This window comes from Bufo bufo, chromosome 6 (assembly GCF_905171765.1).
Source record: "Bufo bufo chromosome 6, aBufBuf1.1, whole genome shotgun sequence".
NCBI classification, from domain to species: domain Eukaryota; kingdom Metazoa; phylum Chordata; class Amphibia; order Anura; family Bufonidae; genus Bufo; species Bufo bufo.
Window position 1 is genome coordinate 12,661,303 of NC_053394.1, and position 133,315 is coordinate 12,794,617.

Genomic DNA, 133,315 nt, shown 5'->3' on the forward strand with positions numbered 1-133,315 from the left:
ATAATACTGCTCCTATGTACAAGAATATAACTACTATAATACTGCCTCCTATGTACAAGAATATAACTACTATAATACTGCTCCTATGTACAAGAATATAACTACTATAATACTGCTCCTATGTACAAGAATATAACTACTATAATACTGCTCCTATGTACAAGAATATAACTACTATAATACTGCCTGCTATGTACAAGAATATAACTACTATAATACTGCTCCTATGTACAAGAATATAACTACTATAATACTGCTCCTATGTACAAGAATATAACTACTATAATACTGCTTCTATGTACAAGAATATAACTACTATAATACTGCTCCTATGTACAAGAATATAACTACTATAATACTGCTTCTATGTACAAGAATATAACTACTATGTCCGTTGCTTTCCAGACTGGATGTCCTTCTGCTGTGGGCCGACTGGCCTCCTCTGTCTTTACTATGGCCTCTATTGTAGTTGCCTCATTGAATGCCAAGGGTCTGACCGAGCCATGTAAGCGGTCTCAGGTGCTCTCATTGTTACAGAAAGATGATGTTTCGTTTGCATTTCTTCAAGAAACTAATTTTAAGACGGGAAAACTTCCGAAACTGTCCCCAAAAGTATTCTCACAATGGTTTCACAGCTCATATGTCTCGGCTTGCAGGGGTGTCAGCGTGGCCATCCACAAGCGTCTGCCCTTTAAACACTCCGCTGTACTTGCGGATACAGACGGTCGCTTCTTGTTCGTGAAAGGGCACATCGCTGACACACCTGTCACCCTGGCTAACATATATGCCCCTAATAGGGGTCAGATCCCCTGGCTCGTTCGGACTCTTGCTCAATTGGCAGCTTTTAGTGAGGGTATGCTTATACTAGGAGGTGACTTTAATGTGACCCTGGAGCCTGGCCTTGACTCGTCCTCCCAGAGATCTGAGTTATCCCACAAACTTCTACGCCGTCTGAAGACTGCGCTGAAGAAACTGCGGGTTATAGATGTTTGGCGCACTATGCATCCCTCTAGTCGGGATTACACGTTCTATTCAAATGCAAAAAAGTCTTTCCATAGGCTGGATTACATATTTCTATCCTCCCCCCATATTCCTCATGTAGTAGACGCGAGGATTGGTAACATCACGCTGTCTGACCACGCTCCAGTATTTCTCCGGGTGTCTATGACCGCTCTTCCTAAAAGGGAAAGAATATGGCGTCTTAATGACACCTTAATCTCTGACCCCGCTAATGCAACTAAAATCTCCCAAATTATGTCTGAATTCTTCTCTCTTAATACAGCGGGCGACCCCCCTCCCTCTCCCTCCATTCTGTGGGAAACCCATAAAGCAGTAGTTAGAGAAGAACTGATAGCCCTGGGCTCGCATGTTAAAAGACTGCGCTCCAAGGCTGTGAACGACCTGTTGTCCCGCATAGCAAGTCTAGAATTGACTCATAAGCAAACCCAGGCTCAGGCTGTGGCTGCTGAATTGGTGGAGGCCAGGACGGAACTGAAAAACCTGTTTAATGCTAATTCTGCGAAGCTTATATTTAGCTCCAAGTTTAAAGTTTATGCCCATGGGAACAAGGGGAATAAACTGATGTCTGCCATGGCTAAGCAACGCCACGTGGATTCATTTATCCCCGCAATTCTGGACGCAAGAGGCAATAAGCATAAATCGACCAATGACATAGCAAAAGCTTTTAGCGCATTTTATGCTGATCTTTATAACCTTCCCACCACCCCAGGCCGTCCTGGTTGCACTTCGGTTGAACAGGCCACAGATCCCCTCCATTAGCCCCCTCCAGGCCTCTCAGCTAGTCGCCCCTGTGTCAAGAGAAGAGATTGACAAGGTCCTATCTTCCATACCATCAGGTAAGAGTCCAGGTCCAGATGGACTTCCCATATCGTATTATAAGACCTTCAGGGACATTTTGACCCCTCATTTTCAGACACTATGTAACTTCCTTCTGTCTGGAGGGTCTCTGCCCCCCCCCCCCCCCCCCCCCCCAAACATTAGAAGCTCACATAACTATAATCCACAAAGAAAACAAAGATCCCCTCCAATGTGGCAGCTACCGCCCTATCTCTCTGCTAAATGCGGATGTCAAGTGGTGGGCCAAAATATTAGCGCAGCGTATTCAGCTGATCCTGCCGGATCTTGTGGACAGTGAGCAAGTGGGATTTGTGCGTGGCAGACAGGGCTATGAGAACACGATACGCCTGCTCCATCTTATGGACTGGGCTAGAAGCTCATCCACGCCTTTGACCTTGTTGAGCACGGACGCAGAGAAGGCCTTCGACAGGGTCGGTTGGCACTATATGTCGCGGGCCCTGTCGAGGTTTGGTTTCCCAGACTCGTTCATATCCGCGATCTTCACTTTGTACTCAGCCCCGTCTGCCAAACTCAAAATAAACGGTACGCTTTCTCCCTCCTTCGCCATCTCTAACGGGACGAGGCAGGGTTGCCCCCTCTCTCCATCTTTATTTGTCTTAGTTATGGAGACTTTGCTCTGTAAGATCCGGCAGGATCCTGCTGTTAGGGGCCTTACCATCATTTCTCAGACCCACTTGACAGCCGCATTTGCTGATGACCTATTAATAATGACGTCTAATCCCGAAACTTCTTTCCCTAGGCTCTTGTTCCTTTTTGAGGAATTTGGTTTTGTTTCAAACTTCAAAATCAACTATAGTAAGTCCATGGCCCTCAATGTCACCTGCCCTGACTCGGTGAAAGAGGCCCTTCAGAAAATTACCCCCTTTCAATGGGCTACAAAAGATATAGTATTTTTAGGAGTACATGTCCCTGCTCAAGCAAAGGACTTGTTTGCTCTTAATTATGCCCCCTTACTCTCATCGGTTAGGAAACACTTACAATCTATCAAACTCCCGTTTATTTCCTGGTGTGGAAGGAGGAGCTACCTCAAGACATTTATAGCCCCTAAATTTTGTACCTTCTACTGTCATGCCCCACTCTGACGATGTGCGGAGGTCGGCCAGGATTGCAGCACGAGTTTAGTGTTTGTTTTGGAGTCGTGCTGGATCCGCCCCTCATCAGGTGCACTGGGTGGAGTCATTAGTTTAAATAGCTCAGTGCCCTGAGCGGATATTACTCATCATTGTGGTCTTGGAAGCTAGGAAGGAAGGTTGGCTGTCTGTTCCAGCTCAGGAAGATAAGTGTTATTTCTAGTTGGTTGTTTTGTGTCATCTATCCCATCCAGGTTCTGTGCGAGCAGGTTGCTCCTATTTCCCACTTCACCATCTCAGGGAATTCAGGGTTTTGTCAGCCCAGGCACGGGGACACCTCATACCTACCTTTAAGGTCTGTAGGTGGGCTGAGCAGTGCAGGGGAAGAGGTCAGGGATTAGCTAGGAGGTCACCCTTCCCCTGTCTCTCGCCCAGAGCCTGGTTGGTGCGTTATCTGTTATACTGAGTGCACGCCCGCCGTGACAACTACAAGTTTTGCCTATTTGGCTGCCGCACTCATTTTTTGTCGACACTCGGCGAGTTTTCTCACTCTTTTTGTGGGGCAACAAACCTGCCAGAATTGCTTATTCTGTGCTGACCAGAGAGAAAAGGTTTGGCGGCTTTGGTCTGCCTGACATGCGCTCCTACTATGTGGCTTATCAACTATTCCGAGGTCTGTCTCTTCTTAATAACTCCTATGATGCGCCATATGTGCGTCTACAGCGCTTTCTGCTTAACATTAAAATGAGACGGATACTCTGGGGTCTATCCCCTTGTTCACCTGGTAGCTCCTCCTTCTTGCCCCTATGGAAGAGCCTATTGGTAGAATGAGCCAGGCAATACAAAGCCAAAGTGCTTACATTTCCTATCCCAGGCACACTACTCTCCTCCTTACAGTTCCACGTTCACCCGGAAGCTAAGACGCCTTCAGGCATCTGGCCTCTCCTGGCTGAAATTCCCATTAGTAAGATCCAGACTCCAGATGGGAACCTAGATTGGACTCCAGTCTTGAATGACCTCAAAATTAAAAATGCCCACTTTCTTCAGGTGTTCGCCCTGCAGAAAGATATTAAATTAATTAAACTTCCACCTTCAACTACCACTAGCTCCCCTTCTTGGTTAGAAAAACGGATTTCAGACACATGTAAGATTCCTAAACCACTGTCTACCATATATAAAGAATTGCTCTCATCCTCCCCTCCTGAGCTACACTTCCTCAATTCTTGGGAAAGGAAGCTCTCTATTCGGCTCTCAGATCCGGAAAGGGCTTTTATCCTCTCACACTCCCATGGCTTTAGTCGCTGTATTAGAATACAAGAGAATTCATATAAGCTACTTACCAGATGGTACAAATCCACAGAATTTCTACACAAGCTCAACGCAGACATCTCAAGTGAGTGTTGGAGGTGTGGGAAGGATATAGGTTCCCTATCACAAATTTGGTGGTATTGTGAGAGGATCAAAGCATTCTGGTTAAGCATAGAAGCATTGATCAATAAGGTTTGTGCTACGCAGGTCAAACTAGATCCCAAACTGATCTTACTTTGGTGCCCCAATGACTCGCTGTACCCCTGTAGATCTGATCTTCCCACTATGCTCATCACGGCGGCGAGATTGCCGATACCGCTGCTGTGGAAGAATGCTGAACCTCCTACTGTAATGATGTGGAGACAAGGTGGATCAAATTTATAGATTTGAAGAGCTGGCCCATTGGGAATCCTTCACCCGCCTTCGATTTCTTAAAATCTGGTCACCATGGAAAAACTTTAGAAAGTTTACTTGACGGAGTTAGATATCTCTTGATTCCCCCCCAATCAACCCCCCCCCCTTACCATTCCTTTCCATTCCCGTTGTTCCCTACTGTTATTATTTTGCCATTAATGGATTTATTTTAGACACCATGTACAGCTTTGATTTGCATTATTTGTCACTTCACTTCCATGAAATGCTTGTCATACTGCCTTTCATCAAAGTATGATGGTATGCGATTGTATGGTGTACTTTATCCTTTTAATAAAAAGAAATTTGGTTAAGAATATAATTACTATAATACTGCTCCTATATACAAGAATATAACTACTATAATACTGCTCCCATGTACAAGAATACACCCTGTACAGAATTATTAGGCAAATGAGTATTTTGACCACATCATCCTCTTTATGCATGTTGTCTTACTCCAAGCTGTATAGGCTCGAAAGCCTACTACCAATTAAGCATATTAGGTGATGTGCATCTCTGTAATGAGAAGGGGTGTGGTCTAATGACATCAACACCCTATATTAGGTGTGCATAATTATTAGGCAACTTCCTTTCCTTTGGCAAAATGGGTCAAAAGAAGGACTTGACAGGCTCAGAAAAGTCAAAAATAGTGAGATATCTTGCAGAGGGATGCAGCACTCTTAAAATTGCAAAGCTTCTGAAGCGTGATCATCGAACAATCAAGCGTTTCATTCAAAATAGTCAACAGGGTCGCAAGAAGCGTGTGGAGAAACCAAGGCGCAAAATAACTGCCCATGAACTGAGAAAAGTCAAGCGTGCAGCTGCCAAGATGCCACTTGCCACCAGTTTGGCCATATTTCAGAGCTGCAACATCACTGGAGTGCCCAAAAGCACAAGGTGTGCAATACTCAGAGACATGGCCAAGGTAAGAAAGGCTGAAAGACGACCACCACTGAACAAGACACACAAGCTGAAACGTCAAGACTGGGCCAAGAAATATCTCAAGACTGATTTTTCTAAGGTTTTATGGACTGATGAAATGAGAGTGAGTCTTGATGGGCCAGATGGATGGGCCCGTGGCTGGATTGGTAAAGGGCAGAGAGCTCCAGTCCGACTCAGACGCCAGCAAGGTGGAGGTGGAGTACTGGTTTGGGCTGGTATCATCAAAAATGAGCTTGTGGGGCCTTTTCGGGTTGAGGATGGAGTCAAGCTCAACTCCCAGTCCTACTGCCAGTTTCTGGAAGAGACCTTCTTCAATCAGTGGTACAGGAAGAAGTCTGCATCCTTCAAGAAAAACATGATTTTCATGCAGGACAATGCTCCATCACACGCGTCCAAGTACTCCACAGCGTGGCTGGCAAGAAAGGGTATAAAAGAAGAAAATCTAATGACATGGCCTCCTTGTTCACCTGATCTGAACCCCATTGAGAACCTGTGGTCCATCATCAAATGTGAGATTTACAAGGAGGGAAAACAGTACACCTCTCTGAACAGTGTCTGGGAGGCTGTGGTTGCTGCTGCACGCAATGTTGATGGTGAACAGATCAAAACACTGACAGAATCCATGGATGGCAGGCTTTTGAGTGTCCTTGCAAAGAAAGGTGGCTATATTGCTCACTGATTTGTTTTTGTTTTGTTTTTGAATGTCAGAAATGTATATTTGTGAATGTTGAGATGTTATATTGGTTTCACTGGTAAAAATAAATAATTGAAATGGGTATATAATTGTTTTTTGTTAAGTTGCCTAATAATTATGCACAGTAATAGTCACCTGCACACACAGATATCCCCCTAAAATAGCTAAAACTAAAAACAAACTAAAAACTACTTCCAAAAATATTCAGCTTTGATATTAATGAGTTTTTTGGGTTCATTGAGAACATGGTTGTTGTTCAATAATAAAATTAATCCTCAAAAATACAACTTGCCTAATAATTCTGCACTCCCTGTATAACTAATATAATACTGCTCCTATGTATAAGAATATAACTACTATAATACTGCCTCCTATGTACAAGAATATAACTACTATAATACTGCCTCCTATGTACAAGAATATAACTACTATAATACTGCCTCCTATATACAAGAATATAACTACTATAATACTGCTCCTATGTACAAGAATATAACTACTATAATACTGCTCCTATGTACAAGAATATAACTACTATAATACTGCTCCTATGTATAAGAATATAACTACTATAATACTGCTCCTATGTACAAGAATATTACTACTATAATACTGCTCCTATGTACAAGAATATAACTACTATAATACTGCCTCCTATGTACAAGAATATAACTACTATAATACTGCTCCTATGTACAAGAATATAACTACTATAATACTGCCCCTATGTACAAGAATATAACTACTATAATACTGCTCCTATGTACAAGAAAATAACTACTATATTACTGCTCCTATGTACAAGAATATAACTACTATAATACTGCCTCCTATGTACAAGAATATAACTACTACAGTCGTGGCCAAATGTTTTGAGAATTAGATAAATATTGGAAATTGGAAAAGTTGCTGCTTAAGTTTTTATAATAGCAATTTGCATATACTCCAGAATGTTATGAAGAGTGATCAGATGAATTGCATAGTCCTTTTTTGCCATGAAAATTAACTTAATGCCAAAAAAAACTTTCCACTGCATTTCATTGCTGTCATTAACCCCCTCAGCCCCCAGTGCTTAAACACCCTGAAAGACCAGGCCACTTTTTACACTTCTGACCTACACTACTTTCACCGTTTATTGCTCGGTCATGCAACTTACCACCCAAATGAATTTTACCTCCTTTTCTTCTCACTAATAGAGCTTTCATTTGGTGGTATTTCATTGCTGCTGACATTTTAACTTTTTTTGTTATTAATCGAAATTTAACGATTTTTTTGCAAAAAAATGACATTTTTCACTTTCAGTTGTAAAATTTTGCAAAAAAAACGACATCCATATATAAATTTTTCTCTAAATTTATTGTTCTACATGTCTTTGATAAAAAAAAAATGTTTGGGTAAAAAAAAAATGGTTTGGGTAAAAGTTATGGCGTTTACAAACTATTCAGAATGTGGACAAAGTCCTGTGATGTGAATCACTATATATCAAATATCGTAAATAGCAGGGTTAGTGATTTGTTGATTACATTTAAAACATAACTTTTATTAAAGGTAATTTAGAATAATAGGCCCAAAAATACAAAGATAAATAATTAATAATCAGAGCGGCGGTATAACGGATAGTTGTGCACGGCGGCACCCAAAATATAATTGAGGGAATGCTCGGCGGCATCCAATAATAAACCGTACTCCTACTACTCTGTAGTCTGCGTCCAGGGTGCAGAATGCGTCCAGATGATGTCACGATGTTTGACTCCTAAGAAGACGCTGTTCTGCTGTAAGGATGGCGGGGTGCAGCTATGGCCCTGGTTTGCCCTATAAAGGTGGTCTATGGCTTGCCCTAATACTAGTGGGGAATAGCAGCCTGACCACAGGGCACTCGTCCTTAAAAGGGCGACCCTGTCCGGAACCTTGCCCTGTCGCCTGGCCCTGAAGGGCCCTACTCTAGTCCCGCTCCCTACATGCACATTTCAGCAAGATAGCATCATCAGGGGAGATGTATAGGACTCTAAAGGCTTTTAAAGATCAGTGATGATAAATGCTAATCTCATCAGTGATCATAGATGGACTTTTTGTGGAGTGCTGGGTAATGCTCCACCTCAGAAACGGGCATCCTTAGATTTAGATAAGCCACGGGCAGTAAATCGCACCCGCGCTCTTTTGCCGCCAGAATTTAAACGCCAGATACGGCTCACACCTGTCCGGCGTGCCGCGTCATTGATTCGATGCGTCTGACGTGGCTCAGACCCATGCGCATGCGCGAAGGCTGGGAATCAGACTCGTACGTCATATCGGCCGCGCATGCGCTCTGGTCCCGCTCGGCAGTGGTCACATGGGGCGCCGCTCAAACTAGATGACGTGAGCGCGTCCTCTCGTCCTGTAGTAACAGGGCGGTCAGCTGAGATTGGTTGCCATGGAGCTGGGCGCGTCCCCAGCAACCAGTCGCTGTTCGGTCTAGTGATATAGACCTCAATATGTAAGAAGGCATTTACGGCATATTAATCATGGGTAAATGATACAAGGATAAGGGGACTGGAGTTTAGAACTCAGATCCATGTGAATCGAGCAGTTAAGTAGATACAGACAGATTTTACTACATAAAGTTTATGATACTGGTCCAAAGACCTCAGTGTGCGTATACCATGATGACTGATAATAATTATAATAATACGCGCTTCACAGAGGTCATGATACATGATTAGGGTGAGATTCGCTTAAACCATTTGTGTTTTTATTATCAGAGACGTTCGTGTAGGGGTTCATTTTGGGAAGGATGGTTGGAATGTTTAAACAAAACAGCTATAATTGAGTTGTTCGTTCAGTCCAGTAGGTGAGACCGTCCGCAGCCTAAAAATCCATCTGGTCTCATGCTGTAGTAGTAAACGATCCCAATCACCTCCTCTTACTGGTTGTTTAACCAGTTCGATCCCTGTGGCGCTCAAGCATTTGGGATTCCCGTTGTGGGCTTCATGTATATGCCTCGAGACTGCTGTGTCTCTCTTGTTCGCTATATCTCCCAAATGTTCCCCTATACGTCTACGCAGCTCCCTTTTAGTTTTCCCCACGTACTCCATTTTACACGTGCATGTTAATTTGTATATTACACCGCTGCTGCGGCAATTAATGAAGTCGCGTATTTCAAAGGAGCGTTGTAGGTTTGTGCTCTCAAAAGTTTTGCTGGGTTTGAGGGTGCCACATGCCACACAGTCACCACCACATCTGAAGCAACACAGAGGTCTACGGTCTAACCAGGTACCCTTTGCCGGTACAGGCTGGAGGTGGCTGTGGACTAAAACATCCCTCAAACTTTGCCCCCTCCTGAACGTGATCTGCGGATAGTCATGGACACTGTCCCAGATGTCCGGGTCCATCAGAAGGATGGGCCAATGCTTCTGTAGTACTTGCCTGACATTGTGTGACATGTTATCGAACGTCCCGATTAGGCGAATTTTATGATCTCCATCTGTTTTTTCTTTAGGTGACAGGAGATTAATGCGGGGTACTGCCATGGCTTTTTGGTAGCCCTGTCGCAGCACCTTGTCCGGATAACCTCTAGAACGAAACCTCTGTCTGAGGTCTCTTGCCTGCCTTACAAATTCATTGTGATTAGAACAATTGCGACGCAGGCGCAAATACTGTCCACCTGGGATACCCTTTTTCAACGGTGTGGGGTGTCCACTAGTCCAGTGGAGTACCGAGTTGGTGGATGTGGGTTTCCTGTAAATCGTGGTCTGTATTTCATCCGATTCACCCCTGGATATGCATACGTCTAAGAATGGTAATGACCTCCATTCTATCTCGTGGGTGAATCGCAGACCCACAGAGTTACAGTTCAACCCGCCAACAAACTCGGTAAATGCCTCCTTTGAGTTATTCCAGACGATGAAGATGTCGTCGATGTACCGGGCCCATAATAAAATGTTCCCGGTACTCGACGACATCTCCTCAGAAAAAGCAGTGGTAGATTCCCACCAGCCCAGGAACAAGTTGGCATAGGATAGTGCACATGAGCAACCCATTGCCGTGCCCCTGAGCTGTTGGTAAATCTTTCCACTATAGAGGAAAAAATTATGAGTGAGGAGATATCGCAGTAGTTTCAAAACAAAGGTATTGTGTTGAGTGTACTGCTGATCCCTCATACTCAGAAAATGTTGTACCGCCCCTAGGCCTGCCTCATGAGGAATTGATGAATATAGCGCTTCTACGTCTATGCTGGCCAACCACGAATCTGCATCTATGGTGATACCTTCTAGTCTTTTAAGCAGATCTGTTGTATCTCTTGTATAGGAGGGAAGTGAAATGACAAATGGCATAAGGATTTTATCTATATAAATGCCCAGATTCTGACAGATACTTCCTATTCCAGACACTATCGGTCTACCTTTCAGTGGTTTTGTCCCTTTATGCACCTTGGGAAGGCTGTAGAATGTCGCTATGATGGGAAACCTAGGGAAGAGGAAGTCATATTCAACATCACTGATCAGACGGTCCCTCCTGGCTTCTGTAAGGATCTTTTTTAGTTCGGTCAGGTATGAGTCGGCTGGATTCGAGGGCAAGACAGCATAGCTGTCTTTGTCCTTCAGGATTTGATGACACATAGTTTCGTAATCCAACCGATTCATAACCACCACATTACCTCCTTTGTCAGAAGGTTTGATAATGCATGTAGAGTCATCTTTCAGTGATTTGATGGCCATCCGTTCCTCCCTTGTGCAGTTCGGAGTCTGGTGTGATGGGCACAATGTAGACAGGTCCTCTAACACCAACTGAGAGAAAACATCCAAACATGATACATCCATCAGGAAGGGGGCATCCTTCTACTTTTGTTGGTTAGTGTGGTGAAGGGACCCTCACCTTCTGGTTTTGACCTGTCCTCCGCCAAACTGTGTAGCAGTTGGACATCTGGTAATAGATCAGGTGGAATTCCTAGCTCTCTACACTTACGTTTGTCATTATTCTTGAACAGTTTGTGCCAGCGTAATTTACGAATAAATAGCTGCACATCTTTTGTCCATGTGAACAGGTCAAAACCACGTAACGGGACAAATGAGAGGCCTTTACTCAGGACCGTCATCTCCAAGTCCGAGAGGGCCCTGCTGGATAGATTGATTACTTTTGGGCCGTCCGGTCTCGAGAGCTGGTTCCATACAAACTATAGTACAAAAATGTGAATTTCCGCTTTTTGAAGCAGCTCTGACTTTCTGAGCACCTGTCATGTTTCCTGAGGTTCTACAATGGCCAGACAGTACAAACACCCCACAAATGACCCCATTTCGGAAAGTAGACACCCTAAGGTATTCGCTGATGGGCATAGTGAGTTCATAGAACTTTTTATTTTTTGTCACAAGTTAGCGGAAAATGATGATTTTTTATTTTTTTTTTCTTACACAGTCTCATATTCCACTAACTTGTGACAAAAAATAAAAAGTTCTATGAACTCACTATGCCCATCAGCGAATACCTTGGGGTGTCTTCTTTCCAAAATGGGGTCACTTGTGGGGTAGCTATACTGCCCTGGCATTCTAGGGGCCCAAATGTGTGGTAAGGAGTTTGAAATCAAATTCTGTAATAAATGGCCGGTGAAATCCGAAAGGTGCTCTTTGGAATGTGGGCCCCTTTACCCACCTAGGCTGCAAAAAAGTGTCACACATGTGGTATCTCCGTATTCAGGAGAAGTTGGGGAATATGTTTTGGGGTGTCATTTTACATATACCCATGCTGGGTGAGATAAATATCTTGGTCAAATGCCAACTTTGTATAAAAAAAATGGGAAAAGTTGTCTTTTGCCAGGATATTTCTCTCACCCAGCATGGGTATATGTAAAATGACACCCCAAAACACATTGCCCAACTTCTCCTGAGTACGGCGATACCAAATGTGTGACACTTTTTTGCAGCCTAGATGCGCAAAGGGGCCCACATTCATTTTATGAGGGCATTTTTAGACATTTGGATCCCAGACTTCTTCTCACGCTTTAGGGCCCCTAGAATGCCAGGGCAGTATAAATACCCCACATGTGACCCCATTTTGGAAAGAAGACACCCCAAGGTATTCAATGAGGGGCATGGCGAGTTCATAGAAATATTTTTTTTTTGGCACAAGTTAGCAGAAATTGAAATTTTTGTCCCAAGTTAGCGGAAAGGGAGACTTTGTGAGAAAAAAAATAAATATATCAATCTTTCATGGACTCAATATGCCCCTCACGGAATACCTTGGGGTGTCTTCTTTCCGAAATGGGGTCACATGTGGGGTATTTATACTGCCCTGGCATTCTAGGGGCCCTAAAGCGTGAGAAGAAGTCTGGAATATAAATGTCTAAAAATTTTTACGCATTTGGATTCCGTGAGGGGTATGGTTAGTTCATGTGAGATTAAATTTTTTGACACAAGTTAGTGGAATATGAGACTTTGTAAGAAAAAAAATAATAATTTCCGCTAACTTGGGCCAAAAAAATTTCTGAATGGAGCCTTACAGGGGGGTGATCAATGACAGGGGGGTGATCAATGACAGGGGGGTGATCAGAGAGTCTATATGGGGTGATCACCCCCCTGTCATTGATCACCCCCCTATAAGGCTCCATTCAGACGTCCGTATGCATTTTACGGATCCGATCCATCTATCAGTGGATCCGTAAAAATCATGCGGACGTCTGAATGGAGCTTTACAGGGGTGTGATCAATGACAGGGGGGGTGATCAATGACAGGGGGGTGATCAATGACAGGGGGGGTGATCAATGACAGGGGGTGATCAGGGAGTCTATATGGGGTGAGCACCACAGTCATTGATCACGCCCCTGTAAGGCTCCATTCAGACGTCCGTATGCGTTTTGCGGATCCGATCCATCTATCAGTGGATCCGTAAAAATCATGCGGACGTCTGAATGGAGCTTTACAGGGGTGTGATCAATGACAGGGGGGGTAATCAATGACAGGGGGGTGATCAGGGAGTCTATATGGGGTGATCACCACAGTCATTGATCACGCCCCTGTAAGGCTCCATTCAGACGTCCGTATGCGTTTTGCGGATCCGATCCATCTATCAGTGGATCCGTAAAAATCATGCGGACGTCTGAATGGAGCTTTACACGGGTGTGATCAATGACAGGGGGGTAATCAATGACAGGGGGGTGATCAGGGAGTCTATATGGGGTGATCACCACAGTCATTGATCACGCCCCTGTAAGGCTCCATTCAGACGTCCGTATGCGTTTTGCGGATCCGATCCATCTATCAGTGGATCCGTAAAAATAATGCCGACGTCTGAATGGAGCTTTACAGGGGTGTGATCAATGACAGGGGGGTAATCAATGACAGGGGGGTGATCAGGGAGTCTATATGGGGTGATCACCACAGTCATTGATCACGCCCCTGTAAGGCTCCATTCAGACGTCCGTATGCGTTTTGCGGATCCGATCCATCTATCAGTGGATCCGTAAAAATCATGCGGACGTCTGAATGGAGCTTTACAGGGGTGTGATCAATGACAGGGGGGTAATCAATGACAGGGGGGTGATCAGGGAGTCTATATGGGGTGATCACCACAGTCATTGATCACGCCCCTGTAAGGCTCCATTCAGACGTCCGTATGCGTTTTGCGGATCCGATCCATCTATCAGTGGATCCGTAAAAATCATGCGGACGTCTAAATGGAGCTTTACAGGGGTGTGATCAATGACAGGGGGGTAATCAATGACAGGGGGGTGATCAGGGAGTCTATATGGGGTGATCACCACAGTCATTGATCACGCCCCTGTAAGGCTCCATTCAGACGTCCGTATGCGTTTTGCGGATCCGATCCATCTATCAGTGGATCCGTAAAAATCATGTGGACGTCTAAATGGAGCTTTACAGGGGGGTGATCAATGACAGGGGGGTAATCAATGACAGGGGGGTGATCAGGGAGTCTATATGGGGTGATCACCACAGTCATTGATCACGCCCCTGTAAGGCTCCATTCAGACGTCCGTATGCATTTTGCGGATCCGATCCATCTATCAGTGGATCCGTAAAAATCATGTGGACGTCTGAATGGAGCTTTACAGGGGGGTGATCAATGACAGGGGGGTAATCAATGACAGGGGGGTGATCAGGGAGTCTATATGGGGTGATCACCACAGTCATTGATCACGCCCCTGTAAGGCTCCATTCAGACGTCCGTATGCGTTTTGCGGATCCGATCCATCTATCAGTGGATCCGTAAAAATCATGTGGACGTCTAAATGGAGCTTTACAGGGGGGTGATCAATGACAGGGGGGTAATCAATGACAGGGGGGTGATCAGGGAGTCTATATGGGGTGATCACCACAGTCATTGATCACGCCCCTGTAAGGCTCCATTCAGACGTCCGTATGCGTTTTGCGGATCCGATCCATCTATCAGTGGATCCGTAAAAATCATGCGGACGTCTGAATGGAGCTTTACAGGGGGGTGATCAATGACAGGGGGGTGATCAATGACAGGGGGGTAATCAATGACAGGGGGGTGATCAATGACAGGGGGGTAATCAATGACAGGGGGGTGATCAGGGAGTCTATATGGGGTGATCACCACCGTCATTGATTACCCCCCTGTAAAGCTCCATTCAGACGTCCGGATGCGTTTTGCGGATCCGATCCATCTATCAGTGGATCCGTAAAAATCATGCGGACGTCTGAATGGAGCTTTACAGGGGGGTGATCAATGACAGGGGGTGATCAATGACAGGGGGTGATCAGGGAGTCTATATGGGGTGATCAGGGGCTAATAAGGGGTTAATAAGTGACAGGGGGGGGGGTGTAGTGTAGTGTGGTGCTTGGTGCTACATATTGATGAGCTATCTGTGTCCTCTGGTGGTCGATCCAAACAAAAGGGACCACCAGAGGACCAGGTAGCAGGTATATTAGACGCCGTTATCAAAACAGCATCTAATATACCTGTTAGGGGTTAAAAAAATCACATCTCCAGCCTGCCAGCGAATGATCGCCGCTGGCAGGCTGGAGATCCACTCTCTTACCTTCTGTTCCTGTGTGCGCGCGTTCACATGAAATCTCGCGTCTCGCGAGAGGACGCGCCGGCGCGTCCAGGCGGAATCAATCAACCACCTCCAGGACGTGTCGCTGCGTACGTCGGTCCGGAGGTGGTTAAAGGACCTGCTGAGATAATTTCAGTAATCGTCTTGTTAACTCAGGTGAGAATGTTGAGGAGCACAAGGCTGGAGATCATTATGTCAGGCTGATTGGGTTAAAATGGCAGACTTGACATGTTAAAAGGAGGGTGATGCTTGAAATCATTGTTCTTCCATTGTTAACCATGGTGACCTGCAAAGAAACGCGTGCAGCCATCATTGCGTTGCATAAAAATGGCTTCACAGGCAAGGATATTGTGGCTACTAAGATTGCACCTCAATCAACAATTTATAGGATCATCAAAAACTTCAAGGAAAGAGGTTCAATTCTTGTTAAGAAGGCTTCAGGGCGTCCAAGAAAGTCCAGCAAGGCCAGGATCGTCTCCTATAGAGGATTCAGCTGCGGGATCGGAGTGCCACCAGTGCAGAGCTTGCTCAGGAATGGCAGCAGGCAGGTGTGAGCGCATCTGCACGCACAGTGAGGCCAAGACTTTTGGCAGATGGCCTGGTGTCAAGAAGGGCAGCAAAGAAGCCACTTCTCTCCAAAAAAAACATCAGGGACAGATTGATCTTCTGCAGAAAGTATGGTGAATGGACTGCTGAGGACTGGGGCAAAGTCATATTCTCCGATGAAGCCTCTTTCCGATTGTTTGGGGCATCTGGAAAAAGGCTTGGCCGGAGAAGAAAAGGTGAGCGCTACAATCAGTCCTGTGTCATGCCAACAGTAAAGCATCCTGAGACCATTCATGTGTGGGGTTGCTTCTCATCCAAGGGAGTGGGCTCACTCACAATTTTGCCCAAAAACACAGCCATGAATAAAGAATGGCACCAAAACACCCTCCAACAGCAACCTCTTCCAACAATCCAACAACAGTTTGGTGAAGAACAATGCATTTTCCAGCACGATGGAGCACCGTGCCATAAGGCAAAAGTGATAACTAAGTGACTCGGGGACCAAAACGTTGACATTTTGGGTCCATGGCCTGGAAACTCCCCAGATCTTAATCCCATTGAGAACTTGTGGTCAATCCTCAAGAGGCGGGTGGACAAACAAAAACCCACTAATTCTGACAAACTCCAAGAAGTGATGATGAAAGAATGGGTTGCTATCAGTCAGGAATTGGCCCAGAAGTTGATTGAGAGCATGCCCAGTCGGATTGCAGAGGTCCTGAAAAAGAAGGGCCAACACTGCAAATACTGACTCTTTGCATAAATGTCATGTAATTGTCGATAAAAGCCTTTGAAACGTATGAAGTGCGTGTAATTATATTTCACTACATCACAGAAACAACTGGAACAAAGATCTAAAAGCAGTTTAGCAGCAAACTTTGTGAAAACTAATATTTGCTTCATTCTCAAAACCTTTGGCCACAACTAGGTGATTTTCCTAGTCTTTGACGGAAAGTCATGGTTTTATTAAAGACACGGAGGCGAGTATTGCTATCTCCTTCTTTACTGTCACCACACAGCAGCAAAGAAAAAACTTTACATAACATGACGTAACCATAGTAACATCTCCCTCCCCTCATAGTCCATATAATAGACGGCTCCTCCTATAGATCCTCCTCTTTCTTTACGAGCCTGACACCATGACCGGAACCACCGAACACGAAACCGGAACCTTGAATCGGGAAAACGACCAGCACGGAACCACCGGAACCTCCGAACGAACACCATCAGCTGAGATCACTGGAACCCTTCTTCCTTGAAAGCCAACATGGCTATAACTGGAGCAGAGCAATTGAAGCCCGTAGCGAATCAACTTCCTCCTGAAAGTGATAAACAAATTAAGCAATGGGCAGAAGAATACACCGCTAGTCATACGCGATCCTGCCATAATAAATATCTTAAGCCGACTATGCAGACAAAGCATGCAAATCAGAGTAAAAACCACAGTAAATACATTGTAAGGGAGGGAATCCCCGGGTGGGCAATACTCGCCTCCGTGTCTTTAATAAAACCATGACTTTCCGTCAAAGACTAGGAAAATCACCTAGTTTTACAGCAAGACACGGAGGCTCCTATTGCTAAGTTTAAAGTTGAGCAATCACAGCAGAAAACAAATGTGGAGGCGGTCTAAAATAATACTCCCTGAATGTCGATGCCGAAGACCAGTCCGCAAGACGTAGAATATCCTCCAATCGTGCCCCCGAAACAGCCAAGGCGGTAGCTGATGCGCCTCTAGCGGAATGAGCTGTAAATATGGAAGTATCAATTCCTGCTAACGACATAATCCACTTCATCCAACGCGCCAAAGTAGGGCTGGAGACCGGACCAAATGGATGTCGAATGGACAAGAAAAGCTGAGGAACCGAAGACAACCGGTAAGCACGCGTCCGAGATTCATACTCCTTCAAACAAGCCACCGGACAAAGAACCGGTGAGGCTGGAAACGATGGGTAAGAGACCGACCTAATGTTGGTCTTAGTACGTCTGGATATATTGAAGGTGACCCCTTCCGGAGTAAATGATCTGGCGTCATGATCAAGCGCCCGAACATCAGAGACCCGCTTACAGGATATCAGGCAAAAAAGAACCACTAACTTAGCCGACAACTGCCGTAAGGTGAGATCCGGGTTACCTGGCCAGTTGGATAAAAAGGACAAAACCAAAGAAACGTCCCAAGTCGTGGTAAAGCGAGGACGGGGAGGACGAGACATGCGGGAACCGCGAAGCAAACGCGATACGGAAGGGTGCTGTCCCGCAGGGACACCATCAAAACCCTGATGCGTAGACGAAATAGCGGATCTGAACAAATTAATTGTGCGATAAGCTTTACCCGCTTCGAAAAGAGAGGTAAGAAAATCTAAAAGATGGGTCACAGGGGCCGAAACGGGATCCAAGTCCCGTTCCACGCACCAACTAGACCAAGATCGCCAGGCTGCCCGATAAGATTTTCTGGTGCCGGGAGCCCATGCGTTGTCCAAAAGGCGTCTAGTTGCCTCTGAAATATTACCGATTTCTCCAGGCGTCCTGAGATCCGGCAGGCTATCAGACGTAGGGATCCGTCCAACAGGAGCGGGTGGTGTAAACCTCGAGGGTCCTGGAGGAGATCCATCCGATTCGGGAGAAGAAACGGCACATCTATCAGGAGACCCAGTAGTGACGGAAACCAAGCCTGAGTCCCCCAGAAGGGAACCACCACTACCAATTCGGCCAGATGACGACGAACATGTAACATCATCCTCGGGATCATAGCAAATGGCGGGAATGCATACATCAGCGGACCGGACCAGGGTTGCAGGAACGCGTCCACTGCCTCTGCCGCCGGATCCGGGCGCCAGCTGAAAAACCGTGGAAGCTGGGTGTTCAGACGTGAGGCAAATAGGTCTATCGCAAAAGGACCCCAATTCCTGGATAACTCTGAAAATGTTTCTGGCGCTAGCATCCAATCGCTGCTGTCCGTAAGGTATCGAGAGCCCCAATCCGCCCGACTGTTGTGGAGTCCCGGGAGGAATTCCGCTTGAACCATGACATCCCTGGAGAGACAAAAGGCCCAGAAATCTTTCGCTAACCGAGCCAAGGTAGCCGAGCGCGTACCTCCCAACCGGTTGATGTATCGCACTGCAGACACATTGTCCATCCTCAAACGAATGCACGCCCGAGCCATCCCGTTGGTGAAACTCCGAATGGCAAAGGAACCGGCAAGAAGTTCCAACGCGTTGATATGAAGTCGCGCCTCTTCTGTGGACCACCGGCCACCCGTGGAGATCCCGTTGCAGTGGGCACCCCAACCGTGAAGGCTGGCGTCCGACTCGACAGTGAAATCGGGATGTAAACCGAATATCGCTTTGCCGTTCCAAGCTTCCAGGTTGTCGATCCACCAAGCGATCTCTTCCCGAGATTCCGGGTCCAGGATCAGAGTGTCTGCGAACGCAGCGCCAGAGCGGAGATGCGCTATCTTCAAGCGCTGCAGGGCCCTGTAGTGCAATGGGGCCGGAAACACTGCTTGGATCGAAGAGGCAAGAAGACCTATGATCCTGGCCAAATGGCGTAGGGACAGCCGAGGAATAGACAGGGCATGTCTGAGTTCCTTGCGTATGGAACGCAGCTTCGTTGCGGGAAGCGAGAGGGATTCGGAAACCGAATCCACGGTAAACCCCAAAAACTCCATCCTCTGCGATGGTTCTAAGCATGACTTCTCGTGGTTGACTAGAAAACCTAGACGGGATAGAAGGTCCGTCGTCCAGCTGAGATGTATCAACAGAGTCGAGGCTGACTGGTGCATGACAAGAATGTCGTCCAGGTATATTATGAGGCGTACCCCACGACTGCGGAGCCAGGCCACCACTGGTCGCATAAGTTTTGTGAAGCACCATGGCGCTGAGGAAAGGCCGAAAGGGAGGCAAGAGAACCTCCAGATTTCTCCCCTCCACAGGAAACGCAGTAAGTCCCTGGATGGGGCGGACACAGGTACTGTTAAGTAAGCGTCCTTGAGGTCTAGTTTTACAAACCAATCGCCCGTCATGAGGAGATCTCGGAGTAGATGGATGCCCTCCATCTTGAAGTGGCGATAGCGGACGATCGCATTCAGAGCCCGTAAATTGATAACAGGGCGCATCTGACCCCCTTTCTTCTGGACCAGAAAGATAGAGCTGATGACACCTGACATGCCTGGTGGTGCCCTCTCGATCGCCCGCTTGTGGTAGAGGGAAGAGAGTTCTAGGTCTACCAGCGCGGCGTCGGGGCGAGACAGCAGGGAGGTGGGAGGGGTTGGAATCTGGTCTGGCGAAGCCACGAGCTCCACGTGGAAGCCTTCTACAGTGGATAAAATCCAAGGGTCGGATGTTATTGCCGCCCAAGCAGGGGAAAAATGCAGGAGTCTGCCCCCTATGCAATGCTCCAAAGAAGCCCCCATCGGGGGAGGACTTACCGAAATGTCGTCTTGAGGACTGATTTCCTCTGTAGGGTCTGCCACGCCATTGTCCACCTCTGGCCGGGAAGAACGGGGATGGAAACCTCTGTTCCTGGAAGGCGGGGCGTTGATGAAAGGAGCCTCTGCCCGCGTTGCGGGTTTGAAAATTGGAACGGCCGGACAGACGGCCCCTAATACTGCCGGCCCTGGTGGAGACCCGTCCCTGGAATACTCTCCTAATTGAAGATTGGGCCTTATCTAGGGCAGTGAAAGCTCCCACGAACCGGCTTAAATCCTTTATAAAGGAGTCTCCAAAGAGATGACCCTGAGCATCTGCGCCTGATTCGGTAAGGGCCAGGTTGGCCAGTTTCGGGTCAATTTTAAATAAAATTGCCTTCCTTCTCTCTATTGCTAGAGAGGAATTGGCGTTGCCAGCAATGCAGATTGCCCGCTGGATCCAGCCTCTCATTTCCTCAGGGTCAATAGGGGACCCATCTGATCTGGCATTCTCAGCCATCTCAAACAGTTTGGTTAGAGGACCAAACACATCTAGGAGCTTGTCCTGACAGCTGCGCAGAGCTGAGTCTAACCCCTTACGGGGATTCCAGCCGGACTTGGCAAGGAATTGTGTGACCTTGGGATCTACCACAGGGGTGTCACAAACCTTATTAGGCACAATGGGCCTAGGGCATTCAGCCTTCATCTTATTTCTCGCCTCCTTGCTAAGGGGGCGGCGGACCCAATGTTCCAGGTATTTACCAACATGGTCCGTCGGCAGCCACTCCGCCGATCTGGGATGGTGGAGGGCGTTAGGGTCAAACATGGGCTCTCCCAAATGGTCAACAAGGGAGGAAGCCGGAGTGGCCCTCGCAGAGGAATCTTTCACTTGAGAAGTGGAAGGAGTGGGGCAGAGGGGGGAACTGGGCCCCGCATGCGTTTCATCCTCAGACTCAGCATTTGTATCAGCAAAGGCCTCCTCATCTGACCCAATATCGGCGTCAGAATCACTCAATTGTTGCGCTCTAGCGCATTTCCAAGGCCGCGCCCGTTCTGCCTGGCGCGGAAAGGCTCTCTTACGCGATCTATGCGCGTGTTCAAGGGTGGCCGGAGGCGCACCAGTCAATTGTACCTGTGACACAGGACTATTCATAGGAGGTTGCTGAGCTGTGGGGACCGCAGGCTGCACAGACCCTGAAACAGGGTGACCAGACAGAGCCTGTGCTATCGTCTGAGACAGCACAGAGGACATGGAGTCCATTGCAGCAGTAATTGCGGCCGTGACAGAGCGCTGCAGCGCTACTGCCTGAGTGTCAACTCCAATATGGGCATCCCTATCAGGGGAGGAGGGTGTAGAGGCCTCATGGGTAGGCTCGGATCGAGGCATGATAGGAACCAGGACGGTCTCCCTGTATAACTGACTGATGGTGGCACTAGGTTACACTGCTCTAATGGTGGGGCTAAATGAGGGCTTAATAGGCCGGATATATTTGTTATATTGCAGGGCAAGCAGAATAGGTACTGAAACAGGGTTAGTCACCCGATGTGCAGGAGCGCCGGAGCCGGCGACTGGATCCTAGGACGGAAGCGGAGAACCAGGAAGTGCCGCCGAGATCCCGCGAGAATCGGCGGGAAGAAACAGAGAAAACTAAAATGGCCGCCGAAATCCCGCGAGAACAGCGGGAGACGGCCCAAGGAGTACCAATATGGCCGCCGAGATCTCGCGAGATCACGCGGCCATAGGAAAAGACTGAGGTGAGCGCGGGAACGCAGCGCCGATGGGGTAGGAACGGAACCTGCAAAGGAATAATATAATGGGGTACAATGATAAACCGCAATAATCGGCACCTATAGGGCCAGAGGGGGAGGACTAGGTAAAACAGGCCTAATAACCTTAATAAAATGAAAATGATATGAGCACAGGGAGCAAAGTCCCAGGCAATGAACAGCAAGAAACACGCTAGCAGAAGCGTGAAATAACAGCAAGTGACAATACACAGTAATATAATCACATATATAAGCTATATATAAGATATAAAATCTAAACACAGGAGCTGCCAAAATGAGTACTTATCTTGGTGGCAGCAGCAAAGAAAGAGGAGGATCTATAGGAGGAGCCGTCTATTATATGGACTATGAGGGGAGGGAGATGTTACTATGGTTACGTCATGTTATGTAAAGTTTTTTCTTTGCTGCTGTGTGGTGACAGTAAAGAAGGAGATAGCAATAGGAGCCTCCGTGTCTTGCTGTAAAACTGTATAATCCTACCTTGTACATAAATACAATACGTATCTCTCTCTCTCAGAATATTAGGTACACATTGTTCTTACCTGTCTAGAACATTCTGTAAGAAGGATATGGGTATGGTTTATGCTTTTCTTACCTCAATTTCTTTAATCTTTTATGTTTTTCCAGGAATCTAGACCACAATTCAGAGCCTTGTCAACATTCTTTTAACCACCCGGCAGAGGATCCTAATAGTATAAACAGGTAGTTCTGTTGCTTTAAAGTTTTTCTTTTACTTCGGGGCAGTTGAATCTTTTGTTTAATGTGTACCTATCAGATATTGTATGGATGCTCAGCCTCTAGGCAGCACTCCTGTGTAGATGATGAACCGTCCAGTCTGCCACTGCTGCATTCACATCTGATTTCTTATGTGTAGTTGTTATCCTGTAAGCTCAGGTCTTTGTGTTCCAGATTTCTCCTTCCTTCCGTTTGTGATACAAGAGGAAATTATTTCAGTTTGCCCCTATTAGCTCCCTATGTATTTCTGTCTCTGTATGTACAGCTACACAGGCTTCTTGCAGTTTATAGTGGAGTCATGGCTTAATATCATATGTTTATGAAACAATCACCTTCAACAAATGTTACTTGTAGCTGGATTTGCACAACTTTGAGAAGGAATTTTGGACCATTCCTCCCTGGAAATGTGTTTAATCTCATCAGCATCTGTGGAATGCCTTGCACACTTGGTTCTCTTCAGGTTGTGTCACAGCATCTTTATATTGTTAAGGTCAGAGCTTTGACTGGGCCATTTCAAAATGCTAATCATTAGTTCATTTTTTTGTGCGCTTTTGTTATTGTTTTATCACATAACATATCTTCAGCTGGAGATCATGGACTATGCCCCTACATTTTCCTGCAAAAGGTTTTCATATACCTTAGAATTCACTGTTCCCTCATTGAACGCTAGGCCTCCACACCCTAAGGCAGAAAAGCTGCCTTAAACCATTATGCACCTATCACCAGCCCCCAAATCATGATGTTCCCTCTAACAGACCCAAACCTTGATGGCCACTCCACCAGCCTCAAACCACGATTCCTGCTTAAACAACCCAAAACTACAATGCTCATATCACCAGCCCCAAACCATGAAGCTTCCTACACCATGCTTCACAGTTAGGGTGAAGTTTTGGCGTTCGTCTTCTTTCAAACATATGGGGTAATTTATCAAACGGTTGTAAAGTAGAACTGGTTTAGTTGCCCATAGCAACCAATCAGATTCATAGAAACATAGAATGTGTCGGCAGATAAGAACCATTTGGCCCATCTAGTCTGCCCAATATACTGAGTACTATGGATAGCCCCCGGCCCTATCTTATATGAAGGATGGCCTTATGCCTATCCCATGCATGCTTAAACTCCTTCACTGTATTTGCAGCTACCATTTCTGCAGGAAGGCTATTCCATGCATCCACTACTCTCTCAGTAAAGTAATACTTCCTGATATTACTTTTAAACCTTTGCCCCTCTAATTTAAAACGATGTCCTCTTGTAGCAGTTTTTCTTCTTTTAAATATTCTCTCCTCTTTTACCTTGTTGATTCCCTTTATGTATTTAGCAGTTTCTATCATATCCCCTCTGTCTCGTCTTTCTTCCAAGCTATACATGTTAAGGTCCTTTAATCTTTCCTGGTAAGTTTTATCCTGCAATCCATGTACCAGTTTAGTAGCTCTTCTCTGAACTCTCTCCAAAGTATCAATATCCTTCTGGAGATATGGTCTCCAGTACTGCGCACAATACTCCAGGTGAGGTCTCACTAGTGCTCTGTAGAGCGGCATGAGCACCTCCCTGTGTCTACTGGTAATGCCTCTCCCTATACACCCAAGCATTCTGCTAGCATTTCCTGCTGCTCTATGACATTGTCTGCCTACCTTTAAGTCTTCTGAAATAATGACCTCTAAATCCCTCAGATACTGAGGTTAGGACTGTATCACTGATTTTATATTCTGCTCTTGGGTTTTTACGCCCCAGGTGCATTATCTTGCACTTATCAACAAATTTTAGTTGCCAGATTTTTGACCATTCCTCTAGTTTTCCTAAATTCTTTTCCATTTGGTGTATCCCTCCAGGAACATCAACCCGGTTACAAATCTTTGTGTCATCAGCAAAAAGACACACCTTACCATCGAGGCCTTCTGCAATTTCGCTGATAAAGATATTAAACAATATGGGTCCCAGAACAGATCCCTGAGGTACCCCACTGGTAACAAGACCATGGTCTGAATATACTCCATTGACTATAACCCTCTGTTGTCTCTCCCTCAGCCACTGCCTAATCCATTCAACAATATGAGAGTCCAAGCACAAAGACTGCAATTTATTGATAAGCCTTCTATGTGGGACAGTATAAAAAGCCTTACTAAAGTCTAGATAAGCGATGTCTACTGCACCTCCGCCATCTATTATTCAATAAGATTAGTTTGACATGATCTCCCTGAAGTAAACCCATTTTCATCTTTCAATCCATGGGATTTTAGATGTTCCACAATCCTCTCCTTAAGTATGGTTTCCATTATTTCCCCCACTATTGATGTCAGGCTTACTGGCCTATAGTTGCCCGATTCCTCCCTACTACCTTTCTTGTGAATGGGCACAATATTTGCTAATTTCCAATCTTTTGGGAAGACTCCTGTTACCAGTGATTGGTTAAATAAATCTGTTAATGGTTTTGCTAGTTCACCGCTAAGCTCTTTTAATAGCTTTGGGTGTATCCCATCAGGCCCCTATGACTTATTTGTATTAATTTTAGACAGCTTCCTCTGTAAAGACACATGCATCAAAAGATTCATTAGTCTTTCTTCCTAACTGAGGTCCTTTTCCTTCATTTTCCTTTGTAAAAACTGAACAGAAGTATTCATTGAGGCAGTCAGCTAGTTCTTTATCATCTTCCATATACCTTCCTTCTTTTGTTTTTAATTTGGTAATTCCTTGTTTTAGTTTCCTTTTTTCATTTAGGTATCTGAAGTAGAGTTGTTGCGATACCAAATTTTTGATTCGGTTTCGATACCATGAAAAGTATTGCGATACTCGATACCATTCGATACCACGCGAAAAAAATAAACAAAAAAAGCCACGTGCATTCCTCATTTTTAAAAATGGCGAATCGCGCAGTTTTTATTTTATTTTTTCTGTTCCGGCATTCACCACCTAGATTTTTTTTTTATATTTTAATAGTTTGGACTTTTCTGACGTGGCGATGTAATATGTTTATTTATATATTTTATATGTGAAATTGGGAAAAGGGGGGTGATTTATACTTCATATTTTAGTGTTTTTTTTTTTTCACTTTTTATTTAATAACTATTTCCCCCCTTAGGGGCTAGAACCTGGGATCTTTCATCCCTTTTCCTATTCACCCTGATAGATCTCTATCAGGGTGAATAGGACTCCACACTGTCCCTGCTGCTCTGTGCTTTGTGCACACAGCATCAGGGATGTTACCATGGCAACCAGGGCTTCTGTAGCGTCCTGGCTGCCATGGTAACCGATCGGAGCCCCAGGCTTACACAGCTGGGGCTCCGATCAGAAGCTGCCACTGCACCACCAATGAGGGGGAGTGGAGAGGTCCCTGTGGCCACTGCCACAGTGCCACCAATGATTTTAATACTGGAGGGTTGAGAGGGGCCGGCGCACTGTGCCACCAATGATTTTAATGGGATGGGGGGATTGAGGGGGGGGGCACACTGCACCACCAATGATTTTACCCCTTTATACAGGAGGCGGGTACTAGCAGATCAGCGGCAGTTAACTGCCGCTGATCGCAGCTCCCTGTCAGGGGCAGGGTGCCGGCAATGCGATTCTGCTGCCGGCACCCGCCTCCTGTATGTGTTAAAGACTGACTACTGTATAGGAGTCCAGACTTTCACTATTAGGCCACACAGAGCGGCGCCCAGCGATGTCTCAGCACTCACCATTTAGTCCTGGGCGCCGCTCCGTTCGCCCGCAGTGCCCCATTACTGTCTCCTCTCCTGCTCCACATGCTGCTGATTACTATCGGAGCGATGGGAGGAGACATCAGCTTCACTAGTGGGCGTTCCTTCTCCCTGGCTGTAGCGCTGTCCAATCGCAGCGCAGGGAAAAGGAACGCCCACTAGTGAAGCTGATGTCTCCTCCCATCGCTCCGATAGTAATCCTATCATTGGTGGCGCAGTGCGCCCGCCCCTCCTCCGCCCCTCTCTTCTCATTGCCGCCCCTCCTCCACCCCCTCTCTTCTCATTGCCGCCCCTCCTCCGCCCCTCTCTTCTCATTGCCGCCCCTCCTCCGCCCCTCTCTTCTCATTGGTGGCAGCGGCAGCAGCACAGGGGGAGGGAGGACAGCTTCCTTCTCCCCGTGCTGCTGAGAGAGAACATGAGCGCGCCGATAGCAGCGCGCTCATGTTCAGAGATACTAGACTGCGCAGAAGCGCAGCCCAGTATCGAAAAAACGGAAATCCCGGTATCGTATCGATACCGGGACAAAAGTATCGATTGGGTATCGAAATTTCGATACCCGCAACAACCCTAATCTGAAGAATGTCTTATCGCCTTTTTTCACTGACTGAGCTAATTTCTCTTCCGCCTGTGCTTTAGAAGCTCTTATAACTTGCTTGGCCTCTCTCTGCCTAATCTTATAAATTTGCCTGTCATCCTCGTTTTGTTTTTTATAATTACTAAATGCTATTTTTTTGTTTTTAATGATTTTGACCACTTCTGCTGAGTACCACAATGGTCTCTTCCTTTCTTTGCTTTTATTGAGAAGCCTAATGCAATTATCTGTTGCCTTCAATAAAGCCACTTTTAAGTAGTCCCATTTCTCCTGGACTCCATTGAAACTGTTCCAATCTAATAGGGACTCGTATACCACTAATCTAATTTTAGAAAAGTTAGTTTTTCTAAAATCTAAAACTTCTGTTTTTGTGTGGTGTGACTCAGTCACTGACTGGTGATCACTAGATCCCAAGCTTTCCCCTATAGTAATATCAGATACCAAATTCCCATTTGTGAATACAAAATCTAAAATGGCATCCTTCCGGGTTGGCTCAACTACTTGCTGTAGGGAATTTAGAATATTTGTACTCCTGGCAGGACTAGCTATTTTGGTTTTCCAGCTTACATCAGGAAAATTAAAGTCTCCCATAATGATAACTTCCCCTTTCAATGTCATTTTAGCTATTTCCTCAACTAGTAGATCTAATTCTTTGACTTGGCTAGGTGGTCTATATATCTCACCTACACGAGTTACCTTATGATTATCAAGCTGCAACTTAACCCAAAACTGACTCTAAATTGGTCTCGCCAACTTGTATTAAATTAGATTTTATGCTATCTTTCACATACAGGGCAACCCATCCCCCTTTCTTGCCTTCTCTGTCTTTCCTATATAGAGAGAACCCTGGTATTGTTATATCCCAGTCATTACTTCCATTGAACCATGTCTCAGTAACAGCCGCTAAATCTATATTCTCAGATGCCATTATAGACTCAAGTTCATTGATCTTATTCCTTAAACTGCGAGCATTTGTAGACAAGACTCTGAGCTTGTTATTTCTTAACCTATGTGCTACTGGCATCTTCTGGCATTGTTCCGGGGGGGTCAGTCGGACTGCTGGATTATCACTCTTTTGCCCCTCTTTCTTAGTTTAAATGCTCCTTAGCAAATACTTTGAACTGTTCACTGAGGACATTCGTTCCCTTGAGAGAAAGATGCAAACCATGTTTCTTGTACAGTTCTTTTCCATTCCAACGAGAGCCAACATGAGACACAAAGCCAAACCCTTGGTTCAGACACCATTCAACAAGCCATACATTGAATTCCTTAATGCACATCTTCCTGTCATGTTGAAGGTAATGCACAGGCAAAACTGCAGAGAATGAAAAAGTCCACCTTTCATTTTCCAAAGAAGCTGTGAAAAATTTAAGGTGGAATCTCATTGGTTGCTATGGCAACTAAACCAGTTCTACTTTACACCAGTTTGATAAATGACCCCAATAGTGTTGGGAATTTGTCCAGGAAAAAAGTTCCATATTTGTCTCTTCTGGTTCTGTCCATAAACTTTTTACAAGAAGAAATAAGGAACATCCAGGTGGTTTTGGGCAAACTTCTTTTGTGGTGTCCTTCCATGAACACCATTCTTGTACAGCATTTTATTTTGGTGGACACATGGAGAGAGATTTCTGCAGTTTAAAAAGTTTTTGTGGGTCTCTTGCCGTTCACCTTGGCTTCACTTGTGCTCTAGGAGTGATTGTAAAAGAATCCCTTCTACAGAGAGTGGGAACAGTCCTGATTTTTTCCATTTGTAGATAATTTTTCTAACCTTGGATTAACGTAAAACCAGGTATTTAGCTGTGGTCTTAGAGCCATGTCACACTTAGTGTCTCTACAACAATCCTTCTGAGGTCTACTAAAAGTTGGTTGCATTGAGGCACAGTTCACACAAACCAGTTTTTACTCAGAAGAACAGATGTTAGTAACCAGGCTTTGTGTGCCTTTTTTTAAATGGGCAAATCTCAAGATTTGTGTCTTCACTGAAATGCCTTTTGCTAATTCGCTCTTACAGATGTCATTGACAATGAGGTTCACATACTTTTTCACTCTGCATGGTGGACGCTTACTCGATGTACTCAGTCAGTAAAGGAAATTAACGGTACAAGTGTTTGTGTTAGTTACATTGTGTTTCTCTATAATTGTGATTTAGATAGTCAGCATTCTACTAGCAATCAAAGTGAAAATCAAGGTGATTTCACGAGGTTCACTTTTTCTTGCAACTAGGGCTACAGTAAATGATTATTCTACCGATTATTTTTACGATTAATCGAGTACTCTAATAAGAAAAAAAAAACGAATTAGTAGACTGTTTTTCTTTATAAAAACTCAGAGCCCCTGCCATCAGTCCCCAACACCCTTCGTTTCCCCTTGTGCGATCAGCCCCAGTGCCTTCAGCTCCACTCCCCCAGTGCCATCAGCCCATCCACTGCCATGACCCCCACACCATGTGATGTCCCCCAGTGCTATCAGATCAGCCCCTCCATGCCATGTGCCATCTGCCCCTCCATTGCAATGTCCTCCTCCCCCAGTGCCTCCATGCCATGTCCCCCTCCCCCACAGTGCCATCAGATCAGCCCCTCCATGCCATGTCCCCCAGCACCATCAGCTCCTCCATGCCATTTCCATCCATGTCCCCCAGCGCTATAAGCCCCCTCAAATCACAGATGCCCCTGCTAACTTATACTTATCTTTCCTGGCAGTGCGCTGACATGGAGTTCGCAGGAGACAGACCGCATCTTCTTCCCACTTCCCGGCCTGCACTCGGCGGGACGGTGTGTGCACGTAAGGCCCTGGCAGCACTGTGTATACTGGAGAGCACGGAGCGGTGAGCGAGAGGCTTCTCTCCACTTACGCTCTGTGGTCACGTGATTTAAACGAATCCCGGATGCAGGAAAACATCGATGAATCGTTGCAGCCCTACTTGCAACTATATGTAGCCTTATAGATGATCTGGGCCCCCCATTTTTGAAATTAGAAATACTGTGAGATAAGGAACACACTCAGACACAATACAACCCCCCTCCCCTAATAAAAGACGACACGATGCACAGTTTGAACATGTTTAATGTGATACTCGCTGACATTTATATTTACAATGATTAAGAGAGAGGCAAACGTAAAAAAGTGCAAATGTCTGCCGTATGAAAAGAAAGTAAATGTTGTGTCACTCTGGGGGGGTCTGGTGTCCCTGGAGCGTTAGCACAGAATACATAAGTAATATTCCCATGATGGAAAGAATAGCAGCAGGGTGATAGGAGTGATGACACACACCCTCCCTAAAATACATTACTGGTGGGGACGCCTGGAGTCCATCAACCAACCAAAGGAACCAAAACATGCGAGTGACAGAGAAAACAAGAAATAACCAGTGGTAGAACGTACTGCCACCAAGTGTCTTCAGAATGGGCCATCCAGACAACTTACCGACACAGCTACACACTGCACCTCCCCCCAAAGCTCCAGTAAAAACTCCAGCTACAGCGGCCGACGGCTGTCACAATGACGAATGGCAGGCGGTAGTACATATACAGAATTTATCTACATAAAATCTGTAACTACATGGCATTACTTATCCTGTATTATACTTCAGAGCTGCACTCATTGTTCTGCTGAAGTCACTATGTACATACATTACCTTATTCCTGTTTTACTACCTTATATAATACAATGTACAGAGTGACTCCAACAGCAGAATAGTGAATGCAGCTCTGGAGCACAATATCAAATGTAACTCAGGATCAGTACAGGATAAGTAATTTAATGGCAACTCTACCAGCAGAAAAAGGAGTGCAACTCTGAAGTATAATACAGTATTTAATTCAGGATAGGTAATGTAAGGTATGTACACAGTGACTCCACCAGCAGCATTTTGAGTGCAGCTCTGGTGTATAATACAGGATTTAATTCAGACTCAGTAGAGGAGTAATGTGAGATAAAAAAAAAAAAGTCGATTAATTCTATATATACAGTTCAATTATGTTCACATGTGGATGGACATCTGTAGTAATATGCCTGGCACATAATTGGGTTAAAAAGACAAAGTCCCACACATAGCTTTTCTACATTATCCCTCTTTGGAGTCTTGCATGTCACACCCAGAGCTGCATTTCCAATTCTGCTAGTTGCTGCTTGGAGGCCGTCAGCAATGACCACAGATCATACAAGTTTGAGAGTTCCCTTCTACATCAGACCACTAGTGCAGTACCTGGTGGAAACACTGCATATGCCACAGTGCATGACAGCGGAGTATGATCTGTACAGACACTGAACAAGCAGGAGGCAACAGTGAGGTTTGAACTGGAAACAGCTCTGGGTGTGACAGGAGTAGAAGAGAGCATAAAACAATGTCATGTAATACTAAATGTAGGTTGTATTAAGATTGTTCAATAAGAGAAAGCAAACCTTTCCCTAGCCCAGAAGCGGATTGTCTGTAAAGGTTTCCCACATGTAGCAGTGAAGTCAGTCACGTGTGAAATGTTAACTGCTTAACGGAGTCAGAGAATGAAAGTCTTCTCAAATACGGTTCTGCCGCCTTCCCTTCATCAACATCTTGATCCACACAAAGCAAGCAGCTTAGTATCAAGCCACCTCAATTCAAGGGGAAAAAGAGGGTACATTCAACCTCCACATGACTATAAGGGGGTGGGCGTACATTCAACCTCCACATGACTATAAGGGGGTGGGCGTACATTCAACCTCCACATGACTATAAGGGGGTGGGCGTACATTCAACCTCCACATGACTATAAGGGGGTGGGCGTACATTCAACCTCCACATGACTATAAGGGGGTGGGCGTACATTCAACCTCCACATGACTATAGGGGGGTGGGCGTACATTCAACCTCCACATGACTATAAGGGGGTGGGCGTACATTCAACCTCCACATGACTATAAGGGGGTGGGCGTACATTCAACCTCCACATGACTATAAGGGGTGGGCGTACATTCAACCTCCACATGACTATAAGGGGGTGGGCGTACATTCAACCTCCACATGACTATAGGGGGGTGGGCGTACATTCAACCTCCACATGACTATAGGGGGGTGGGCGTACATTCAACCTCCACATGACTATAGGGGAGTGCGTACATTCAACCTCCACATGACTATATGGGTGGGCGTACATTCAACCTCCACATGACTATAGGGGGGTGGGCGTACATTCAACCTCCACATGACTATAGGGGCGTGCGTACATTCAACCTCCACATGACTATATGGGTGGGCGTACATTCAACCTCCACATGACTATAGGGGTGGGCGTACATTCAACCACATGGTCATCAGGGGCAGGAAGGAGGAAGCATTTAGGCATCTGATCCTCAGGGGGCAGGATAATGCATTCAAGCACCTGAATTTCAGGGTGCATGGTTCAACCACCTGGCCCTCGGGGGGCAGGAAGAGGAAACACGTTCGATCACCTGAATTTCAGGGGCCGGAAGAGGGCACACGTTCGACCACCTGAATTTCAGGGGCTGGAACAGGAGCTGGTTTGACCACTTGACCCTTGAGGACAGAAAGAGGCAACACATTCAACCACCTGACCCTCGAGGGCAGGAAGAGGGTATGCGTTCAACCACCTGAATTACACAGGCAGGAACAGGAGCTGGTTTGACCATCTGACCCTTGGGGACAGAAGGAGGTAACAGCTTCGATCACCTCATCCTCTGGGATGGGAAGGGACCTTTAGGAAACCCCTTTAGAATTAAACTGGAGGGCCAGGATCAGTTCAGATGGAATGGCAACCAAAGGGTTTTCTCTCGCCATAGCTAGCACACTGGTGTTGGGTTTAGGGCTGTAAACAAGAAGACTCCCCACATTGCTACTGCCCATAGCCTGGCACGGTGCTGCCCAATGATCTGCCATCTGTTCCAAAAACTTTAGAAACTACTACTCCCAGAATGCCTGAACCAGCGCACAAGTTGTAGTTTCCAAACTCCGGGGAAAGCATCAGGTTGCAGAGAGCAGGCAGATTAGTTTTCACAATATCAAGTAATCCTATGGCCAAGGCAATAGCTTGACAATCACAGACTGACAGATTGATGGTGGATGGTCTCATTTGGCAAGATGGAGAAATCAGGATCATTTGTGACACAACGAGAAGTTGGCTCCTTTACAAAAAGCCACACAAACAATTCTTCTAATGCCGATCCAGCTAGCCATAGATATTAGGATGCTGTTGATGGATCCCACCTTTGCCCCCCCTTTAAAAAAAAAAAAAAAAAAAAAAGGGGGGGGGGGGGTTGAAGAGAAGGATCTGTCAAGTTTGCTTATTACCCGTCCATTCTTTTGCTTCCAGAATGATAAGTGGTGAAAGATGAATCCGGCAGCCACTTATCACCAAACTTCACTGAAACAATATCCAAGAATTTGGCTGGCTAGTGAGGGAGCTGGGGGAACAGCTCTATAATGTCTAGGGCAGCTGCTGACATATTGGCTATTCCCATACCTTGAAGGCATAGAGGACTGAAGGTCGAGGGTGGGAGCCACAACTCCTAGCAGAAGTTCAACAGGTAGAAGACTACTACTACTCAAGGGTTTGGCATGGGGTGGAAAGACCTCAAGCTGACAGCAGAGGTGGACACCAAAGACAGAATTTGGCAGAAAGGGTAGAAATGGCACAAAGAAAGAAAGAGTGCAACAGTGAGCAGGACCTTCAGAGCAGAACTCTGCTGACTGCATCTCCTCGCAGGCTTATTTTGGCAATAAATGGGTTGTCCAGGATTAAAGAACCAAACGGTACCACACCTGTCCCTGCGTTGCGTCTGGTACTGCAGGTGCGCTCCATTAAAGTGAACTGGGCTGAGTTGGTGCCGTTTATGGGAAATCATTTGTTAAGCCTAGACAAATGCTTTAGCGGCCAGTACATCCAAGCATGCACTAAAGAATGCTATGTATGTCTGCTCATGACTACAGCACCCACAGTGGGTCCCACCGAGCTTTCCCAGAGACCCACCTTTCCCCCCACCCCCCAATGTAAATGTGGGCACTCGGCTTTTTAAGAAACAAACACAAAAATGTAAGTTTGCAGCCAGGAGCTGCACAAAAAATACTGCATGAATGATTTTGACACGTTTGCTGTAATATAACCGTCTGTGCGCTCCAAGGCTCTGAAAATACACGAAGGACGTCAAGTATAGCGCAGTATACAATGTGTACACGTTACTAAAAAAAAAAAAAAAAAATCCATCTGCTTCTCTTTCCTAAAACTGAAAACATCACTTACAAAAACATAATTAATGGGACCCAGGACGTAGACGCCACCCCGCCCCGTGAGTGGCCATGTGACCCGCCTCCTGTGCAGCACTTTACCGCACCTAATGAGCACTTAGCGTCACACTTCCAGGAGCTTTCACTGCTTAATGGCCCCAAGAAATGGGATATTACTGCAAAAACGAGGAAAAAAATAAAAAAAAGATATCCGGAGAGTAATTTGCTTCCCCTCCTCCCGAGGCACTAATGCCCATGATGCAATTATCACTTACATTACCCTCTGCCCCTTCATTAAAATTACATGATATTTACCAGCCAATCCTGGCGTCCGTCACCGACATCCGAAAAACCTCCTCAGCGTACGTTATTCTGCAGGGCAATGATTACTGGGCTTGAAAGACCAGAGAGAGTGGGAAAAGTAGAAGCCCTGACACCTTTCAAGGGAAGATGGTTGTCAGAGAGATCAGCCATAAAATGCTACAATATGGAAACCAGACTGTAAACCAAGAATACAGAGCGGAAATGACGCCTTTACTTCCAGGAACTACAGGAACTGGGGTTCTCCTTGTATAGAATTAGAGAGAAAAAAAAACTTAAAACTCGGCTGCCTTTTGTTATTTTCCAAAAACAGCAACGTGCCTGTCCATGGGTGATGTCTGCTCAGCCTCTCTGAAAAGGAATGACCGAGCTGTAATACCACAGACAACCTATGGCCAGGTGTGGTGCTGTTACTAGAAAATAGCCGTACAACCATTAATGGGCCCCGTTCACATTGTATGGATAGGTCTACAAAAACGCGCGGTATCTGGCGGGCGATCATGTGGGCTGCCTCTCCATGGAACTGCTGAAGAGAAGCCAAGTATAGCGATCTGCAACCGCCGGCAGTCCCAAAGAGAGGAATGGAGCGTCAGCGTACAAGGTCACCCCCCCCATTCATAGAGACACAAGACCACCCACTTACATGATGGGTCCCCAGTGGTTGGCTCCCATCAATCAGACACAACCCCTTTAAAAAGGAAAATCCCATTACCTATAGAATAGAAATGATTTGTGGGTGCAAAATGCGTGGAGGGAAGGATGGAATCACGATCTGTACAGAATTTACATTTCCAACCATCTGACAAACACATTTCTTCCCATCTATAACGGGCCACACATGACAGCGAGTAGCAGATATAAAAGTCAAAAAGTGCTTAAAAAAAAAAATATAAAACTTGTAACTGGGAGGGGAATCTTGTGTATGCCGAAACACGTCCGCTCCAATCAGTAGGATCAACAGCGAGCTGGTGCCAATGTGGTGACAAGATGCGCCTGAGGTCAAAGTCACAAATGGCGCTGAAGTGAATGGGAACAGTTCTAGGCATGATGAGACTTTCGCGGTGTCCAACAAAAAGAAGCAGAATCTGAAAATAAGTATATATATAACGCGTAGTGTAGTATACAGGGGCCGCAAGTCAGGAACCCATTTATTTCACCGTTGGGATGATGCATTTAAAGGGCCAGGCGCTGCAAATTATCTTGGCCCAAATCAGAAAAAAAAAAAAAAGGGTTTCTGAGCATCGCTTACAATCATGACGTTTAAATCAGCGAGAAAAATGTAAAGCAAAACATTCTCTGGTCTGAACTACTCGACGCGCAAACTGGCGCCATTCTGTATATTATTTATAGGGGCCCTAAGAACAGCAGCTACCCTAACCTTTCTATGTCTACCTTCACCCAAAAAAATAAAAATTTAATATAACCATTTCTCAATGCATACAAAATAAAAAAAGAAGGACGCAACTGTGCAAAAGGCCTTAAAGGGGTTCTGCACTTTCATTTAACTGATGATCTATCCTCTGGATAGATCATCAGCTTCTGATCGGCGGGGGTCCGACACCCAGGACCCCCGCCGATCAGCTGTTTGAGAAGGCAGCGGCGCTCCAGCAGCGCCGCGGCCTTCTCACTGTTTACCGCCGGCCCAGTGACGTCACGACTAGTATCAACTATCGTGGGCGGGGCTAAGCTCCATTCAATTGAACAGAGCTTAGCCCCACCCACGCTAGTTGATACTAGTCGTGACGTCAATGGGCCAGTGGTAAACAGTGAGAAGGCCGTGGCGCTCCTGAAGCACTGCTGCCTTCTCAAACAGCTGATCGGCGGGGGTCCTGGGTGTCGGACCTCCGCCGATCAGAAGCTGATGATCTATCCAGAGGATAGATCATCAGTTAAATGAAAGTGCAGAACCCCTTTAATTGAAAATTTTCTACCATTTCTACAGCTTCTATGCAGACTGTGTGTCTCCATGGTAACAGACAATCTATAGTCTGATCCTATAGTCCTATTTCCTTCCATCTCTTCTCTACGTCTGGCTATCCTACCAAAGGCATGCTAGCACAAAGCAGGGGTATATGGAAGAAAGCACGAGACTGCAAGTCCGACACGACAGAGGGTCTGTTCGTAGTCTGTTACCATAGAGACAAAACCTGCATATGAGCTGTAGAGACAGATTTTTTTTTCAAAAACACCTACTGCAAATTTACCTAACTTTTCAGTTTAGATCTATAGACCAAAAAAAAATAGATTGCAAAGGTGGAAAAAAAAGTTGTCTGTGTCTCCATGGTAACAGACTACAAACAATCCCTGTTGTCATATTTCTGTCTGTCTTTCCTCAGTACAAAGTATGAGGCTGCAAGACTACACAAAATCTGTTTGTAGTCTGTAACCATGGAGACAATCTGCATAGGAGCTGTAGAGACAAAACTAAAGGAATTTTTTCAAAAACAATTACTGCAAAGTTGCTTCATTTTTCTGTTTGGATTAAGCAGGCAAAAAAACAAAACAAAAAAAAACCACACTACAGAGGTGGATACGGCCTTAAAGTCTTCATAAAACTATAACGATGTGTAGGCATTTGATATGTTAGGCAAAATTTTGCAGAAATGTGGCACACTTCCATAAACTGAGAAAAGAAAGGAGGGGCGATATGGCGGGGGAGGGGCCTCTGCTTCAAGTCCAGTCTAAAACAGGAAAAAAAGTTAATCACAGACTGAGCCGACTCCACAGGAAGCAATTAAAAAAAAAAGCTCAAATCGTGGTCAAACAATACAGTGATTCACCCAGACTATAAACAATGTAACGGAAAGAAAACTAACAAAAAAAAAAACAAAACAGACATTTATATAATAAGTTAGAGCAGATACAACTCATACAGCAGATCTAGGCTCATAAGCCGATGACCCGACAGGGAAGAAGAGATTTACTCAAAATTCATTGGCCGTTGCGATTTCTGAAAAATATTTTTTTTTAAACACATGACAAACTGAGCTCCAATAGTAACACAGAATCCTGACAATCACTGCAAAATAAGATCTGCGACCCTTAAAAACTGTGCTGGAAATTCAGATAACAATGACCTTAAAAAAAAAATTAATATATCTATATATATATGTACAAAAAATACACCAAATTCAGCAAAGGAAAAAAATTCAGACAAGCAATTGATATTTTCTTACATAATAATAATAATAATAAAAAAAAAATCTAAATGGCTATGATTCCTCTATTAGCAAAAACACAGAATGCAGTCTTATTAAATTTGCCTTTTTCATTACATATACATATTTCATATATATATATATCTATAAACATACACATCTATATCGTCCGGCCTCGTCCTGGGATATAGACGTATGTACATCGACACGACATGGATGCGCTTTGTACAGTGTATGGGACTTGTATGTTTAGACCATGGCACGATAAGGACCTTGCATTTTCAGGAACTGGATGATAAAGGACGGGCCCCCGGCCACGATCTGCGGCGGGAGGTGGCTGAGGGGACAGTTCTCGATACTCATGATTGATAACTTGCTGCACAGGGCGAGCTCGAAGGGCAGGCCGTGCAAATTGGGGTTGTCGTTCAGATACAGCTCCTCTAGGTTCTCCAATGTACCTGGAAGAAGACAACAGTCATCACTGTTATCTGTGGTGTTACATAGGACTGCAGGTGACATCTACTACATTATCTGTGGTGTTACATAGGACTGCAGGTGACATCTACTACATTATCTGTGGTGTTACATAGGACTGCAGGTGACATCTACTACATTATCTGTGGTGTTACATAGGACTGCAGGTGACATCTACTACATTATCTGTGGTGTTACATAGGACTGCAGGTGACATCTACTACATTATCTGTACTCAGAGTTATCACTGTGTTATCTGTGGTGTTACATAGGACTGCAGGTGACATCTACTACATTATCTGTGGTGTTACATAGGACTGCAGGTGACATCTACTACATTATCTTTACTCAGAGAGTTATCACTGTTATCTGTGGTGTTACATAGGACTGCAGGTGAAATCTACTATATTATCTTTACTCAGAGAGTTATTACTGTTATCTGTGGTGTTACATAGGACTGCAGGTGACATCTACTACATTATCTGTGGTTTTACATAGGACTGCAGGTGACATCTACTACATTATCTTTACTCAGAGTTATCACTGTTATCTGTGGTGTTACATAGGACTGCAGGTGACATCTACTACATTATCTGTGGTGTTACATAGGACTGCAGGTGACATCTACTACATTATCTTTACTCAGAGAGTTATCACTGTGTTATCTGTGGTGTTACATAGGACTGCAGGTGACATCTACTACATTATCTTTACTCAGAGAGTTATCACTGTGTTATCTGTGGTGTTACATAGGACTGCAGGTGAAATCTACTATATTATCTTTACTCAGAGAGTTATTACTGTTATCTTTGGTGTTACATAGGACTGCAGGTGACTACTACGTTATCTGTGGTGTTACATAGGACTGCAGGTGACATCTACTATATTATCTGTACTCAGAGAGTTATCACTGTGTTATCTGTGGTGTTACATAGGACTGCAGGTGAAATCTACTATATTATCTTTACTCAGAGAGTTATTACTGTTATCTGTGGTGTTACATAGGACTGCAGGTGACTACTACGTTATCTGTAGTGTTACATAGGACTGCAGGTGACATATATTACATTGTGTGTCCAGGGTGATCCAGGTAGTCACTAACCTATTTCCTCTGGAAGATGCGTCAGGAGGTTTTCCCCGAGACCGAGGTGCGTCAGGTTGGTCAGGTGGCCAATGCCTCTCGGCAGAGTTGTCAGCTGGTTGTTTGTCAGCACCAGTTTCTGGTAAAAATATAGAATTGATAATCAGTGGGAGCAAGCCCAGAAGATTGGTGGTGGTGGTGGGGTATGTGCAGTACAGTGGTGCTCATTAGAGTAGGACCACAACCAGATCCATCCACTACCGCAAGCCTTCCATGAGGGGCCACACTGTACAACATCTCAGGGGCCACGCTGCACTGCGTTACCTGCAGGTCTTTCAGATAGGCAATCTCATTGGGCAGTGACTCCAGTTTGTTTTCCTCCAGATCCAGCTCCCTCAGTTTGCGCAGGTTCCCGATCCCATGTGGAAGTTTTTTTAATAGATTGTTTGATAGGATTAAGACCTGCAGGAATAAAGAGGTGACGGGGTCAGAAGGGCGTGACAAATGCGGTTCCAGCACCAGCATAGGAAGAAACAATGGAGTATCATAATAGGGGCCTTTGGGTCGGCAGTCCCTGGCCTGACAACTCTGTGGGGCCCATCTCCGCCCCAAACCTCCATTGTTGGTTTTCAGTCACATTCGCAGCGTTGCAGCGAGACGCAGTGCGGCGCTAATAACGTACAGCGAGGCCCAGAGTGATATGCGGGATTTAACGCCAGCACGGCCAAAGAGCAGGAGCAGCCGGCATGTAGAGAAGACGGAGGATGACAGCATCTGCGGGTGTGAGCATGGTGCCCTGAGCACCACACGGAACGCGGAGCACTGCACTGAAGAGGTTCAGCAGTCAGGCGCTGCCGTGACACAGAGCCGATTCAGGCCTGCTCGTCATCAGTGCCGCCTGCAGGCTGAAGGGCGAGTTATGTAAGGGGCAAAGTGGGGCGGGGAGTGCCAATCTGCCCGGTGTGTGCAGTTACTTAACCACTGAATTTAGTGACCTTTCAAAAATCAGCATGGCCAAAGTGAGGAACGGCTCTTCAGGTCTTCTCTGCTGCTGCCCATGGGGGCTTCTCAGGAGGCAGATACTGTACTTTTCGCCTCAAAAGTAGGTGGGAAATGCATCTTATGGGGCGAATGCTAATGCTCGTTAGTACCGGAGGACCAGGAAGCGCTCTGTGACCCCACACTGTGCACGCCGGTTCACAGCCGATAGCAGGAGGAAGACAGCGCGCAGGCAGTGAGGAGCGGCCGCGCGCAGGAGCAGGAGAGGCGAGCGATTTATTAAACATGAGGCTGGGGGCTGATCTGAGACAATGGGGGCTAACATGATAGGCAATGGGGGCTACAGAGGGCTGATATAGGGCAACGAAGGCTGCTGGGGGCGGATATAAGAGGCAGTGGGGGCTGATATGAGGTCTGAATGGGGGTCACTCACATTGGAGTCTGAGCTGAGGTCTTGTTGGGGGCCTTATTAACATTGGGGGTCCGATTGGGGCTGTTAGCTGAGGTCTTATAGTCCTCCTCTAAAACCTAGTTGCGTCTTATAGGGCGAAAAATACGGTAAATGGCAATGCAAAACTAAATTCACTGTTTATGTAATTGCCTCCAAATGGTAACGGCACTGCTGTAATCGGAAGTGAAAATAAAAAACCTGTGTGTTAAATATTCTATACCTCGTTTAATCATCCTCCCAACAGTAACTCTTAAAAAGGACGATTAACCACTTCCCTACCGCCATATGACTATAAACGTCAGCAGTAGATTTCAAAAACAGCCCACACCCTGTGTATTCATCTCTTCATATGAGCACAAAAAAAAAAATATATATAAGTGTTCAAAATGTCACACACACCAATAAAAGCTACAGATCGCCCCCACACAACTATGGGGTTCAAAATGTGGTGATGCAAAAAAAAAAAAAAAAAAAAAGCTATTTTTTCCAAATATTGAATTTTTTCCGGTATTAGAACACAAAAAATAAAAATTTACATACAAATGATGTGTTGTTAAAAATCAGACTGACCTGGAGAATGATGGTAACAGGTCAGTTTTACCGCATAGGGAACGTTGTAAAAACAAATCCCATACAACTATGTCGCAATTGCGTATTTTTTTTCCATTTTCATCCCATTTAGAATTTTTTCCAGTTTTCCCCTACATCATATGAGATATTAAATGGTGCCATTAAAAAGTGCAACTTGTCCAGCAACAAACAAGTCCTCATATGGCTACAGGGGGGCAGCGTACCCACTGGAGGTGCTACAGGGGGGCAGCGTACCCACTGGAGGTGCTACAGGGGGGCAGCGTACCCACTGGAGGTGCTACAGGGGGGCAGCGTACCCACTGGAGGTGCTACAGGGGGGCAGCGTACCCACTGGAGGTGCTACAGGGGGGCAGCGTACCCACTGGAGGTGCTACAGGGGGGCAGCGTAACCACTGGAGGTGCTACAGGGGGGCAGCGTAACCACTGGAGGTGCTACAGGGGGGCAGCGTAACCACTGGAGGTGCTACAGGGGGGCAGCGTAACCACTGGAGGTGCTACAGGGGGGCAGCGTAACCACTGGAGGTGCTACAGGGGGGCAGCGTAACCACTGGAGGTGCTACAGGGGGGCAGCGTAACCACTGGAGGTGCTACAGGGGGGCAGCGTAACCACTGGAGGTGCTACAGGGGGGCAGCGTAACCACTGGAGGTGCTACAGGGGGGCAGCGTAACCACTGGAGGTGCTACAGGGGGGCAGCGTAACCACTGGAGGTGCTACAGGGGGGCAGCGTAACCACTGGAGGTGCTACAGGGGGGCAGCGTAACCACTGGAGGTGCTACAGGGGGGCAGCGTAACCACTGGAGGTGCTACAGGGGGGCAGCGTAACCACTGGAGGTGCTACAGGGGGGCAGCGTAACCACTGGAGGTGCTACAGGGGGGCAGCGTAACCACTGGAGGTGCTACAGGGGGGCAGCGTAACCACTGGAGGTGCTACAGGGGGACAGCGTAACCACTGGAGGTGCTACAGGGGGGCAGCGTAACCACTGGAGGTGCTACAGGGGGGCAGCGTAACCACGGAGGTGCTACAGGGGGGCAGCGTAACCACTGGAGGTGCTACAGGGGGGCAGCGTAACCACTGGAGGTGCTACAGGGGGGCAGCGTAACCACTGGAGGTGCTACAGGGGGGCAGCGTAACCACTGGAGGTGCTACAGGGGGGCAGCGTAACCACTGGAGGTGCTACAGGGGGCAGTGTAACCACTGGAGGTGCTACAGGGGGCTTTAAAACTGCTGAGAGTGCTTTAGGGGTGGATGATAAAAAAACTGAGAAAAGTAAAAGGTCTTAAAGAGAAACACCGCAGAGAAGAGTCTGAAATAACATTGTGGTCTGCTTCCAGTGGAGGAGATCAGAGGACACGCCACTGGATGTAATCGGTAAGTAGTGCTGTATTGTCCTGTATGTGCAGAATGTAATATTTATCTAAATACGTCTAGAGCACTATGGCTGGGGGGGGGGGTATACTGTGCAGTATATTGTCGTGGGGTCCAAGCTTGATGAACAGCCCTAGGCTTTTGGGCCACTAAATCTGCCCCTGGGTGGGAAGACCCTGTACCTACCTCAATAGAGACCAAGCCGGACACATCCTCTGGGATCTTGGTCAGCTGGTTAGTAGCCAGGTTCAGCTCCACCATGCTTGTCCACGTCCCAAAGTCCAGGGGTAGAGAAGTCAGCTGATTGTCCTGTGGGTGGGAAACCGCAACTATGAAGGTGACGGATATTGGTGAAATACGCATCAATACATCTTGTGTGGATTTCACCCTGCACCCAGACGACACCAGACCAAGCGCCGTCCATTCTGGCCATCACGACCATCAGCTATTTCTACGTGGCTGCGGCAGGCTTTGTTCGACGGTTGCATTTAAGGCCTCTTTCACACTTGCGTTGTCCGTATCTGTCGTGCACTCCATTTGCCGGAGGTGCCCGCCGGATCCGGAAAAACGCAAGTGAACTGAAAGCATTTGAAGACGGATCCGTCTTCAAAATGCGTTCAGTGTTACTATGGCAGCCAGGACGCTATTAAAGTCCTGGTTGCCATAGTAGTAGTGGGGAGCGGGGGAGCAGTATACTTACAGTCCGTGCGGCTCCCGGGGCGCTCCAGAATGATGTCAGAGCGCCCCATGTGCATGGATGACGTGATCCATGTGATCACGTCACCCATGCGCGTGGGGCGCCCTGACGTCACTCTGGAGCGCCCGGGGAGCCGCACAGACGGTAAGTATACTGCTCCCCCGCTCCCCACTACACTTTACCATGGCAAACAGGACTTTATCGTCCTGGCAGCCATGGTAACCATTCAGAAAAAGCTGAACGTCGGATCCGGTAATGCACCGAAACGACGTTTAGCTTAAGGCCAGATCCGGATTAATGCCTTTCAATGGGCATTAATTCCGGATCCGGCCTTGCGGCAAGTGTTCAGGATTTTTGGCCGGAGCAAAAAGCGCAGCATGCTGCGGTATTTTCTCCGGCCAAAAAACGTTCCGGTCCTGAACTGAAGACATCCTGATGCATCCTGAACGGATTTCTCTCCATTCAGAATGCATTAGGATAAAACTGATCAGGATTCTTCCGGCATAGAGCCCCGACGACGGAACTCTATGCCGGAAGAAAAGAACGCAAGTGTGAAAGAGCCCTTACTTTAAAGGGAACCTGTCACCGGGATTTTGTGTATAGAGCTGAGGACATGGGTAGCTAGATGGCCGCTAGCACATCTGCAATACCCAGTCCCCAAAGCTCTGTGTGCTTTTATTGTCTCAAAACACCGATTTAATACATATGCAAATTAACCTGAGATGAGTCCAGCGTGAAGGAGCCCAGCACCCTCCGAATCTCCTCCTTGCTCCCTGACGTCACAAAGCTAGAGCGCCGTAATCTCGCGATGCGTGAGCTAGCGCATGCGCAGTTCGTTCCCTGAGGCTGATGCCAGCACAGGGAAGTAATACTATGCCGACACTGCGCATCGCGAGATTACAGTGCTCTAGCTTTGCGATGTCTGGGAGTAAGGAGGAGATTCGGAGGATGCTGGGCTCCTTAACGCTGGACTCATCTCAGGGTAATTTGCATATCTATCAAATAGTTTTTTTTACACACCGAGCTATGGGGACTGGGTATTGCGGATGTACTAGCGGCCATCTAGCAACCAATGTTTATATATATATATATATATATATATATATATATTTTTATGAAAAAAACTAAATGACATTTTCTTTCTTTACTCTAATTCGGAGACCCTTGCGATGCAGTATTTCTTGGTACTATTTTGGGGTGCATATGACTTTTTGATTATATTTCATGGTGCGACCAAAAGCAGTAATTCTGAGGTTGGGAATCCATTTCTTCTATATTTTGGACATTTTCAGACCCCACAATCATGTGTATTCCTTTTATTGTTTACACTGTCTAAATAATAAATGGGAAAAAGGAGGATTTTCCTATTTTTTTTTTTATATTTGTGTTTAAAACATTTTCAAGAAAAATAAAAAATGTATTAAAACTTTGGAACAGGTTGATGGCTTTACTAGGCCCCTGCTGCCATGACAACTGATTGGCACCCAGAAATGGTGTCACTGGGCAATAGTGGGACTGGGGGAGCACCTGCTCAGATGACTGCAGCATGGGAGGGGTTAAGTCCACAGAGGTTTCTTTCATCTCCGCCATAAGGGCACCCGTGACTGATTGGCAGCCACGTGCCGTCTCCCGTGGGTGCATTACTGCAGGACCGGCACTCCGCTGCAGTAATGGTGGCCGGGGGGGTTACGAGCACAGATGACGGATGCGCACTCACCTTCATGTTCAGCTTGCTTAATACTTTCGCTCTGGAGAAGATTCCAAACGGGATTTTATTAATGCGATTATGCTCCATATTGAGGGAGTAAATAGTGGAAAACTGGGACGGGCCCCCCACGGGGTAAGACTGGAAACAGTTCCGGGCCAGGGTCAGGCTCGTCACCTTCACCAGGCTGGAGAGGAGGCCCTGCGGGGTACAAGAGCGGGTGAAGGGTTAAACCGCAGCTCAATCACAGAGTGTAATGAAAGGTTCTGAAACGACACAAAGTAAATCCAATTCCTCAGCGGTTTAAAACCCCCGCTTGCGATCAGTGAACGCAACCATTATGTACAATTACAGATTTAAAGCGGTATTCACATGCCATAAACGGGTCTCGCCTCCAGGACCCATATCTATCCTGTGCTACGCCTGCATCCAGGCAGGAATCAGGGGACAGAAATGGGGAAACCCTTTAAATCCAGGTCTAGGAACCTCCCCATGATGGGATTGTCTACGGAAGGACACTGCAACAAACCCTCAGCTGTGAACCCCCGTGGTAGGTCAGGATGGATTCGGCACCTCACGTTCGGAAACTATAAATTCTCCGACGAGGAGCAAAGACCTTACAAATGGTGATGAACTAACGCAGCGCATGGTTCAGTCTGCTGCTCTCTAATATGCTCTATGTGTAAGCTTCTCACCTTTTAAGGCCTCTGCTTGCTGGCAGTGAACAGAAGCATCACCATTTACTATTAGAGGCTGGAAACCCTTAAAGACCTGGTACTTCCCACTGCTGAAAGTTTGTTACAATTACATCCACTTTAGACAATCATCTCTGGTGGAGGGAAGGAGGAACTCCACCAGATCTTTCTGCGGTCTGGCCCCCAAAGCTGACAATCTGAGGATGTGAATGCGTGCCCTAGGTGTGACTACGTAGAAGATTTCCTACAGTAAAGGGTTTTAACAGAATGCCCTTTAAGGAGGAGAAAAAAAACATACACTGCTCAAATGGAAGTGACTCACAATGGAGTAAAGTGGAAAGCGCGGCCCGAAAGCCGAGAAGACCCCTCCATACACCACCCAATCTGCAGTCAGAGGAGTCGTACTGTCACTTTAAGGCCAAATTCAAGGTTACTACACAAAGGGCAGTTAACCCTTTAGTCTCAAAAAGTATTCACATCTCTCTAAGCCTCTCCTGTAAAGGAATGTGGAAAAGCAAGCATTTAACCCCGTAACTGCTGCATGGTGCCAAATACCGGAAGACTACATGCCATCTCTCTTCACGTCTACTGGCAGATCTGGGGTTAAACCTGCAGCGTGAAGAGATGCCGAAATCTTTTAGCAAGAAAACATGCATGAGAGGGGGAGGCCGAGAGGGAACGAGAGCGCTGCCGTCTGTAGCAGCAGATCTAGCGTTAGGGCGTGTGCACAGGAGGGAAGAATTATTGGCAATTGCTGCAATCATGACTAATTTATGAAGCCATTTGCAGAAAATTCTACTTCCCGTGTTGACAGTAAATGTTATATGCCTGAAATACGGGGAAGGGGGGGGGGAAGGGGGGGATAACATAGGATAAACTCATCCAACCTTTATTTATATCACATATAGAAATAAGTCGCTGTGTACATACATTACTTATCCTGTATTATACTCCAGAGCTGCACTCACTATTCTGCTGGTGCAGTCACTGTGTACATACATTACTTATCCTGTACTGATCCTGAGATACATCCTGTATTATACTCCAGAGCTGCACTCACTATTCTGCTGGTGCTGTCACTGTGTACATACATTAGTTATCCTGTACTGATCCTGAGATACATCCTGTATTATACTCCAGAGCTGCACTCACTATTCTGCTGGTGCTGTCACTGTGTACATACATTAGTTATCCTGTACTGATCCTGAGTTACATCCTGTATTATACTCCAGAGCTGTACTCACTATTCTGCTGGTGCAATCACTGTGTACATACATTACTTATCCTGTACTGATCCTGAGATACATCCTGTATTATACTCCAGAGCTGCACTCACTATTCTGCTGGTGCAGTCACTGTGTACATACATTACTTATCCTGTACTGATCCTGAGATACATCCTGTATTATACTCCAGAGCTGCACTCACTATTCTGCTGGTTCAGTCACTGTGTACATACATTACTTATCCTGTACTGATCCTGAGATACATCCTGTATTATACTCCAGAGCTGCACTCACTATTCTGCTGGTGCAGTCACTGTGCACATACATTACTTATCCTGTACTGATCCTGAGTTACATCCTGTATTATACCCCAGAGCTGCACTCACTATTCTGCTGGTGCAGTCACTGTGTACATACATTACTTATCCTGTACTGATCCTGAGTTACATCCTGTATTATACCCCAGAGCTGCACTCACTATTCTGCTGGTGCAGTCACTGTGTACATACATTACTTATCCTGTACTGATCCTGAGTTACATCCTGTATTATACCCCAGAGCTGCACTCACTATTCTGCTGGTGCAGTCACTGTGTACATACATTACTTATCCTGTACTGATCCTGAGTTACATCCTGTATTATACTCCAGAGCTGCACTCACTATTCTGCTGGTGCAGTCACTGTGTACATACATTACTTATCCTGTACTGATCCTGAGTTACATCCTGTATTATACTCCAGAGCTGCACTCACTATTCTGCTGGTGCAGTCACTGTGTACATACATTACTTATCCTGTACTGACCCCGAGTTACATCCTGTATTATACTCCAGAGCTGCACTCACTATTCTGCTGGTGCAGTCACTGTGTACATACATTACTTATCCTGTACTGACCCAGAGTTACATCCTGTATTATACTCCAGAGCTGCACTCACTATTCTGCTGGTGCAGACAGTCGCGGCATACACCGGCTGCTCTGGATTTCCGTAGCCCGGGCCCCTCCCGTCTGTTCTCACCTCGGGTAAAGTGGATATATTGTTATTCTCCAGGTTCAGCTCGTCCAGTTCGCTGCATTTCGCTAACGAGCGCGGAATCGCCGATAGCCGGTTGTATCGCAGTCCGAGGCGGTTCAGGCTGGAGAGATTTCCTAAAGAAAACAGAACACAGGAGTGAGATCAGGACGATGGGAAAGATGGCGGTCGATTCCAATGACCAACGACCCGAAGCGGTGACGCTCAATGACTCGCAGAGGGGGGCGGCCATGTCTGCTCATTAGCATATATAAAACTCCTCCCCCTCCATTCACAAGCATGCAAGCCAATGAGAATGGGGGCGGTTCTGCTTCGATGGGGCATGGAGCAGTGACCCATCGGTCCATGGTACACAAAGTGTTAATGTCTGCGCTCCGCAGGCGAGACACAGAGACCCGGGAAATAACTAATTATGTGTTCAGAGGGGCCGTCTGCCCCGACACGGAGAGAGGCAAGAGGCGACACGACGGCCGCTAATCCGGGTAATGAGGCCTTTCAGCCATGTTCTTCTTCCCTGGTAGTGGGATTATCAAAGTCTGGAGGGAGGGGGTGATGTCATAAAGGGGTGGAGCCTATATCACTCAAACAAGGTTAATGAGGCCTGGAAGAAATCCCTCAAAGGGGCCCGATCCCAAGGCTTTCGCTCGAAACTCTTCCCACCATTACTGACCAGTAGAGCTGCACGCCAGCGCCATATGCAGATGAGTTCTCCAGTGCCCGCTGGGCGTGTCCGGGTCCATCAGCGCCAGTTCACTGACCCAGGTGACGCCCTCTGTATCGGGGTCCCAATTATTGCTGCGCAGGCACCGATCCTGGTGTAATGGCCCCGTCATCAGGTTCTACAGTTACTTGGCCAACGCAGCAGCGACGATGCCAAACAGAGGGCACATGACGGCATGAAGTTACATTGTGGCGCATGCACAGGAAATGAAAATGTGAATCCTCTCTGCCCAGAACCGTGCCAGCGCTCTGCTGTATACAGGAAGAGGGGTTGGATCAGCGCGGATGCACCAGGACACCTGCACAGGTCGGATTCACCCCACGGACACTGAGAACCAATCCGCATAGAAGACGGGAGTTTCTAAGGTAAATTAGCTGTGGAGGGCACCGAGACTGCTGGGGGTCCGACACGCCGCACCTAGGTATGGCAGCTTTGTTCTAGTATGTGGACCCCGCAGGGGGGTCCCAATTCAGTATCTCAGAGACCAAGTTGACGGCCTGTCATGAAGAAAACCCCTTTAATAAAGCTTAAAGGGGTTGGACACTTTCTGGTTATTGTTGATCGATGCGTTTGTGAGATGATTACACGGAGCTTCCTAAACTAGTGTTTGCTGAAATTCTGCCCCATTTTCTATATTTCATGAGGTACCCTCCCGTCCACACAGAGGTCCTGTCATCTGCACTTGCACTGTAGGGAGGTTACAGCGCGGTGGCATGGAGAAGGCATCGTCACAGGACCCTCCATCAGCAGGACCTCTGTGTGGACGGGAGGGGGGGGGGGGGGGGGCGTACCTCATGAAATACTACATTACAATCATCTTACATACACATTGGCCAACGGGAGCCAGAATGTGGAAAACCCCTTTAACCACTCTACAGCCTTCTAACAAACTTCACATTTCAAATCCTCTTCATTTTTAAGATCTCTGCTTCCTGTAAGTGAATGAGAACATTCTTGCTTCCATTCAGTGGCAGTAAACCTGTACACAGAACGTCCTGCTCTCCGCGGATTCCATTGTATTCAGTGCAGACAAAGCTCTGTGAGCTGAAAACAACAGCTGCTGCACAAATCTCTGTTAGGCCTCTTTCACACTTGCGTTGTCCAGATCCGTCGTGCACTCCATTTGCCGGAATTACACGCCGGATCCGTAACAACGCAGGTGTACTGAAAGCATTTGAAGACGGATCCATCTTCAAAATGCTTTCAGTGTTACTATGGCAGCCAGGACGCTATTAAAGTCCTGGTTGCCATAGTAGTAGTGGGGAGCGGTATACTTACAGTCCGTGCAGCTCCCGGGGCGCTCCAGAATGACGTCAGGGCGCCCCATGCGCATGGATGACGTGATCCATGCGACACGTCATCCATGAGCGTGGGGCGCCCTGACGTCACTCTGGAGCGCCCCGGGAGCTGCACGGACGGTAAGTATACTGCTCCCCCGCTCCCCACTACACTTTACCATGGCAACCAGGACTTTAGCGTCCTGGCAGCCATGGTAACCATTCAGAAAAAGCTGAACGTCGGATCCGGTAATGCGCCGAAACGACGTTTAGCTTAAGGCCGGATCCGGATCAATGCCTTTCAATGGGCCTTAATTCCGGATCCGGCCTTGCGGCAAGTGTTCAGGATTTTTGACCGGAGCAAAAAGCGCAGCATGCTGCGGTATTTTTTCCGGCCAAAAAACGTTCCGGTCCGGAACTGAAGACATCCTGATGCATCCTGAACGGATTTCTCTCCATTCAGAATGCATTAGGATAATCCTGATCAGGATTCTTCCGGCATAGAGCCCCGACGACGGAACTCTATGCCGGAAGAAAAGAACGCAAGTGTGAAAGAGTCCTTACAATGTATCAGTCTGCACTTCCTATTCTGGATACAATTGTATCCACTTCTCGGCAGGACCAGAGATATACAGGTTTACTGTCTCTGAATGTATACCATGTTCTCATTCACAGTCAGAAAGCAGAGATATTCAAATGGAGAGAGTGTGACGATGCCTACCAGAACGCCGCCGACACCGCTTCTACCTGCGTGTCAGGGCTTTTGGCGGCCAGTAGAAATGGGGACTCATGACTATGAATTGTCACCTACCCACAGCGACCACAGGGGGAGCCATAGTCTGATATGACAGAGCCTAAATTGTGTTTTAATTCACCGTTATTTGCAAGACCTCTGCTTACAGTCAAAGAAAGTGAGCATCCATTACATGCAGAGGCTGAAATCTTTTCCTGCTTTGCATTTGGAGGATGAAAACCTATACAAAACTATCACTGCTGGCAGGTTTGTTACACTGTATCAGTGTGGTCAATTCTCTGTCAGCTACACCTACCAACTGTGCAAATCTTATCTGCTCTGAATGTCAGACTGACAGCTCATTATATATATATATATGATACATTGTAACAAACCTTCAGCAAAACAAGACTAGAATGGATTTAAAGCCCCGGGATAGACAAAATTACTGTCCTTGCTTACTGACAGCAAGCAGAGTTCTAGAAAATGGCGAGGAATATAGAATCTATGAAAGAGGTGACACTTTTGAGCCCTATTGTCAGCTTGGACTGTCCCTTTAAGGCGACAAACCTCACGAAGCTGCTGACAACCTGTAACGTTGCGCTCATATCAGGGCTTCACCGCAGGTTTCTCATTTACCAAAATACAGGGTTGTGACATTGCCGGGGACAGTGTGGAAACCACAGCAATGTTGTCACTCCCTCCCTGCAGGTCTCCAGAGGAGGAAGCAGGTGAGGAACCAGAGCAGGGCTAGACATGGCGCCAACACTGCCCGAGTATGCCGCCCATCAGCATCATGTGGACGATGGAGTCAAATCCGCGGACCAGCAATATGCAGAGGCCGCACACTGGGCACGTGTCATGTGACCGGACACATGTATTACCCGTGCGGTTCTGGCTCGGACCCCGGGGCGGCCATTACTGCCGGATGAGCAGTCAGTCATTGGGCAAAGGGAATAAAAACCCAACCTGCCAGGAAAAGTGCTCCTTAAGGATACTTTCACACTTACGGCAGTGTGATCCGTCGTCGGAACTGCCCGCCGGATCCGCAGATCTGCCGCTGACTGAAAGCATTTGTGAGACGGATCCGGATGCGGATCCGTCTCACAAATGCATTGCAAGGACGGATCAGTCCTTGTCATGCGGAAGGACGGATCCGGCACTAATACATTCCTATGAGAAAGAAAGCCGGATCCGGCATATCTTCAGTTTTTTTGGCCGGAGATAAAACCGTAGCATGCTGCCTGAACAGTCAAAACGACTGAACTGAAGACGTCCTGATGCAAACTGAACGGATCGCTCTCCATCCAGAATGCATGGGGATATGCCTGATCAGTTCTTTTCCGGTATGGAGCCCCTGTGAGGGCACTCTATGCCGGAAAAGAAAAACGCTAGTGTGAAAGTACTCTAACATGAGGCCTATCGTTTTAGCCAATGTACCATCTCTGCTTCCAGTCAGTGAATGGCAACAATCCTGCTTACAACCACAAAGACAGAAAATGTCTAGAATCTGCTGCAAATTTGTTAAAAATCAGTTTTGTTGTTGAATTTTGGGGCAGATTTCACAATTTACGTGAGGCTACTTTCACACCTGCGCTTTCCCTTTCCGCTATTGAGATCCGTCATTGGATCTCGATAGCGGGGGAAAACGCTTCCGTTTTGTCCCCGTTTATTGTCAATTGGGACAAAACTGAACTGAACGAAACTGAGTCACCAGAATGCATTCTGTTCCGTCGGTTGCGTTCAGCAGCGTTTTTCTGTCCGCGATGTAGTGCGGAGCAAGACAGATCTGTCATGACTCACAGTGTAAGTCAATCGGGGCGGATCCGTTTTCTCTGACACAATAGAAAACGGACCCGTCTCCCATTCAGTCTTGGCTATTTTAAAGATAATACACCTGGATCCGTTCATGACGGATGCAGACGGCCTTCTACTTCTCACAGCTGAGGGCTTGTTACAATTGTATCCTTTGTGAGATAATCATCAGCTGCACAGATCTCCTTCCTGTCCCGATTCTTGTTACAATGTGTCAGCGCAGGAAAAATGTATCAATCCAGGATGCTCAGCAGAACTCTAGATTAGATACAAATGTAACAACCCCACAGCTATGAGAAAAATTAGACTGATTGGCTATGGTAACCTGAGAATGTAAAGACTTGTGTCCAAATTCACTGACAGCAAACAGGGAACGTTGCAGAACCTTTAATTCCCCAACACGGGATGGCCTAAGGTCTCATATTGCGGACGCAGCCCCAACAAATGCATGGATTTTCCAGCATTGTAAGTTCATTTTAAAGGGCCAGTAAAGCCAGCAGCAGATGCATGTCATACAGCGCCCCCCAGAGGTCTCCTCACCTATTGTCTCTGGCAGGTCCAGGAGCTCGTTGTGCTGCAGGTCCAGGTTGGTGATCTGGGTGCAGTTGCCGATCTCTTTCGGAAGGTGTTCCAGCTGATTGTGGGCTACGTCCAGCGTGATGAGATTACACAGCTCCCCTGCGGAGACACAGAAAGCAAACTGAGGACGAGGAGAAGCCGCAATCACCCGGTGCCGAGCGCGGCCGCGGCACGCAGTCTCTTAATGTTCATGCTCCGTTTTCAGCCATGCGCTGGATTTTCATTAGTGTTGTTTGGACGAAAATTACAATGTTAATCCCAGATAAGAGCAGATTACACACAGGCTGCCATTTTAATCTAATCATTTGGTAAATAAATGCGAAACAGCGGCCAAAATCCCAGAATACAGAACGACAAGAGAAATCACAGGACAAATGTTAAAGGGAAAGGCAACCTCCAAATACAGGATAAAAAGGAGCTTTCCAAGAGTTCAATACCGAGAGCCAATCCAAAATGCAGGACATCTCTCCAGAGCTGCACTCACTATTCTGCTGGTGCAGTCACTGTGTACATACATTACTTATCCTGTACTGATCCTGAGTTACATCCTGTATTATACTTCAGAGCTGCACTCACTATTCTGCTGGTGCAGTCACTGTGTACATACATTACTTATCCTGTACTGATCCTGAGTTACATCCTGTATTATACTCCAGAGCTGCACTCACTATTCTGCTGGTGGAGTCACTGTGTACATACATTACTTATCCTGTACTGATCCTGAGTTACATCCTGTATTATACTCCAGAGCTGCACTCACTATTCTGCTGGTGCAGTCACTGTGTACATACATTACTTATCCTGTATTATACTCCAGAGCTGCACTCACTATTCTGCTGGTGCAGTCACTGTGTACATACATTACTTATCCTGTACTGATCCTGAGTTACATCCTGTATTATATTCCAGAGCTGCACTCACTATTCTGCTGGTGCAGTCACTGTGTACATACATTACTTATCCTGTACTGATCCTGAGTTACATCCTGTATTATACTCCAGAGCTGCACTCACTATTCTGCTGGTGCAGTCACTGTGTACATACATTACTTATCCTGTACTGATCCTGAGTTACATCCTGTATTATACTCCAGAGCTGCACTCACTATTCTGCTGGTGCAGTCACTGTGTACATACATTACTTATCCTGTACTGATCCTGAGTTACATCCTGTATTATACTCCAGAGCTGCACTCACTATTCTGCTGGTGCAGTCACTGTGTACATACATTACATTACTTATCCTGTACTGATCCTGAGTTACATCCTGTATTATACTCCAGAGCTGCACTCACTATTCTTCTGAACAAATAAGTAATTTAGTGATAGAACTTTCTATGTAAATTATTGCTCTACGACTTCATGAGCGTCGTCTCGTCTGTAAATCACAGGAAGATATAAGCATTTCCCGATGCCAATAACTACATGAATTGACGGCTCCCAGGATATAAAACAGACGTGTGTAGTACACTGGGGGGGGGCAGAGATTAGAGGTTTTCTGTATCTTATTACGTTTGCTGTATATTTTTAAACAACTCTTTATAGGGGTCGGTCAGTTCACATGCATGCAGCAAGTAAAGATCGTTATCAAACTATCGGCACCGACATGCAGGTGGAGGCTGCGCTGGGAAGGGCCCCCATTCACTTATACTGGGGAGGGACTGTGCATGCGCTAGTTCCCCTCTCCGTCTCCAGTATAAGTAAATGGTGGCGACTGATAGACGGGATCCTCCATCAGCGTCCATGTTGACAGTGCAGCTGTTACAATAAACTGACCTTTAAGTGTCAGTCTGCACTGTAGTTCTGGCTTTCTACTTGTGACCTATGGCTACGTGAATACACAATATGGCGGCGCCTCCTAGAAAAGGCAGAGTTGTAGTGTATGAATTCGGCCTCCCACCATCACACTGCATTCAACAACATGAAGTAACCATCGGCATCTAGAGAAACTCTGCATACAATGATATAGTAGTAACCACACTGCAACAGACCAGATTATAGTCACATCGGCGCAATCTGCTGCGTCTCCAGGAAGACGTCTTCCAGAAGTGCCAGGCTCAGAAGTAATTAACTACTGCAATGACAAAACTGGTGAGCCCGCCCTGCAGGGGAAGAACTCAGAGTACTGCAAGGAGTTGTCTCTAGGCCAGTGTCAGAGCGGTAAAATTTGACTGACTTTATTTGATGCACAGATCTGAAAGCAATGCATAGTCAGTTAAAATGACAAATTCCAAGCTGCCTGCAGCCACCACTAGAGGGAGCTCAGGAGCTTACTGCATACTGTGTTATTACCGAGGCCTGCAATCACCACTAGAGGGAGCTCAGGAGCTTTCTGCATACTGTGTTATTACCGAGGCCTGCAATCACCACTAGAGGGAGCTCAGGAGCTTTCTGCATACTGTGTTATTACTGAGGCCTGCAGTCACCACTAGGAGGAGCTCAGGAGCTTACTGCATACTGTGTTATTATTGAGGTCTGCAATCACCACTAGAGGGAGCTCAGGAGCTTACTGCATACTGTGTTATTACCGAGGTCTGCAATCACCACTAGAGGGAGCTCAGAAGCTTTCTGCATACTGTGTTATTACCGAGGCCTGCAATCACCACTAGAGGGAGCTCAGAAGCTTTCTGCATACTGTGTTATTGAGGTCTGCAGCCACCACTAGGGGGAGCTCAGGATCTTATTGCATACTGTTTAATTACCGAGGCCTGCAATCACCACTAGGGGGAGCTCAGGAGCCTACCGCATACTTTATTCTTGAGGTCTGCAGACACCACTAGGAGGAGCTCGGGAGCTTACTACATACTGTGTTATTACCGAGGCCTGCAATCACCACTAGGGGGAGCTCAGGAGCTTACTGCTTACTGTGTTATTACCGAGGCCTGCAATCACCACTAGAGGGAGCTCAGAAGCTTTCTGCATACTGTGTTATTACCGAGGCCTGCAATCACCACTAGAGGGAGCTCAGAAGCTTTCTGCATACTGTGTTATTACCGAGGCCTGCAATCACCACTAGAGGGAGCTCAGAAGCTTTCTGCATACTGTGTTATTGAGGTCTGCAGCCACCACTAGGGGGAGCTCAGGATCTTATTGCATACTGTTTAATTACCGAGGCCTGCAATCACCACTAGGGGGAGCTCAGGAGCCTACCGCATACTTTATTCTTGAGGTCTGCAGACACCACTAGGAGGAGCTCGGGAGCTTACTACATACTGTGTTATTACCGAGGCCTGCAATCACCACTAGGGGGAGCTCAGGAGCTTACTGCTTACTGTGTTATTACCGAGGCCTGCAATCACCACTAGGGGGAGCTCAGGATCTTATTGCATACTGTTTTATTACCGAGGCCTGCAATCACCACTAGGGGGAGCTCAGGAGCTTACTGTATACTGTGTTATTATTGACTATATAAACACTATGCAGTGCGCTCCCTCTAGTGGTGGCTGCAGGCAGATACATTTTGACCTCTACAACTATGCAGGTGATTTGGATCTAAACCGCAATAAAAACTGAAATCGCAGTAAGAATTAATCCCCCTTATACTGTAGGACCCAAGAAACCTCTTTTCTGTTGCTCCTTGCTGTAGGATTTCTGCACCAGTTTGGAGGCAGGACAGGGGGAGGGGTGGTGGCATGGCGGGCTCACCAGGGAGGGTAGCCTACTTCTCATTTTTTGTCTCTGTAGTAGCTATTGACAAAGCTTCCCGACTGAGCCTCTCACTGCAATGATGGAATACAAGGAGTCCGATGCAAAACGGTGGCTGAGAATCGGGAATAAAGAGGAGCAAGCTCCAAATGGAATTTAAAAATCTGCTGTAATTATAAACAGCGCGTTTCAGGTCAGAACAATGCGCCAAAGTGACTAAAAAGGTAGAAAAACTGACATGACCAGCAAAGACTGCAAAACAAAGAAGCAAGCAATATTGTAAGAAAAGGACAGCTAACGCGTTTCAGGCCTGAACAAAACTGAAGTGGTGGAAAACGGATGCACGCCAGGCGCTAGCTGCATCTAACGTGAAGGAGGAGTTACAAGACGTAGTATAAAAATGCCAACACGAGTGATTCAACGCGTTTCAGCATTCAAAGGGGTTGTCCAGTAATTTACAAGTGATGACCGATCCTCAGGACGGACCACCACTATGAGCAGCAGGGGTCTGACTTCGGATACTGGGTGGAGCTGGTTACTCCATCGGGGGCAGCGCTGCGGTCAATGGACGGAGCTGCGGATTTTCAGCGGAGAAGCTTCTCAAACAGCTGAGGTTGGTTGTATAAATAGCAGGAATCTGAAGAACGCCAAGTGCTAGCTGCTAAGTAATGATGGGAAACTGCAGCACTAACGCATTTCAGGCCTGCATCAGTAACTTAGGAACTAATTTTCTAATGACTGCCAAAAAGTAATAGAAACTGACCACCCCAAAAATCTGCCCCGGATTCAGGGAAGGAGGGAGCCTATTACGGGACTGGAAGGGGTGCCGGTGAGAACATGGCGTGGAGCGCGGACGGCAGCCACGGGGAGATCTGTCATAGTGGGAGCTGCAGCAGGAGGGCGCAGGATGCGGAGTGTGGGATTCTCTGGGCTGCACATCTGATGGAAAGTGGCGGCCGGGGTCAGGAGGTCACAGCCGTTGATGGCAGGAAGCACATCCCATGCATTGCGCTTGTGTTTGGGGGCTCTCTGGGGCGGCTGCGGCACACGGCATGGATCTGGCAGTGTGATCAGTGCTGTACCCAACCTACACAGCGGGAGGGGGGCAGATAATATACGATAAAGCGGGGTTATAAAATTATACGGCACACGGACAACGTTGAATAAGTATTTAGCAGAGCGGCTTCCTGCACATATCAGTGCTTGACCGAGAGTCCTCCTGGAGGCGCCGTCCTCGCCATACGGGCTCCATTTACAGCAGCCGGCGCTCCTATACACAAGGCTTAAAGGGGTTGTCTCCTCATGGACAATGGGGGCATATCGCTGGGACCCGCACCTATATTGAGAACAGAGCCCTGCAAGTGAAGGAGGGCGCACTGCGCATGCGCAGCCGCCCTCTATTCATTTCCTATGGGTCCCCAGAGGACCTGCACCCATCAGAAAATGGAGGCAGATACTAGCGATCTGTCCCCATTGTCTGAGATGGGAATACCCCTTTAAGTATCAGAGCACCCACTCAGTTTTCGTCATCTCACCTCTATATGTCTAGACTAAAGCCGCCCCATGTTTTAGGGGGGGGGGGGGGGGGTCTACCATCTTGGATGTCTAGTATAGTGTTGGTGGGGGGATGCGACGCTGTTCATGTCACCGTCCGCACTTTGTCCGGTAATGTCCGGCCTCTGTCCCGCTCCTCACAGACAGATTGCTTCTGGAGAGTATGATGAAGCAATCTCAAGATCCTGACGCTGGGAATCTACTTTACGTCAGTGGAAAAGAATTTTTATCCTGCACCAAAGCGGAGACTCCAGCGGGAGGTCAGCATTAACCCTCCGCTGCCCGACCGCAGATGTCCTTATAATGAAAGGGATCGTATAAATCTTTTGGATTGTGAGGGGAAAAAAAATGCCATTCACCGTTTTCCTGAACGCACCAAAAACAGGAATGTCCATTCTTCACGGGGTTAAAACATGGACGCCACGGCAGGAGTCTGCTTGTGGTTTAGTGCCATTTAATGGAGGTAAACCAAGAGCGGGACCATGGCAGAAACCGAGGCGTCCTGACGGTCTCTGCAGCTGGATATGTGGCAGACTCCGACATTGTCCAAGTCCGTGGTGTGAACATACCCCAACAACGAGCGTTTACTGAACAGCGGCGACTGTTATATTCAGGTCTAATCTTGCACTTGGCCCTTTAAGAACGGAGCAGCCATCCTTAGAAGATTGATACATCTGTATGGTCTGGTGTCAATATGTATCAGTCTCTAAGCCCATAGAAAGTAACAAAGTTGCGGAACGAATCTGGATCCATTCATTCTCTATGGGGCCGGAAGAGATGCGGACAGTACACAGTGTGCTGTCCGCATTTCCGGAGCGCGGCCCCGATCTTACGGTCCGCGGCTCCCGGGGAAAAAAAAAAAGAGCATGTTCTATGCGGACAAGAATAAGCAGTTCTATGGGAGTCGGCCGGGTGTATTACGGATCCGCAATACACTACGGATGTGTGAATGGACCCTTAAAGGGGAAGTAGCGGTCTTTTATACAACATTCATCTAGGAAGGAATGCAGACACGGCGGGAAAACTTCCTCCTCGAATGTAGCGCGAGCGGCTTCCTTGTTTACAGTGAGGTCGTTAATGGCGTACTCTGGACGTGACGGGACCAGCCACCTTCACGTCTAAACCAGGACATCAGGCCAATTCTGTGACATTCTAGCCTCCAGCTGTGGTGAAACTACAACTCCCAGCATGCCCCATTCACTTCTAAGGTAGTTCTGAGAACACTCAAGCAAGTGTGCATGCTGGGAGTTGTAGTTTTACTACAGCTGGAGTATGATGATGCCTGTTCTATACAATGACCAGAGGTGAAGGCCCCCCATATACACAGATGTCGGCGCAGACAAAGATCGGCTGACCCCAATATTCAAGCCCGATGCTTCATGGTCTGCATTCTGCAGTTATTTTATCTTTTTGCGGAACGGACATACGGATGCAGATGATCCGTGCGTCCTATACTTGATCGCAAAATGCAGACCATGGACCCATTGATGTCAATGGGTCCACAGAAAATGCGGATGCGACACAGACAGTATCTGTATTTCGTGGACCCCAAAATACATAGTGTTGTGCATGAGGCGGTTATATCTAGTTCTATTCACTATACCCAGAGGATAAACCCAGCGTTATACAGACCCGAATGTCACATCTATTCCTAAGAGATATATATATATTATCTCATTAGATTCAAGCATCAGGATGAGCGTTATGGAAATGTAAGAGGCAATGAATAAATCAGGTAGATCAGGCCGACATTATACAAGAGGCCGAAATAATAACGCCATGGATTATGGATCAGGTTTCCTTATTGTAGCGTGTGATCTGTGGGGTACAGTCTTGTAAGGACCAGCGTGTGAGGTACTGCAGCTCCGTCCTATTCATTTACAAGGGGTCCACCGCAGGACCACGCACCGCCGCCAGCTAAAGGATTGTGCAAGGAAAGGCTAAGGTCACTAAATCAGCGCTGCAGCCCCTTCATTCTCAGGATTGTGGGGGTCCCGAAGGTCAAACAGAAAAAGACATCGAGCATAGGAGAAAAATGCTGTAAATAAAGGGTAACCCGTGTATAATGAAAAGTTCTGCAGCTTTCTAACAGACCATTCAATTCAATGGTTTCAAGACCACTGCTTGCCATCAGTGAATGGGAACATAAAGAGGCTGAACTCCTATAAAGATCTAATACTTCTCAAAGCAGAAAGTGATAAAATAGCCTGGACTCCAGACTGATACACTGTAACAAACCGGGCTACAGAGAAACCTGTGCTGCTCAGGTTAACTCAGAGGACTGATACACTGTAACAAACCCTCTGTAAAGTTTTGAGAAGGAATGCACAGGTTTTCAGCCTCTGGATGTAAACAAGAATGTTCCCATTCATTGACGGCAAGCAGAGATGGAAATGGCACGGAACTGAAACAGTCTATTAAGGCTACTTTTACACTTGCGTTAGGTGCGGATCCGTCTGGTATCTGCACAGACGGATACGCACCTATAATGCAAACGCTTGTATCCGTTCAGAACGGATCCGTCTGCATAAACAGCTTTTTCAGATCTGAGTTTTCACATCGTGAAAACTCATATCCGACTGTATATTCTAACACAAAGGCGTTCCCATGGTGATGGGGACGCTTCAAGTTAGAATATACTGAGAACTGTGTACATGACTGCCCCCTGCTGCCTGGCAGCACCGGATCTCTTACAGGGGGCTTTGATCCGCACAATTAACCCCTCAGGTGCCGCACCTAAAGGGTTAATTGTGCGTATCATAGCCCCCTGTAAGAGATCAGACCCCCTCCCTCCCCAATATTATATTCATTGGTGGCCAGTGCGGCCTCCCCTCTCCCCCCCCCCTTGTTAAAATCACGTTCCGAATCCCCCATCATTGGTGGCCAGTGCGGCTTCACATCTCTACTGCAGTCCTGGTTGCCATGGTTACTTAGCAATTTTTAGAAGCATTATACTTACCTGCGATGTCTGTGACCGGCCGGGCGCTCCTCCTACTGCTAAGTGACAGGTCTGTGCTATAAGCAATGCGCCACACAGACCTTTCACTTAGCAGTAGGAGGAGCGCCCGGCCGGTCACAGACACCGAAGGTAAGTATAATGCTTCTAAAATTGCTACGTAACCATGGCAGCCAGGAATGCAGTAGCGTCCTGGTTGCCATGGTTACCGATCGGAGCCCCAGCGATTAAACTGGGACTCCGATCGGAACTCTCCGCTGCCACCAATGATGAAGAGGGGGGGGGGGGGGGGGGGTCGGCCATTTTAATTAGGGGGGGGGGGGGGGGGGGGCCGGCCGCACTGGCCACCAATGAGTTAAAAACAGGGAGGGAAGGGGAGGCCGGCCGCACTGGCCACCAATGAGTGAAAAACAGGGAGGGCGGGGTGGTCTGCCCCCTACTGCCTGGCAGCATCTGCCAGGCAGTAGGGGGCAGTGATGTACACAGTTCATTTAGTATATTCTAACTTGAAGCGTCCCCATCACTATGGGAACGCCTCTGTGTTAGAATATACTGTCGGAGCTGAGTTTCACGATCTAACTCAAATCCGATGGTATATTCTAACAGAGGCATTCCCTTGGTGATGGGGACGCTTCAAGTTAAAATAAACCATCGGATTGGAGAAAACTCCGATCTGATGGTATATTAATAGGGACTCCTGACTTTACATTGAAAGTCAATGGGGGACGGATCCGTTTACAATTGCACCATATTGTGTCAACGTCAAACGGATCCGTCCCCATTGACTTGCATTGTAATTCAGGACGGATCCGTTTGGCTCCGCACGGCCAGGCGGACACGAAAACGCTGCAAGCTGCGATCGGGTGTCCGCCTGCTGAGCGGAACGGAGGCGAAACGGTGCCAAACTGATGCATTCTGAGCGGATCCACATCCACTCAGAATGCATTGGGGCTGGACGGATCCGTTCGGGGCCGCTTGTGAGAGCCTTCAAACGGAGCTCACAAGCGGAACCCCGAACACAAGTGTGAAAGTAGCCTAAGATGTTGAAAACGTGTTCTGACCTATTACTTCTCAGAGCTGAGGGTTTGCTACAATTGTATCCAGTCTAGACAACTTTGCACCGGATAAACACATCATCAGTGCAAATCTCTCTCCAGTTTGTTACAATGTATCAGTGCAGGTAAATGCATCAGCCTAAAGCCCGGACTGTATAAAACTGTATCTGACCCTCAGCTGTGACAAGTTATTACCATTTGCACAGATTTAAAACTTATGGATATAAGAAATGACAGCAAGCAGAGATCTTGAAAACCGTAAGGAACCAAAAAACTGTCTCTTGCAGAATGTTTCTTTACACAAAGATGAAGCAGAAAATCCCACGAACGCGTCCTGAACGGCGACCTGTATACCGGATACGTGGAAACTGCCCCCGATCCTGCACCGTCATTACAGGCGACATTTGTAACTATGTCTGAGAACGGCCTCCTACCCCACAGTCCCGACCGGCATGCCGCGCTTTGTAATCCGAGATACTTTTCCTGTTCTATTAAGAGGCAGGAAGTTCCTATTCTTGATTTGTCGATGGGGGCGAGAGGACGCAGAACATTCACCGCTCGTTCAGACGTCCTCGCTGATCCCCCAATATCCATCTGCAATCTCAGCGCAAATACACAATCGTCCTGGGATTGAAAGCTGAAGACATTTGGCAAAACTTCGCCCTTAGGATCACATCCTATACTCTAGTCACACCCAGAACTGCACACGAAGCCTCTACCAGTCAGCTAGCTCCATTGTGGTGCCCGGTGGAAGATACAGGCCTCCCCTCGGGCCACACATTTTATCAATACATGCACTAGAAAGTAGTAGATTAGGAAATTCCAACTGGCGAACAGTCAAATTGTAAATGCAGCTCTTGATGGGACTGGAGTACAAGACATGTTAACTATTAGGAAGGAAGAGCAAAGTGTACGACTTTAGCACCAGATTACCTGGAAGTTTCTGATGCTCCCATGACACATTAAAGGGGTTGTCTCACGTCAGCAAGCGGTATTTATCACGTAGATGAAGTCAGGGCACTTTCACACTTGCGTTATTCTTTTCTGGCACTGAGTTCCGTCCTCGGGACTCTATACCGGAAAGAACTGATCCGTTTTATCCTAATGCATTCTGGATGGGGAGCGATCCGTTCAGGATGCATCAGGACGTCTTCAGTTCAGTCACTGTACGGTTTTTGGAAGGAGAAAATACTGCAGCATGCTGCAGTATTTTCTCCATCCAAAATTCTGGAATACTTGCTGGAATGCCGGCATTATTTTACATTGAAATGCATTAATGCCGGATCCGGGCCTAAGTGTTCCGGCAAAACGGACCCGGTTTTGCGGTCTGCGCATGCGCAGACCTTTAAAAATGTGAAAAAGAAACACCAGAACCGTTTTTCCGGATGACAACCGAAGAGACGGATCCGGTATTGCAATACATTTGTGAGACGGATCCGCATCGGGATCAGTCTACAAATGATATCCGTTTGCATACAGATTGCCGGCGATGGAACTGTGAAAGTACCCTTAAAGGGGTATTCCGGTTAGATTAAGTTATCCTCTATCCATTCCCTAACTATTAGTTCCCTGGGGGTCCCTACTGCTGGGACCACCACCGATCACGAGAACGGGGGTCCAGTATCCCCCCTGAAATGAACGAAATGGCCGGTTGGGTAGGCGTGTGGCCTCTCCATTCATTTCTATGGGAGTTCCAGAGATAGCCGGATACAGAGCTCCATTATCTCCGGAATTCCCACAGAAATGAATGGAGCTGGTCGTTCCGTTCATTTCAGGGGGGCTGCAGGGGATACGGGGCCCCCGCTCTCTAATAGTTATCCCCTATCCTGTGAATAGGGGTTAAAAAGCTAACTGGAATACGCCTTTAACTTTGTCTACATGATAAAGTTAGACAACCCCTTTAACTTGACATTAAAACCCTTTCTTAGCGTCCTAGAAGGCACCACGCAGAAGATCCCTCAAGCAGCCAATGCCCAGGCCATATGAAAGGGGTCGTCAAGGACTGAAATAATGATGACCTATCCTCACTATCTGATGAGTGGGAGCCCCACTCCTGGCACCCCCACCAACAAGCTTTTGGAAGGTGCTGCGGCACGCTTAGGTGAGCGCTGCGGCCTTCTTTTTGGCGTCAGTTACATGGCCGCTGTGCAGCTCAGTCATATTAAACTTAAAGGGGTTATCCGAGTTATGGGAAAAAAAAAATTAAAACCTCATAAAATTCATCAGGACATACATATACATTGCTTAAGCTTGATTTCTTAAGAGAGAAACCCATATGTCCACCTTCTCATGGTTCTGTCATTGCTGGGTTTACATGCTGAGGGGGCGTATAACAAAGCCTGAGACCTCCCTCATGAATATTTGTGGGCGTGAACAACCTGACCTTCCCCTCCCCCTGCCCTGCACAACCTAAGTTTGCATTTTAAAAAACAGTCACATGATCATCTCCTAGCTCACACAGGCAGATCTTCCTGTCACATTGCAGATACAGCTACGGCTCTATCTATAAGATGGACATATCGCTGCATCTCAGCTACCGCTGCATCTCAGCTACCGCTGCATCTCAGCTACCGCTGCATCTCAGCTACCGCTGCATCTCAGCTACCGCTGCATCTCAGCTACCTCTGTATCTAAGCTACCTCTGTATCTAAGCTACCTCTGTATCTAAGCTACCTCTTTATCTAAGCTACCTCTTTATCTAAGCTACCTCTTTATCTAAGCTACCTCTTTATCTAAGCTACCTCTGTATCTAAGCTACCTCTTTATCTAAGCTACCTCTGTATCTAAGCTACCTCTTTATCTAAGCTACCTCTTTATCTAAGCTACCTCTTTATCTAAGCTACCTCTTTAAGCCATCGCTGTATCTAAGCTACAGCTGTATCTAAGCTATTACTGTATCTAAGCTATATGATGGACAATTATTTCCTTTTTTCCCCAGGGGGGGTATTAACATTATAATGGGGACTGGTTGAGGGGGTCAGGGCTGTAATAACAATCCCCAGAAGCGGGAGGGGAACGTGTAAACTGGCCCAAGTGAGGGAAGGAGCCAGACACATACCCTGCTGCTGCTGGAGAAAATCTATCACCTCGGCTCTGGTAAGTATCGCACATGAGCGATCGCTTACCATCACGGAGGCTGTGTGAGGAGAGGGAGATAGGGGCGGGCACCAGAGGCTCTGACGTCTCGCTTACAGAGCCGGGCCACGCCTGTAAACAAAACGTCATCAGCAGAGCAGAGCCGAGGCAGTGTGAGGAGAGCTGGAGGGGGGAGGGCACCAGAGGCTCTGACGTCTCGTTTACAGAGCCGGGCCACGCCCTCAAGCAGGGAGACGGCTGTAAACAAAACGTCATCAGCAGAGCAGAGCCGAGGCAGTGTGAGGAGAGCTGGAGGGGGGAGGGCACCAGAGGCTCTGACGTCTCGTTTACAGAGCCGGGCCACGCCCTCAAGCAGGGAGACGGCTGTAAACAAAACGTCATCAGCAGAGCAGAGCCGAGGCAGTGTGAGGAGAGCTGGAGGGGGGAGGGCACCAGAGGCTCTGACGTCTCGTTTACAGAGCCGGGCCACGCCCTCAATCAGGGAGACGGCTGTAAACAAAACGTCATCAGCAGAGCAGAGCCGAGGCAGTGTGAGGAGAGGGAGAGAGGGGCGGGCACCAGAGGCTCTGACGTCTCGTTTACAGAGCCGGGCCACGCCCTCAAGCAGGGAGAAGCTTGTAAATGAGACGTCAGTGCCTGAGCAGGGTTGATGACGTCGGGGGTCACATGACCCAAATGTGAACTGGCTAAGGCTACTTTCACACTAGCGTTCGGGGCTCCGCTTGTGAGTTCTGTTTGAAGGGGCTCACAAGCGGCCCCGAACGGATCTGTCCAGCCCTAATGCATTCTGAGTGGATGCGGATCCGCTCAGAATGCATCAGTCTGGCTCCGTTTGTCCTCCGCTGCGCTCAGCAGGCGGACACCTGAACGCAGCTTGCAGCGTTCGGGTGTCCGCCTGGCCGTGCGGAGGCAAACGGATCCGTCCAGACTTACAATGTAAGTCAATGGGGACGGATCCGTTTGAAGATGACACAGTATGGCTCAATTTTCAAACGGATCCGTCCCCCATTGACTTTCAATGTAAAGTCAAAACGGATCCGTTTGCATTATCATGAACAAAAAAAAAAAAAAATTTTTTCTTTTTTTGTTTATGGTTATGCAAACGGATCCGTTCTGAACGGATGCAAGCGTTTGCATTATAGGAGCGGATCCGTCTGTGCAGACACCAGACGGACCCGCTCTGAACGGTAGTGTGAAAGTAGCCTAAACAGAGCAAAATAGCTAATGTAAGTGATTTACAAAATAGTTTCATATAATACTATAAGAGTTATTAGCATAAATGTATTTAACTCGGATAACCCCTTTAATGAGACTGAGCTGCAATACCAAGCACGACCACTATACAATGTATGGCGCTATGCTTGGCATACTATGAAGAGGCAGTGGCGGGATTCATAACCCCCTGAGGTTGGTCAATCCCCTTTAGATACAGAGACCCCCTCCCCCCCTTACCGATCTCTGCCGGCAGCTGCTTGATCTTGTTCTCCCGGATGCTCAGCATGGTCAGCTTGCTCAGGGCTTTGATGTCTTTCTCCACGGTAGTGAGACGATTGAAGCGCAAGAAGAGCGTGGTGAGGGAGCTCAGCTTGTACACCACGGCCGGGATCTCCCGCAGCTTGTTATGCCGCAGGTCCAGCATCCGCAGCTTCTTCAGGTTCTCCAGAGAGTCTGGCAGGCTGGTTAAAGAGTTCTCACTAAGCGCCAGCGTCACCAAGTTCACCAGGCTGCCCACCTCCGCTGGCAGCGAGGGCAGCTTGTTACCGTATAAATAAAGTTCCGACAGTTGCGTCAGCTCCTTGATGGAGGCCGGGAGCTGGTGAATGGACTTCTTGGCCAAGTCCAAACGAGTCGAGTTCTCTTCCCGGCATTTGTTCAGTTCCTTTATCACCTCGGCGTTGCTGGCCTTTTTACGCAAGCCAGACACGCCCGAGGGGCGCTTTATCGTGTTGTCCACGGAAAAAGCCACGCCAGGCTGCGCCCCACCTGCGTCTTTCTTCCCTTCTTTGGCATCTTTGACTTTGGTCTTAAGGTCCTTGTCTTTGTTCTCCTTCACAGGACCCCCAGAGGCCTTGGCTTCCTTTTCACGGTCCTTGACCATAGTGGGGCCCTTAGGGTCTTTATCCTTGGGGTCCTTATCTTTTCCTATGCTGCTGCTCATAGTGACGGATTAAGCCAAACACCTCATGAACTCAACATGAACAGAGTCCAGGATAATCCTTTACGTGGGGAGGAGAAAAAAAACAACAAAATAAAACAAAACAAAAAAAACTATAAAATCTGAGTTGCTCCCGAATATTTCGATATCCCCCGAGCTACATGTTTTATTCCAGATCAGACGTCGAATGCCAAAAAGACCGGTTCCGGGTTAGATCATCTGCGGGAAAATAAAAAGGACAGGAAAATGAAAAACAAATGAAAAACTTAAATTCATTACAAATCTGATGGGAAGTACTAGAAAAAACTGGGGCTGTCACAAATACAAATGCTATTGACATATCCCACTCTAGTCACATCAGGAGCTGCAGCACGTATTGTGCTGGCTGCCCATTGGCAGGAGAAGATGTGCGAATTTAAAGGGGTACTCTGGTAGGTAAACGTTATCCCCTACCCACAGAATAGGGGATAACTATCAGATCAGTGGGGGTCCTACCACTGTGACCCCCACCGTGATCATGAGAACGGGGCCCCGGACCCCCTGCAGCTCCCCTGAAATGACCCGAGCTGCTCGTTGCACATGCACGCAGCCGCTCCATTCATTTCTATGGGAGTTCCGGAGATAGCCGAGTACAGCACATGCAGGGGGTACAGGGCCCCCATTCCCAGCGGTAGGACCCCCACCGATCTGATAGTTATTCCCTATGCTATGGATAGGGGATAACTTTTACCTGCTGTTGGAATACCCCTTTAATGTGAAGTCTGACTATATGGAGCTTCCAAAATGTATTGATTAAGGCCAGCTGAATACTGAATGCAGCTCTGGAGGCAACTGAGGTTTAATGAATGGAATGCTTAGGATAAAGAGAAAAATGCTGTGTATTTCACTCTGCACATTGCAAAAGGTGAAATCCGGGCAGAAATATATGCAGCATATCAGCCACATGTGAACATAGCCCTACTGTCCATGGCAGTCCCTCTAGAGCAGGGATCAGCAACCTTCGGCACTCCAGCTGTTGTGAAACTACAATTCCCAGCATGCTCCATTCATTTCGATGTGAGTTCTAAGAAGAGCAGAACAAGTATGCATGCTGGGAGTTTCTCAACAGCTGGAGTGCTGGAGGTTGCCTACCCCTGCTCTAGAGGATGTTCACAGGCGGTGTATGGGCTGCGGTCTCTTCACCACTTACACACACGGCGGGGCATGTATTGCAGCTTTGTCCCCACCGCTGTGGGGTGCCGAGAGTAGGACCCCCACCGATCTGATGCTGAGGGCCGACCATCAAGAACCTGGAAATAATCGGCAGTATTTACACTGACGGCGCGCGCTCCTCCAGACAAACAGCTATGTCACTAAACACACAAGCCACCCGTCTGTTATTATAGGACTTGTATGGCCGTGTGGGATTTTTTTTGTTTCCAGACAAGAATCACGATTAACACAAAACCTTCAAAAACAAAGAAGTGTCACAGTTTTTAGGGCCCCACCTGAGTAAACATCCAAAGTACGACCCGTGAGGGCACAGACACAGCAATAAATGAAAAAAGTAAGGGCTAAAAACAAGTAAATGCAAATCATATCAGACCCCTAAACAGGTTCCCCAAATTCAGCCCCCAGACTATATATACCCCTAAATCAACTTGGACCAAAACGCACAAATTAATTAGACACTTCTAAATGGCTCCGGAAATATTTAAAGGGTTGGGGGCATATCGCTAGGATATCCCACCAATGTCAGAGAGGTGCCGGTCCCATAGGTGCTCCCAAAGTGAACGTACCGCGCATGCGTTCCCGTCCTCCATTCATTTATTCGGCTATTTCAGGAAGTCCCACTAAAATGGAGCGCACACCCCGAAAGCGCGGCCACCACTCCGTTCACTTCTATGGAGCCAGCGCTTGGCCGTTATCGGCACTGCCACAGACGTGAATGGATGGCGGCTGGGTTCCAGGTTACTTTGCGGGCTCGGTTCTAGAGATTGGTGCGGGTCCCAGAGGCGAGACCAAATCAGGTGAACGGTGCAGGAATTACAGCAGTTTGCATATGTGCCTCCCGCTTGTTAAGGGACCAAAAGTAATGGGACAATTGGCTTCTCAGCTGTTCCATGGCCAGGTGTGTGTTATTCCCTCATTATCCCAATTACAATGAGCAGATAAAAGGCTGTAATTGACTGTAATTTAAGGACCTGGCTGTACGTGCAATTGTACATATGGACAGAGGTCATCACAGGGGCCAGACCAGCACATAAAGCCGCTCAGTTATGGAAAATTATATCCCCTGCATCTTACAAACTACATCTGTGCCAGTAACACTCTTCATGAATCAGGAGGATCCGGATGAACATTCCCTCACATAGCTGGACGGCGCAGTAAAGGGGACAAGACAGGAGAAGAAAACAAGCAATGCTGCACCTGTAACTTATTGTGTATGCCCTCGGCCCCTACTGGAAACTGTCCTTTGCAGAGGCTGCAGTAAGTACATGACCTCGTTCATACACATTATAATATATTCTGTTGCAGTTATTACATCAGTTATGCTATCAAAGCTGAATGCTGGGAGGAAAAGTACAAATGAGGAGCTTAAGGCTAGTTTTAGGCCTACTGCACACGAACATGTGAGCTCCGTGGCCGTATTGCGGACCGCAGTTGCGGATCCGCAATGCACGGGCACGGTTCTGTGTGCATTCACTTCAATGGGTCCGCAAATCCGGAATGGTGCGGAACGGAAGCACGGAACGAACTCTACGGAAGCACGATGGGTGTTCATGTATTGAAAACGCCCACGATGGGTGTTCATGTATTGCGGGCCACAGGGCGCACACGTTTGTGTGCAAGAGGCCTTAGACAAGTGCGTCCTGTGTGAAAATCACACTCTGTGTAGGAGCACAATTCCCTTTATGGAGACTTCTCGTTTCTCAGGAGCGCACAGCATTATACTGATTTATAATGCTGTGTCTCTCTCTCTGCATGACCTTACTTCTACAAAATTATACTGATATAATAATGCCGTCAGTATAATTCAGTAGATACAGGTCATGCAGAGAGACACAGCATTATAAATCAGTATAATGCTCTGCGCTGCTGAGAAACGAGCAACTTCCATAACAGGGAATCTCGCTCACAAACGGAACGCGCCTTCTGCACAGGACGCACTTGTCTGAAACGGGCATAACGGCCTCCACCAGCGAAGCTGTAAACCGCGCAGAGCTAGCCTCTAGCTCTAAACACGCAGAAGGAAAAGAAAGTTCACAGAACTGGTAAAACCTGAAAAGTGAAATGTAATCGCCTGCAAATGGCCGTCAGTCACAGATACTCCCTAAGGATCAAGAACAGACGTCACTTCCCAATAAAGGAGTCCCCTGCCTGTACTCCTACTATCCAGGTAATAGGGAAGTACTAATAAGATCAGGGACACAAGACAATGAAAAAGATCACAATGAACAGGACTGAAATCAGACGAACACTAAGGCCCCTTTCACACGGGCGAGATTTCCGCGCGGATGCGCGAGTTGAACGCATTGCACCCGCACTGAATCCGGACCCATTCATTTCTATGGGGCTGTGCAAACGAGCGGTGAGACCTGGAAGCGCGAGTTACTGCTACAGAGGGTATTCCAAAAATTGCAAAAAGGGGCAATTGCCATCAAAATAGTTTCAACTTAGAAAGATTCCCTCTTCTCCTCAGCCAAAGGACTGCTAGCTCCCCTTCCCCAATGCACAGCGCGCTCGCCCCAGCGGTCCGACCATCGCAGTCATGTGACATCAGGGGAATGGTACGGAGAGAACAGAAGAATATTGGAATTTAGACAACTTTCTAATACACAGAGGCCCAGATTTACTAATCCTATAGATGGTGTAACCTTGACCCGTCGGTGTAGACCGCCACCAGATCTCTCATAGGGGCTCCGGCTGGAGGATAAGTCTGGCGCAGGGATAGACTCGTCTCTGACTTTTTGGTTGGCTTGGAGATATATTTTTTACGCCAGAGTTGTGCAAAAATTCTGGTACAAAATTGCGCACATCAGGCCATGCCCACTTTCCGCTAAGCCCTGCCCCTTCATCGAGTACATCAGGAAAAACGTAGAAACCCTAGATGCGCCAAATTGCACCACTTTTTTAGACCTATTTGGAGCAGATACATGAGTAAATTTGGGCCTTTAACCCCTTAAGGACCGGGCTCATTTTCACCTTAAGGACCAGGCCATTTTTTGGAAATCTGACCAGTGTCACTTTAAGGCTCCATTCACACGTCCGTGGTGTGTTGCGGACCCGCAAATTGCGGATCCGCAACACACCCGCCCGGCACCCCTATAGAAATGCCTATTCTTGTCCGCAAGCTGCGGCCAAGAATAGGACATGTTCTATCTTTTGCGGAGCTGCGGACCTGAAAATTGGGGCCGCGCTCCGCAAATGCGGATGCTGACAGCACACTGTCTGCAGTCCGCATCCATTCCGTCCCCATAGAAAATGAATGGGTCCGCACCCGTTCCGCAAAATTGCGGAACGAATGCGTACCCATTTGCGGACGTGTGAATGGAGCCTAAGTGCTAATAACTTTAAAACGCTTTGACTTATCCAGGCCATTCTGAGATTGTTTTTTCGTCACATATTGTACTTCATGACACTGGTAAAATGAAGTCAAAAAAATTATTTTTTTTGCACAAAAAAATACCTAATTTACCAAAAATTTTGAAAAATTTGCAAATTTCAAAGTTTCAGTTTCTCTACTTCTGTAATACATAGTAATACCCCAAAAAATTGTGATGACTTTACATTCCCCATATGTCTACTTTATGTTTGAATTGTTTTGGGAATGATATTTTATTTTTTGGGGGATGTTACAAGGCTTAGAAGTTTAGAAGCAAATCTTGAAATTTTTCAGAAATTTACAAAAACTCAATTTTTAGGGACCAGTTCAGGTCTGAAGTCACTTTGCGAGGCTTACATAATAGAAACCACCCAAAAATGACCCCATCTAAGAAACTACACCCCTCAAGGTATTCAAAACTGATTTTGCATACATTGTTAACCCTTTAGGTGTTGCACAAGAGTTATTGGCAAATGGGGAGGAAATTTGAGAATTCCATTTTTTTGTCTAATTTTTCATTTTAACCGATTTTTTCCACTAACAAAGCAAGGGTTAACAGACAAACAAGACTGTATCTTTATTGCCCTGACTCTGCTGTTCACAGAAACACCCCATATGTGGCCGTAAACTACTGTACGGCCACACAGCGGGGCGTAGAGGGAAAGGTGCACCGTTTGGTTTTTGGAAGGCAGGTTTTGCTGGACTGTTTTTTTTGACACCATGTCCCATTTGAAGCCCCCCTGATGCACCCCTAGAGTAGAAACTCCATAAAAGTGACCCCATCTAAGAAACTACACCCCTCAAGGTATTCAAAACTGATTTTACAAACTTTGTTAACCCTTTAGGTGTTGCACAAGATTTAATGGAAAATAGAGACACAATTTCAAAATTTCACATTTTTGGCAGATTTTCCATTTTAATATTTTTTTTCCAGTTACAAAGCAAGGGTTAACAGCCAAACAAAACTCAATATTTATGGCCCTGATTCTGTAGTTTACAGAAACACCCCATATGTGGTCGTAAACAGCTGTACGGGCACACGGCAGGGTGCAGAAGGAAAGGAATGCCATACGGTTTTTGGAAGGCAGATTTTGCTGGACTGTTTTTTTTGACACCATGTCCCACTTGAAGCCCCCCTGATGCTCCCCCAGAGTAGAAACTCCAAAACAGTGACCCCATTTTAGAAACTAAGGGATAGGGTGTCAGTTTTGTTGGTACTAGTTTAGGGTACATATGATTTTTGGTTGCTCTATATTACACTTTTTGTGCGGCAAGGTAACAAGAAATAGCTTTTTTGGCACGTTTTTTTTTTTGTCATTTACAACATTCATCTGACAGGTTAGATCATGTGGTAATTTTATAGAGCAGGTTGTCACGGACGCGGCGATACCTAATATGTATACAATTTTTTTATTTATGTAAGTTTTATACAATAACTTCATTTTTAAAACCAAAAAAATGTTTTAGTGTCTCCATAGTCTAAGAGCCATAGTTTTTTCAGTTTTTGGGCGATTATCTTGAGTAGGGTCTCATTTTTTGCGGGATGAGATGACGGTTTGATTGGCACTATTTTGGGGTGCATATGACTTTTTGATTGCTTGCTATTACACTTTTTGTGACGTAAGATGGCAAAAAATAGCTTTTTTTACACCGTTTTTTTTTTTTTTTTTTTTACGGTGGTCATCTGAGGGGTTAGGTCATGTGATATTTTTATAGAGCCGGTCGATACGGACGCGGCGATACCTAATATGTATACTTTATTTTTATTTATGTAAGTTTTACACAATGATTTCATTTTTGAAACAAAAAAAATCATGTTTTAGTGTTTCCATAGTCTAAGAGCCATAGTTTTTTCAGTTTTTGGGAGATTATCTTGAGTAGGGTCTCATTTTTTGCGGGATGCGATGACGGTTTGATTAGTACTATTTTGGCGTACATGCGACTTTTTTGATCACTTTTATTACCTTTTTTGGGAAGTAAGGTGGGCAAAATTTCAATTTTCTCATAGTTTTTTATTTTTATTTTTATGGCGTTCACCATGCGGGGAAAGTAACATGACCGTTTTATAGATCAGGTCGTTACGGACGCGACGATACCTAATATGTGTACTTTATTTTATTTTTTTAATTTTTATTCAGTGATAAATGTTTTTTTTATTTTTACTTTTTTTAACTTTTTTTTTGACCCAGACCCACTTGGTTCTTGAAGATCCAGTCGGTCTGATGTCTGTATAATACAGTACAGAACCATATATAGGGTACTGCACTGTATTTTACTTACACTTTGTCTGAACAGATCTCTGCTTTTAGCACAGATCTGTTCAGCACCATGGACAGCAGGACGCCTGAGCAGGCGTCCTGTTGCCATGGGAACCTTCCCCGTCTGCCACAACTTCGCAGACGGGGAAGGGTAAGCACAGGGCTGAGGGGGGCACTCTCCCTCTCCATCGGGGGGCTGCAAAGGCACAGCAGCCCCCCGATGGAGAGGGAGGGAGCTCCCTGACCGATGACAGTTAACTTTTTCCATACAGCGGTCCGTACGGACCGCGGTATGGAAAGGGTTAAACGGAACGGCTGACATCTGCACAGATGTCAGCCGTTTATACCAGGGTGCCAGCAATGTGCTGGCACCCTGGTATAACCACTAGAAGCCAACGATCGTTCATGGGGAGGCGGGCGGGGGATCGCGATCCCGCCTGCCGCACCGCCCGCCTCCCGCAACGCCCCCACCACCTGCGACCTGATTTTATGCACTCTCAAGTTTCTGATCCCCGCGGTCAGGGCCCGCGGGGATCAGAAACTGCAAAAAGCGCAGCAAACCGCAGGTCTGAATTGACCTGCGGTTTGCTGCGATCGCCGGTACGGGGGGGTCAAATGACCCCCCCTTGCATTGTTACGGGATGCCGGCTGAATGATTTCAGCCGGCATCCCGTTCCGATTAACCCCCGCGGCGCCGGAATTCCGATTTTAAGTCAGGACGTACCGGTACGTCCTGTGTCCTTAAGGACTCGGGAAATAGGGCGTACCGGTACGTCCTATGTCCTTAAGGGGTTAAAGGGGTATTCCCATCTTAGACAATGGAGGCATATCGCTAAGATATGCCCCCATTGTCTGATAGGTGCGGGTCCCACACCTATATTGAGAACGGAGCAGGGAGCTTTCCTGGGGTCCGTCCACCACCAAACGCTAATCCCTGCCTCTCCCATAGAGGTGAATGAGAGCGCACTGCGCATGCACGGCCCATGCTCCCATTCATTTCTATGGGGCAGACGACAATAGCCGAGCCAGCGTTCTGCTATTTTCGGCGGCCCCATAGAAATGAATGGAGGGCGGCTGCGCATGCGCAGTGCGATCTCCTTCACTTTCGGGGCTCCGTTCTCGATATAGGTGCTGAGACCCGCACCTATAAGACAATGGGGGTATATCCTAGCGATATGCCCCCATTGTTCATGATGAGACAACCCCTTTAAGTCTCAGATCCTTACCATTTACAAGACCTCCGCTTGCCATCAGTGAATGGGAACAACTGCTGTTTACATACAGAGGCCGGAAACCTGAATAGACCCAATACTTCTCAAAGCTGAAGGTTTGTAACAACTGTATCCAGTCTAGACAATGCTCCGAGATAAAATACTGTACTCTAGACTGACACATTGTAACAAACCATCAGGAGCTGAGAGAAATGTGTGCTGTGTTTTTTGACAGGGTTTTCCAGTGTTGCACGGTGCACCCCCGGAATAAAACACCTGTAAACCCCCTTTCATGTATAGACTAACAGGCCCCGTGTGAAGCTTCGAGAAGGTCTGCACAAAAACGCTCCCATTCACTGACAGCAAGAACAGGCAGAAATATAGAAAGACCAATACAATGTTGCAGAACTTTTCAGAACGCACAGATTGCCCTATATTCCTACAAAATGCGGTGTGTCACCAGAAGCCCCCGGCGCTCGCCCGTCACTTGCTCGCTGCCCTCTAGGAAGCAGGAAGTTACCCCGTGTTTACCTACTGGAGCTGTAGGAAATGAATAAAACAATGGCGAAGCTTATAAAACGAAAACCGCGCATTTTCTAAAGACTCTTCTGAGCTACATAAACATAACGAGCAGGGAGTGTGGCGTGGATGCCAGGAGGCGACGGTTAACCCTTCCTGGCACTGACAGTTTAAGAAGCGGGAAGGAGTGCTGACACAATGCTCCCCTTATTTAACGAGGCTGCAGATTCCATTGTACCTGCGTCCCCCGCTCAGACGCCCTGCTGCTCACAAGACCTCAACAATCAACCTGTCACAAAGCGCCAAACCTACCCCAGAGGCGAATCCATAGATCACCCCCATCAGACACGGCACTACAGATGGTGAAAAGGCTGCAAAAACGTCACTGCCGGAGGTGATACTGGTGTAAAGCAACCAAACCGATTCCACCTTCCATTTTCTAAAGGAGCTGGGAAAAATGAAAGGTGGAATCTATTGGTTGCTACTCCAGAGCTGCACTCCCTATTCTGCTGGCCTGGTGCAGTCACTGTGTACATACATTACATTACTTATCCTGTACTGATCCTGAGTTACATCCTGCATTATACTCCAGAGCTGCACTCACTATTCTGCTGGTGCAGTCACTGTGTACATACATTACTGATCCTGTGTTACATCCTGTATTGTACTCCAGAGCTGCACTCACTATTCTGCTGGTGGAGTCACAATCCTGAGTCCCAGGCATTAGACCAAACACATGTGAGACTTTTTTTTTTTAAACATTTGTTACGTACCCAGCAGTCAGAGGGTTAACACGTGAGGGGAGGACGACCGATCACTGGGGAACCTTTGACCCCGGCTCACATTATCGACTCTGTTGCATTTTGGTGCAAAATTTTATCTTGGACAGTTTTTTGGGGGGACTGTGGCGTGAAACTACAACTCCTAGCATATCCTGAGCCACCGCCAGGGATATTACAAGAGAGATTTTATGAAAATATTTCCTTTTTTTTTTAATTATTCCTGGCAGACAGTGCTTTGCCATAATCCAGTAAATAATCCCCAAATGAACTAAATGCTGAAATAAGCAGATTGACCTAGAAGAGGAGGCAGAAGTCCCAGCAGCGACACTCATCACACTCACAGTCCTGCCAGGTACAAGGGTGAAGGCGCCTACACAAGGTAGCCGAGGCAGGCCGCTGCAGTCCCATACAGAGGTCTGTTCAGAGCAGGCACAGCATTTATAGGGAGTCTGTCAGCAGTTCTGACCAAATGAATCTGCTGACAGCACTAGGTAGGAGCTAGGGAGGGCAGTACAACCATACCTTTTGTAATCAGGAGTAGTGGGAATACAAAGTTTTATTCTGCCAAATTCTGCTCTCTCTCAAGTGACCAGGAGGCGGGGCTTCAAGTGCTCTCTCCGTGGAGCCGTTTCACAGTCCCTCACCTCTGCCCTCTACTCTGAGTGACAGGTGTAGCATCCAATCAGGAGACCACTGCATCTGTCACTCAGAGGAGAGGGGCTGAAAAGCCGCTCAATGCAGAGAGCACTTCACAGTGAAGCACAGTGTGCACTTGAAAGCAGAATTTGGCAGAATAAAACTTCATAATCACACTACTCCTGATAATAAAAAGGTCCACAAAAATCTGAATTCGACTTACCCCCATACACCAGTGCTTTCCAAAATTACAAAAGTGAGAAGTGGAGATAAATCTAAGCAACTATTAAATACCGTATTTTTCGCTTTATAAGACACACCTGATAAGACACACCTAGATATTTGAGGAGGAAAATAAGAAAAATATTTTGAACCAAAAGGTGTGCTTTTGGTGAGTTTTGAACTAATGGTTGTCTGTGGATGACGCCCTGTTATGGGGGACCCGTGGATGACGCCCTGTTATGGGGGACCCGTGGATGACGCCCTGTTATGGGGGACCCGTGGATGACGCCCTGTTATGGGGGACCCGTGGATGACGCCCTGTTATGGGGGACCCGTGGATGACGCCCTGTTATGGGGGACCCGTGGATGACGCCCTGTTATGGGGGACCCGTGGATGACGCCCTGTTATGGGGGACCCGTGGATGACGCCCTGTTATGGGGGACCCGTGGATGACGCCCTGTTATGGGGGACCCGTGGATGACGCCCTGTTATGGGGGACCCGTGGATGACGCCCTGTTATGGGGGACCCGTGGATGACGCCCTGTTATGGGGGACCCGTGGATGACGCCCTGTTATGGGGGACCCGTGGATGGCAGTTTTAAGGGGGATTTGTGGATGGCACTGTTATAGGGGATCTGTGGTGGACACTGTTATGAGGGTGGTCTGTGGATCATACACTAGTGTGGGGGATGTGTGAATGACACACATAGCATCTTATGTAATGGTGGTCACTATTCACACAGGACAATATACTGTGACACATATGATACTGTGACCAGCATAAGATCATCCGCTCTTAGCCAGGGAGAAGACGCTCCAGTTCTCGCGAGATTCACGAGAACTGGAGTGATTTCATCCATCCGGAGCCATCTCGCGAGAACTGGAGCGTCTTCTCCCTGGCTAAGACCGGAGCGCGCTGATTGGATGCGCTCCGTGCCAGGGAGAAGAATGACACGCCCGGAAGAACTTTTGAAGGCCCACCCAGTTGAACCGAATGGCTCATTAGCATACAAGGCGGCAAATATTCCGGGGGCAGTGCGGACAAACGGGGGCACTGATTGAAAAATTAATGACTGAATAAGCAATACCAGGGGCATGTAAGTAAGACTATATCTTTAGTTTAACTTTCATTTTGAGGTGAAAGGTCCTCTTTAAGGTTCCAGGAAGGGACTTGTGATTTCAAAGAGGGCCTCAATCTTGATGCTGCTCTCATGAATCTTCTGATCCATCTGTGACTTGCTAAGTCCGCATCGAAGAAACAGCTGAGTGCCAATACCTGTACTTTTAGAGTAGATGGCCTAATACCCAGTTTTAGACTCTTTTGAAGGAAATCTAAGATTTGTGGAATCTTTGGTCCAACTAGGTTTGGAGAAGATTCCCCTGACCAAGAGAAGAATCTCTGCCAAATTTGTTAGGTATATGGCATTTGTCACCTTCTTCCTACTGGACCTGAGAGTAGCTATGACCTTGTCTGAAAGTCCTTGACGCTCAGGATCCAAGCTGTCAGTCTTAAAAACTCTGAATGGGGATGAAGAATGGGCCCCTGATGTAGAAGGTCTTTCCTGAGCAGAAGAGTCCATGGGCTGGAGATTGAAAGTTTGAGGGAGGAGAACCAACTCCTCTTTGGCCAAAAGGGGGGTTTATCAGGATTACTCTTGGAATAAATCGGTATTGGAGGAAACACATAACACAGATTCCAGAACCATGTTGTGGTGAATGTGTCCATCATCCAAGGATTGCCCCTGGGATCCAGGGAACAGAATCTGTTCACTTTTTTGTTGTCTTTTGACGCAAACAAATCTATGTCTGATGTCCCCCATCTGTCGACTATCATTCCGAAGACTTATGGATTTAGGGACCATTCTGTTTGGTCTATTGTGTGTCGGCTTAGATAGTCCTCCACCTGGTTGAGGGTCCCTTTCAGATAGGTTGCCGAGATAGACCTCACAATAAAATATTATTTGAAAGGTCTAGAAGCTTCTTTGATTTTGTTCCTCCCTGATGTGAGAGGTAAGCCACTGTCGTCGTGTTGTCTGACAGGATACTGAGGTGGTGATCCAGAAGAGCCTTTTAAGGCTTCCCATACAGCACACAGCTCTCTGAAGTTTGAGGATTGGCTGCTTACCGAAGGCACCCAGGAACCTTGGTAATAGGAGCCCCCAATTTTTGCTCCCCAGCCCGACTGACTCGCAGCCGTCTTGATCTGAACAGACGGAGACTTCCTCCAGGCCACTCCCTGTGAGAGATTGTTGTCCACCTTCCACCATCTTAAGGAGGCTTTACATAGGCTGGAATATGAACCTTGCAATCTAATGACCTCTGTTGCTTGTCCCAGATGTCCAGAATCCAGGACTGCAATGGGACGGGAATGTAGTTGACGCCACATTACTCAAGAAATGTAGGCTGTCAGAGTTCCCAGCAAACTCATAGCTTCTCTTATAGAGCAGATGATCGTTTTCCTCTGGAAGGTTTTGACTTTCTCCTTTAGAGACTGAATCTTGTCTGTGGGCAGGAAAGTGGTCTGTGAGTGTGAGTCCAGGATGACTCCCAAAAACCGTACTCTGGCCGATGGCCGTAGACAGGATTTCTGTAGATTGACAATCCAGTCCAGATCTGTTAGTAATTGGTCTACTGTATCTCCCACTAGAAGGAAGTCCTCTAGGTAAGGGATCGTGTTTAGTTATTTTTGTCTCAGGAATGCTACCATCTCCATCACCAGATTGGTGAATATTCTGGGAGCCGAGGAAATCCCAAACGGAAGAGCTGTAAACTGAAAATGGCGAGTGTTGCCTTGCTGGTCTTTTATGGCGAATCTCAAGAATTTTTGAGTTGTGGTGGATCGGGATGTGATGATACGCATCTTTTAAGTCCACTGTACACATCACTGCATTCTTTTTTTATTAGGAGAATTAGGGATTCCATCCTGAACTTCCTGTAGGAAATGTACTTGTTGAGGAATTTCAGATTTATAATCATACGGAATGAGCCTTCCTTCTTTTTCACCAGAAAGAGACTAGAATAGAATCCCTGGCCCTGTTCTGAAACTGGGATCCGAATTACAACCCTTAAGTCTATGAGATCTTTGATCCCCTGCCAAATGCTGCACTGAGCTTTCACTGACCCCAGATTTCATGTCAAAAATCTCCTCGGGGGACTGAAGAAAATTCTATTTTATAGCCCGCTCCGACTACCTCCTGGGCCCAGGGATTTGATGTTACCTTCTCCCAGGAAGATAGGAGTTTCTTTAGCCTTCCCCCCACTCTGGCATCATTGTTTACTCTGGGGATTGAGGAGAAACCCTTTACCCTTACCCCCTTTGGGGTAACTCCAGCGGACTGACATCCCTTTCCCTCTGTAGGATCTCTCTTGGCCCTGAAAGAAACTAAAGGGAATTTTCCTCCTATAAAAAAAAAAAAAGGTCCATCCTCCGGAAACCCCTTCTTTTTATCTGACGCCTTTTCCAGGATCTTGTCTAAGACTTGACCGAAGACACATTTACCTGAAAAGGGGATAGAACATAACTTCATTTTTGAAGTCTTGTCCCCTGACCACGATTTCATCCAAAGGGCACAACGTGCCGCATTAGAAAGATCTGCATCCTTTGCCAAGAATTGAATGGACTCAGCAGACGCATCCGCTAAAAAGGTCGCTGCCGATTTTAGAAGAGGGATGGAATTTATTATTTCCTACCTGGGGGTCTTATCCCTCAAATGGGAATCTAACTCATTTAGCCAAAGATACATAAACCTCGCGATTGACGTTGCAGCTCTGTTAGATTTAAGATTAAACATGGACGCCTCCCAGGATTTACGTAATAAGCTGTCTGCTTTGCTCTCCTTGGAGTCCCTCAATTGGGATTGCGTCTTCAAAGGGTAAAGAGTTTTTTTTTATTAACCTTGGCCACCTGTACGTCTATTTTGGGATCTCGTCAAATAGTCTTGACTCTGCCGGATCAAATAACAGGCGGTTCTTGTATTCTCTAGATACCCCTAGCCTCTTCTCAGGGTCTGACCATTCATCCAAGATCATATCCCGAATGTTTTCGTTAATCGGGAACACCCTGTTTATTTTTTACCTTAGTCCCCCAAACATCTCCTCCTGAATGGAGTGAGTTTTAATTTAACATCCTCCACCCCCATGGTGGCTCTTATGGCTTTAAGGAGGTCAGACATCTCATCTGTGGCAAAGTAGAAGTTTCTTTACTGCCTTCTGGAATTTCTCCCTCAGAAAGGGGGTCCTCCTCATCCCACTGTCTGGAAGAGTCGTCGATGTCACCAATGCATTCCGAATCAGAAGGGGAGGGTGGGATTAACTTTTGCCTGGTCAGCCTCCGACATCTGAGATACCTTAACCTCCTCCTGAATCATGGAACGAACCTCATCCCTCAGTGAGGCACGTTTCAGGGCAGGGTTTATCATTAACCTTTCTCTGTTCACACCCTACAGAGGTCATGGGTCAATCTCCTTGTGGTCGTCATGGTGATGATATGGAAAGCTAGATTTGCACTGCTCTCCCCAGACCCAATCTGGTGCGGTCAGCATTTTAGCATGGTCAAAGATCAGATCAGTGGTTGCCAGTCACCCAAAAACCACTCATCTAAAAAAGGATTGAAAAGGTAAACATCCAGGACAGACAGAGAAAAGCATTGCGCGTCTGCCCCAAGCACACACTGGCTGTTGACGGATCCTAATAAAAATAAAAGTTGCTTTAAAATCTGCCCCATGGGCTACCACTAGGTCATTTCTGCAAGCGGCGGCTCCACTCCTCAGACGTCCTGCATCGGTTATAGACCTTATGACCTCTTCCATTCATCCAAAAAGGAAGGCACAGACACTCTGCTGTGGAGCTCTTTGCAGGGGAGAACTGTGAATATGAAGTTTTATTCAGTCGGGTTCTGCTCCTGTAAGTGCCCAGGAGGCGGGGCTTCATGGAAGTGTTCTCTGCATTGATCTACACAGCCCCTCCCCTCTGCTCTAAGTGACAGCTGAGGCATCCAACCAGGAGATGCCTACAACTGTCCTTCAGAGCAGAGGGGTGGGGCTGTGAAGCTCACTGCAGAGAGCACTACTTCACGAAGCTCCGCCTCCTGGGCACTTACAGGAGCAGAACATACAGAGTAAGGCCTCATGCACACGACTGCAAAAAAACAGGTCCACAAAAAATACAGTATACGTCCGCGTGCATTCCGTATTTTGCAGAACAGAACAGCTGGCCCCTAAAAAGAAAAGTCCTATCCTCGTCCGTAATATAACGGAAATATGGAAACGGAATGCACACGGAGTAACTTCCATTATTTGTGGACCCATTGAAATGAATGGTTCTGTGTGCATGAGCCCTAAAACTTTATATTTACACTAATCGTGAGGATAAAAGCACCACAAGAGGCAGGTATGCACTTCTGTCAGCTGCTCAGCCTGGTCAGAACTGCTGACAGACTCCCTTTAAATCAATACATGATGAGCGATACTGAGGCTGCGTTATCACAGTGCGCTGAAATCTCAGAAAATGTCAGCAGATATTGTGGAAAAAGTAGAAATCTGGCTGCACCACGGCCAGGCCTGAGGCCACCGCACCCACAAGGTGACAGTGTGAAGACATCAAAGGATCAAGACAACAGAGGAAACGCCACAACCTGGATTTTGCAACAAGTTTGCAGCCAATGGCAGAGGCTCCTGGGGACACTAATTGTTACATTGTAGCCGCCGCGGGAAGTGCCGCAACAATTACATCGCTGGAGAATTTACAAGCAAAACTTGGTAATTAGGAAGATCAAATAACGTCTCCGCGGCCGGGCAGGTCGTCTCTGGTGCCTGCCCCAAACAGGATCCCTGGGCAGAAACAGCATTAGTCCTGCCTGGCATCTTCTCTAGTGCCCTCCAAGTCAGTACAGATAAGGAGCTAGCAGGAGGGGGTTGGGGCTGCTGACCGGGTCACTGGCCTGATAACTCCACACATAATATAATATCACAGTCGTCTCCAATCTGTGAACTGAATGCATGAGCAGCGACATCGCCCGCCCTGATAGTTTGTTACAATGTATCAGAGCAGATAAAATGTAGCAGGCCACCTACCCGACACTTTAGGCTCTTTCACACGATCGGATGCTGTGCGTGTAATCTGCCGCGTGAAAGAGAGCCGAGCCCCGATCCGGACAGCAGAGACACGGAGCAGTCACATGATTGACAACGCTCCGGGCCTCTCGGTGAGATAAAGTTGTGTCTGCCGTCCGGAGCGGGGCTCGGCTCTCTCTCGCGCAGTGGACTCGGCATCCGCTCGTGTGAAAGAGAGCTTGTGATTAACAAAAAAATGGACAAACGCCCCATTCGTGGTCCGTGTGGGGCCTTCATGGGCCGTCAGACATCATCCAATTGTTGGTCAAAGGGCTCATGCACACGGCCGTATGAATTCTGCGGTCCACAAAAAATACAGATGACGTCCGTGTCCATTCCGTATTTTGCAGAATGGAAGAGCTGGACCCCAATAGAACCGTCCTATCCTTGTCCTTAATGCGGACAATAATGGGACACATTCTATTTGTTTGCGGAACGGACATACGGACACGGAATGCACACGGAGTAACTCCCCCCCCTTTTTTTTTGCAGACTCATTGAAATGAATGGTTCCGCTTACGGTCCGCAAAAAAACGGACACAGAAAGAAAATACATATGAACGCTAGGCTCAGACAAGCATGCATGAGGTCTACCGTCTTAAAGGGATTTTCTGGAACTTAGAAATTGATGGCTATTCTCAGGAGAGGTCGTCAATATCAGATGATTGGGGGCGGGGGGCACTCCGACTCCCAGCATCAATCCGTCCACTGTGCTGTTCCCAATGCTGGCGTACTGCAGCTCAGCTCCCATTCACTTCAGTGTGACAAGGCAGGGGGACTACACAGGACACTGCTCCTGTCCCAAGGTATGGCTTCCAGTGACCACAGCTGATAGGTGGGGGTGGCTGGTGTCAGACCCCCCAATCCATCTGATATTGATTATCTATCCTGAGGATAAGACATCAATAGCTACTGTAAGTCTGGGAAGACCCTTTTAGTAGGAAGAGAGGAATAAACTGCTGGCAGACCCCCCCCCCCCCCCCCCTCTCCCTAAATGACTGCTTTAGCAGCCAATCAGGAGACAGAACAGCCACTAAAAGGGGAGAGGCAGGAAGCGTTCAGACCGCCCCCGGGCACTTGTACTGCCAGCAATGGGGGGATAAAGCTCTAAACCCCTCTGTTCTGCCCCCTGTACAGCCTGATGGCCCCGGAGCCCAGAGCGTCGCTGCTGGCACCTAGTTACTTTTTGGGTTGGTTTCAGTCGAAGCCGATCATCAGTAGCAGGAGACGTCCGCTTGCCCTCAGTCGGCCGCCCCCCGGCTACCCACATACAGACATCACAGCCCCAGATGGGAGGATGTCCCGCAGCTGCAATGAATGCACCGATCAGAACCGGAAGCCATCGCTTATCGCCATAAACACGCTATGATCAGACCTGAGGCCCCCACCCCATTCACCACCTCTGCCTGACACTACGCCGCGCTGGCCCTTCTGGAGAACTATATACAAGACACGGCGCCCCACAATATGGCGGGATCGCTGTAACAACCAATCAAATGACAGCTTTGCTACAACCTGACTGACAACTCCTTAAAGGGGTTTTCCAGTCACAGCCATAAGGTACATCCACAGCTAACACACGACCCCCCATAGATAATGGAGGGCGCTGTGACCAACCCCCTCACCCAAAAGAGTCATGGGCGCCACCTACCACACATCATGCTACCCCTTTAACTTTGCACCTAACCTCCCCACTTCAGCTGTCTGCTGGGAGTAGTAGTAGATTTCAGTTTGAGGTCTACTGGATTAACCCCCTCTGGACTCTGAGTCGTCCTTCATTCAAGCCACTTATTTAGTTTAGTGTCTGGGAAAGCTGGGTGACAACCAAGATGGCCACAGTAATAGCAGCCACAAGGGTTGTCCCCGTCTCCTCGGGTTTTGTATATTAGTCAGGGATATTCAAGTATCCAGATCCCCCCCATTTATGCCACAAAGGTGGATTACCCCACAAGTTATCAAATGCTTGAGATGCGGCAGAACACAGCGGGGGGGGGGGGGGGCACCAACCTCACACAGGGCAGAGGAGGGGGGGGGCACCAACCTCACACAGGGCAGAGGAGGGGGGGGGCACCAACCTCACACAGGGCAGAGGAGGGGGGGCACCAACCTCACACAGGGCAGAGGAGGGGGGGGCACCAACCTCACACAGGGCAGAGTAGGGGGGGGCACCAACCTCACACAGGGCAGAGGAGGGGGGGGGCACCAACCTCACACAGGGCAGAGGAGGGGGGGGGCACCAACCTCACACAGGGCAGAGGAGGGGGGGGCACCAATCTCACACAGGGCAGAGGAGGGGGGGGCACCAACCTCACACAGGGCAGAGGAGGGGGGGGCACCAACCTCACACAGGGCAGAGGAGGGGGGGGGCACCAACCTCACACAGGGCAGAGGAGGGGGGGGCACCAACCTCACACAGGGCAGAGGAGGGGGGGGCACCAATCTCACACAGGGCAGAGGAGGGGGGGCACCAATCTCACACAGGGCAGAGGAGGGGGGCACCAATCTCACACAGGGCAGAGGGGGGGGGGCACCAATCTCACACAGGGCAGAGGGGGGGGGGGCACCAATCTCACACAGGGCAGAGGAGGGGGGGCACCAATCTCACACAGGGCAGAGGAGGGGGGGCACCAATCTCACACAGGGCAGAGGAGGGGGGGCACCAATCTCACACAGGGCAGAGGAGGGGGGGCACCAATCTCACACAGGGCAGAGGAGGGGGGGCACCAATCTCACACAGGGCAGAGGAGGGGGGGCACCAATCTCACACAGGGCAGAGGAGGGGGGGCACCAATCTCACACAGGGCAGAGGAGGGGGGGCACCAATCTCACACAGGGCAGAGGAGGGGGGCCACCAATCTCACACAGGGCAGAGGAGGGGGGCCACCAATCTCACACAGGGCAGAGGGGGGGGGGCACCAATCTCACACAGGGCAGAGGGGGGGGGGGGCACCAATCTCACACAGGGCAGAGGGGGGGGCACCAATCTCACACAGGGCAGAGGAGGGGGGGCACCAATCTCACACAGGGCAGAGGAGGGGGGGCACCAATCTCACACAGGGCAGAGGAGGGGGGGGCACCAATCTCACACAGGGCAGGGGGGGGGGCACCAATCTCACACAGGGCAGAAGGTGTGGTCACTTATGTCACATGGGGGCTTTTGTCACATAAGGAGAAGGGGGCGCTGCTCTCACTGTGGGTACGAGGGGTTCACGGGTCGGGCCCAATCTTCGGGGCCTCATGTCTCCAGGACATCGCTGCAGACAGGCCACACCCACGGCACAGGACACCCCCTGCACAAACCCGGACACGGTGACACAAACAAAGCCCGGGGATTACACGCACCATCATGATGTTGTTATTCCTCCGCCCGTCTCCCTGCTCTGCTATCCGCCGCCATCCTCCTCCTCCTCTCCACCTCCTCCTCCGCTCTGCGACGCATGACGTCACCGCGCTCTCCGCCCTCAGACTCACGTGAACGGCTGTCCCTCCATGGCCACACCCACCACACGTCACATGCCAACTGTCAGCCCGCCCTCTCAAAAGAGCCGCGTTATTTCTCGCGATATTGCTACATTTGTTTTCAACAAGCTTTATTGACAATCGATACAATCTCATACTGCTTGAAATGACATTTGTCGTAGCAAAACGGCGACGGTTTCCTTAAGTATAGACAGTTTACTGCAAGATGAAAGCAAATATGTCACTATACAAGAGCTAGCAACCCATACTGCGCCTCCAGGGAGGTATTACTACATATCCCAGCGTGCACTGCGCAAAGTGTACGTACGTCATGACGTCACCGGTTACCAAGTAACTGAAGGTTGTAAGATCTGGATGTTCAACTGCTGCACTACCGAGGTAAACACCCTGCACAGAAGATGGGGGAGGGGGTAACAGACACCCCGAGTGTCAGCGTCATTATCCTGTACCCCGAGTGTCAGCGTCATTATCCTGTACCCCGAGTGTCAGTGTCATTATCCTGTACCCCGAGTGTCAGTGTCATTATCCTGTACCCCGAGTGTCAGCGTCATTATCCTGTACTCCGAGTGTCAGCGTCATTATCCTGTACCCCGAGTGTCAGCGTCATCATCCTGTACCCCAAGTGTCAGCGTCATTATCCTATACCTCGAGTGTCAGCGTCATTATCCTGTACCCCGAGTGTCAGTGTCATTATCCTGTACCCCGAGTGTCAGCGTCATTATCCTGTACCCCGAGTGTCAGTGTCATTATCCTGTACCCCAAGTGTCAGTGTCATTATCCTGTACCCCAAGTGTCAGTGTCATTATCCTGTACCCCAAGTGTCAGTGTCATTATCCTGTACCCCAAGTGTCAGCGTCATTATCCTGTACCCCAAGTGTCAGCGTCATTATCCTGTACCCCGAGTGTCAGTGTCATTATCCTGTACCCCAAGTGTCAGTGTCATTATCCTGTACCCCAAGTGTCAGCGTCATTATCCTGTACCCCAAGTGTCAGTGTCATTATCCTGTACCCCAAGTGTCAGTGTCATTATCCTGTACCCCGAGTGTCAGCGTCATTATCCTGTACTCCGAGTGTCAGCGTCATTATCCTGTACCCCGAGTGTCAGCGTCATCATCCTGTACCCCAAGTGTCAGCGTCATTATCCTATACCTCGAGTGTCAGCGTCATTATCCTGTACCCCGAGTGTCAGTGTCATTATCCTGTACCCCGAGTGTCAGCGTCATTATCCTGTACCCCGAGTGTCAGTGTCATTATCCTGTACCCCAAGTGTCAGCGTCATTATCCTGTACTCCGAGTGTCAGCGTCATTATCCTGTACCCCAAGTGTCAGTGTCATTATCCTGTACTCCGAGTGTCAGCGTCATTATCCTGTACCCCAAGTGTCAGTGTCATTATCCTGTACTCCGAGTGTCAGCGTCATTATCCTGTACCCCGAGTGTCAGTGTCATTATCCTGTACTCCGAGTGTCAGTGTCATTATCCTGTACCCCGAGTGTCAGCGTCATTATCCTGTACTCCGAGTGTCAGCGTCATTATCCTGTACCCCGAGTGTCAGCGTCATTATCCTGTACCCCGAGTGTCAGCGTCATCATCCTGTACCCCAAGTGTCAGCGTCATTATCCTATACCTCGAGTGTCAGCGTCATTATCCTGTACCCCGAGTGTCAGTGTCATTATCCTGTACCCCGAGTGTCAGCGTCATTATCCTGTACCCCGAGTGTCAGTGTCATTATCCTGTACCCCAAGTGTCAGCGTCATTATCCTGTACTCCGAGTGTCAGCGTCATTATCCTGTACCCCAAGTGTCAGTGTCATTATCCTGTACTCCGAGTGTCAGTGTCATTATCCTATACCTCGAGTGTCAGCGTCATTATCCTGTACCCCGAGTGTCAGTGTCATTATCCTGTACCCCGAGTGTCAGCGTCATTATCCTGTACCCCGAGTGTCAGTGTCATTATCCTGTACCCCAAGTGTCAGCGTCATTATCCTGTACTCCGAGTGTCAGCGTCATTATCCTGTACCCCAAGTGTCAGTGTCATTATCCTGTACTCCGAGTGTCAGTGTCATTATCCTGTACCCCGAGTGTCAGCGTCATTATCCTGTACTCCGAGTGTCAGCGTCATTATCCTGTACCCCAAGGGTCAGCGTCATTATCCTGTACTCCGAGTGTCAGCGTCATTATCCTGTACCCCGAGTGTCAGTGTCATTATCCTGTACCCCGAGTGTCAGCGTCATTATCCTGTACCCCAAGTGTCAGCGTCATTATCCTGTACTCCGAGTGTCAGCGTCATCATCCTGTACCCCGAGTGTCAGAGTCATTATCCTGTACCCCGAGTGTCAGTGTCATTATCCTGTACCCCGAGTGTCAGCGTCATTATCCTGTACCCCGAGTGTCAGTGTCATTATCCTGTACCCCATGTGTCAGTGTCATTATCCTGTACCCCATGTGTCAGTGTCATTATCCTGTACCCCAAGTGTCAGTGTCATTATCCTGTACTCCGAGTGTCAGCGTCATTATCCTGTACCCCAAGGGTCAGCGTCATTATCCTGTACTCCGAGTGTCAGCGTCATTATCCTGTACCCCGAGTGTCAGTGTCATTATCCTGTACCCCGAGTGTCAGCGTCATTATCCTGTACCCCAAGTGTCAGCGTCATTATCCTGTACTCCGAGTGTCAGCGTCATCATCCTGTACCCCGAGTGTCAGAGTCATTATCCTGTACCCCGAGTGTCAGTGTCATTATCCTGTACCCCGAGTGTCAGCGTCATTATCCTGTACCCCGAGTGTCAGCGTCATTATCCTGTACCCCGAGTGTCAGTGTCATTATCCTGTACCCCATGTGTCAGTGTCATTATCCTGTACCCCATGTGTCAGTGTCATTATCCTGTACCCCAAGTGTCAGTGTCATTATCCTGTACCCCGAGTGTCAGCGTCATTATCCTGCATCCCGAGTGTCAGTGTCATTATCCTGTACCCCGAGTGTCAGAGTCATTATCCTGTACCCCGAGTGTCAGTGTCATTATCCTGTACCCCATGTGTCAGTGTCATTATCCTGTACCCCGAGTGTCAGTGTCATTATCCTGTACCCCGAGTGTCAGAGTCATTATCCTGTACCCCGAGTGTCAGTGTCATTATCCTGTACCCCGAGTGTCAGCGTCATTATCCTGTACCCCGAGTGTCAGTGTCATTATCCTGTACCCCATGTGTCAGTGTCATTATCCTGTACCACAAGTGTCAGTGTCATTATCCTGTACCCCGAGTGTCAGCGTCATTATCCTGTACCCCGAGTGTCAGTGTCATTATCCTGTACCCTGAGTGTCAGCGTCATTATCCTGTACCCTGAGTGTCAGCGTCATTATCCTGTACCCCAAGTGTCAGCGTCATTATCCTGTACCCCGAGTGTCAGCGCGTCATTATCCTGTACCCCGAGTGTCAGCGTCATTATCCTGTACCCCGAGTGTTAGTGTCATTATCCTGTACCCCAAGTGTCAGCGCCATTATCCTGTACCCCAAGTGTCAGCGTCATTATCCTGTACCCCGAGTGTCAGCGTCATTATCCTGTACCCCGAGTGTCAGCGTCATTATCCTGTACCCCGAGTGTCAGCGTCATTATCCTGTACCCCAAGTGTCAGTGTCATTATCCTGTACCCCGAGTGTCAGTGTCATTATCCTGTACCCCAAGTGTCAGCGTCATTATCCTGTACTCCGAGTGTCAGCGTCATTATCCTGTACCCCGAGTGTCAGCGTCATTATCCTGTACCCCAAGGGTCAGCGTCATTATCCTGTACTCCGAGTGTCAGCGTCATTATCCTGTACCCCGAGTGTCAGTGTCATTATCCTGTACCCCGAGTGTCAGCGTCATCATCCTGTACCCCGAGTGTCAGAGTCATTATCCTGTACCCCGAGTGTCAGTGTCATTATCCTGTACCCCGAGTGTCAGCGTCATTATCCTGTACCCCAAGTGTCAGCGTCATTATCCTGTACTCCGAGTGTCAGCGTCATCATCCTGTACCCCGAGTGTCAGAGTCATTATCCTGTACCCCGAGTGTCAGTGTCATTATCCTGTACCCCGAGTGTCAGCGTCATTATCCTGTACCCCGAGTGTCAGTGTCATTATCCTGTACCCCATGTGTCAGTGTCATTATCCTGTACCCCATGTGTCAGTGTCATTATCCTGTACCCCAAGTGTCAGTGTCATTATCCTGTACCCCGAGTGTCAGCGTCATTATCCTGCATCCCGAGTGTCAGTGTCATTATCCTGTACCCCGAGTGTCAGAGTCATTATCCTGTACCCCGAGTGTCAGTGTCATTATCCTGTACCCCATGTGTCAGTGTCATTATCCTGTACCCCGAGTGTCAGTGTCATTATCCTGTACCCCGAGTGTCAGAGTCATTATCCTGTACCCCGAGTGTCAGTGTCATTATCCTGTACCCCGAGTGTCAGCGTCATTATCCTGTACCCCGAGTGTCAGTGTCATTATCCTGTACCCCATGTGTCAGTGTCATTATCCTGTACCACAAGTGTCAGTGTCATTATCCTGTACCCCGAGTGTCAGCGTCATTATCCTGTACCCCGAGTGTCAGTGTCATTATCCTGTACCCCGAGTGTCAGCGTCATTATCCTGTACCCCGAGTGTCAGCGCGTCATTATCCTGTACCCCGAGTGTCAGCGCGTCATTATCCTGTACCCCGAGTGTTAGTGTCATTATCCTGTACCCCAAGTGTCAGCGCCATTATCCTGTACCCCAAGTGTCAGCGTCATTATCCTGTACCCCGAGTGTCAGCGTCATTATCCTGTACCCCGAGTGTCAGCGTCATTATCCTGTACCCCGAGTGTCAGCGTCATTATCCTGTACCCCAAGTGTCAGTGTCATTATCCTGTACCCCGAGTGTCAGCGTCATTATCCTGTACCCCGAGTGTCAGCGTCATTATCCTGTACCCCGAGTGTCAGCGTCATTATCCTGTACCCCGAGTGTCAGCGTCATTATCCTGTACCCCGAGTGTCAGCGTCATTATCCTGTACCCCGAGTGTCAGCGTCATTATCCTGTACCCCGAGTGTCAGCGTCATTATCCTGTACCCCGAGTGTCAGCGTCATTATCCTGTACCCCGAGTGTCAGCGTCATTATCCTGTACCCCGAGTGTCAGCGTCATTATCCTGTACCCCGAGTGTCAGCGTCATTATCCTGTACCCCGAGTGTCAGCGTCATTATCCTGTACCCCGAGTGTCAGCGTCATTATCCTGTACCCCGAGTGTCAGCGTCATTATCCTGTACCCCGAGTGTCAGCGTCATTATCCTGTACCCCGAGTGTCAGCGTCATTATCCTGTACCCCGAGTGTCAGCGTCATTATCCTGTACCCCGAGTGTCAGCGTCATTATCCTGTACCCCGAGTGTCAGCGTCATTATCCTGTACCCCGAGTGTCAGCGTCATTATCCTGTACCCTGAGTGTCAGTGTCATTATCCTGTACCCCGAGTGTCAGTGTCATTATCCTGTACCCCGAGTGTCAGTGTCATTATCCTGTACCCCGAGTGTCAGTGTCATTATCCTGTACCCCGAGTGTCAGTGTCATTATCCTGTACCGCAAGTGTCAGTGTCATTATCCTGTACCCCGAGTGTCAGTGTCATTATCCTGTACCCCGAGTGTCAGTGTCATTATCCTGTACCGCAAGTGTCAGTGTCATTATCCTGTACCCCGAGTGTCAGCGCGTCATTATCCTGTACCCCGAGTGTCAGTGTCATTATCCTGTACCCCGAGTGTCAGTGTCATTATCCTGTACCCCAAGTGTCAGTGTTATTATCCTGTACCCCGAGTGTCAGCGTCATTATCCTGTACCCCGAATATCAGTGTCATTATCCTGTACCCCGAGTGTCAGTGTCATTATCATGTACCCCAAGTGTCAGCGTCATTATCCTGTACCCCGAGTGTCAGCGTCATTATCCTGTACCCCGAGTGTCAGCGTCATTATCCTGTACCCCGAGTGTCAGCGTCATTATCCTGTACCCCGAGTGTCAGTGTCATTATCCTGTACCCCGAGTGTCAGCGTCATTATCCTGTACCCCGAGTGTCAGCGTCATTACCCTGTACCCCGAGTGTTAGCGTCATTATCCTGTACCCCGAGTGTCAGTGTCATTACCCTGTACCCCGAGTGTCAGTGTCATTACCCTGTACCCCGAGTGTCAGTGTCATTACCCTGTACCCCGAGTGTCAGTGTCATTACCCTGTACCCCGAGTGTCAGTGTGTCACAGTTCTATACACTTGCTGTTCGCCCCCATAGCTTGTAACTTGTCTACATGTATCCTGATGCATTGATCACCCCCATTACCCACTCCCTTTAAATATATCTTACCAAGTGCAAATATTTAAAGGCTAAGGCTTGGATCACATATGTGCTAAAGATAGGAGGCGGTAATGCTGAGAACAGGGGAAGGAAGGCGCTGAAATGAAAAACAGGCACATGGGGCAGAAATATGCAGTGTTTGAGGCAGAGGTTGCAATAAGGCCTGTACAAGCGTCTATGACGCTTGTTCAGGCTATTTTACTCCCTGGAAAAAGTCTGAGGCGTACCAATACACCTTAGACTTTTCCCTCATATTCGTCGGCGATGTGAACGGTGCAGGCAGCGCAGCGGTGCTGCCTGTGCCAGCAATATCCAATAGCAAAGCTCCAGACAGCAAGGAGCTTTGCTATTGGTTTGTTTGGGTGGGCGCCAGAGCGATACAGTGCCCTGCAGCAGGGAAAGCTGGCGGGAGCTGGAAGGAGGAGGGGCTGGCTCTGAGGGGTCTCTATAGTCAGGAGAGCAGGCGCGCTGCACGAGGATCTCAGCAAACATGACGGCGGAGGAGCTGAACAAGACTCCTCAATGGTGAAAAACAACAGCCCTGGACATCAAGGTGACACTGCACCGCATACATCACACACTGCACCACATACATCACAGACTGCACCACATACATCACACACTGACTGCACCACATGCACCATATACTGCACCGCATACATCACACACTGCACCACATGCACCATATACTGACTGCACCACATACATCACACACTGACTGCACCACATGCACCATATACTGCACCGCATACATCACACACTGCACCACATACATCACACACTGACTGCACCACATACATCACACACTGACTGCACCACATACATCACACACTGACTGCACCACATGCACCATATACTGCACCGCATACATCACACACTGCACCACATGCACCATATACTGCACCACATACATCACACACTGACTGCACCACATGCACCACACACTGCACCACATACATCACACACTGCACCACATGCACCATATACTGCGCCACATACATCACACACTGCACCACATACATCACAGACTGCACCACATGCACCATATACTGCGCCACATACATCACACACTGCACCACATACATCACAGACTGCACCACATGCACCATATACTGCGCCACATACATCACACACTGCACCACATACATCCCCATACACTGCACCACACACACTGCACCACACACATCACACACTGCACCACATGCACCATATACTGCGCCACACACATCACACACTGCACCACATACATCCCCACACACTGCACCACATACATCCCCATACACTGCATCACACACTGCACCACATACATCCCCATACACTGCACCACACACATCACACACTGCACCACACACATCACACACTGCACCACATACATCCCCATACACTGCATCACACACTGCACCACATACATCCCCATACACTGCACCACACACTGCACCACATACATCCCCATACACTGCATCACACACTGCACCACATACATCCCCATACACTGCACCACACACATCACACACTGCACCACACACATCACACACTGCACCACATACATCCCCATACACTGCATCACACACTGCACCACATACATCCCCATACACTGCGCCACACACATCACACACTGCACCACATACATCCCCATACACTGCATCACACACTGCACCACATACATCCCCATACACTGCACCACACACATCACACACTGCACCACATACATCCCCATACACTGCACCACACACATCACACACTGCACCACACACATCACACACTGCACCACATACATCCCCATACACTGCATCACACACTGCACCACATACATCCCCATACACTGCGCCACACACATCACACACTGCACCACATACATCCCCATACACTGCATCACACACTGCACCACATACATCCCCATACACTGCATCACACACTGCACCACATACATCCCCATACACTGCACCACACACATCACACACTGCACCACATACATCCCCATACACTGCACCAAATGCACCATATACTGCGCCACACACATCACGCACTGCATTACATACACTGCACCATATACTGCACCATGCACATCACGCACTGCACCATGCACATCTGTGTAGTGTATGCAGGCAGGATATTATAGACAAGTGATAAAGTACAGGGAGGATCCGCTATATGGACTAGACTTTATCACTTGGCTATAATGCCTGATGTTATTTAGACCAGTAATGGTTCCCTGCATACATCCCCACCTCTTAGGCCACGTTCACACTGCCAGTAATTATTTCTGTTGTTTCTGCTCTGTTACATGAGAAGAGCAACAAAAATAATGGAAGTGCTGGATCGGGCACGTAAGGCTGGGTTTTTGTCATACGTTTAACATACACAAAAAATGTATACTTTTGAAAGAGTTCCATTGTAAAAAAAAAAAAATTTATACTTTTATTGCAGAACTCTGCAGAATGGGAAAGTGTAGTGTACCACGTTTTTCCATCCTGCAAAGTCCAGTAAAAAAACACGTAGGCTAACATATACTTTTTTTTTTTCAATTGAACTCTATGGTGACGGATGCCACGGTATGGCGTCTGTCTGAGGAGTCTGTTAATATGTACACATCTTATTTATTTTTTGTGTAGATTAAAAGTATGACAAAAATGTGATGTGAACCCGGCCTAGCTGACGGAGAAGAAGCTGAACAGAGTCCGCTGACTATGATGGAGTCCATTCAGTTTCCATTCGGGATCCTCTCTTTTTACCAGACAAAAAAGTGCTGCATATGAGACTTTTTTGTCCGGTCGTTTTGACAGAATCTGCAACAGAGGCTCCAAACGCAGATGTGAGCGAGTGTAGTCCTATGTATTATGTATTTGTGTTACTGCAACTGTCGTACTCCTCCTCGGGTAAAAATGCTCCTCAAAAATGGTCAGATGAGTATTTTTACTCTTCTGGAAAAAAAACATAGTGCGACCTCTGGTTTGAGGTACTCTGGGCAGGTAAAATATGTTATTATTAAACCAGAGATCACCTTTAACCCGCCCTATACCTCTTGTTAGATTAAATGGACGAGGCGGCAAACCATTCATCCAGATATCAGCCGGGCGATTCCTATACAAGAGTTTATCTCAGTTCAAAAAGTAATCAGAGAAACCCTTCATTACAGCCACAGGGGACCCCAAGGGACAGGGTCAAAGGCCTTCACTGTATCTAATGACAGGACCGACCGCAGCCTCATGAATGTTAAAATAACCACAGCGCAAATGGTTGGCTATGGTTTTATATGGCATAAACCTGAGTTCATGGTATTACTATAGTCAGTCTTCTCCCCGTACATCTATATGAATCTTTTAGTAAGAGATCATTCCCGGTTTTGATCTAACAATTATTTCTGCATCCTGCAAGGATGGTAGTAAGTTTCTCCTCTAAAAAAAACTGCACTCACTATTCTGCTGGTGCAGTCACTGTGTACATACATTACTTATCCTGTACTGATCCTGAGTTACATCCTGTATTATACTCCAGAGCTGCACTCACTATTCTGCTGGTGCAGTCACTGTGTACATACATTACTTATCCTGTACTGATCCTGAGTTACATCCTGTATTATACCCCAGAGCTGCACTCACTATTCTGCTGGTGCAGTCACTGTGTACATACATTACTTATCCTGTACTGATCCTGAGTTACATCCTGTATTATACTCCAGAGCTGCACTCACTATTCTGCTGGTGGAGTCGCTGTGTACATACATTACTTATCCTGTACTGATCCTGAGTTACATCCTGTATTATACTCCAGAGCTGCACTCACTATTCTGCTGGTGCAGTCACTGTGTACATACATTACTTATCCTGTACTGATCCTGAGTTACATCCTGTATTATACTCCAGAGCTGCACTCACTATTCTGCTGGTGGAGTCGCTGTGTACATACATTACTTATCCTGTACTGATCCTGAGTTACATCCTGTATTATACTCCAGAGCTGCACTCACTATTCTGCTGGTGGAGTCGCTGTGTACATACATTACTTATCCTGTACTGATCCTGAGTTACATCCTGTATTATACTCCAGAGCTGCACTCACTATTCTGCTGGTGGAGTCACTGTGTACATACATTACTTATCCTGTACTGATCCTGAGTTACATCCTGTATTATACTCCAGAGCTGCACTCACTATTCTGCTGGTGCAGTCACTGTGCACATACATTACTTATCCTGTACTGATCCTGAGTTACATCCTGTATTATACTCCAGAGCTGCACTCACTATTCTGCTGGTGCAGTCACTGTGTACATACATTACTTATCCTGTACTGATCCTGAGTTACATCCTGTATTATACTCCAGAGCTGCACTCACTATTCTGCTGGTGGAGTCGCTGTGTACATACATTACTTATCCTGTACTGATCCTGAGTTACATCCTGTATTATACCCCAGAGCTGCACTCACTATTCTGCTGGTGCAGTCGCTGTGTATATACATTACTTATCCTGTACTGATCCTGAGTTACATCTTGTATTATACTCCAGAGCTGCACTCACTATTCTGCTGGTGCAGTCACTGTGTACATACATTACTTATCCTGTACTGATCCTGAGTTACATCCTGTATTATACTCCAGAGCTGCACTCACTACTCTGCTGGTGCAGTCACTGTGTACATACATTACTTATCCTGTACTGATCCTGAGTTACATCCTGTATTATACTCCAGAGCTGCACTCAACATTCTGCTGGTGCAGTCACTGTGTACATACATTACATTACTTATCCTGTACTGATCCTGAGTTACATCCTGTATTATACTCCAGAGCTGCACTCAACATTCTGCTGGTGCAGTCACTGTGTACATACATTACTTATCCTGTACTGATCCTGAGTTACATCCTGTATTATACTCCAGAGCTGCACTCACTATTCTGCCGGTGGAGTCACTGTGTACATACATTACTTATCCTGTACTGATCCTGAGTTACATCCTGTATTATACTCCAGAGCTGCACTCACTATTCTGCTGGTGCAGTCACTGTGTACATACATTACTTATCCTGTACTGATCCTGAGTTACATCCTGTATTATACTCCAGAGCTGCACTCACTATTCTGCTGGTGGAGTCACTGTGTACATACATTACTTATCCTGTACTGATCCTGAGTTACATCCTGTATTATACTCCAGAGCTGCACTCACTATTCTGCTGGTGGAGTCACTGTGTACATACATTACTTATCCTGTACTGATCCTGAGTTACATCCTGTATTATACTCCAGAGCTGTACTCACTATTCTGCTGGTGCAGTCACTGTGTACATACATTACTTATCCTGTACTGATCCTGAGTTACATCCTGTATTATACTCCAGAGCTGTACTCACTATTCTGCTGGTGCAGTCACTGTGTACATACATTACTTATCCTGTACTGATCCTGAGTTACATCCTGTATTATACTCCAGAGCTGCACTCACTATTCTGCTGGTGGAGTCACTGTGTACATACATTACTTATCCTGTACTGATCCTGAGTTACATCCTGTATTATATTCCAGAGCTGTACTCACTATTCTGCTGGTGCAGTCACTGTGTACATACATTACTTATCCTGTACTGATCCTGAGTTATATCCTGTATTATACTCCAGAGCTGCACTCACTATTCTGCTGGTACAGTCACTGTGTACATACATTACTTATCCTGTACTGATCCTGAGTTACATCCTGTATTATACTCCAGAGCTGCACTCACTATTCTGCTGGTGCAGTCACTGTGCACATACATTACTTATCCTGCACTGATTCTGAGTTACATCCTGTATTATACTCCAGAGCTGCACTCACTATTCTACTGGTGCAGTCACTGTGTACATACATTACTTATCCTGTACTGATCCTGAGTTACATCCTGTATTATACTCCAGAGCTGCACTCACTATTCTGCTGGAGCAGTTACTGTGTACATACATTACTTATCCTGTACTGATCCTGAGTTACATCCTGTATTATACTCCAGAGCTGTACTCACTATTCTGCTGGTGGAGTCACTGTGGACGTTATACACTTTTGACTTTCAGTATCTTCCAGTATTGAGATCTTAGGCTGCTGTCAGTAACATGGTTATAAGTGAAAATAATAGCATTCTGAATACAGAATGCATAGTAAAATAGGGCTGGAGGGGTTAATAAAAAATAATTTAACTCACCTTAATCCACTTGTTTGCGCAGCCGGCATCTCTTCTGTCTTGTTCTGTGAGGAAAAGGACCTTTGATGACGTCACTACGTTCATCACATGGTCCGTCACATGATCCATCACCATGGTGATGGATCATGTGATGGACCATGTGATGAGCATAGTGACGTCATCAAAGGTCCTTTTCCTCACAGATGAAGACAGAAGAGATGCCGACTGCGCAAACAAGTGGATTAAGGTGAGTTAAATTTTTTAAAACATTTTTTTTAACCCCTCCAGCCCTATTTTACTATGCATTCTGTATTCAGAATGCTATTATTTTCCCTTATAAGCATGTTATAAGAGAAAATAATTCAATCTACACAACCTTGAACCCAAACCTGAACTTCTGTTATTTTGCTTTCTATGGAGCTGTGTGAGGGCTTGATTTTAGAGGGACGTTGTATCATTCTGGGTTAAATAACACTTTTTAATTGCTTTTTATCCCATTTTTGGTGGTGAATAAGTGAAAAACAGCAATTCTGGCATTGTTTTGCACACGCGCAATAAAAACTGGACAACGGAACGCAATCGCAGTCAAAACTGACTGCAATTGGGTACCTACTCGTGCGGGTTTGCCGCAATGCACTGGGACGCATCCGGACCTAATCCGGACACGTTCGTCTGCAAGGGGCCTTAGGGGTATCATACTCTGTGGAGCATTAAAGGGATATCATACTGTCTGAGGGGCATCATTATTTTTAGGGGGCACTGAAAGGACATTCTTACTGTTTGGTTGGCAGAAAGGAGATTAGGCGGGCTCGGAGGTGGGGATTATTGTAAAAAAAAATAATAATAATAATGCAGCGCTACACGCCAATGGCGTTGTCCCTCCTTATATGTTTTTGTTTTGCAGTTCGGACCTTCATCCTACAGCAGACTCAAGTATTAGGACCTTTACAAAAAGTACTTGAGTACCCCTGCTCTAGTAAAAAAAAAATAAGTGTATATGACCTCTTAGTAAATTGGAGATAAGGGTTATTAGATGAACCGGCACAAAGTGAAAGTTAGGATACTTTCACACTAGCGTTTTTCTTCTCCGGCACTGAGTTCCGTCAAAGGGGCTCAATGCCGGAAAAGAACTGATCAGTTTCATCCCCATGCATTCTGAATGGAGAGAAATCCGTTCAGGATGTCTTCAGTTCAGTCACTGAACGGCGTTTTGGCATGCTGCTGTATGATCTCCGTCCAAAATTCCGAATCAGTTGCCGGAATGCCAGATCCGGCATTAATTTACATTTGTCTGTATGACAAACGGAGAGACGGATCCATTCTTGCAATGCATTTGTGAGACTGATCCGGATGCGGATCCGTCTACAAATGCTGTCCGTTTGCATGCAGATTGCCGGATCACTCTGCCGCAAGTGTGAAAGTAGGTGTACATAGCCTTTAACTTTAATCAACTCTTTCTGTGGGTAGATGGGGAAAAACAGCAATAGTTCCACTTAGTTTTTTCTCATAAATTTTGGGTCGTTCAGTTTTCCGTATAAATAACATGATAACTTTATTCTCTGGGTGTCTTGTTCCAGCGAGGGTCCTACCGACCCCTAGAACATATCTCAGGCACACAAAGACGAGGCAAGGACCAACACGAATACTATATTTACAGAGAACAGACATGGCCGTAAACTGGATCAGCAGGTAAGGGACCAGTGGCAGGAAATACCACTGGACCAAGTCCACCGGTTTTAATTGGGGCCAAACCTAGAGGGCAGAGATTCAGTGAGCCCTGTTTTTCACAGAGCCCCAGATGGTGGGGTTGAACTCAGCCGAGGCTCACTGGTCGCACCTCCGGGATGGTCCCGGTGCACTTGGCCACTTACCTGCAGAGACACAAACAAGGACTGGAACCCAGGCGCACATATTGGAACCCAAACAAACCGCACAGGACACTGTACAGACAACACACACCAGAACCAGCACACAAGCAGCTGTCTGGACCCCATGTGGAATGGATGCATGGCGGTCACAGGCCCAGCTGCCCAAACAGGCAGACAAGTAGATGACTGGACCCCATACAGAACGACACATGGCGGTCTCAGGCAGAGCTGCACACAGACTAGATGTCCTCCCTCCGGAGAACCCCTCTCACCGAAGGCAGAACATACAAGACAGGGACAGAAGCAGTTAAGCACTGCCAGACTAACATAGACCTAGAAACTGAAGAAATACAGAAGACAGAGATGTCCTCCCTCCGGAGAACGCAGGAGTCCTCTCACCGAAGGTGTAGACAGGACTAGCAGATGCCTGTTCCCCATGCGGAGTTAGTCCATGGGCAAACAGACAGAGCTGCACACAAGGAACAGACAGGCAGAAGTTTGGACCCCATGCGGGACTAAACATGGCGGTCACAGACAAGACATGGAACAGACAGGCAGATGCCTGGACCCCATGTGGAACGACACATGGCAGTCACAAGCAGAGCTCCACAGACAGGCAGATGTCTGGACCCCATGTGGAACGACACATGGCAGTCACAGGCAGATGTCTGGATCCCATGTGGAACGATGCATGGCAGTCACAAGCAGAGCTCCACAGACAGGCAGATGTCTGGACCCCATGTGGAACGACGCATGGCGGTCACAAGCAGAGCTCCACAGACAGGCAGATGTCTGGACCCCATATTGAACGATGCATGGCAGTCACAAGCAGAGCTCCACAGACAGGCAGATGTCTGGACCCCATGTGGAACGATGCATGGCAGTCACAAGCAGAGCTCCACAGACAGGCAGATGTCTGGACCGCATGTGGAACGACACATGGCAGTCACAAGCAGAGCTCCACAGACAGGCAGATGTCTGGACCCCATGTGGAACGATGCATGGCGGTCACAAACAGAGCTCCACAGACAGGCAGATGTCTGGACCCCATGTGGAACGATGCATGGCGGTCACAGACCAGACACGGAACAAGACAAGGTGACCTTGATGTCTTACTAGGTGGCCACACAGACAGGGCAGATGGAATAGCCCAGGTCAGGTGCATAGCTCCTGCAACCAGCAAGGCTGGAGACAGACTGATCCCCAGGCCCACAGCTAACAGGAGAACAGGGAGGGGAAAGCAAGGAAGGAAGAGACAGAACACACACAGGTTGCCATTACTACACATCGCCCCCCGCAACCAGCCTACACGGAATCCACCGTAGCTAGTACGCCAGAGCACGAACATGAGCAACCCGTGTCACAGTGGGGTCAGTACAATTACAGAGATATCAAATACATATAGGGGGAGATTTATCAAACTGGTGTAAAGTAGAACTGGCTTAGTTGCCTATAGCAACCAGTCAGATTCCACCTTTCATTTTCTAAAGGAGCTATGAAAGGTGGAATCTCGGTTGCTATGGGCAACTAAGCCAGTTCTACTTTACACCAGTTTGATAAATCTCCCCCATAGTTTTTTTCATACTTTTAGTGTTTTTACACTAAAAACTAACCTTAAGGCTACATTCACACGTCAGTATTTTTCTATATCCCGATTTTCGGTCAGTTTTTTGCGGATCCGTTGTTCCTGAAAATGTTTGCGTATGTCATCCGTTTTTTGCGGATCCGCAAAAAACGGAAACATGTATAAATTTCAATAAGCAAATAAAGTTGTTTGGATTTCTTTGAAAAAAAAATTTAAAATTAAAATGTAATTTCCAGGAACGGAATCCGCATAAAACGGATGACATACGTAATGACATCCGAATGTCTTCCGTTTTTTGCGGATCCATTGACTTTGTATTGTACCAGGATCCGAATTTTGCGGAAAAGAATAGGACATATTTTATATTTAAACGGACATGCGGAACGGAACAACGGAAACGGACAGCACACATTGTGCTGTCCGATTTTTTTCCAGGACCCATTGAAAATGAATGGGTCCAGATCTGTTCCGCAAAAAACGGAACAGATCAGGAAAGAAAAAACGGACGTGTGAATGGACCCTAACCCTAATAGAACCCTGTATAAAAAAAAATAATGCCATATCCCAAGACCCATAACTTTTTTATTTTGCTTTCTATGGAGCTGTGTGAGGGCTTGATTTTAGAGGGACGTTGTATCATTCTGGGTTAAATAACACTTTTTAATTGCTTTTTATCCCATTTTTGGTGGTGAATAAGTGAAAAACAGCAATTCTGGCATTGTTTTGTTTATTATTTTTTTAGTGTTTACCTTATGGGATACATTGTTTGGTGCTGGTCGTTACACAGTGGCAATACCAATTATGTGGAGTTTTTTTTTATTATTGCAGTTTTTTCCATTAAAAAACTTTTTTTCATCTTTTTAACTTGGAGGTTTTTTTATTTAATAAAACTTAAAAGTTATGTACACTTTTGGGGGCAATTGTTTATGACTGCATTTTACTCATTTTGGGCTAAAAATCTTTTTATAAATTGCTCGTTATTAAAAAAAATATATTGTTTCTCTCACAAAGGGTTAACTGTCTAGCTGTGTGAATCGTACTTTTTTACTTTCACTTTGTGCCGGTCATCTAATAAATCTTATCTCTAAATTACTAAAAGGCCATAAACGCTTCTTTATCAGTAAGATAAGGATTGAACTTTAATAAGTGTTTATAATGTCAGAGAGCAGAGACGAGGAGCTGTCAGCTCCCTGCCTGACAAAACAGAGTGATCCTGCTACTAGAGAAACTGAAATCTGCACAAAGACAGGGGTTCATCATTTTTACTAAAGACCAATTGAAAAAATGATTTTAGCTCAAAATGAGTACAATGCAATAATTAAAAAAAATTACCCCCATAGGTGTGAATAGCCTTTAATTTAACCTATTTTTTAATCATTTACTAGTCCCATAAGGGGATTCAAAGTGCTTGCAGCAGGCTCTATTGAAATCGAATGAAGACTGGGTCTGTACTGTTAGTGGCCACTTGGTATCGAAGGTGCCATTAACAGTACAGACCCAGTGAACAGTGCGGTCTTCAATAGTTTTATTAGAAGCCGTGCGGTACTCGAACATAGCACGACCGCCTCACAACCATGACAGGACAGCCCCCTGTGGACGTGGCCTTAAAGAGGACCTTTCACCGATCCTGACATTGTGAACTAAGTATCATGACATGTAGAGCGGCGCCCAGGGATCTCACTGCACTTACTATTATCCCTGGGCGCCGCTCCGTTCTCCCGTTATGTCCTCCGGTATGTTCGGGGACTTGGTTATAGTAGGCGGAGTCTGCCCTTGTTCTGTGGGCGTCTCCTTCTCCTAGGCTGTAGCGCTGGCCAATCGCAGCGCAGAGCTCACAGCCTGGGAGAAAAAAAAACTCCCAGGCTGTGAGCTCTGCGCTGCGATTGGCCAGCACTACAGCCTAGGAGAAGGAGGCGCCCACAGAACAAGGGCAGACTCCGCCTACTATAACCAAGTCCCCGAACATACCGGAGGACATAACGGGAGAACGGAGCGGCGCCCAGGGATAATAGTAAGTGCAGTGAGATCCCTGGGCGCCGCTCTACATGTCATGATACTTAGTTCACAATGTCAGGATCGGTGAAAGGTCCTCTTTAAAGGGAACCTGTCACCAGGATTTTGGGTATAGAGCTGAGGACATGGGTTGCTAGATGGCCGCTAGCACATCCGCAATACCCAGTCCCCATAGCTCTGTGTGCTTTTATTGTGGAAAAAAAACGATTTGATACATATGCAAATTAACCTGAGATGTGTCCTGTATGTGAGATGAGTCAGGGACAGGACTCATCTCTGGTTAATTTGCATATGTATCAAATCATTTTTTTTACACAATAAAAGCACACAGAGCTATGGGGACTGGACATTGTGGATGTGCTAGCGGCCATCTAGCAACCCATGTCCTCAGCTCTATACCCCAAATCCAGGTGACAGGTTCCCTTTAAACTTAGTAAGAGTCTGTAAAGAATCTGAGGATATGAACTGATCCAAACCAGTCGCATTGTATTCACCTCTCTCTGTCACTTACCTCACAGAAGGTCTTGGACATCAGCTGAGGAGACCTGCGTTCATCCTCCATATATCCACAATGCCAGAGGTGAAGTCCATGTTCCGGGAGGTGCTTCCTAAACAAGGTGAGTGGGCACGTTTTACTAGGATCTGTACAGCGACTCTCCCATCATAAAATGGATCACAGCAGGGAAACATTAAAGGACGGGATTAACACTTCCACTTGTTAGGATTCATTCATTTAGATGTTGGCAAAGACTGGTACAGGCCTAAAAGGGGCGAAGCATGCTATATATCACTTAAGGGGTACGGATACTTTTGCAGCCATTTCTCTGCTCCTGTGTATGTAAAATAAAAAATGAAGTAATTTTGGCATTTGCCTTGATCACAGGCGCAGGAAACCTTTGCACTGATTTTTTTTTGTATTGTTCATTTGTTTACTAAATGCAGAATCAAAGAGGAGCTCTGACATGTCTGTTTTAGTAACTACTTGTGTTTTAATAACAATTCTGGAGCATTTGTTATGACTCCCTATTGTTCCATCCCTCTATTATTCCTACTAGAAGTTTATGAATGAATTGCCAATAGTCTACCATATAGTCCACCAGTGAGGTGTGTCCCTGTATATTCTGACACTGGCAGCACTGATCGAACCCCTTCCCCACCAACACAGTACATGTACAACGCTGGTCGAGTCTTTAAAGATGGCTCCTGCTTCGGAGCAGAGCGGGTGCATAGCCACCTGGTGTCTGCAGTTTTACAGATGTGTTATATATCGCTCACTAGGCAGGGCAGCGCTCAGGGCTAGTGCTTTACCTACACCAGCTGATGATACTCAGTAGACGGTCCATTCTCTGTCCATGGCTTGTTACAAGCAACACAGGGACAGATGTATTAGGGGATCAGGTCTATGTATGTGAGTCCCTGCCCCTAGTGGAGCGCAGAGAGTAGCCTAGTTTTCTGTAGTTCACACATACACAGTAGGGCTGCACAATATGGGAATTTTGTGCGATTGCGATTAGGGCCTTAAAAATTGCGATAACGATATGCGATGCGATATTTTAAGGGAATTTTGATAGAGGTCTATTTGCACTGTTATGGAGGGGATCTGTGGATGATACTGTTATGGAGGGGATCTGTGGATGACACTGTTAAGGAGGGGATCTGTGGATGACACTGTTTTGGAGGATCTGTGGATGGCACTGTTAGGGGGATCTGTGGATGGCACTGTTATGGGGGATCTGTGGATGGCACTGTTATGGGGGATCTGTGGATGACACACTGTTATGGGGGATCTGTGGATGACACACTGTTATGGGGGATCTGTGGATGACACACTGTTATGGGGGATCTGTGGATGACACACTGTTATGGGGGATCTGTGGAAGACACACTGTTATGGAGGAGATCTTTGAATGACACTGTTATGGAGGGGATCTGTGGATGATACTGTTATGGAGGGGATCTGTGAATGACACTTATGGAGGGGATCTGTGGATGACACTGTTATGGATGGGATCTGTGGATGACACTGTTATGGAGGGGATCTGTGGATGACACTGTTATGGAGGGGATCTGTGGATGACACTGTTATGGAGGGGATCTGTGGATGACACTGTTTTGGAAGGGATCTGTGGATGACACTGTTTTGGAAGGGATCTGTGGATGACACTGTTTTGGAAGGGATCTGTGGATGACACTGTTATGGAGGGGATCTGTGGATGACACTGTTTTGGAAGGGATCTGTGGATGACACTGTTATGGAGGGGATCTGTGGATGACACTGTTATGGAGGGGATCTGTGGATGACACTGTTTTGGAAGGGATCTGTGGATGACACTGTTTTGGAAGGGATCTGTGGATGACACTGTTTTGGAAGGGATCTGTGGATGACACTGTTATGGAGGGGATCTGTGGATGACACTGTTTTGGAAGGGATCTGTGGATGACACTGTTATGGAGGGGATCTGTGGATGACACTGTTATGGAGGGGATCTGTGGATGACACACTGTTATGGAGGGGATCTTTGGATGACACACTGTTATGGGGGATCTGTGGATGGCACACTGTTATGGGGGATCTGTGGATGGCACTGTTATGGGGAATCTGTGGATGGCACTGTTATGGGGATCTGCGGTTGGCACTGTTATGGGGATCTGCGGTTGGCACTGTTATGGGGATCTGTGGATGACACTGTTATGGGGATCTGTGGATGGCACTGTTATGGGGATCTGTGGATGATGCACTTTTATGGGGGATGTGTGCTATGACACATAGGGCCATGAGGGGGGCCAGCATAAGATGGCGGCCGGCCCGCTCGTTGCAGTGCATTCATAGTTAGTACAGAGGCTGGTGATTTTATCAATAGGAGAGCGATTGTTTTAGCAGTAAAGAAAGACTTTTCATACAAAGACAGTTATGTGCGCGGGGCCCGCCACGACTTGCCTCCAGCCCCTCCCCGCACTGTAACTGATGTATCGCTGGCCGCGCTGTGCAGCATAGCGGCCGGCGATACATCAGTGTCAGCCACGTAAAAAGTCAACCATCGCTTTATGAGACGCACAGTGTGTCTTATAAAGCGAAAAATAATCGCAGCATTTTTGGGTCGGCCAAATCGCTATATCGCAATCGGCAATTATCGCGATACGATTGCTTTGGCGATATATCGTGCAGGCCTAATACACAGGTGTGTCACTACATTCAATGCTAGCAAACAATAGGCTATTAGTCAGGTGATCTTGAATGTGGATGTTAATCAATCCAATCCCTCTCCACATCCTAGACCTCCTGTTTGCCTGGTTTTTATACCTACTACAGTTCTATACCCTTTTTTCCGTTTGGTTCTATTAAAACTTTATTGTTTTCATTTTTAACGTTCTATTAGGCTGAGACGTGTTGCATACATACAGAACGGATATCGCTATTATTGTTTTTTCTTGCTGTGATTTGAGCTTCATGCCTTCCCCACGTAATAACAATTCTGGAGCATCTATTCTTATGGCTCTATGTCGTGTCGTTCCTCTATTATTTCAACTAGAAGTTATGAATGAATTACTAGCAGTCTGCAGTAAGGATACAGAGGGGAGGTAACCAGTCGGGGGCGTGTCCCTGCACAGACTGACTCTATCCAATCAGTGCTGCCATTTTCAGACTGTGCAGGGACACACCCCCAACTGGTTACCTCCCCTCTGTACCCTTACTGCAGACTGCTGGAAATTCATTTATAACTTCTAGTTGAAATAATAGAGGAACGGCACGACATAGAGCCATAAGAATAGATGCTCCGAAATTGTTATTACATGGGGAATGAATGAAGCTATTAAACCAGGCATGTCAGGAGTGGGGAGAGGTCCTCTTTAAAACCACGGCAAACCCCATAGTCTGCTGCCATATAAAAAATGTTTTGTACATTTCTGATCTTCTTTTGTAGGGCAGCTGTGTGTTGAAGATGTCCCAACCATGGTGATGTGCAAACCGAAGCTGTTACCCCTGAAATCAGTCACCCTCACAAAGCTGGATAAGATGCAGCGAGATGCCCAGGAGACAATCAGACAGCAGGAAATGGCTCGGAGCAGCCAGGCTGAACCCCAACCCTGACTAATGCAGCACCAAGACAGCTGTAGTCTCCTACACGTCCCCTGCACATTTTACAGCTGAAGTTTTAGAACTCTGCATTGTTCTGTACGATTTTCTAGGTTTTACATTCATATTAAAGACACACATGTCCATTTCATATGTAACAGAAAGCAGGTAGATGTATAATCACTAGTGTTTCCTCTAGTGTCTATGCCAGTAATCTCCACGCCAGCTGTTGTAAAATTGTATGCTAGGAGTTGTAGTTTTCAAACAGCTGGAGATCCACGGGTTGAAGAGCGCTGATCTGGGCCATAGTCATGAACTAGCATGCTTTGGTTGTCCGCATGGAACAAGCTTTCCTAGTCAATGGCTTTCATTTCAGTGAGTGCACCAAGGCCTTGTCGTAAATTGCATAAATTGGTGGTACGTCCACTACGTCTAGCTTGCCAAGGGAGTGTGCCCCAAGGGGTGACATGTGAGATCTGAACTACATTTATCTTTCAGCCTGAGCCACTGCAATACATTTGGTACATGTCTAGCCTGCCGTTTAAGCCATCTACAGGTTTAGTAAATCTGCCCCAATATCGTTCTGGCAGCTGGAAGATTTAATCACAAGTCTGATACAGAGCTCCAAATCTTCTGCTTCCCTTCACATAAACGGGGAGCTGACTGGCGCCTCCACTAGGGGGAACTTACTGAAGACAGATTTATTAATATTGTGTTTGTCCCCTTAAAGGGGTTGTCTCATCTCAGACCATGAGGGCATATTGGTAGGATAAGCCCCCATTAGGGACCCGCACCTATCTTCTAAACGGACTCTGGTCCGGCCACCACCAAGCGCTTTCCCCACAGAAGTGAATGGGAGCGCACCGCGCATAACCAGCCACTTCTCCCATTCACTTCTATGAACCAGACGGAAATAGACACTTTTATAACTACTGAATGGTAAATATGGGAAATGTACATTATATTAGGTAATTATTGATGATGAATTAGTCTAAAACATAAGTTATATTTATGGTAACCGGAATACCCCTTTTAATGTTCCATATAATGTATTGTTAAACTGTTAATAAAATCATTTGTGGGGTGAAATAGGAAATAAAAGCAAGTCCGCCGTTGTTTTTGAGTCTGATTTTTGCGGGTATCGAAATATCGATACCCAATCGATACTTTTGTCCCGGTATTGGTTCGGTACCGGGATTTGCCTTTTATCGATACTAGGCTGCGCTACTGCACAGCCTATCATCAGAGAACATGGAGCGCGCTGTTGTCAGTGCGCGCCATGTTCCCTCAGCAGCTCAGGGGAGAAGGAGTCCCTCTCCCTCCCCCTGTGCCGCTGCAGCCAATGAGGAGAGAGGGGCGGGCGCACTACGCCACCAATGAAAATTAACGTCTAATACAGATACAGGAGGCGGGTGCAGCGGCAGAATCACATAGCCTGCATCCGACCTCTGTGACAGGGAGCTGGGTGCGGCACCTGAGGAGTTAACCGCCGCGGATCCCAGCACCCTGTCATAGAGGTCGGGTGCAGGCTATGCGATTCTGCTGCCGCACCCGCCTCCTGTATCTGTATTATCATTAGTGGTGCAGTGCGCCCCCACCCAGTATTAAAATCATTGGTGGCGCGGTGCGCCCGCCCCCCCCCCCCCTCAACCCACCCAGTATTAAAATCATTGGTAGCCACAGGGTCCCCACCTATTCATTGGTGGTACAGTAGCAGTTGTGATCGGAGCCCCAGCAGTGTAATCCTGGGGATTTGATCGATTACCATGGCAGCCAGGACGCTACTAAAGCCCTGACTGCCATGGTAATCTCACTGCTGCTGTGTGCACTATACACAGGGCAGCAGGGAGAGTGCGAGGTCCTATTCACCCTAATAGAGCTCTATCAGGGTGAATAGGACAAGGGATGAAAAGATCCCAGGTTCTAGCCTCTAAGGGGGGAAATAGTTATTAAATAAAAAGTAAAAAAAAAAAAAAACATTAAGAAAAATATTAAAAAAGTATAAATCACCCCATTTCCCAATTTTACATATTAAATAAACATATCATATATCGCCACGTCCAAACTACTAAAATATAAAAAAAATCAATGCGGTGAACGCCGTAACAGAAAATAAATAAATAAAAACTGCGTGATTCCCCATTTTTTTTTGTCACCTTGTCTCCCCAAAAAAATAGGATAGGACTGTTCAATTATGGGCTGGACATTCCATAAAATGCGAAATGCACACGCCTTTTTTTGGTATTTTATTTTTTTCTAATGGTATCGAGTATCGCAATACTTTTTTTATGGTATCGAAACCGAATCAAAATTTTGGTATCGCAACAACCCTAGTTTGCAGTGTGGTAACCATATTCTGTGGGTCTGGTAAGATTATGGCGTTACCAAGTGTATACGTTTTTATGTTGTACAAATAATGAAGTAAAAACTGTTTACTTAAAAAAATAATAATAATAATAATCGCTTTCTGTCACCTCATTCTGATACAACTTATTTTTCCATCCACAGAGCTGTTTAGTTATTTATCTAGCTGTAGCTGTAGTTTTTTGTTTTAGGCACCATTTTGGGGTAAATACTGTACAACTTTTCTATCATTTTCTTTTCTTTTGCTTTTTTTCTTTTGTGTGAAGCAACGTGACCAAAAAGTGACAGTTCTGGGAAACCCCAATGACCCATACACAGGGGGAGTCCCCTTTGATCATGCCGCAGTATGGATCACTGCATAATCAAAGGGATAACAGCTGGGATTGGAGTTTCGTCCGAACCCTGCTGTTAAGCAGGAGCCAGCAGTGGAACACAGGCTGTTAGTAACAGCCAGTTCTTAGCCCTGGAACCCCCTCATCTGCAGCAACGGCCAAAGACATCTGCGCCGTCTGCCGTCAAAGACAGAGGGCGGTTGTTAAGTGGTTAAGCCTTGCATCTGGCAGGGAAAGTGCTACAATAGCAGGCCTTAGGGCCATGACAATCACTCAAGTGGAAGATCTCTGTCCAACTGCTTAGATGCCGCAGTCACTAATGACAGCAGCATATAAGGTGGTTAATCGGCTGAGATCAAAGTTATCTCTGGTCCCGGACACTGCAGGCAGCTTGTCAGATGTGTATGGAGTGGGCTCAGCTCCTGAGTCCACCCTATATAATCCCTGCCCACCTCTGGCCATAGGGTTTAAAAAAAAATTGTGTTGTGAGCTCCCAATAGTGCTGACTGGGAGGGGGTATTAGGAATTCTGCCCTCTTATCAATAAAAAAAACTTTGTCATTTATCAGCACAGAATTTGGACCTAAAAAAGGCATCTACGCTTCAAGAGCACAGCTACACAATTTAGATTAATATTTTTTTTAAGTCACCTCTTGGAGATCTCGCGCAGGCAGAAGCTGGGAGACTCCTGGCACTCAGCAGTCACATCATGTAAATTGAGCTCCATCAATGGTTTACAGTTGTAGCCTAACACTGGCATAAGTTTTCCTGGAAATATATCGGGCATACACGGGTTATGTTATAACTAGTGCAACAAATATAGGAAACACTCACCATAAATTGGACAGTAACCTTGCCACGAGCGTACAGTCTGCAAAATACCCAAGATTGCAGACTATCAGAAAAAAAGACTGTCTCTCAGTGTGCAGGTATCAATTTAATGCCCCAAAAATATACAAAATCAATAAACAATGAAACAAATAGCAGTCACAGTCGCTTTAAATGCCGTGTTGCGGGGCCCTCACAGACAATGTCTATATTAAAACTGATAATTATAATAATAGTATTTAGTGGCCGGTGGTGGTATTTGGAAAAAATTATCACCCAGATAGCATATAGTTCATATAGGTGGAAATATCTTCCTTCTTATAGTGACCACAGTCTGATAGTATCAGAAATGCTTTAAATAGTTGGCCCTGTATAGATAAAATCTCATCCAGACAACTTACAGTTCATATTAGTTTAACAGTTGCAAGAAAAAGTATGTGAACCCTTTGGAATGATATGGATTTCTACACAAATTGGTCATAAAATGTGATCTGATCTTCATCTAAGTCACAACAATAGACAATCACAGTCTGCTTAAACTAATGACACACAAAGCATTAAATGTTACCATTTTTTTATTGAACACACCATGTAAACATTCACAATGCAGTGGAAAAAGTATGTGAACCCTTGGATTTAATAACTGGTTGAACCTCCTTTGGCAGCAATAACTTTAACCAAACGTTTCCTGTAGTTGCAGATCAGACGTGCACAACGGTCAGGAGTAATTCTTGACCATTCCTCTTTACAGAACTGTTTCAGTTCAGCAATATTCTTGGGATGTCTGGTGTGAATCGCTTTCTTGAGGTCATGCCACAGCATCTCCATCGGGTTGAGGTCAGGACTCTGACTTGGCCACTCCAGAAGGTGTATTTTCTTCTGTTTAAGCCATTCTGTTGTTGATTTACTTCTATGCTTTGGGTCGTTGTCCTGTTGCAACACCCATCTTCTGTTGAGCTTCAGCTGATGGACAGATGGCCTTAAGTTCTCCTGCAAAATGTCTTGATAAACTTGGGAATTCATTTTTCCTTCGATGATAGCAATCCGTCCAGGCCCTGACGCAGCAAAGCAGCCCCAAACCATGATGCCCCCACCACCATACCTCACAGTTGGGATGAGGTTTTGATGTTGGTGTGCTGTGCCTCTTTTTCTCCACACATAGTGTTGTGTGTTTCAACTTTGGTTTCATCTGTCCACAGAATATTTTGCCAGTACTGCTGTGGAACATCCAGGTGCTCTTGTGCAAACTGTAAACGTGCAGCAATGTTTTTTTGGACAGCAGTGGCTTCCTCTGTGGTATCCTCCCATGAAATCTATTTTTGTTTAGTGTTTTACGTATCGTAGATTCGCTAACAGGGATGTTAGCATATGCCACAGACTTTTGTAAGTCTTTAGCTGACACTCTAGGATTCCTCCTTACCTCATTGAGCAGTCTGCGCTGTGCTCTTGCAGTCATCTTTACAGGACGGCCACTCCTAGGGAGAGTAGCAGCAGTGCTGAACTTTCTCCATTTACAGTTTGTCTTACCATAGACTGATGAACAGCAAGGCTTTTGGAGATACTTTTATTACCCTTTCCAGCTTTATGCAAGTCAACAATTCTTAATCGTAGGTCTTCTGAGAGCTCTTTTGTGCGAGGCATCATTCACATCAGGCAATGCTTCTTGTGAAAAGCAAACCCAGAACTGGTGTGTGTTTTTTATAGGGCAGGGCAGCTGTAACCAACACCTCCAATCTCATCTCATTGATTGGACCCCAGTTGGCTGACACCTCACTCCAATTAGCTCTTGGAGATGTCATTAGTCTAGGGGTTCACATACTTTTTCCACCTGCACTGTGAATGTTTACATGGTGTGTTCAATAAAAACATGGTAACATTTAATTCTTTGTGTGTTATTAGTTTAAGCAGACTGTGATTGTCTATTGTTGTGACTTAGATAAAGATCAGATCACATTTTATGACCAATTTGTGCAGAAATCCATATCATTCCAAAGGGTTCACATACTTTTTCTTGCAACTGTATGTCCTCCTTATAGTAAAAATTGTCTGGTAAGAACTTAAAGGGAACCTGTCACCTGGATTTTGTGTGCAGAGCTGAGGACATAGGCTGCTAGATCGCCGCTAGCACATCCGCAATACCCAGTCCCCATAGCTCTGTGTGCTTTTATTGTGTCAAAAAAACGATTTTATAGTTATGTAAATTAACCTTAGATGAGTCCTGTCTCCTCCATGCTTGAGAGATGAGTCCAGCGTTCTCTGACTCTGAGCCCAGCAATGCCCACTGTGATGGAGCCCAGCACCGCCCCACATCTCTTCCTTGTTCCCCGACGTCACAAAGCTAGAGCGCCGTAATCTCGCGATGCGCATGCGCAGTGTCGGCATAGTGTTCCTTCCCTGTGCTGGCATCAGCCTCAGGGAAGGAACACTATGCCGACACTGCGCATGCGCATCGCGAGATTACGGCGCTCTAGCTTTGTGACGTCGGGGAGCAAGGAGGAGATTCGGAGGATGCAGGGCGGTGCTGGGCTCCTTCACAGTGGGCGTGGCTGGGCTCCGGAAACGTTAGTAGCCTCATTTACATATATATAAAATCGTTTTTTTGACACAATAAAAGCACAGAGAGCTATAAGGCATGGATATTGCGGATGTGCTAGCGGCGATCTAGCGGGCCATGTCCTCAGCTCTATACCCAAAATCCAGGTGACAGGTTCCCTTTAAAGGAAATCTGTTACCTCAAAAATGCATATAAAACCACCATCATAACCCCATAGTAGCCCCCAGTCTGTTAATACTCATCTGTTTGATCCGGTAGTCTGATGCTCCATAGATTCAAAAAACGACGTTTCAAGCACCATCAGCACTATCTTGCCGGTCAGCTTGAAGTCAAGGTAAGCACGCCGCCCCCTCTTTTGTTAGATTGACAGCCTGCAGTGCGGTCGGGATCGCAGACAGGATCGCACTTCACCAAGGAGCGCATGCGCGAGACTTAGGCAATCCCGGCCGCACTGCGGGGGGGGCGGTTAGGGGGCGTGCTTACCTTGACTTCAAACTGACCGGCAAGATAGCGCTGATGGCTATGGAGCATCAGACTACTGGATCAAACATATGATTATTAACAGACTGATGGCTACTAAGGTAATGCTGGCGGCTTTATATACATTTTTGAGGTGACAAGTTCCCTTTAAAGGGGTTGTGCAAGAATGGTGCCTTGCAAAGGGAAGATGACTTACCTGCTTCCCAGCGTAGCCCCCCCACTCTTTCTCCTGCAGGCCTGTGATGCTCTGTTGGGCTTCAGCGAGGTCAACATCCAGTTTGACATAGCTGCAGCCAATCACAAGTTAAAGGGGTTATAACAGGTTATGCCCATTCCACAGTGAATAGGAGATAACTTGTTATAACGGAATACCGCTTTAACGTTGTCTACATGATAAACTCCAATTGCTGAAATTAGAATTACAGATTTAAAGGGGTTCTACACTTTGTTTAAACTGATGATCTATCCTCTGGATAGATCATTAGCTTCTGATCGGCGGGGGTCCGACACCCGGGACCCCCGCCGATCAGCTGTGTGAGAAGGCAGCTGCGTTCCAGAAGCGCCACGGCCTTCTCACTGTTTACCGCAGGCCCAGTGACGTCACGACTAGTATCACTGGCTTGGGCGCGGCTAAGCTCCGTTCACTTGAATGGAGCCTAGCCCCGCCCAGGCCAATTGATACAAATCGTGACGTCACTCGGCCAGCAGTAAACAGTGAGAAGGCCGCGGCGCTTCTGGAATGCCGCTGCCTTCTCACACAGCTGATCGGCGGGGGTCCCGGGTGTCGGACCCCCGCCGATCAGAAGCTAATGATGCCGATTCAATACAGTATCTATGCCGATTCAATACAGTATCTATGTTGGTATAAGACTACTATAGAACGTAATACAAGGCACTTACTAATGTGTTGTGATTGTCCATATATGAGGAATATGTGTGCAGACAGCCTATCACACCTTATATACCGAGGGATATGTGTGCAGACAGCCTATCACACCTTATATACCCACCTAGGGATATGTGTGCAGACAGCCTATCACACCTTATATACCCACCTAGGGATATGTGTGCAGACAGCCTATCACACCTTATATACCCACCTAGGGATATGTGTGCAGACAGCCTATCACACCTTATATACCCACCTAGGGATATGTGTGCAGACAGCCTATCACACCTTATATACCACCTAGGGATATGTGTGCAGACAGCCTATCACACACCTTATAAACCCACCGGGGAATGTGTGCAGACAGCCATTCACACATGTTATATACCCACCCAGGGATATGTGTGCAGACAGCCTATCACACACCTTATATACCACCGAGGGATATGTGGGCAGACAGCCTATCACACACCTTATATACCACCGAGGGATATGTGTGCAGACAGCCTATCACACCTTATATACCCACCGAGGGATACGTGTGCAGAGTCTATCACACCTTATATACCCACCGGGGGATATGTGTGCACACAGCCTATCACACCCGTTATATACCCACCGAGCCAGCTCAGCACACGTGACCTCCTTCATGAGCTACACGCTGCCTACATCGAAAGTAAGAACTGGTCATAATAATGGGACAATCTCATCCTCTTTCTCCTCAACGATAATGTTGCCCTTTCCAATGCCATGGACAACTGCAGCCTACTACTACTACTTCTGTCCAGATAGCTGGTGCTGCTACTACCCACATTCTGGCTCTGGGTCTTTCGTTAGGAACCCCTCCATATAGAGATTAAGAAAAAACTTTCTGTAATGTAAAACACAAGTTGTCAACCTACCATGAGATTATTTCCTTCCCCCACACACACAACTATCTGGAGATGCACCTGTAGTACCCAGGAATGGGGCACCACCATTTTGTCACCTGACTATTGTTTCTGATGTCTAGCGATGGATTTCATCTGCATATTTATTTCCAGTTCCTCTCATCCAGTCACTCTATTTTGTTATGCAATTGTTAATTTATTCTGTTATATGCAATGTGCCTGGTGTCCAGCAGGTGGCATGGTTCTGGCAGAGCCTTAGATAGAATGGGGCAAACCACTCCATTCTTTTTCCTCTTTTGGGGAGAAGTTGGCTGCCCCGCTTCCCACCAAGGGAGGGTTTTTCAGGAAGCTGTATTTAGTTGGAGCTGGACAGAGCAACAGCCAGCATGGCGCAGTGAGGGGAGATGGTGCCCAGGGAAGTAGCTCATAGAGCAACCTGCTCCTCTTGCCGAGAGAAAGAGACATTACTTTATGTGAGGGATAAAAGCCTAAGGACACCCCACTCTTTTGGGACACTAATCAGACTGAAGCATTTGGGCCAACTGCCACCACTTTGCACCTTACTGGGACCAAGAGAAGTGAAATCCAGTCAAGTAAAGCAATGTTCTTGTATTATCAAGTTTATTCAAGTAATGTCAAGTTAACCCATTTAACCCCGGTCTAGTTTCCACCTTCCTGCCCAGGCCATTTTTTGCAAAGCTGACATGTGTCACTTTATGTGGTAACTTTAAAAAGCTTTTACCAGGCCATTCTGAGATTGTTTTTTCGTCACATATTGTACTTCATGACAGTGGTAAAATTAAGTCAAAATAATTTTTTATTTATTTATAAAAAATACCAAATTTACCAAAAAATTTTAAACATTTCCAAATTTCAATTTCTCTACTTTTATAATAGATAGTAATACCTCCAAAAATAGTTATTACTTTACATTCCCCATATGTCTACTTCATGTTTGGATCATTATGTAAATTCCATTTCATTTTTTGGGGACGTTACAAGGCTTAGAAGCAAATCTTGAAATTTTTCTGAAAATTTCGAATGCCCATTTTCTAAGGACCAGTTCAGGACAAAGTCACTTTGTGAGGCTTACATAATAGAAACCACCCAAAAATGACCCCATTCTATAAACTACACCCCTCAAGGTATTCAAAACTGATTTTACAAACTTTGTTAACCCTTTAGGTGTTCCACAAGAATTAATGGAAAATAGAAATACAATTTCAAAATTTAAAATTTTTGGCAGATTTTCCATTTTAATATTTTTTTTTACTTTTACAAAGCAAGGGTTAACAGCCAAACCAAACTCAATATTTATTACCCTGATTCTGTAGTTTACAGAAACACCCCACATTTGGTCGTAAACTGCTGTACGGGCACACGGCAGGCCGCAGTAGGAAAGGAACGTCATATGGTTTTTGGAAGGCAGATTTCACTGATATAATTTTAAGCTGCCATGTCACATTTGAAGACTCCCTGATGCACCCCTAGAGTAGAAACTCCCAGAAAATTACCCCATTTTGGAAACTATGGGATAAAGTACTATTTTAGGGTACATATGATTTTTGGTTGCTCTATATTACACTTTTTGTGAGGCAAGGTAACAAAAAATAGCTGTTTTGGCACTGTTTTTATTTTTTGTTATTTACAATGTTAATCTAACAGGTTAGATCACGCGGTATTTTTATAGAGCAGGTTGTTACGGTTGAGACAATACCAATGACTACTTTTTTTGATTGTTTGTTTCAGTTTTACATAATAAAGCATTTTTGGAAAAAAATACTTTTTAGTGTCTCCATATTCTGAAAGCCATAGTTTTTTTATATTTTGGGCGACTGTCTTATGTAGGGGCTCATTTTTTTCGGTATTAGATGACGGTTTGGTTGGTACTATTTTAGGGTGCATACGACGTTTTGAATCGCTTGGTATTACACTTTTTGTGTAAGGTGACATAAAATGGCTTTTTCGACACCGTTTTCATTTAATATTTTTTACGGTGTTCACCTGAGGAGTTAGATCATATGATATTGTTATAGAGCAGGTTGTTACGGATGCGACGATACCTAATATGTATACTTTTTTTATTTATTTTACATTTAACACAATAAAAGCAATTTTGAAAAAAAAAAAATCATGTTTTAGCATCTCCATAGTTTGAGAGTCATATTTATTTTTATTTTTTGGGCGATTGCATTAGGTAGGGGCTCATTTCTTGCGAGATGAGGTGACGGTTAGATTGGTACTATTTTGGGGGGGCATATGGCTTGGCTTTTTGATCGCTTGGTGATGTAAGGTGATCGCTTGGTGATCGCACTTTTAGTGATGTAAGGTGACCAAAAAATGTTTTTTTTAGCACAGTTTTTATTTTAGGTTAGGTCATGTAATATTTTTATAGAGCCGGTCGATACGGACGCGGCGATACCTAATGTCTACTTTTCTTTTTTTACCAATTTTTTTACTTTATTTTGGGAAAAGGACGCTTCTTTTTTTACGTGAAACTTTAACTTATTTTTACACTTTATTTTTTGTCCCACTCTGGGACCTTAACTTTTGGGGGTCTGATCCCCTTTACAATGCATCACAATGATTCTGTATTGTGATGCATTGGCTGTAAGTGTATTACCAGTGCCTGCTGGATCTCACAGGCTTACAGGAAGACATCGGGCTGCCTTCCCTGCCATCGGATCCCCATCAGCAGCGAAGAGACCCGATGGAAACTCTCGCCCTCCCTCCACACATCGCACGTCCCGCGGTCAGTGCTGACCGCGGCACATGAAGGGTTAATGCGCCAGCATCGGTGTTTTCACTGATGCCGGCGCATACAGCAGGGGTCTGGCTATCAGTGACTGCCGGACCCCTGCCGCTGATCAGGCGGGCGCAGCTCCTGCACCCCCCCCCGATCAGCCCGCCGTAATAGTACGGCGCTGGGCGGCAAGTCACGTCCCGCTGCACCGTACTGGGCGGGAAGGGGTTAAAGGGGATGGCCAATTTCTGGCTACTTTTGACCAATGTGTTTGTACGATGACTTTATGGCACTTATATTCTGCACCATTTTCTATATTTCATAAAGTATTCTCCATTGTTGGTCAAGTCTTTTGTGCTGTCCACACAGAGGTCCTGTCTATAGGATGATCACTGATGAAGGGCCATGTGACCAGATATCGCTGAGTCTTCTCCATTCAAACACACTGCACCCACACTAAAATCTCAACATTGCAGGTGTAGAAAGCAGATATGGTGTATTTGAGTGGAGAATGCTGAGTGATGTCACTCAATCTCTGCAGCGGAGCTTAACCCCAGAGAGCAACGGCATGAAGCAGGACCACAGTGACACAAGGACACTACACTAGTCCATATTATACCCCTCTCAGACATCAACACGAATATACTGGGGCTCCCCGGGGCATACGTTGCACACCGACATGGTTTTATGCCTAGTATTTCAAGTTATCACTCAGATTTAAACCGCTACCCTCTGTATTGTAAGAAACACGTATATTGACACTAACACCCATCCACCCTCATTCACAGCCCAGCACAGAATGATGCTCTGCTAGGACACCTCCCTGCCTGCTGCAGCACCGACTGGCTCATAAAGGCTGTCTGTTGGCCTGTAAGGCAATCAGAGCAAACCCTCCCATCCACTTGCTCTCATCATGGAAGCATCTTTCTTCTTCTTCCTAAGTGCTTTTTCCCGCTGACATGTGAAGTAAAAAGGCGCTGAACACTGTTTTACTGGATTTGTCCGAACAGAACCTGAAAAGCTTCAGGTTCATCTGACGGACAAAATTTTGGGAAGTTCGTTACGAACTGGTTCGCTCATCTCTAATGCCAATGCTTGGAAATAATATAGGAAACTTGTATCAAACAATAACACTAATTTCAATGCATCATTACCAGAGGATCGAGGGGCAGATCTATTAAAAAAGGGAGTCTATATCCATGCCTCTTACTTTATTAAGTGATTCCTGTAAAAAAAAAAATGTCCTGGTACCATTTCTCCAAACGGTGCCTCCTTTTCGAACTGTTCAGATTGTGTGCAGTTTGTCCTTAAATGTCTAAACTGGCTTTTGGGGACACTTAGTGACCATCTTTGAAGACAGCAGCTTGTACTCAAAATAAAGTTATTTTTAGTCACAAACTACAAATTAATTTTTAGGAAAAAGCAAAAACACATTTGCACCGCCCACCCAAATCCTGCTTGTATTCAGCCTCTCCTGGATGGTAGTTGTCAGGCTGCACAGATAATCCCGTGGCAAATAAACTCCAAAAATATAAATCTGGTGTGATCCAGAGCCGAAGTTGCATAAAACATAACTAATAAACTAGTTAAAAAGCTCCATGGCATTCTCGGTGACGCGTTTCACGCATATTGCACTTCATCAAGCCCTAATGAGGTTAGGTATTTAAAATAAAACACAACCAATGAAGCAATTGGTGGAAAGAGCGTAAGTGAGGAACACCCAGACTTAGATGCCTGCATAATTAAATCTAGGTAGTGGGAGAAAACATTAAGTAACCAAGAAAAATCTAAATAGAAGTATACATTGACCCTGGTAAATGGAACATAGGGGCATATTTATTAAGGGCTCTTTCAGACGAGCGGATGCCGTGCGGGTAATCAACTGCGTGAAAGACAGCCAAGCCCCGATCCGGACAGCAGAGACACGGAGCATTAACATGCTTGACAACGCTCCGTGCCTCTCTGTGACCTTTTTACTACAAAATCACGGTGACAACTTTATCTAACTGTGATTTTATAGTAAAAAGATCACAGAGAGGCACGGAGCGTTATCAATCATGTTAAAGGATAACTGTCATTTTTAATTTTTTTTGCTAAAGTGTAGGGCAAGTGAAAGGTAACAATTTTGCAATAGACTTTATTTAGCCAAAATGTTTATTTTTGGTAGAAAACTGGGGCTGAAATGGCCCTTATCAGCACTCTTCAAAAGAGCGTTGCTAAGGGCCATCCGTCTCCTATTACAAAAGGGGAGACGGGCTGTGCAGATGCTGTGCTTCTGCCTCTCGTGCTTCCCTGGGAGACAGAAGGCTGGGCACAGGAGTCTTAGGAGTTAAAATTACATTTATATTCCCCCTTTCTATGCAATCTAATGCTCCGTTAGATTCACTGACCTGCGATCCCTGTGATAATAATTCATGAAGCAGCCGCCGGAAGAAGAAGCACTATGCACAGTGAGCCGGCTGCTTCATGAATTATTTTCTACCAAAAATAAACATTTTGGCTAAATAAAGTCTATTGCAAAATTGTTACCTATCACTTGCCCTACACTTTAGCAAAAAAAAAATTGTGACAGTTATTCTTTAATGCTCCGTGTCTCTGCTGTACGGACGCGGCTTGGCACTCTTTCACGCAGCGGATTACCCGCACGGCATCCGCTCGTGTGAAAGAGCCCTAAGACCAGCATTTTAGAAGCCAGTCTTAATAAAACCCTAAACTGGCGGTGGATCCGCCGAAGTTATGAAGAGACGCTGGTAGAGTTGAGCGGACACCTGGATGTTCGGGTTCGACGAGTTACCTGGATGTTCGACCCCGAACCCCATTGAAGGCAATGGGGACCCGAACTTTTGAGCACTAAAATGGCTGTAAAAATGTCATGGAAAGGGCTAGAGGGCTGCAAATTGCATCAAAATGTGGTTAAGAGCATGGAAAGTGCTCTGCAAACAAATGTGGATAGGGAAGTGACTTTAAATAACATAAAATACATAAAAATAAAAAATAATAATCTTGATCTAGGAGAGAGGTCCATATGGAGTAGGAGGTTGTGGAGCCTACCATGTTGATCATGGTTATGGGCGAATCAGGGTTCCACACCGGAGAGGGAGCATAAAAAAGAGAGACCACATCCAAGGGAGGTTAATTTTTTAAAATTAAATATGATCGTGCGGAAAAGTGGGATAAATCATTGAAGCGCAAATGTGGGACAAGTTATTAAAGTTTAAGCATTGAATGAAAGGAGGGGGCGCGCATCAATTAAAGAAGAATTTTTGAAATTTTATTCCCTGTCACCTATGCACAGCAGGGGTTTTACCTGTCTACTAGGTATAGCAGTGGTATATTACACCCAAAAATTGGTGAATTTCACCCTAAAATGTAAGACAAATTTGTGAATTTTTTTTACCTGTCTACTAGGTAGAGCAGTGGTATATCACACCCAAAAAGTTATGAATTTTACCCGAAAATGTAACAGACAAATTAGTGAAATGACATAAAATAAAATACGTACAAATAAGAAAAAAAACAACTTGATTTATAAGGACGAGGTCCATATGGAGTAGGAGTTTGAGGAGGCGTTGGATGTAGCGGTGTAGGTGGAAGCGGCAGTGGAGGAGGATGAGGTAGCCAACACTGGTTTTTGGTTTAAATATTTTTTTTTATTAGGGTACACTCCAAAAGAGTGTGAAATATCCAAAATACAAGAATGAGCAATTGCGCTGTAGTATAACAATGGCTGGGTAAGGCCTGTATATAAGGTCTATTCTGCACAAGGTACGGACAAGTCCTGAGGGATCCATGCCTGGTTCATTTTAATGAACGTGAGCTTGTCCACGTTGGCTGTGGACAGGCGGCTGCGCTTGTCTGTGATAACGCCCCCTGCCGTGCTAAACACACGTTCGGACAATACACTTACTGCAGGGCAGGCCAGCACCACCAAGGCGTAAAGGGCAAGCTCAGGCCATGTGCCCAATTTGGAGACCCAGAAGTTGAAGGGGGCAGACCCGTCATTCAGTACGTGTAGGCGTGTGCACACATACTGCTCCACCATGTTGGTGAAATGCTGCCTCCTGCTAAGACGTTCCATATCAGATGGTGGTGCTGGTTGTTGTGGCGTGCTGACAAAGCTTTTCCACATTTCGGCCATGCTAACCCTGCCTTCTGAGGTGCTGGTGACCTCTTCCTCCTCCTCTGCTTTCGCCTTGTGCTTCCACTGTCAGGTGGCAATGCCACCAGCAGCGTGTCTACCAGCGTGCGCTTGTACTCGCGCATCTTACAATCATGCTCCAGTGAGGAAATAAGGACGGTACTGTGTCCTTGTAACGGGGATCCAGCAGCGTGGCCACCCAGGAATCAGCACAAGTTAGAATGTGGGCAACTCTGCGGTTGTTGCGGAGACACTACAGCATGTAATCGCTCATGTGTGCCAGGCTGCCCAGAGACAACGAAAAGCTGTCCTCTGTGGGAGGTGTATCGTCTGTGTCCTCTGTATCCCCCCAGCCATGCACCAGTGATGGCCATGAGCTGGTCTGGGTGCCACCCTGCTGTGAACATGGTTCCTCCTCCTCCATCTCCTCCTCCTCATCCTCCACCTCGTCATCCTCCACCTCGTCATCCTCCAGAACTGTGCCCTGGCTGGACAATTGTGTACCTGGCGTTTGTGGGTGCAGGAACCCACCCTCGGGGCCACTTGGGAATGACTGGCCGGAAACCCTATGAAATTATCCCTCTTTCTCCTCCTCCTCCTGTGCCACATCCTCTTCCATCATCGCCAGCAGTGTTTTCTCAAGGAGACATAGAAGTGGGATAGTAACGCTGAGAACGGCGTTATCGGCACTGGCCATGTTGGTGGAGTACTCGAAACAGCGCAACAAGGAACACAGGTCCCGCATGGAGGCCCAGTCATTGGTGGTGAAGTGGTGCTGTTCCACCGAGCGACTGACCCGTGCGTGCTGCAGCTGAAACTCCACTATGGCCTGCTGCTGCTCGCACAGTCTGTCCAGCATATGCAAGGTGGAGTTCCACCTTGTGGGCACGTCGAATATGAGGCGGTGAGCGGGAAGGCCGAAGTTACGCTGCAGCGCCGACAGGCGAGCAGCAGCAGGGTAGGAACGCCGAAAGCGCGCACAGACGGCCCGCACTTTATGCAGCAGCTCTGACATGTCGGGGTAATTTTTAGGGAATCTCTGCACCACCAAATTCAGCACATGCGCCAGGCAAGGGATGTGCGTCAAACCAGCTAGTCCCAGAGCTGCTACGAAATTTCGCCCAATATCGCACACCACCAGGCCAGGCTTGAGGCTGACTGGCACAAACCACTCATTGGTCTGTTGTTCAAGGCCCATCCACAGCTCCTGCGCGGTGTGGGGTTTGTCCCCCCAAACAGATACGTTTTAAACTGCCTGCTTTCGTTTATCCCTGGCTGTGTTGAAGTTTGTGGTGAAAGTGTTACGCTGACCGGATGAGGAGCCGGTAGAGGATGAGGAAGCAGAGTAGGAGGAGAAAGCAACAGGAGGCAAACTGCGGCACCCTGCAATCCTCAGTGGTGGAAGGACATGCGCCAAACTGCTATCCACCTCAGGCCCAGCCGCCACTGCATTTACCCAGTGTGCTGTTATGGAGATATAACGGCCCTGACCATGCTTACTGGTCCACGTATCCGTAGTCAGGTGCACCTTGCCACAGATGGCGTTGTGCAGTGCACACCTGATTTTGTCCCCCACTTGGTTGTGCAGGGAAGGGATGGCTCGTGTGGAAAAGTAGTGGCGGCTGGGCACGACGTACTGCGGGACAGCCACCGCCATAAGGCTTTTAAAACTCTCCGTCTCCACCAGACGGAATGACAGCATTTCAAAGGCCAGTAATTTTGAAATGCTGGCATTCAGGGCCAGGGATCGTGGGTGGGTAGGGGGGTACTTCCTCGTCCTCTCCAGTGTTTGGGAGATGGAGAGCTGAACGTTTCCGTGGGACATTGTGGAGATGCTTGGTGACCCAGGTGTTGGTGTTGCTGGCAGATCCTCTGTTTGCGGGGTGGCAGGTGGCACTGTCACTCCAGAGGTGGATGAAGAGGCCGTGACTGCAGAAGAAGAGGAAACAGGAGGAGCCAGAGACCTTTCTGCTTTCTATGTTCCCATTCTTTTTACTGACTTTCTTGTCTAGGTGCCACATTTCTGTTATCAAACAGTTTATTTCCTACTTTTTATTATGTGTCATATTATCTACCCGTGGTACCGCTCGTGGGATGTGCACTTGCACTTATTCTACTATGAGCAAGTGTTCCATTCCTTGCAGTGTTATTTTCTGTGTAAGGGCTCATGCACACGACCATGCCGATTTTTGCGGTCCGCAAATTGTGGATCCGCAAAAAACAGATGCCGCCCGTGAGCCTTCCGCAATTTGCGGAACGGAACAGGAGGCCCATTATAGAGATGCCTATTCTTGTCCGCAAAACGGACAAGAATAGGACATGTCTCATAATTTTTGCGGGGTCACGGAACGGAGCAACGGATGCGGACAGCACACAGAGTGCTGTCCGCATCTTTTGTGGACCCATTGAAATGAATGGTTCCGTATACGGAATCAAAATACGGTCCGTATACGGAACGCAAAAAACGTTCGTGTGCATGAGCCCTAAGGGCGAGCGCTTTAACAAGTGCATTCACAATGCAGAGACAATAGTTTAATCGATAGTTTGTTCATTTTTGAGAATGAAAAATCACAACGAGGAATATAATTGTCGGCCACTATGTGGTCGAAAGAATAGAGGATGGAGTTTAGCATAAGATCACCTTGTACTCAAATACCAAGAGCACCACAATTGGCGAAGTTGGCATTAGGTAGGAGGATGCGTAAGGCTGAAAGTGGAATAGAGGAAAGACGAAAGTGAATAATATGCAGTTTCGTAACCAATTAAGTCCAAACTCTAATGCCTGCATTAATATTGGGAGAGTAAGAGGATAAAGGATGTCCAGACAGTCTGGTGACCCACAAGAGGTCAGACAAATTGGTAGAATTAGACAGACAAGATTCAACGTGTACCCATTGTTTAGTGAGGTCATTCGTCCACCATGCTTTCAACTGATCCATAATGGCTGCATAATAATAGGTTATACACGGACACCCCAGCCCTCCCTAAGCAACAGGTAACAATAAGGTATGCATAGGAACCATGGCTCTTTGATGATTCCATAAAAAAACGCACAAGGATGTGTTGTAGGTGATGTAAAAGATGTTTAGTAAAAAGGACGGGATGATTTCAAAAAATTTCTAAAATATTATTGGTAGTAACATCATCTTCACGCCTGAAATGATATCGAACCAAGAGATAGGAAGTTAGAGTAGCGGGCAATATCGGCAGTTAAGGTTTTAAGAAGGACAGGGTAATTGACTGCTATTAGGTTATTGACTGGAAATGAGTCCGGTACCTAAAAAGGGAATCGAGCCATCGGACCATTTAAAGGGATAGACTGAAGGCGCGATTGAACCTCAGGGCCAATCCCCATGTTTAGGATCATGGACTTAGAAGCATTAATTATATAGTAACTGATAGCACCAAAATCATCAATAATTTTTGAAATAGCCTGTAGGGAATCTACTGGAGAATAAAGGCATAAGATAACATCATCAGCAAAAAGGCCTATACGGTGCTCTGTAGAACCATTATGTAAACCCCTAACATCAGGGGAAAGTCCTCTTAATGAGGATGAAAATAAGAGGGGATGGGGGCAACCTTGTCTGGTACCATTGGTAATCCTGAATGGAGCACAAAGGGCACCAGAGTTGTAGACTTGGGCAGTAGGGCTAGAATGTGTGGTGTGGTGTGAAACCAAAGGTCTCCAACACCCTCCTCATGTAACCCCAGTGGACCCGGCCGAATGCCTTCTCCGCATCCAGTGCTAGGAGCAGTGAAGGCATTTGCTGTTGTCCAGCAGCTGCAATGATATTTATAAATCTTCTCGGCCCGTTTGCCGCCCCTTAATAAATCCTGCTTGGTCGGGATGAATTAAATGAGGTAGTACATCAGCAACAATCTTTGCATAAAGTTTCACATTGGTATTTAATAATGAAATAGGATGGAAGTTTGCAGGTTCATCTGGGGTCTTACCCGGTTTTGGCTGGGCAATAACATTAGCTTTTAATGGAAGAAAGGAACCTGTAGATGCTATATGGTTAAACAACCTAGAAATATAAAGGGGCAAGAGCAAGTTTGTGAGTTTTATAATACTTGTTATAGAGCCTGTCTGGGCCGGGGGACTGATTGGCCTTGAGAAAATTAATAGCTAACAGCACCTCTTGGGTGGTAAAGGGGTTTGAAAGGGAAGATATTTGCGATTCAGTCAGTTTAGGCAAATTAAGTTGTCCTGAAAAGGATGCTATTGTAGAGGGACACAGTTGAGGTATTGTGTCATCGGTGGCTAAATTATAAAGGGATGCATTGCAGGATGCCAGCGTGTTGGATATGCCTATGGGATCAAACATTTTAACTCGAGATTTGTCATATACATAGGGGGTGCTACTCTGAGTTGTTTGGCAAGTAGCTTACCTCCATGCCAATAATAATTACGTTTTAGTGTGCTAGATCGTACTGATAAACGTTCAAGTCATGGAACTGTTGATGGAGATTAGATATCTCTGCTGCTCTGGAGGGCAAGTAATTGGTCTTATTTAGATGGTGTAAAGTGGCAAACTGAGATTGAATGTCTTGAGATTTTGCAAAAGAGGATTTGCTCCAGCAAAGGGTTAGCAGCGCTTGCGAAATGGATATTTATACTACCCTCGGCAATTGCGCACTTAGACGTAATTTTTCCCTACCCCCACACTGCGCAGGCGCAGAGATCGGATGGCTTTTCAGGAGTTATCCGCGCTTGCACAATGGGCCATAATATTTCCCTATCTCGGCTCTCCTGCGCATGCACAGTGTCCCGGTGTGCTGCTGAACTCCGCAGTGAGATTTTCCCAAAACTGTCCTTTTGCACATGCGCAGATCGTCAAAACTAAGGATCGCCTCCACACGTCATTTCCGGTGCGACAGGAAGTTAGGAGTTAGGGAAATCTCACAAAGTAGGGTAATGTAACGTTACACCGGGTTAGTTGTGTCTTGGCACATGGCTGGCAACAGAGGCAGAGATGGTGTGGTAATGCTGCGCAAGCTGCCAGGAGGCTTAGGTGAAGAAGGAAGGCCCGAACGAGCCAAAAGCGGCGTAGCGGGGAGAGAAGGAGATAGCAAGGATCCCAGGCTGGTAGGTCTTGCCACCAGGGGCAGATTGGCCATAGAACCTACAGGGAAATTTCCCGGTGGGACTATGCCCAGGGGGCCACTCAAGCCCTCTTGATGGCTGCAGTCCAGGTACATAATGATCTGATGCCCAACGGCCCCAGGTGCCCTCCTGAACTCAACTGTATTACTGTCTCATGACATGATGGTCATACAGTTGAACACTGTGGTGAGGGTGGCAGTATTTTGTGCGGTCTTGTGGTATTTGGTTCTGCTGGGGCAGTAATTCTGCACTCCACTACAGTACTGCAGGCCCTGCCTTCTTCAGTTGTCCCCGCCTACTTGTTTTGACCCGTCTTCTGTCAGTTTGAACCTACCTACAACATGGGGCCACTGTAAGATTTTTTTTCCGGGGCCACTTTAAGTTCACAATGATGCGGTCATCAGTGTGGGATGTGGCCAAAGGACTTCCACTTCTCTGCCTTTCTGTAACTCTTTGGCCCCTTTCACACGGGCGAGTTTTCCGCGCGGGTACAATGCGTGACGTGAACGCATTGCACCCGCACTGAATCCGGACCCATTCATTTCTATGGGGCTGTGCACATGAGCAGTGATTTTCACGCATCACTTGTGCGTTGCGTGAAAATCGCAGCAAGCTCTATTTTGTGCGTTTTTCACGCAACGCAGGCCCCATAGAAGTGAATGGGGCTGCGTGAAAATCGCAAGCATCCGCAAGCAAGTGTGGATGCGGTGCGATTTTCACACACGGTTGCTAGGAGACGATCGGGATGGGGACCCGATCTTTATTATTTTCCCTTATAACATGGTTATAAGGGAAAATAATAGCATTCTTAAAATCAGAATGCATAGTACAATAGGGCTGGAGGGGTTACATTTTTTTTTTAACTCACCTTAATCCACTTGTTCTCGCAGCCCGGCTTCTCTTCTGTCTTCATGGTGCTGGATCATGTGATGGACCATGTGATGAGCGCAGTGACGTCACCACAGGTCCTTTTCCTCACAGATGAAGACAGAAGAGAAGCTGGGCTGCACAAACAAGTGGATTAAGGGGAGTTAAATTATTATTTTTTTAACCCCTCCAGCCCTATTGTACTATGCATTCTGTTTTAAGAATGCTATTATTTCCCCTTATAACCATGTTATAAGGGAAAATAATACAATCTACACAACACCGGCACCAAACATGCAGATTTTTCTCACGCGCGTGCAAAACGCATTAAAATGTTTTGCACGCGCGCGGAAAAATCGCACATTTTCCCGCGACGCACCCGGATCTTATCCGGGCCAAAAACATGACGCCCCTGGGAAAGAGGCCTTCCAGTCTCTCTGTATCTCTGATACAACCTGCTGACACTCTGTGACACTCTAAGCTCAATAGCTATTTCTGTCTGAGAACAGTCTGTTTGAAGCCTCACAATGTCAAGGTACTGTTGATCAATTGTTAGGTGTCGTCTTGGTCTCATGATGTCAAAATGTGAACAGCATGATGAGGAGGACTGTTTAATACCAATTCTAATTGAACCAGGCAATTTATTGGGCGATGAGTCAAACACCTGTTGTGAATTTTGCCGTTAAGCTCCTGGTTAGAGTACAGCAAGTTGTGAAAAAGTACTGAAACACCGAACTGTTGGACATGTGCATTCAAAAGTTTAAAGAAGGTCACATTAAATGCACCTGAAAAGGTCAGAGGGCATTTTAGGTTCATGATGAAATTTTACCCACAAGCCAAATATCCCTAACTTTTGGTTAGTAGTGTACATTCCGCGTTTGAAAGTTCTAATAACAAAGCACTTTTTGATATTCAGTCAAATTAATGTGTTGATTTTTTGGTAAATGTTGAGGGTAATAGAGGTAGTAGTGCACAGGTATATAAATTATTATTATTTTGTGTCCAAAAGGCTTGGATACAAAAGGTCTCTGATTTATATAAGGAAAGTGGGGGATATGATCTCTAATTATTTATGTAGTTAATGTAAATGTTTTAATCCTGTTTTGGTCCAGTTTAAAGTTATTCACAGTTTGTTTGTGACCCCAATCTTAATGGAAAAATGGGATTCAGAGATTTGTCAGTATGCCATAGGTGTAGGTGAATATGGCGGATTTTGTCCATCTTTTTTGGTCCTGTCCAAAAGTGAGCCAATTTTGGCATTTATTGTATAAAAAAGATAGAAGAAGTCCCCTTTACTATTAATTTAAATAGTTTGAAAATCTTAAGAGCTAAAAAAGGAGTTTCTCACAAAAGTGTTGTTCTTAGCGAGACTGGTTATTGCCAGAATTTGGATGTCGACTGAACTGCCATTTATATCAAAGTGGGAAAACTTAACATACAAAGTGAAAGGATATGAGAAATGTATTATACGCCAATTCAAAACACCACAATAAATGGAGCAAATGTCTGGTCTGATTGGGATCCTGTCACAGATGTTCCCGCGACAGATGGCAGGAGATCGGTGAGTATGGCAACACATGGTTTGATCTGACATGTTTTCCTTTTGGATCATATGCATATGACGTCTGTGTTGTTTCTGGTGCTTACCTCACCTTCTTTCCCCAGGTGTGGCTATTGTGGTCATTTAACCTTCTCTATTTATTGTTGTTTCTCCCACCATGCTGTGCGGTTTATAGCTTCAGTTGGAGTTGTGGATAGCTGGTGTGTAGATCTCGGCTGAGTTCCTAGTGCTGCCATTGCCACTTGAAGTGTTTTCTTTCCCTTTTGTATTTAGTTTGGGTTATTTTGCGTGTTGCTTTTCCCTGTAATTTGTATTAAGGCGGGAGACTCCTGTTCGTCCTTCCTTTTGGAGGAACAGGTTGTCTCAGTCCTGACATTAGTACCAGGGTCCTATAGGGCGAGTTAGGACACTAGGTATTCCTGTGTATGAACTCACCTACCTCTGGGGTCTGTTCATACTGGTAGTTAGTCGGGACTTTGATTAGGGTTTAAGGCTCCATTCACACATCCGTGATGTATTGCGGATCCGCAATACACCCGGCCGGCACCCCCCATAGAACTGCCTATTCTTGTCCGCAATACAAGGGAATAATGGAAAATAAATATCTAAAAAAAAATTGGGCGTGTAAATGTAAATTTAATCCATTGGTATTTTTTTGTATGAGCACCTGACCCTTCGACAGCATACGGAATATGGCCTCCTGCTCCCATGTGCATAGCTGGGGGTGAACTTGGTGCCCATGGTGGTACCTTTTATTTGTAAATCTAGTCTAGACTGTATACCTTCCAAAAGAAACTGGAACTGAGCCTCTTCCAGATCTCCTTTTTGACTTACCATCTTTTCAATTATTTGTACTCCATGATCATGCTCTATAATTTGATAGAGCGAGCTAACATCCAAAGTAGCCATAATCCAATTGGGTTGACCTTCCACCTGTATTATTTCTGTGGTGTCTTATGACGGGATGTCTGACAGAAAGATGAAGAAATTTGTATTGAAGTATTGAAATAGATTAGATGTTAAGTATCACGATCGCGCCACTCATGAGCGGGACAAACAGC

At 46.7% G+C, this 133,315-nt stretch overlaps 2 protein-coding genes and 1 long non-coding RNA gene across 5 annotated transcripts; 1 reads left to right on the top strand and 2 right to left on the bottom strand.

Annotated features, from left to right (window-relative positions):
• Positions 1–30,111: 30,111 nt before the first annotated feature.
• On the bottom strand, positions 30,112–33,269 carry LOC121003981. The gene is made up of 2 exons (XR_005779636.1): positions 32,531–33,269; positions 30,112–32,490 (listed from the first exon to the last, which is right to left on the bottom strand). It is a non-coding gene; the product is annotated as an uncharacterized LOC121003981 (long non-coding RNA).
• A 3,249-nt stretch (positions 33,270–36,518) lies between these two features.
• Positions 36,519–87,388, bottom strand: SHOC2 (SHOC2 leucine rich repeat scaffold protein). The gene is made up of 9 exons (XM_040437556.1): positions 87,330–87,388; positions 66,961–67,882; positions 53,165–53,302; positions 48,064–48,194; positions 45,136–45,324; positions 42,908–43,030; positions 39,638–39,775; positions 39,335–39,452; positions 36,519–38,216 (listed from the first exon to the last, which is right to left on the bottom strand). The coding sequence occupies exons 2-9, from the start codon at positions 67,664–67,666 to the stop codon at positions 38,008–38,010; spliced, it is 1,752 nt and encodes a 583-aa protein (XP_040293490.1). The 5' UTR covers positions 67,667–67,882; positions 87,330–87,388; the 3' UTR covers positions 36,519–38,007.
• Positions 87,389–87,715: 327 nt separating this feature from the next.
• BBIP1 (BBSome interacting protein 1) lies at positions 87,716–110,332 on the top strand. Of its 3 annotated transcripts, none has more exons than XM_040435408.1 (3): positions 87,716–87,845; positions 105,943–106,041; positions 109,348–110,332. In XM_040435408.1, the coding sequence occupies exons 2-3, from the start codon at positions 105,996–105,998 to the stop codon at positions 109,512–109,514; spliced, it is 213 nt and encodes a 70-aa protein (XP_040291342.1). In that variant the 5' UTR covers positions 87,716–87,845; positions 105,943–105,995; the 3' UTR covers positions 109,515–110,332. The 3 variants fall into 3 exon arrangements, with proteins under 3 accessions (XP_040291342.1, XP_040291344.1, XP_040291341.1); XM_040435410.1 differs by having other exon boundaries at positions 87,757–87,845; positions 105,946–106,041; XM_040435407.1 differs by lacking the exon at positions 87,716–87,845 and adding an exon at positions 94,337–94,359.
• The last annotated feature ends 22,983 nt before the right edge of the window (positions 110,333–133,315 follow it).

What these genes read in the sequence shown, in the direction of transcription:
- SHOC2 (XM_040437556.1), bottom strand. Translation starts at nt 67,666, where the DNA reads ATGAGCAGCAGCATAGGAAAAGATAAGGACCCCAAGGATAAAGACCCT. An exon ending in ATATATCCACTTTACCCGAG is followed by an intron (nt 45,325 to 48,063) that starts GTGAGAACAGAC and finishes TGTACCCCGCAG; the next exon opens with GGCCTCCTCTCCAGCCTGGT. An exon ending in GCATCTTCCAGAGGAAATAG is followed by an intron (nt 38,217 to 39,334) that starts GTTAGTGACTAC and finishes GTCTTCTTCCAG; the next exon opens with GTACATTGGAGAACCTAGAG.
- BBIP1 (XM_040435408.1), top strand. Translation starts at nt 105,996, where the DNA reads ATGCCAGAGGTGAAGTCCATGTTCCGGGAGGTGCTTCCTAAACAAG. An exon ending in GGAGGTGCTTCCTAAACAAG is followed by an intron (nt 106,042 to 109,347) that starts GTGAGTGGGCAC and finishes CTTCTTTTGTAG; the next exon opens with GGCAGCTGTGTGTTGAAGAT.